This window comes from Lynx canadensis, chromosome C1 (genome assembly GCF_007474595.2).
Source record: "Lynx canadensis isolate LIC74 chromosome C1, mLynCan4.pri.v2, whole genome shotgun sequence".
NCBI classification, from domain to species: Eukaryota; Metazoa; Chordata; class Mammalia; order Carnivora; family Felidae; genus Lynx; species Lynx canadensis.
Window position 1 is genome coordinate 179756246 of NC_044310.1, and position 144179 is coordinate 179900424.

Here is a 144179-nt window from a genome sequence, read left to right on the forward strand (position 1 = left end):
CAGTGGAATTCTTGTGTTTTATCCATGACTTGACCCTCAAAGTTAATGTGACTTTGTTGAAGATTTAATAATGTGAACATATACTTTATTATCAGTTTCAATAAGGTATGAAGGATAATATACAAATAAAAGAAATGTTATTGATTCTCAAACCTAATGACCTACCAGAATCTAGTGATGTGCTCTTTAAAATTATGGATTACTGCAACTGAACACAAATTTAGGAATATGAATGTGTAGATATTGTGACCAGGAATCTGTGTTTTTGCAAGTGCTGTCTTGTTGATTCTTCTGCTGCTTGCCAGATAACTGATGTTTGTAACCAGTGGTAAATACTAGGTAGATAACAAAAAAATATTTTTGGCCTTACACAATTACTGTGGTTTTTGAAATATTGAAGCACTATATTAAGCATATAGTCATAGAACCTTAAAATTATAATCTAAAAATTGAAGATTTAAAATTAAATAATATTATGGTCATTCTCAAGCCAAAATGTAAAAGGAATCATAGATGTGTGTAGCTGAAAGGAATTATGGAAAACCAAACACCAACATGTTCGCTCAATATCTAGGCGAGAAACCTGAAGACCAGCGAAATCAACTTATTTATGTTGTCAACACAGCTAAAAAGCATGTTTTCAGTTTCAGGGCAAAATATAGTCTTAAAGCTGGGTGGTGATACATGTTTCAAATAGAAGAGGTATTCAAATGATAAAGTTTTAAATAATAAATTGTCTCTTATAATTAAAGATGTAAGCCAAAATGTTTAACACAGCTTTGTTATTCAATATATTATCTGTTATGGGACTAATTTTTTACTTGTCCCATAAAAAGGTTTTCTTTTGCACCCCATAGTGCAATGTGCATGTTTAATAAGTGTAGCTCTAATAACTTATTTTAGTTTGTTTCCTCCTGAACCTCTCCCCTTCCCACATCCCAGCTCTCCTTTACACATACACACACACGCTCACGCACACGCACACGCAGGGACACAGTCAACTATTTAGTTTGAACACGCAAAGATAAGCACTTACAGTTGAATATTACCCCAGGGTCTAGTCCATAATGTGGCAGGTTCTTAATAGCTATGGAATAACTTAATAAATGGATGAAATAAAATTTCAATTTGTTTATACTACTTCTGATTTTCAACTCTAACTTGAGTAATGTATTTCATATATTAAAACATATTTATATACTCTTACTTTTTTAATATTTTTATTTATTTTTGAGAGAGAGGGAGAATAGGAGTGGGGGAGGGGTGGATAGAGTGGGAGGCAGAGGATGCCAAGGAGGCTCCATGCTGTCAGTGTAGACCCTAATTTGGGGTGCAAAATCACGAACTGTGAGATCATGACCTGAGCCAAAGTCAGACACTCAACCAACGGAGCCACCCAGACACCCCAAAACATATTTATATACTTTTATATAATAGCTCCATCTTTCTAGGCAGAATTTGTGATATCTTACCTGTGGAATAAACAAGATACAGTAAAATCCAGACAACAAATTAACATGATGATTTAGCAAAAGAACTGGTTTAAAACCTAAATTTCTTTGTTCCTGCACCACTAATCTAAAATATATACAATGTAAAAATGTAATAAATTGCATTTACTACCTAGAACCTTTCAATGTCTAAAATTTTCTGGATCAGAACAAGTTATGTACCAGAGCAAAAGCAAGATTCATCAACTTTGACCACTGTGAACAGATGTTATTAGTGGGTCTTACATACTGTCTCTTCAAACCTTTCAAAGTCAAATGACTTTCAAACAGACATTCTGAATGTATCCATTTGCGTCCTACTTTGAAACAGCTAACTACATAATACTGTAGTTGTAAATACTTTAGGAGGTATTAAGAATATTTGAACGTTGGTCATGTAGGAGATAATCCCAAGGAACTGACATTCATTTTGTTAGGTGTAACAATGGCATTGCAGTTACATAAGAATTATGTTGACCTTCCTTTCAGATATTAGATTGAAGTATTATGGGGTGAAACAATATGATGCTTGGGCATTTCTTTAATGCACTTTTGAGAAGATAAACTTAAAAATAAATGTTGCAAAGTATTGATATTTGTTGAATCTGATTGATGAGCATATACTGCATTATACTTTTGTATAGATGCTTGGAATTTTTCATCAAAATAATGTGGAGACAGTATTTGCCACAGATGATAGATGGGCCCACCAATTATTTTTAAAACTTTGTTTCATGAAGAAAACTAGGGAAGAAATACTGTTATTTATTCTTTTTTATGGGCTTTGACTTTCCAGGAGATCCAGAACCAGTTGGAACTGGCTAAAGCTTATTGAAAACTGGAAAATTTGACTTATATCCAATATTCATTTATTTATTTAACAAATATTTATTGGAAATTCTGTTCTATTCCAGGCACTGTTCTAGTAACATCGAAATAGACAAAATGCTTTGCTATAATAGAGCTCACATTTTGAGTAGAGACTGTCTGCCCCATTTACTTTCCCCATAATCATTTCCTCCCAATACATCTCTGCTGTCTAAACCCATAATGCTTGAGTTCTTGTTCATGAATCCTCTAGTTATGTCTCATTACTAAAGCAGATTGGATATTCGTCAATTTTAAAACAAGGAAAGAAGTTTTATGTCTATTTCTTATGTAATATTTATTCCAGAATACAATTCTTTGAGGAAAATTAACATTAAAAATTTATTGAACTATAGCTCTGCAAATAAAATAATTGCTATTTCTTTCTAATATGTCTATATTTTCATTTGCCTTCGGGAACGAGCAAGTGATCATTACATTCTGTCTTTGTCCATAAGGACTTGCATTTAAGGACGTGAGTCCTGATAACAGTCGGAGGAAGATTTTAAGAGAAGATACTCGACTTTGAGAGAAATGTACTAAATAAATAATAAATTTCACACAGCAAAACTATATATTCACAGGGTTTTTTTCCAGAAAAGTATGGAAAAGCACTCCCATTATTAATTTAATAAGCAATATTAATATATATAAATATTAATATATTAACGCTAATATTCTCAGTACGTACACACACGTACAAATATACATATACAAACATACAAATACATTTGTGTATATATATATTTACATATGTGTATCTCTAAATTAATATAAATCACATGATTGTCTAAAATGAACAGTATATGCTCTATAAGCTAGTTTAATCTGAAATAACTATACCAAATATTGTCATTTTTGGATAAAAATAGCACAAAAATGTGTGGATATATACTTAACCTTTATGGAAGAATTTTACTTTCTATTTTATCTTATATTAAAACATGGAAAAACTGTAATTGCAGTAACAAAAACTTGCCGCATTCTTTTACTCAGAAAATTGATTTAACAACTGAAACTAATTACTTTTAAAAAATAAATGAAGAAAGTTCTGAGATGAGTTTGACGTTTTTATTTGTGACACCTGCACAAACCATGTAAAGAAACAGAGGGTTTGCCAGAGACAGACATTTGAAAATAGTACTCTATATTGAAAACCATCCACCATAGAAACAGTTACTGAGATAACTTTCTACTGACACCTAAGCCTTGCAGTGAAGGAGCACTGTAATACAAAATAAGTTTCCACTGTAAAATATTTAATTAATTAATTTAATGTAAGTACTTTTTGCATTATTGAATATTTTCCATTTTCACAAGCATAAGTGATTTCATAAGCATAAACTTATTCATTTGTTTTAAAGCTTAAAGGAAAGCTTAAAGAATGTGACTGTAATGAAAATGAACAAAATCGCATTTATATAATATTTGCAGTATTTTGTATATAATTATTTTTAAAAACTGTAGTCTTTCTTGCTTCTTATATTTGGGTAGACAAAGAATTGTATTCATATTTTTCCTTCACAATAGAAAATTTTTGTCCAATAAAGACATATCAGTAGCAGTGTATGCTAATATTCTCAGTATGTGCACACACATGTACAAATATACATATACATATATACAAATACAAATACATTTGTATATGTGTATCTCTAAATTAAAACCTGTTGATAATCTCTTTACACGCATATACAATATATATACAAATATATATACAGATATATTAATAAATATATTAGATATAAATTAATAAATATCATAAAATATTACTATATTTGGTTATCTATTTATGTGTGTATATATATTTGTGTATGCGTGTGTTTCTCCTAAATTAAAACCTGTTGAGAATCTTTTTTTTATTTATCTTTTGGTTTTCAAACTGTCAAGAGTTCTATCTACTCATAAAAGTAATACAAACTTTAGATAAAGTTTGGTAAGTGCGTCCTTCTTTGAAGGTAAATTTCCTTCCTGTCCTTCCTAATTTGTATCTGCGGGATACAGAGATTTTTGTCTGAGGGAGATCATTTTAAATCTCCATTATTATAATGGATTATTTACCATTTTTTGTCAAATTCTTCCCATTTTTGCTTTACATTGTGTAACTGGATTTTGGTGTTTATACTGATGTAATCATAATGTTTCAGATGAACTACTTATTGATAGCAATAGGACTACACTTATCTTCAAGATGACAGAGACAACTGGGGCGCCTGGGTGGCGCAGTCGGTTGAGCGTCCGACTTCAGCCAGGTCACGATCTCGCGGTCCGTGAGTTCGAGCCCCGCGTCAGGCTCTGGGCTGATGGCTCAGAGCCTGGAGCCTGTTTCGGATTCTGTGTCTCCCTCTCTCTCTGCCCCTCCCCCATTCATGCTCTGTCTCTCTCTGTCCCAAAAATAAATAAACGTTGGAAAAAAAAAAATTTAAAAAAAAAATAAAAAAAAATAAAAAAAAAAAGATGACAGAGACAACTTGATAGAACCAACATTTTTATTTCCACTTACATGCTGCTAGGAAACACACTTAAATAGAGTTGGAGACCTCTAATTTTATAAACTGATTAAAGCCTTGAACTGACCATCGCTGAGCCGCAGAAATGGCACCAGCTCTATGGTGAGAGTCAGGAGAGGTGGATATAGTGAACAGGAATACTTCTACTAGGAACGGTAGCACTTTGTTCTCAATGAACTAAACTTACCCTCAGTATGGATTTGCTTTCACTGCCCTCAGTGCTTCTGCCAAAACCACTTTCTGTAGACTTATGTAATGCATTATTCACTGGCCTATCAATCTACATGGGCATTGCTTCTAACCAAAGAATGTATTTTTAGTAAAAGAAGTACAGCTCATGATCATGGAAGTTACTTCCATTTGCTTATTTATTCTATGCCATAAATTACCTCAAATTTATAAATTTATAATGGCAAAATTTATTATCCTACACTTTTTTCTGGAGGTCAGAAATTGACGAACTGCTGGTAGTTCTGGTTCAGGGTCTCTAATAGGTGTCTCTTGTGAGTGTCATTCTGGAAGATCTGCTTCAAATGCTCACCCACAGGACTTTTAGCTGCAGGCTTCAATTCTTTACTATCTGGGATTCTCCATTGGGCTGCTTACAACATGAATTATCTGATAAAGTGACAAGCCAACAGGAAGCCATAGACTTATATAACTTAATCTCAGAAGTGACGTACCATCACTCATGATATTCTACTTTTTACACAGAATAACTACGGTGTAGTATAACATGAAAGGGAACTACGTATGGTGTAATACCAGGAGGCAGACATGTTGGGTTCCATCTTGAAAACTGGGTGCCAGACTGGTCTTACCTTCTTCCATCTATCCTGTAATAGTTGACCTTTGTAACAGTGATATGGCTTTTAGAAGACTTATTTATGGCCATAGATGGATAGCCATACACCGTGGGGCAAGATTAAGGCCCTCTGGAATGCAGTATATATTCTACATCCATTACCAGCATATTGTGCTGCTGGTTACAGTAGCAGAATTCATGGATCCAGGGATCAAGGGTGGAAACTGGAATGTCTTATCTCACTATTGCCTCATATAATCTACTATGAAGTGTTTGCTCCACAACGTTGGTGTCTGTAAATGACAGAGTCCAATGTACCATGAGCTCCAATGTCTGAGGTCATGAGAAGATAGATATCCCAGTTCAAAAAAAAAGAGAGGGAATTCATCCTTTCTCTGCCTTATTTTGTTCTATTGGGTACTCAAAGTAATAGATGATGCCCATCCATACTGGTAAGGGCAGATTTTCTTTACACAGCATACTGATTAAATACTAATCTCTTCCTGACAGACTCAAGACACACAGAAATACTGTCTGTGTGTCAGTAGCTAGCCAGACATCCCTCAGACGAATCAAGTTGATGGATAATATTAACCATCACAGAAATTATGGAGTTCTACCAACTATATTTCACAACTCTTGATTTCTTTCATTTTTGAAAGAATGCAGTTACTAAATTGGGTCACTTCCACAGTGAATTAAGGTACCATAAAACTGTGACTAGAATTCTTAAGGCTACTAAAAGGGTCTTTTAATACTTCTTTATCTCACTTAAATTACTCTATAAAATACTTCCAAATAACTAATGCAAATAACAACCTTAATTCCCATGAGCTATACGATGTAAAGGTATAAATTTCACATTAATTATTAAAACATGAGCTGTTAGAATTAGTTTAGGTCCAGTTATTAGTTAAAAGTTTTTTTTACATGGAAAGCCAAAAACATTTTTTCCTCCAGTGCTCTTAACAATGTGAATATTTTAATATTTGAGAATAAGGCAGACACTACTATTAGTAATGAATATTTTGAACAAACTCATTTTTTAAACTTATAGTTTCTTGAATTATCAATGGGTCATATTTCTCCTAAAAAGTAATAAATATATATGTAAGGGTCTTTCCAGAAACAAAAGGCATTTTTTTTAAAAAAATGAACATACCTATATAGCTCTTACTCTGCTTCCCACGTTCTTTTCTAGAGAGGCATGCAAAATTATTATTTTTTTTCTTTATTAAAATATTTGCATTCACCATTTATGTGAGGTTCCATAGTAATTCATAAGTCAACTTTAATCATATAACCAAATATAGCTTATTTTTGCAATGTTATTTTATTCCATGGAGTAAACATGTTTTAACAATCATACATCATTTAAAAATGATTTTATTATAATTTAAAATAACAGACCTAATACAAAAATTGCATGAAAAATTATTATCCTCATGTGAGCAAAGATTGAAATTGTCATTCAAATGATGTGATCCATCACTTTGGAAAATAATATCAAATTAGTAAAGTTTATGTTTCTTAAGAAAAATAGGAACAGGGGGGAACCTGAATGGCTTGGTTAGTTGAGCATCTGACTCTATTTAGGCTCAGGTCATGATCCCAGGGTTAAGGTACTGAGTCCCACAAAAGGCTCCGCACTGAGTGTGGATGGAGACTGGTTAAGATTCCCTTTCTCTCTCTCTCTCTTCTTCTGCTCCTCTCCCCTGCTTGCACACACACACACACACACACACACACACACACACACACACACACACACTCTCTCTCTCTCTAAGACAATAATAAGTAGTGACACAAGTCATACAAATGTCCCTTATATAGGGAGGGATTTTCTTCCCTCCATGGAGAACAAAAATGGAAAAAAGAGAAGAAAATATCTTAGAACAAATTAAACTATTTATAAATGTAATACTACTAATAATAAAAATAATGAAAACATGATATTTTTGATTGTTTACTATTTCCACTTACTCTGTATTTTCATGTTTTTGTAACAAAGCAACTGTAGGTTGTAGGTTTTATTCCTTCATCATACTGGTAAGGAAATTAAAGCTTAGAACAGTTAAAAAAGGTTTTGAATCCATATTTCAACCACCACTCCAGAGCTTTAACTTTGAATTTCTATATCTAAATATTTCAACAATATTTACATAGGGGTTTACATTTTGTAAATCACCTAAATTGATCATCACAATATAATCTTAAGTTAATATAAGAGGTATAATTAATACCATTTTATACATGATAAGTATTAGTCCTAAAGAAATATTCCCCAACCCCCTCCTCCTGAGAAATGCAAGGCTTATAAGTGGCAAATTCACTAATGTAAAATCTTAATATATTGGCTCTTTTTGTCAGAATAACATTTCAGAAACACTTATAAAAACATAACAATCTACAATTTAGAGTCTTAGTCTCCAGAGTTATGGGGGGAGGGGGAGGTTTTCCGTAAACAGCTGAAATCTAGATCTCCTATGTTAAGTATAAATACTCCTACAGTGTGGACCATCTTCAGGGGTGTTCTATCATCTACCCAGGGGGGAAAATATCACCAGTACTGATTTTCACATAAAGTTCTTTACAACCTGACCTTGGCTGTCTTCCTATCCCTGTCTGCTGTCACTCTTACAAATCTGCACTTCTTAATATATTTTCACCTTATTCTGCAATCAAATCATATTCATCTCTGAAGTTCCAGAAATTTCTCACTGGCCTGGAAGCTTCCTGAAGATGTGGACATCAACTCATAAAAAATAGTCTGGTAAATAGTGATTGATAGGCTGGAATTCTTACATTCATATTTCTGTTTGAACTTATTCAGGGTCATTGTCATAAAAAATGGTTAGTAAATAGTGACTGATATGATAGGAATTTTTACATTTATATTTCTATTTGAATTTATCCAGAGCCATTGTCTATGCTTATATCAAGTGGTTAAAAAAATAATAATTTTCCATCTGATTTAAGAAAATAATCTAGGGGTGCCTGGGTGGCTCAGTTGGTCAAGCGTTTGACTTCAGCTCAGGTCATGATCTCACAATCTGTGAGTTCGAGCCTCACGTCAGTCTCCGTGCTGACAGCTCAGAGCCTGGAGCCTGCTTCAGATTCCGTGTCTCCCTCTCTCTCTCTGCCCCTCCCCTGTTCATGTTCTGTCTCTCTCTGTATCAAAAATAAGTAGACATTAAAAAAAATTAAAAAAAAAGAAAAGAATCTAGGTGGGTTCAATAATAGATCAGTTGTATCTATTATATTGTGGGGTATTAAAAAAAAAGAAGAGAAAAATCAGTAAGAAGGACATTTTAAGCAGCAAGATTACCAGGTTTAAAGGCATGGAGGTATGAGAGAAGTCTGTGATTTTGACAGTAAGTCCTTTAGAATGAGTGTTTAGTGTTTGGAATATGAATGAAATGAGACTAGGAAACTAAAAGACCAGAACTTGAGGCATTATATTCAGTGTTTATCCTGTAGACATGAATGCCATTGAAATGTACTTATTCTATAAGCACTACATTTATTTTTAGATACACTCAATCATAAGGAAGTATAAATATCCCAATACCTGCCTAAAGAGAGTGAAATAACATTATAAATAAAAATGTAGCAACTTCCAGTTGTAGATCTCACTTCCAAAATATAGACCTTCATTAATACCTTAGAAAGTAAGTCTCTAAACATGAAGTTGGGGGAATATATTCATTATATAGCTATAAACACATTATGTTTTTATAAATATAGCTAGTTTTCATTTAAGCCTGGTAATTAACTCAAATGAAATTCAAGCATACTTGACTTTTGTGAATTATGCCAAAATAATTCTATGTGAACCTTTTGAAAAGTCAAGTGTATATTGATTGAATTTTGGAAAAGCAATCTCAGTTGATGACTGAGAGGTTAACAAACTAAGAAAATGATAAAATATCTAAAACTTTAACCTATTATTTGCCTATATTTTATTTATTAGATCAATTTAAATACTCATATTTATAAGCACATTGAGATCATGGGATATAATAAACCAAAACCATTAGGATCAGAGAGTTTTAAGTATAAAAGTGAGACTCATATTTATCTCTAAAAGGCTTGTGAAAATCACGTGGAAATAAAGAAATATTACTATAAAGTATAAAATTAGACAAAGATGAGAATAGCTGAAAAGAATTTTTTCCTCCCTATGGTGAATTGAAAAAAGTACATAGTGTTAATTAGGAAGCAAATTCTATTTCTCTAAATGTTCTTTTGCTTTCTGATATTTCAGGAAACAATTTTATGTTTCAAAGATGGATCCTAAACTATTGTCACTTGCACATAGCATTTACAACCTGTTTATAGAACAGTACCCAACACATTCTAGGATCTTATTAAATTTATATTTTGAGACAGTTTTATATTTTTTTGAAATTTATACTAATATGTCATATTAATATCTATATATTTGAATAATAGAAGTATACACATCTAATTGACCTAAATATTATTCAATCCACTAACTATATTTGAAGCACACATAAATGTGTTCATTTCTTGGAATAATTTCCCAAATTCATCCTCACCCCAAAAACTCCTGATTTCTAGGACTCAGAATGTTTGATCTAATCAGTGTCCTCATTTCAGAGATAAAGACGTAAGGCTGTAAACAGTTGATCATATGGTTATGAGGATAATGCATAATTTGAACTAATGTCAAGATTTCCTAGCTTCCGGTTCTTGTTCTTTCTGTTATATCATTACATAATGATGTATTTTGTTTGGCCCATGTTTTGGAAGCATAGCATTTACTAAGCTTTATTACTAGGATTGAGGTTCCTAATTTGGAGTGTATCCACAAAAGAAAATTCATCAGCTTAAGCATGAATGCTGGGACACCTGGGAGATAAAGTTGCTAAATCATGATGGAATCCAAATAAAATGGCATTTAGTCAATCACCCACTAATTTATTCAAGAAATATTTACTAAGTATGTACTGTGTGTTAGATATTGTTCTAGGGACTGCAATTACAACTCTTACTGAAACCCCTGCTCTCACTGAACTAGACAAATTATACAGATAATAGACACATACTAGCCTATAAGATGGTGATAGGTGCCATAGAAAAAAATACAGCTGAAAGTGGGAGAGGCAATCCCACGATGGTATTCATAAAATTTTAATTAAGAAGGTTGGTAAAAGTAGTGCTAAAAAGGTGATATTTAAATAAAGGCTTGAATTACGTGAGAAAGTAAGCTAGGTAGTTGTCTGGGGGAAGAGTATTCTAGAGAGAATATCAAGAACACATGCCTCAAAGTAGAAAGAATTTAGTAAGAAACAAAAGGGTACACTGGCCGTTGTAGTCTAAGTGAGAGAAAAGGTGCAGGAGGTGGGATCGAAGAGGTAAGAGGGTCCAAGACTTTGAGGGCTTCTACATTGTGAGTTTTTTGTTTGTTTGTTTGTTTGTTTGTTTTGTTTTATTTTACTTGTGATTCTACTCCAGATGGGGCAGGAAGGCATCAGAGAGTTTTGAGCAGAGAATTGATACGGTCCGACGGACATTTTAATAGGTTCACACTGTGTTTATGCTGATATTGAGTTAAAGGGATAACGGTGGAAAGAGAACAGTTAGGAGGTAATGTGATTATTTCCTACCCAACTGAAATGAAGGATGATAGTCCCACAGATAATCAGAGAACTTGGTAGGAAGTATTTGGTTTGTAGGTTCAACATTCTTCTATAAATATTCTCATGGAACACTATATTCTATAACAATAACCACATGCAGGGGCACCTGGGTGGTTCAGTCAGTTTAGCATCTGACTCTTGATTTTGGCTCAGGTCATGATCTCATGGTTCCTGAGATGAAGCCCTGTCTTGGGCTCTACACTGACAGCTCTCTCTCATTCTCTCTCTCTCTGCCCCCCTACCCTGCTCATACTCTTCCTCTCTCTGTCAAAATAAATAAATAAGCTTAAAAAAACACAATAATAAAATGCAGTTTTAAAAAAAAATAAAAACCTGAAAATACAAACTGTCAAACTGGCTAGTGATTATATTGACTCTGGAAAATTTTGAAGGTTTTAAATGTAAATACATGCTTACATTCATATTATAAATTAACAGTAAAATGAAATGTCTTGTACCATTGATTCATGTATGTATAAATACCACATGACTATTTTTAATAACCAACTTAGTAACTCAAATATATTTTCCCTTTTTTAGTGTTTATTATTTTGAGAGAGAGAGAAGCAAGTAGGAAGGGGGAGAGAGAGAGGAGAGAGAATCTCAAGCAGGATCTGCGTTGATGTGGGGCTCAAACTCACAAGCCATGAGATCATGACCTGAGCCAAAATCAAGAGTCAGACACTTAACTGAGCCACCCAGTCGTCCCTTAAATATATTTTTCTTAATTAGTTACAACTATTTTCTGTCTATTGTTTTTGGTTTTCTACACAGAGTGAGCACTTCAGCTAGAATGGAAATGCAGGAAACCCCTTAATATACATTTTATCTTAAGCATAAGCCTACATGAAATGAGGAACATGCATGGAAAAATGACATTTTTATAACAGGTAAAAATAATTTTAATAAAATGATATTCTGAGAAACTAAGTATTCAGGGTACATCAAACATAAACATGAATTTTGCTGACTCTTTCTTGAATCCAAAACAGATTAGGAACTTTACCTACTTCGAATGGAAAGGGTGTTCCTGTGTTACTATGACAGCTAGACAATCCCTGGGCCTTCAAATCAAAGCAATTTGCTCTAGTTCTCCTAGTTAACAGTGGTCCAGACTTGCATCCACAGTAACAGAAACACCACATTCATCCAGGTTTGCACTCATACTTGGTTTTGTTATTTAGGGTGGTAAATTAATTTGTTTTTGTTGTTGTTGTTGTTGTTGTTGTTGTTGTTGTTGTTTTAGTTGTAACCAATTAGTGATTCTATCTTGGATTGTTGCCTGCCAAACTGGGATCTCATTAATTGACATCTGGCTCAAGATTCTCTAGCATTATAAACCTAACCCAAAAAATGCAGGAATGGCATGTTGCAGCTTAAAAGTCCCTGCCATGAGGGATTTTATTTCACCTGGACTGTAGGGAGAGTGAAAGAGACCACTTGAAGAACGAGGTCTATCAGGTGCTGGCTTATGTCATCATAGAGCCAAGATCACAATCAATCCAGTGGAAAATCCAGGATTACCTCCTTATGGGTCTGTGGCCAATCAGAATCACCCCAAGACCCGACAGTCTGACAAGCAGAAAAGGATGAGTGACTTAAACATATTTATGGTAGAGTCTTGGTGTCTAATTCAATTTGAAAAAGACTTCAGGAATGCAGAATGACTGACACAATACTTTTACGTGTGTCTACCAATTGATGGTGTTATATACATAATTTATCCTCTCAAAAGGGGCAATTTTAGCATTAAAATCCTTTATTACATCACATGTACTAAAATTTAACAATACATACTATAGTCATTGGCCATTTATTAGTAAAAGTTTAGCTACTGTATTTATTGTAAGTGCCAAAATATCACCCTGTAGAGTTCATTAATCTGGTCACTTTCCTCTTATGGCCATGTCTCTATTAAGAAAAATGTTTTCTTCTATTTTATTACATAAGTACCTTATTTTGTTGCCTTAACCAATCACTCTTCATTCTGAGAATCTACCATTTAATTGAAAGGAAAAAAAAAGAAATTAAAAATATAATTTGTATGTAACTTATAAAAAACTAATTTGTGTTAGTTATTAAAATGAAATGGTAGGAAAGATTTCAGAGAAAGTGAACATTTTTATTGATGTCAATTGCAGAGTCATTTCAAATAAAATGAATAGAGAAACAAGTATGCTGCATCTGTTCATTTTAACCCTAGTTTGTTTCAAAAGGAAATGATAGCTATTTAAATGCTGTTAGGTCATTGAGTACACTGAAAACAGGGGTCAGTGGGGAGCAAACAACAATTCACTTTTAGTTCAAGGTTCCAACACCAGGGAATGTTCCAAGAAGCATTTCATTTTCAAATGAATCCCTTCCACTTGGAGCCAAAGGTCAGCAAGCTAGCATTAGTTAAAGAGGTCTCAGCTGCATCAAAGTTAAATAACAACGAAAAGTCACCCACAGCAGTGTCTCTCTAATCCATAGACTTGTCCCCAAGGGTGTCAGGCCAAAGAAGAAAACACAGATTGGTTAAAGGTGCTAACAATAAGTGCTGTGATCAGTAAGCATCTTAGGCTGAGAACTGAGGATAAGAAGCTTTTTTGTTCTCCTCACAGAAGAAAAAAAATTCTATTTAAGCACAGCTGTTGAAGTAAAGGTATATATTTGGAACTGATCAATCTATATAACACAACATAGTCAATTAAGTAATGCTTAGAATCTAGGCATTTCACAGTAAACATGAGAAACTTTATCTTCTTTTAAAATTTCTATGGTCATGATATAATGATCAACCTCATGCATAGACTGACTTTTAGGTGAAATTTTTTAAAAGGTGAAAAGTCTTTCAATGAAAAGCTTTTGCATCCTGTTGAAAACATCAATACCACAAGCCCGGTTGGTATTCTCAGAGAAATAAATATTGATTTCCCTCCTCCATCCCTTACCAATGTCAGGCAACTACCCTGATTGCTCTGAATATTTTATTGTTAACAATTGACAGATTGTGTTAGCATTGGATTTTTATTGTTTCATTATACTCTCTTCTCAAAAAGGCATTTGTGTTCTTTTTTTTCTTTTTTTTGGCATAGACCAGACAAAAGTGAGGCTGAAATTACTCCATAGCTCTTTTGTCAAGTATGATATATCTAATTTTGGATTTACTACCACTGACTTTGCAAAGATTTATCGAAAAGGTGGCTGCTTTCCTATTACATTCTTTTTTAGCAAATAAGACTACAAAGCTATGCACATTTATGCAATGATTAATTGGAGCCAAACGGTGCTCAAAATATTTCATGTGAATAAGTTTAAACATCCTATTCCTTACCTTGATTACTGACAATTGTTACCTTGCCTAGTCAGGTGTTGTGACTAGCTTTGATGTTAATCATCTTTGGACAAATTAGCCCACACAATCCAATATGTGCATGAACATTGACTTCATCTATTGGGTTTTATTTTTCATTACCTCTGTATGCAAATCTGACTGAATAATTTAGAATAAATATTAAAACAATATTGATCCAATTCACCAGACTACAAGCCATTTCTATGTCAAATGGATGAGTTCAGGAATTTATTCAAGTGCAAAATGACCTAAGGAAATGACCCAAATGCAGAAAAACATTGATTTATCATTATAAAAGCATTTTTTAAATCTTCAGTTTTAATAATTCTAAAACAGAAATCTAAAACTATTTATGAACAAATATTTCATAACTATGCTATTATCTTGTCTTCTTTAGATAAAACTCCTTGAAGGCTATTCCAGAAAATACTCCCCATGAAAAATGTGCCTGCAAAGACTCAGTTTAGTTATTTCAATAGTTCATTATGCTTTGCTGGTTTCCAAGGTTTTATACTAAACTCCACATAAGAAAAAAGAATGCAATATCAAGATTCCATTATTATTTCTGTTATAAATTCCTGAGAAAGCTATAAAATTTTACTTTAAAATGTGACTGAGACTTTGGCTGCACATATATAAAATTATCAATTTTCTAAGTATATACACATAGGGGCCCAAAGATGGGCCACACTAGCATGAAGATGATTTTGGGTTAAAGGCAACCGAGACCCCCATGTGCTCAAAGAAAACCTTTTTTCCCCTCCATTAACTACAAAGAAGAATCTAAATTGGGGGCTTTTTGCCAGAATAAGGGTTATTAGCAAATATCAGTTTTATATGAGTGACCCATCTAAATGACAGGGCAAACATCTGATTGCCCAACATCTACTCTTCTTATGACACTATGAATACACTCCTTTCCTCTGAAGTCCCAGGCTCCTACCCCCTTCTGCTTAGCTCAGGATCTTTCTGTCTTCGAAATTTCATGTCTGTGTGGATTTCCTGTACATACACACCTATTACATTTGATTTTCTCCTGTTAATTTGTCTCATGTCAATTTGATTCTCAGTCCAGCTAGAAGGACTCTTAAAGGGAACAGGAATTCTTGCCCTGCTACAAGTATTATGCAAATTAACCAGTTTAAAATTTACATAATCAATTTATTTTATAGTTCAAAAGTGGTCATGGAGTCTAAAATAAACTTAGTGATAATTTTGACTGAACACAACACTGATAGCCACAGAGAATTAGAAAGGAAGCAACTGGGAAAGTAGAAAATCTTAACAATTTTGTGCAGCCGCTGATTTGTGTAAAAAGACAGAAGTGGAAGAGGAAAAATAAAAGGATAAATTATTCCACAGTATCTTTTTCTTAGATAAATATATATGTATAAACAGAAGCTTTTCCAAGATATGAAAATCTCAAAATATTTGCTGTGCTAATCCAGACTGAGAACATTTGCTTATGAATATTTTTATAATTATTATGCAATTTCAATAAAAATACTTCCAAATACATACCTAGAAAATATCTAAATGATCAATTTATTTACTAAACATTATATAACATGTAAATAAAAGAATTTATTTGTATCTATAAACTATCTACAAGCATTTTAGTCTTACAAATATATTTCTACTGTGAATTCATCTATAAGGCAAATAGAGCAATCAATGATGCTTCAAATTGTTCATTAATTTTGTCAGCAATACTTTCTCTTCATCAGAATAATTCATCAAATTATATTAATGATTGAATTTTCTAATCTATAGACTTTCAAATATTCATACAATAAAATATACTGTGTGATTCCAATTTAAAGAGTTAATTTATGCAAAAAAGATTCAAAATATCAAATAAAAATAACAAAGATTGAATACAATTTAAAAGAAAAGAAAGATATAAATATAGTAATATATTTCTTTCAGAATTTGAGTAATCTATAAACTTTTTATGATATGCTAACAACCCCAGTCCTATATCTTCTTTTAACTGGTATTCAATCTTTGTGATTTTATTATATATGTATACATACAACTTACCCATACAAATCTATCAGGTAATTTAAAAGTAGTTAAAAATTGCATTCTTTTATACAAGTTAAATGTAAATAAATATTAATAATTTAATATTTATTGATTTAAATTAAAAAAAAATAAGTTGTGGTCCCATGGCATCCATAAACATACCTCATAAACCTGTAAAGTCTGCAAATGTTGCTTGAATATACCTAATCATTAAACTTATTAAGGGGTCCAAGACTTTGGAAAGGTATTAAGTAAACATTACTATATTTTAAATGTAATCCAGTCATTGTAGAATTTATATTTAAAATAACTTTTAATTAAAAAAATCAGGGGCGCCTGGGTGGCTCAGTCGGTTAAGCGGCCGACTTCGGCTCAGGTCACGATCTCGCGGTCGGTGAGTTCGAGCCCCGCGTCGGGCTCTGTGCTGACAGCTCGGAGCCTGGAGCCTGTTTCGGATTCTGTGTCTCCCTCTCTCTCTGCCCCTCCCCTGTTCATGCTCTGTCTCTCTCTGTCTCAAAAATAAATAAACGTTAAAAAAAAATCATATGCTTAAATATGAGTAAACCACAACATGTTTTATGTTTTCATTTTAGGAATATTTCATTAAGATTTAGATTTTTTTATGTTTGTTAATTCACTCTGTAGAGCATACCCTTCCAAAATGTCTATGTAAGCATAGGATCTAAATCATAATTAGTATATTATTTTACTGTAGGATCCAAACAAATTAAAACACTGAATGAAAAGCACACTTAAGAGAATAACCTGACAGAATTTTCTGAAGTCACAGTTCAGGAAATAAACATTCCTATGGAAAAAATAATTGACTCCCCAAAACAAAATGTTCACTTTTTGGAATTATCACAACTTAAACTCAGACTAAATCTAAATCCAAGAAAGAAGTTTCTAGGATATTTTTTGAAATGCAACCATTGGTGCTCAGTGAGTTATATAAATATTAGCTAAATTTTGCTTATTGGGCCATAAAAACACAGTCCTATTAATAACACTTAATTATTGCTAATTTGACTTAGATTATTGCTTTATTTAAATTTGTCTATTTTCTTTCTTTTATATCACTCTAAATGATCATATTGAAGAAACCAGCAATGGAGTATTATATAACAGACAGAAATGTAGTAGGTTATATAAACATAAAAACAAATATATTTCCCTACTCTGGAGGAAACAGCATGAGTGTTGCAAACCAGGAAAAGAATGCTAATTAGATATGAAAGGAACCATCAAGGAAAGCTTTAAACACTATGATAGGAAGATTTTATTTAATTTGTGAAAAGATATGTCACCACTAAAGGGTTTGGAAGTTAAAGGTTATCCATTTGGGACATCTGAGTGGCTCAGTAAGTTAAGCATTAGACGCTTGGTTTCAGCTCAGGTCACACTCTCATGGTTTGTGAGTTCGAGCCCTACAGAACCTGCCTGGGATTCTCATTTTCCTCTTTCATTCTTTTCTTTCTTTTCTTTCTTTCTTTCTTTCTTTCTTTCTTCTTTCTTTCTTTCTTTCTTTCTTTCTTTCTTTCTTTCTTTCTTTCTTTCTTTTTTTCTTTTCTTTCTTTTCTTTCTTTTCTCTCCCTCTCTCTCCCTCTCTCTCCCTCTCTCTCCCTCTCTCTCCCTCTCTCTCCCCCCCCACCACTTAGGTTTGTGCATGTGCTCTCTCTCTCTCTTTCTCTCAAAATAAATGAATAAACATTAAAAAATATTATCCATTCAATATTATACTGTGATAGAAGCCCTCATTTATTTTTTTCATGAAGAAAATATGACAAAAGAAATAGGAAGATTAGTGAGAAGTAATTTTAGGAATATAATGCTAGAATAATACCTGTGGCTTTTGGAATTGAGAGGAAAAGTAGAATTATGCAAGTATTATCTACAACTACCAAATTACTTGCTTTAGTTATTCCAGTGTGGGAATAGGATAGGCATAGAATAGACATTTTCATTCTAAAAGGAGAATTTCCATTGCATAGGTCTGGGATAGTGGTGCTTGCAGCCAAGTTCTGAGCTACCTTGGGGACATTCTTCCCTTTTTTTGAAGAATAACTCATGTTTGCAGTCAGAGAACAACACTGGATGATCTGTAGAATCCCAGAAGTTCAACAGTCTTCCTTCATTTGTCCCATTTCTGTCCTTTTTAGGCCAAACTAGTAGTGTTCCTACTCTTATAAAATTCTCAAAACCTTAACTTCCCATGCAAATGGGAGGGGTTTGACACTCTCAGACTAGAGGGCTATGCAAGCCTCTTTCTGAAAAATCTGATCTCTGTTCTTGGCTTCTGCTAAAGTGATTGATTGGATCCATGAACCACAGTTGTAATAGCAAATGAGCTAGGATACACCCTGGTATTCTCTCGAGAACATGTTTTCTCCCTTTTTGCAACATGAATGGGCTGTGAATTTTCCAAATCTTCAAATTCTAATTCCTTTCTGTTTCACAATTCCTTCTTCAATTTATTTCTCTTCTGTCACCTTTTACTCTGAGCAGCAAAGAGAAACCAGGGTATGTCTTCAACACTCTGCTTAGAAATCTCCGCTAAACATTCAAGTTCATCTCTTACTGACTTCTATTTTTCACAAAACACTACGACAATTAGGCTAGGTTCTTTGCCACCTTGTAACAAGGGTCACCTTTCCTGCAGTTTTCTATAAGGCATTCCTCTGACATGCATTTCAAAACTCATACAATCTCTGCTCATCACCCAGTTGCAAAGCTGCTTCCACAAGTTTAGATATTTGTTATAGCAACACTCAACTTCCTGCTGCCAAAATCTGTATTAGTTTTCTAGGACTGCTGTAACAAAGCACCGCAGACTGTGGCTTGAAAAATATGTATGTATTTTCTCATAATTCTGGAGCCCAGAAGTCTGAGATCAAGTTATTTGCAGTGTTGGTGTCTTTATGCTTCTGTCCTTGGCTTGTAGGTGGCTGTCTTTCCCTGTGTCTTCACATCATCTTTTCTCTGTGTATGTCTGTGTCTATATTTCCTCATCTTATAAATTTTTTTTTTTTTCCAACGTTTATTTTTATTTTTGGGACAGAGAGAGACAGAGCATGAACGGGGGAGGGGCAGAGAGAGAGGGAGACACAGAATCGGAAACAGGCTCCAGGCTCCGAGCCATCAGCCCAGAGCCTGACGCGGGGCTCGAACTCACGGACCGCGAGATCGTGACCTGGCTGAAGTCGGACGCTTAACCGACTGCGCCACCCAGGCGCCCCTATTTCCTCATCTTATAAAAACACCAGTCATACTGAATAAAATCTGGCTTAGAGTTCTCTAGAAAAACAGCATGTGTGTGTGTGTGTGTGTGTGTGTGTGTGTATGTGTAATTACGAATTAATGCAATGTATAAACAATATATAAGTAGTTAAAATAATTATGTTGCTTCCTCAACAGGTAGTATTTTTCTTGACTTGCATAGAAGAAAAGAATGTAGGAGGGAATATTACTTTTGGAGAATCTACTCCTTGCTAGTCATTGTCCTGAAAGCTTTTGACAATCTCATTTATTTCTTATAATCAGTCTGACAAGTAAATATTTTTTTTTCTAATTTTGAGGGTGAAGAAATTGAAGTTCAACAAGTGTATATACTTTTCTGAACACCAAACAGGTTGATCAAAATATTTCTTTTTTTAAAGTGATGTTGTCATCATTATTCCTACAAATAATTCATAACTCTGACTAACCTCAGCAAAGAGTATAAGAAGGAAATAAGGTAACTCACAGAAGACAATGGAAGGGTGAAACATTTATCCATTCAAGATGGGAGCTTACACATACACATAGAATGTTAGGTAGATAGAATTATTATTGGTTTTCTGAAGACTCTGGTTTGGGGATGAAAAAGCTCCCAACAGTTTCAGTCTTTCTGCACTCAGGATTTAAATTCCTAAGCAATAGGTACGCCTTCATCATATATTCAACCACTGGTTAGGGGATGGCACAGTACATTGAATAACAGTCCCACCAAAATGGCTTATGAATGGGAAATGAATTAATGGGAGAACCAGAATGGCAAACTAGAACTCAACTGAAATGATATTGCTTAAAAGAGGAAGAAAGCATGGCCATGAAGCAGACAAAATGCATAGACCATTGTCTGATACAGCTAGTAGGTGTAAAGATAGAATTCTAATCAAAGTTTGGATCAAAAGTGTTAGACTTTTCACTGAATTTTTCTCATGGTCAACAACTACTAATCAGTTTCTTTTCTGGTTGAGAATTAAGAATTTTGTCTACCACCCACCAAAGCTCAACTAACTTCTACCTTGCATATTTTTTTATTGAGATATAACTGACATATAACATTATCTTAGTTTTGGTTGTGCAATGTAATGACTCAATATTTGTGCATATTGTGAAATGATCACCACAAGTCTAGGTAACATTCACCACCATATATAGCTACAACTGTTTTTTCTTGTGATAAGAGCGTGTAAGATGTGTTCCCTCAGCAACTTACAAAGATGCAGGACAGTATTATTAACTATAGTCAATGCTGTACATTACATCCCTATGTATTATTTGTTTTTTAACTGGAAATTTGTATCTTTAATTTCCTTCACCAGTTTTACCCATTTCCTACCCCTTCACCTCCAGCAACCACTGATATGTTCTCTGTATCTATGTTTTTTTTCCTTTCAAGATTTCATATATAAGTCAGATAATATTGTATTTGTCCCCTATAAAGATTTGATATCAAAATATCCTTGAATCTTCTTAACAGTAAGATTTTTAGTTTCTGCAGTAAATGAGACACCAATAGTTGTATATATTTTTGATTTAAAAAACTAATAGGATAGCAAATCACTGTCAGAAGAAATTTTCTAAGAAGCTTCTTGATGAGAACATTAACCTTAGTATGTTGTTAGGAAAAAAAAAAAACGGATTGAATCCTTAATCAATGAGTACAATATTTTATTGGAAAACGGTCCTTAAGATGTCATTGAAAATGAATAACACAATTGTAATTTAATTACCATATTTTCAATGTCGTTCTAGCTACTAACTTCTACTTTAGGAATCTTCTTATTACTCATAAATACAGATATATACCTTGACCTTACATTGTCACTTTATCTCATGAATAGAGGTTATAAGGTAATGTCATTTCCATTGCAAATTTATAAACCAATATTCTTTCAATATTATTCCATCCATAATTTTATAATGTAGTTTAGTTTAACTACATTAAAAATTCATATGTTTGCAATTAATTATTTTTTGTAATAATTATCATAAAATTGAGCATGACTGAGAGGGAGAAGGGATTTAAAAAACAAACACTTTTTACACTACTTGGATTCATTGTTTCTAGTGATATACCAAATAGTTGGCAATATAAGACATTCTTGCTCCTCCCCAACTATTGTTTCTAAAACTGTAGCTTCTAATATTTATATCATTCCTATTATATATATATATATAGTATTTATATCATGTATATCATTCCTATTATACATATATGTGTATACATATATATATAGTAGGTCAAGAAGAATGTGAATAGATATAAAGGTCTTACCATTATGGGTTGAATTATGTCCCTCTAAAAAAAAAAATACGCTGTAGTCTTAGTATTAAGTACCTTTACTTATTGAATGTGCCTTATTTGAAAATAAAATCACTGCATATGCAATTAGTTAAGATACGGTCATACTGGAGTAGGATGGGCACTAATCCAACATGACTGATATCCTTAGAAGAAGATGGTCATATAAGGACCCAGAAATACATAGGATGAGCAGCATGTGACTATGAAGACAGAAATTGGAATTATGTATCTTTAAGCTAAGGAACAACAAAGATCACTGACAAATCACCAGGAACTAGAAAGAGGTAAAAAAGGATTCCTCTACAAGTTTTATAGGGAGCATGGCTCTGATAACTCCTTGACTTCAGACTTCTAGCCTCCAGAAGGTGAGACGATACATTTCTGTTGTTTTAAGCTATGAAGCATGTGGCACTTTTTTGCAGCAGCCCCAGGAAGCAAATACACTATTTCAGAGAGCATCGGAAATATTGGACCTGAAACTCAACCAGACATGACTCCTTTTAAATATATACCTTGAAAACCAATGACTAACATACCCTTTCAGATTCTTGACTTTTAAAACTAATAACTGTAGAAGAGTTGGATACAATCTGTAGTACAATGGCAATGCACATGAAATATCAGAGGACATGTTGAAACCAACATGGCATTATATTATAACCTTCAATAAAACCTTTCAAATTTGTTTGTTTTGGGAACTATTCCCAGCTTCTTTTTTTTTATTTATTTTTTTTTATATATATGAAATTTATTGACAAATTGGTTTCCATACAACACCAAGTGCTCATCCCAAAAGGTGCCCTCCTCAATACCCATCACCCACCCTCCCCTCCATCCCACCCCCCATCAACCCTCAGTTTGTTCTCAGTTTTTAACAGTCTCTTATGCTTTGGCTCTCTCCCACTCTAACCTCTTTTTTTTTTTTCCTTCCCCTCCCCCATGGGTTTCTGTTAAGTTTCTCAGGATCCACATAAGAGTGAAACCATATGGTATCTGTCTTTCTCTGTATGGCTTATTTCACTTAGCATCACACTCTCCAGTTCCATCCACGTTGCTACAAAAGGCCATATTTCATTTTTTCTCATTGCCACGTAGTATTCCATTGTGTATATAAGCCACAATTTCTTTATCCATTCATCAGTTGATGGACATTTAGGCTCTTTCCATAATTTGGCTATTGTTGACAGTGCTGCTATGAACATTGGGATACACGTGCCCCTATGCATCAGTACTCCTATATTCCCAGCTTCTTAACATGACTTATAAAATTATTCAATGTCTTGGGGGACACCTGGCTGGTTCAGTTGGTTAGTGAGATTGAGCCCCATGTCAGGCTCTGTGCTGTAGTGAAGAGCATGCTTGGGAATCTCTCTCATCCCCTCCCCTTTTTGTGCTCTCTCTCTCTCTCTCTCTCTCTCTCTCAAAATTAGTAAATGAACATTAAAAAAAATCAATGTTTGGCTCTTTTGGCTCTCTATTCTCATTTAGTATCTCTTTTAATATCTTCCTGGGCTTTGTCTTGACGAGTTCACCAAGTTCCCTTTCATTCCTATGCTTTAAACATTCTGTTCTCTCTGAAATAGGCTTACCTCTCTCTTTACCTCTCTCTTTACCTCTCTCTCTCGGTCCCTCCTCACTAATACAAGCTAAAGAAAAAATATATACATATGTATTGCATATGTGTGAATATGTGAATACACACACACATACATACACACACACACATATTCAATACATATGCAGGCAGACTTTATTCAGAACCATCGTGGTATATAGAGACCACTGCAATGGGATTTCACAGTGGGGAAGATTGGGCTCAGTTCCAAATACTGGATAGGCAAGTGGGAATTTGTAGACAAGGGTCAGGGTGAAAGTCAGTGGATGGAAAATTACTAGGAGGAAATAGGAATGATGGGATTATTGCTAAACAGACCTAACAGGATTCTTGCTGAAGGCAAGCCAGGGTGATCAGACATTGCACAGGGGATGTTAAAGGATGGGGAACTTCATCAGATATGGAGGGTGGTCGATATGGAAGACTGGGGGTTCTCGTTAAAATGATTTAGCAGGGTTCTTGCTAAAACTGAGTTCTACAAGGAATTACACAGATGGGACTAGAAGGTTCAGAAACTTGATCAAGCAAAGAATCTTTGTCATACTTACGCACCCAACAAGTCCCCGTTTAATTATTTTTCCCTCGGGCTTTCTTTACTTCTTCCTTCTAACCTAGGCCAGATTAAGTTATCTTGTTATATTTTCTCCTTATAGATCTCTCTTGTAATTCTGTCCTTCCTCTAAGAATATGCATCACACTTTTCACGGCATACAAATTCCCTTTAGAAGAGGCTTGTTTTTGTTTTTGTTTTTTTTGTTTTGTTTTGTTTTTTTTAATTTGGTCTTACTCATAGCTGAAAAACTAGTACCTTACATAGTTCTGGGCACAAACTTATGTACCCAATAACTATTTGTCAATTAAATGAAAACTATGGTTCTACAGTGTTTCTCCAAATATCTTGTGGGAAATGTGAAAATCCTTTAATATTTATTAATAAAAAAAGGGCCATATACATTAAAACATCCATTCTGGCACATTATTAGTATTATTAATAACATATTTGTGTCTATTAACATAATGGTTCACAGAAAGGAATAAAATGATTCATAATTATTCTTTAATTATAAGAATAATATAAATACTAATTATATGTTTTATATTTTCTTCACTTAAATTTTAAAAAAATTACCAGGATCAGAAATAGGGGTGATTTTATAAGCCCTTTCCTTTACCCATGTATATGCTAACATTATTTAATACATGCCACACTATCCCCAGTGTTACAAGTTTGCAAAATGGCCTTTTGGAAGTATTAAAAAAATTAATGGTAAGACTATAGGTGCACTTCTGATTCTAATAGTCTTTATTCATATATTTTTATAACAAAATGCTAAACAATCATTTTACAAAAATTATTCAAATGAGTATTAGAATGTTTTTTAAATGTTTATTTATTTTTCAGAGAGAGAGAGACAGAGAGATCATGAGCAGAGGAGGGACAGGGAGAGAGGGAGACAGAGAATCCCAAGCAGACTCCACACTGTCAGTGCAGAGCCAGATGCGGTGCTTGAACCCACAAACCATGAGATCATGACCTGAGCTGAAATTGAGTCAGATGATTAACTGACTGAACCACCCAGGTGCCCCTAGAATATTTTTTAGTAATGTCTGTATTATTAGTTCCCTAGAATATTTTCAAATTATTATTTTAGTTTGGGGGTTACTATTTGGGGGTTAACCTTCATTCCATTTTTTTTCAAATACAATTGTATATGGCTTAATATATTTATTCATGTTCTTTGAAGAGTGTTACCTTACTGAATTTATAATGCTCAAAGCTAACCCAGAAAATCAACCAAATATTAGGGTACCTTATGAACCTCAAATGTTTTCCATAATTCATCTTAGGAAAAGAAAACCTACCTCCAAACACTACATATAAGTAGCAGTTTTAAAAATCAACTTCCATTTCTCTTTTAGAAACAAACATTGAAAGAATCTGCCATTATCTTTTCTTAAGGTTTATGTAAACTGTAGAACAAAATCTAAAAGTTAAATCTCAAGAAGTTTGAAATGTATATGATGTCTGCTCAAAAAAGAATACAGGAGCGCCTGGGGGGGCTCAGTCAGTTAAGTGTAAGACTTTCGGTTTGGGACTCTGGTCGTGATCTCACAGTTCATGGGTTCAAGCCTTGTACCGGGCTCTGTGCTGACGGTGCAGAGCCTGCTTGGGATTCTCTCTCTTTACCTCCCTCTCTGCCCCTCCCACACTCTCTTTCTCTCAAAATAATAATAAAAAAAAAAGACAACAACTTAAAGACCACTTGTTTATATCATACCACATTATAATAGCATACCCATCATGTATTTAAAGCAACAGCCTGGTGTTAAAGATACAGTTCAGTTTCACTTTCATAACTACCTAATCCTGAATGCCCAGCATGTTGCCTCTCCACTATAAATTGCTTACTCTGTTTGTCACTCTGAACCTTCTGATCAGACAAGGACTAGGCTTCTCTCAAAACCAATGATATGCATTTAAGTTGGTGGTGCACATAATGAAAAAAGATACGGAGAAAATATTTAAACATCCTTTGATAAAAAAGAGCCATATGCACGAAAACACCAATTTGGTTTTCAATAAAATACAATTAAGAAAACCTCAATTTACTTCATTTCCTTAATACCCGAGACAGGAAAAAAAAAAATAGTAAAATGGAGAATGAGAGAACCCAGTGCACACATAGAGTAATCCTACAGTAGGAAGTGGGAAAACTCTTTCCATTTTAATGAGTGCCTTAAGTTTTTTATTCATGTCATTAAATTATGAGATTTCATTAATGTTAAAGGATTCCAGAATATTCTGTGCATTAATAGAAGCTTTCACCCAAATTAAGAGGGACAAAAATGAAGCCTAACTTTTTTCCAGTGCACCCCCAATTTTGTCACTCATTTTGCACGTTTCTTTTAGCTAGCTATTTAATTGAAAACATTGGGAACATATATTCTAAGCAATGAATATCAAAAGAAAGAATCACAAACATTCAATATTAAATTAAGCAATCAGAACAAGCTAAATAAAACCACTAGCATTGCCTTTCTGACATTTTCCTCTTTCATAATGAACAGAACGGGCACAAGAGGCCTGGGCTCTAAAACCTAACAAGGACAACCTTCAACACAATGATATCAAGTTCTGGAGGTTCATGGAGTTTTCTTTTTTTCTTGGCATCTTCTGAGCTTGACGGGACCATAAATAATAATTCTATATTTTATATAGGGCTTAGCATAAATATGATAAGGCAGATAGACTATTCCATTCTTACTGGAAATGAAACCTAGGCTTCCTCTTCAACATGCTATAGTATGCTGGTTTCTGATAAGCATGTTCTTTAAAAAAGAAAATAAATCATTTTTATGGGAGTTGGCCTCATGTTTATTTCAGATGGCAAAGTGCTGAGAAGAACCCCATGTGCGGTAATACAGTGTGGTTACATGGCTAAACCTGAGGAAGACTTCCCTTTGCTCGACAGCAAATCACTACGATGTGCATTACTGTATGATTCTCTCTAGTGTATTCCAATATCAGGAGCTTTGTGTAGTCAATGTGGTGGATTAACGACTAAACCCTCACATTAAAAGATCAGATTTCAGGTTATTTGTGCACTGTAGATTTCATGTATGAAATAAATAGATAATTGTTCTGTTCTATTCAATTTTCTTTTCGTTATCAGTCATCTTCAGGCGATCCCTAGTTCTTCACATTCAGGTGTTTATTCCTTTAAGATATAAATGAAACTTATCACCTTGAAAATTTTTAGCCACAAATATTTGTGAACATATGCTGATCCTACCTAGAGAAAAGAAGCTAGAAATTTAAAAAAAAAGATTATTTTTCATAAGAGATTCTCATGAATATAAAGTGGTTCTGGAAAGTAACATTTAGATAATATCCACATGAATACGTGGGTGAGAAAGAAGCAGTCTTTCTTTAAAAGTTCTTTTAATTTAAATTTGGTGCCAAATGATTAGGAAATGGCTAAGAATTCACTTAACACAAGTGGCTAAAAATATTTTCTAACACTTGCTGATTATAAACTATGATGATTCTTTCAATAACAGATAAAATTTTATATGCATAAATATCCTTGAAACTACCAAAAATATTATTTCAGTTTGATGTCATTAACACTCTTTCTAAGAGAAGTTCACTGTATTTATATATTGTTTAATATAAAAGAATACTGGTATACAGGGGTGGATGAAATGAAAACAAAAAAAAATTATAGATGATGTTATTAAAAATAGTATTCATGTCCTTATAGATGTTGAGTAAAGGATATTCACAGTATTTAAAGGCTGTTTTACAAGTATTAGAACTCTATAAAAGCTAATTTACCAGATTCCATCTCCCTTAAAATATGTTTTCTACATTTTGGCTGTTACAATCTACGGTACTTCATTGGCAGAGAAAAATGAATTATAAGAATTGCAATTAAAAAGAAAAAAAAAACATTGATTTTCATGGAGTAGATCAGAATTAAAAGTAATAAGTATACCAAAAATTAACAGGTAAAAACTTAGCACCTACTATGTACTATGAAACATGTTAAAGTGAATGCCAAAGAAAATCTGATAACCTTCCAAACAAGTCACAATCAATTTGAAAATAGAAGACAAAACAAAATATCAATCTAAGATAATGGATTATTAAAGTCAACTAAAAATTGCAGAAAGTACTAGCTGTTTTCAAAAGAGAGGCAAATTACTCTGGCCTGAGATTTAAAGAGGGCCAGATCTGTTTTTAATTGGAAGGTGAGAAAATGGACTTTGGGCCATGAATCTAAAGAACAGGTGTTTCAGCTATGTTAGAATATACGTGCTATTTATTTATAACGATGTCTCATAAATTTTAAAATATCCCCTTTAATAAAATAAGGAGGCATTTTCATATCAGTTCTTTATTTATCTATATTTATATCTCTAATCTATCTGTTTTTACTCGTGGTGATTCCTTCCTACCCAGAAACCTTTCCACAATTAAATGTAGATTTTGTGGGATTCCTTGTTTGCTTTTTAATATAGATTTTGAATTTAAGGTTTATTACAGAAAAGTTAACTTCCTGGCTTCCAATTTCCAAATGAAAGAAACTGATTTTAAAGACCAGGTCCCGAAAACCACGTCTTTAAATGAAAGAGCCAGATCTTTTGAAAGAGAAATGAAGTTTCAAATTCTAAAGTTTAAGAGTGTCAAAATCTCTCATCACAAATTTTGTATCATAAGAAAAGATTCATAATGATCCAATACCCAGCATTTGTTAAGCCTCAAAAGATAGTCACTCCTATCAGCATAACCCTGCAAAACATCTTAGAATTTGTCACTATATTTTCACCTTAAAATTTTTTCAACTTTCACTGTAAAAATTTTTCAACTGGACGTGTCACAAAATACACTCTAAACTAACTGCCTTAAACAATGTGGACAAACGATTCGTGCACGTAACTGAAAAGTCTGGGAAAACGTGGGTTTCAGGCAAGGATTCATTTAGTCACTGACTTTCTTTAGCCATCTCTTCATACAGAATGTGTGTTTCATCTTAAGGCCAGCTCTCTTTCTTGTTAGGGTTTGGTTGTCTGCAGCTTTTAAAGGCTATATGCTTTTCTGTTTTTATTTAGCCAGCTGTAAAGTATAATTTCTCTTTTTATAGCTCTTTAGCTTGAGTCAAACTGGAGCCATACTAGAGCTGGAACTGGGGACGACTTCCAACATAAACACATGGGATGCAGCTGGAAGTCGACAATGGTGTGGGGGAGACAGCTCCTACAAGCTCCCGAGAGCTAAGTATTCAGGAGTTTTGCTAACCAGTTGAAGTCACCCATGTTGGAAACATATTACAACATGGAAGTCAATATGCACTATAAATCAGAGCTTTTAAAATTATTATTATTATTATTATTATTATTATTATTATTCTGGGAGACCCAGTATAACAAGACATCACTGGTAGGGTACCACCACCAATATATGAAGGATAAACATGTTGTGGTATTATTGTACACTGGAATACTACTCCATAATAAAAAGAAAGCTAGTAACAAATTAAACCATATAGATAAATCTCAAAATAAAGAAAGAAACCTACTCTCCCCCCTGCAAAAAAAAAAAAAAAAAGATGTAGATCATGCATGACTCCACTTATATTAAACTCTAGAAAAAAACAAATTTATCTATAGTAATAGAAAACAGATTAATAGTTGTCTTGCATTGTTGCAGGATTAGGGAATGAAAAGATTACAAGGAATCATTTGGAGGGTGATGCATAAATTAATTATCTTGATTGTGGTGATGGTTCCATGGGTGTCTATTTATTGAGACTTATCAAATTATACATTTTAAATAAGGCCAATTCATTATATAGCAATTATACCTCAATGAAGATGTTTTGAAAAATAGTGAAAATAATTAAACAGTAGGGGAAAAAATGGCATCATTAAGAAATTATAAAGCCAAGCAACAGACTGGAAGAAAATAATTACAAATCATATATCTAATAAAAGTCTGTATCCCAAATATAAAAGAAATATTCCAACCCAGTAGTAAGACAACCCAATTTTAAAATAGCCAAATGTTTTAGTATACATTTCACTAGAGAAATTATATGAGTGGCTAACAAGTACATGAAAAGATTCTCAACAACATTAATCATTAGGAGAATTCAAAGTAAAACTGCAGTGAGCTATCATTACACACCTACTAGAAGGTCTCTAATCAAAAAGACGGATTGTATTAGTTTGTTAGGATGGCTACAACAAAGTACCAGAAACAGTGTGCCTTAAGAAAATGAAATTTGTTATCCAACAGTTCTGGAAGCTACAAGTCTGACATCAATGTTTCAACACGGTTGGTTTCTTTTGTCCACTGTAAGGGCAGATTCTATTCTAAGCCTCTTTCTTTGACTTTTAGATCTCTGCCTTCATCTTCATATGGTTTTCTCCCACTGTGTGCCTGTCTCTGCGTTCAAATTTCCTTTTTTTTTAAAGATATCAGTCATATTTGGTTAGGGCTCACTCTTGAACCTCATTTTAACTTGATTATCTCTGTAAAAGCCATGTCTCCAAAATAGCCACATGTTGATGTACTGGGGGTTAAAACTCCAACATATCTTTCCTGGGGGGGGGTGCACAATTTAACCCACAACAGCATAATATAAAATATTGGCATATATATTGACAATCTGGATAATTCATGTATTTTTGGGTAGAATGTAAATGGTATAGCCACTTGGGGAAATATTTTATCAATTTATTAAAAAGTTAAATATACTCTTACCTGACTACACAGTAGTATCATTTTTAAGAATATGTAAGGTAAGTGGATATCTATATCCACACAAAGAAATTTTATGTAAGTAATCATGGCAGCATTATTCAAATTATGCATAAATTTTTAAAGCAGCCAAAAGTGGATGCTATTCAAGTGTCCAACCAAACTATGATATATTCATATAGTGGAATATTATTCACAATAAAAATGAACAAAATGTAACATGCAGGAACTTCAAAAACTATGGTACATGAAATAAGTTACACATAAAATATATCATTCCATTTATGTTTAATATAAAAATAAGCTAATTTTATGGAAACAGGAAGCAGATCAGTGGTTGGCTGAGCCAGGACAGGAATGGGAACTGTCTTCAAATAGGCACAAGGGAAACTTAGGGAGTAACGGAAATGATTAAAACTGGATAGAGGTGATGGTTTTAGAACTCTGTAAATTTACTAAAAATCAGTGAGCTAGACACTTAAAATGAGTGAATTTTATGCTATTTAAATCATAGCTTCATAAAACTGCTAGATATAAATCTAGTTTAGTACTCCAGACAAACAATGAGAGCTGCTTGGACAAGGACATTGGCAGGAGAGATGTACAGACGTGTACAGATTTCAAATATGTTTTGGAGATCAAATAAGTGAAGTTTTCTGAAAGCTAGACATCGGGTAGCAACATAACATCTGACACATCAGTGTCTGACTTGAGAAAATGGCTGTGTGGCGATCCTTTTTCAGAGAGGGGGGAATAATTAGGATGAAACAATTTGGGGGGAAGAACTTCAAAAGCACAGTGGTGTATCTTGTGACTTTGATGAGACACCTGAGAGACATGTGAGTGAAGACAAGTTGGCAGCTTGAGCTCGGTTGTGATGTCATCGATGGAAATACAAATTTATGATATGTCAGCATTTAGGTAGTATTTAAAGCATGGAAATAAAAAAAAATGCTTAAAGAGATAGAATATCAATAGAAGAAATACACACCAGGAATGAGCCTGGAGGAACTCCAGGTAGAGAAGTAAAAAAAAAAAAAAAAAATAGAAAAACAAAACAAAACAAAACACAGAGATGAAGCACCTTAGTATGAAGCGTAGAAACAAAGTGAGAGATAGATTTGTGGATAGAGACAGAAATATAGAAAATGATAGAGGTAAATATAGAGAAATGAGCAAGAACAAGACTTATCTGAGGGACTATGGATGGATTATTGTTAGGGGTGAAGTGTTCATGCTGCTGAGTGGTAAATATTTTTAGAAAAGTCATTTTCCAGTGGTAGACCTTGAATGCCGTAGTAAGTACTCTGAGCTTTTTCCTCTGCATAACAGAATCATTTATGCATTTCTGAGTAAGGAAACAGTATGCTGAGAAAGGTTTAGGAAAATAAATTCAGGGGTGCCTGGGTGACTCAGTCAGTTAAGTGTCTGACTTCAGCACGCTCGCACGCTCTCGCTCGCTCTCTCTCTAAAATAAATAAAACATTTAAAAAAATAAATAAATCCAATAGAATGATTTAGGGGATTGGACCTTTTAAAAATCAGTATATGTATTTAAAAGTTCAAATAATTCAGGAAGATCATTTAAACAGGTTCAATGCATGCAAAATCCATTTAATATAATCCTTTTCTTCAAGCTCGGAAGGGCACAGGCAGTTTTCTCCTTGGCTATGACAAAATATTAAAACATACTTTTGCTATGAGAAAAAAATCGTTTTATCAGTAGAAAATGTAAATGTAAATTTTAACAAAGTTGTACTGCCATCAAATTTCTACCATACCACACAGCTCTTAAGTGAATGTATAGCCAATGCTTGAAACCCAATGGGAGGCAGATGATCACCATCAAATACTACTCATCTGCTATTGACAGGTCTTATTATTAGAAAGGGAAAGTTCTATCCATCTGTAATTAATTTCCCTTGGGTGTTAAAAATAAATCTAAGGCCTCTTGTCCATGACAGCCACATAATAAGGCAATGTCCTCTTCCCTGCAAAAGTCTGTTTCTGTGGATTCAATAGTTGCATTTCCACTAAGTATTTGCCATATGATTACTGCCCTCCTTGCTCACTTGGAGACCTGAATAAACTTAAGTTTTATCTATTCATGTCACTTAGATTCTATCAGTTTCCTCAGACACATAAGGAGTGAGTTGATTGTATCGGTGATTTTAAAACTGTTCAACAGCCTTTTTCAAAACAGGCGATTCTAATACATTAAACATTTGAAAGCAAAGATACCTGAAGGTAACACAGACCAGCAGTTACTTCCTAAAACATCCCATCAGAAGCCTTAGATTCTAAAAATCATAGTTTGAGAATCATTTGTGACTAGATAATAAAAAAGTTAATTTTAAGTTCCAATGCTATGTTTTTGTTTGTTTACATTTATTTATTTTTGAGAGACAGAGAGAGACAAAGCACAAGTGAGGGAGGGAAAGAGAGAATGAGACACAGAATCTGAATCAGGCTCCAGGCTCTGAGCTGTCAGCACAGAGCCCGACGCAGGGCCCGAACCCATAAATCGTGAGATCATGACCTGAGCCGAAGTCAGACGCGTAACCAACTGAGCCACCCAGGGGCCCCTCCAGTGCTATGTTTTTAATTATTATCTTCCATTCACAATGATCTGCTATTTTGAACCAGGCGGATACCAATCCTCTCCCTTGACCTCTGATAGCACAGGCAAACCATTACTTGCAGTGTTAATAGAAGGCTAAGAAACAATATCTTCACAAAAATAAAAACAAAAACTATAAAATCCCACTGATAGAGTTGTAGATTTGGCTGAGTAACACAAGAATAAGAAAGGAAACGAGGTCAAGAGGCTAAAGAAATGGCCCCTTGGTGGCGATAAACAGCAAACATCTCTGGTGAACGTGATGTGTTTTGACAGAAATAGCTGGATGTAATTACCTGTGTCTTTAAAAAAAAAAAAATACAAACTCTTGATACAACCTTCTGTTTCATGTTTCATGAGCACCTTCTTGTGCACACATGTGCAGTTAATTTTCCTATAGGTTATATAGGCAGAATAATTGAGTATCTGCATCTTCAGTTTTACTGGATAATTCCAAATTATTTTCCAAATTAGTTGATTTAATTTATTTCCCATTATCAGGATATAATTGTCCATCTTTCTTTAGATGTTTGCCAACCCTCAAATAACTGTCAGAATATCATTTTTTTCAAATTTATGGGTGCAATATGGTGTCTCATGTTGTATTTTTTCCAATTTTTCACCTCTACTACTTAAATTGAAAATATTTGAATATACTTATTCCAGTTTATTTTTTTAATGTTTATTTAAAACATTAACAGAGAGCTCAAGGGACAGTGAACAGGGGAGGCATAGAGAGAGTTGGAGAGAGAATCCTAAGCAGGCTCTGTGTTGAGAGCACAGGGCTGCAGGGCTTGATCCCACGAACTAAGAGATCATGATATGAACCAAAACCAAGAGTTTGACTCTTAACCAACGGAGCCATCCAGACACCCCAGTTTATTTTCTATGATTTGCGTGTTCACAGGTTTTTACCCATATTCTATTAGGTAATTTGTTATATTCCTTATTGATTTTTCACATTTAGTTTTTTGATATCTAATGTATGTAAAATTTTTCTGTAATTATCCTCACCAAATTTGTGACTAGTGTTTTGACTTTGTTTACTATATAGACATTTTTAATTTTATCATAATCACATTTTTCAATAATGTCCTTAATGATTTGATATTTCCTGTTTTAAAAATCCTTTCACCTTCTGAAATTATAAACACAGCCTTTATATTTATTTCTTTCTGAAACTTTTAAAGAATTATCTTTTACACACCTCTAATTCATACAAAATTTTATTTTTTAATCTAGTTTGAACAGAAATATGCTTTTAATTTTTCCCTGGAGGGAGGGGAAATGTTACAGCTAAAAATTTAAAAATCTATCTTTCCCCAATGATCGATGGTATCTCTCAGAAGTTATTTTGTTTTATATTTGTTTATGTATTCTTTATCTCTCTTTCTTGTTCCATGTATCTGCTTATATATTCATGACACAATATTAAACTATCCTATTTATACTTTAATATATTTATGCTGATTCTGAATTATAAAATATTTGTAAACTTTTTCTCCCCAACTATATTATTAGCTCAAGAAAGACAAACACTGTACCAATATTTTTAAATATCTGCAATAATCAAAATGAGAGTTTTAAATACCAAATGGAAGGGAAAATTAGGGAAGAAAAAAAGAAAGAAGAAACTTTTTTCTTGTTTTAATATTTTTCTAGATAAGTAGGTATGATTCCAGAAAATTGAGTTTGGAAATCACAGAAAAAAAAAAAATCAGAGAAAATCAAAAACCAAGCAAAAGAGGGCACCTTTTGGGATGAGCACTGGGTGTTGTATGGAAACCAATTTGTCAATAAATTTCATATATATAAAAAAATAAATAAATAAATAAATAGTCTAAAAGGTGTACATCACATAGGCCAAACTGTCAGTGATGATTGGTCACTGAAAGATATTTACATGGAAAAAACAATTATTATTTAATTATTATTTGCTATGTATTATTTTCTTGTTTGAATTTTAGTAGTTTTTTTTTTTTTGGTTTGTATGTTTTTGCTTTTGTAATTGTGAAATAAATGTTTAGAAAAATAAATAAAAGCTCCTCACCATCTGGGATGGATTTAGAGACACTTAAAAAAAAAAAAAAAAAAAAAAAAAAAAACCAAGCAAAAGCACGAGAGTGTATTTTACTCCCCAAATAATTATCTATAAATCAAGGTAAACTGTTATGTTTTCTGGAACATGCTTAGTGTAATTATAAGGTTGAGGTAAGAATTCAGTTTGCTTTGGAAACAGACAAGCTTGTCTCTATAAATTTCTAGCTTTGCAAAATAAGCAATGTATCTAACCTCTGTATTTATGCCTCATTTTCCTCTTCTGTTAAAGAGAGTAATGTTTGCCTTATACAACGGCCAAAAATATTGAATAAGATAATGAATGCAAAATATTTATGGTCTGACACATAATATAAAATAAATATACTCTAATAATTACAAAATGAAATACTTAAAATTGTGAGGAAGAGGTTTTCTACTGGTTAATTTTGAAATGCATATGAGTTTGAATATTACACATTAGTCAATCATTTTCTAGGTGTGAATTTAAAATTAAAATGTGATATTTAATACTTTTTTTAACCAGTTAAAAATGAATAAATTCAAATAAGTGGTATATATATGTTCTGACAGGGTAGGATATTAAAAAAAAAAAAAAAACTACAGTAAGGATTTCCTCTCCAATTTCATATTTCCTGAACAGATGTAGATTGGCTTTCCCTTATCCTTTCTGAGCTAATAAAACAAATTTAGAGAAAAAGTAAATTGGCAAGTACATAGCTTTAATTCATCACAGAGCAGTATAGATACTCTAATCTCCTCTTGTCAGAGAAATGTAGCCTACAAAACACTTTCTTCATCAGAAACATTGCTGTAGCATTGTATAGTGATTGTCCAAAGAATGATATGTATTTTTAGATATTCAGGACTATTTTACCTATTCTGTACCACAGGAACTCTTGTGATAGGTAGTACTACATGTAAAGGAAACATTTTTTTCAATATCATAGTTAGCTTTGGGTTAATATAATGACCAAATTATCTTGGATTCCTGTCTTAGTTTCATAAGATACTTTAAAGCTATTATGAAAATGTGTTTAACTTTAATAGATATTAATTATGTCTATTTTGCTACATGTCAATAGTTATTTTGCTAACAAATTGAGCCATTACTTTAACTTGAGAGCCCTGGTGTTTCTGTCATTCAAAGTATTTCTTCAATAGAGAGATGCTGTAGCTAAACATATCATTGAAGGAGAGAGCCTGGAAAATCTAGCAGTCTGTTCATCCTAGCCATAGTTGCATCAAAGCAGGTGGAGTTTTAGGTATTAACTGAGCTGATGTGAAAGGTTATTTCAACATAAAAAGCTGCACATATGTATTTATAGCTGCTTTATTCATATTGCCAAATACGAGAATCAACCAAGATGCCCTTTGCTATGTGAATGGATAAACAAATGGTGGTCCATCCATACAAATGAATACTATATGACAATGAAAAAGATTGAATAATCAACACACACAACAACTTGGATGACTCTTTTTTTTTTTTTTAATTTTTTTTTTCAACGTTTATTTATTTTTGGGACAGAGAGAGACAGAGCATGAACGGGGGAGGGGCAGAGAGAGAGGGAGACACAGAATCGAAACAGGCTCCAGGCTCTGAGCCATCAGCCCAGAGCCTGACGCGGAGCTCGAACTCCCGGACCGCGAGATCGTGACCTGGCTGAAGTCGGACGCTTAACCGACTGCGCCACCCAGGCGCCCCTTGGATGACTCTTAAATGCACATTGGTAAATGAAAAAAAAAAAAAGTCTGAAAAGGCTACATACTTGAATGTTTTTATTGGTGTGACATTCTAGAAAGGGGAAAACTATAGAAATGAAAACAGATCAATGGTTGCCAGGGTTTAGGAAGCAAAGTGGTAATTGAATACATAAAGTATAAAGGATATTTTAGGTAGGTGAAATTATTCGATGTGATAATGTAGTGATGGTTACATAGCACTGTACATTTGTCAATTCCTTTAGAACCTTACAGAAAAAATAGTGAACCTTAATGTGTGCAAATTTAAAAAATCAATTAGGGCATCCCAGCATGTAATGTAGGCTGCAGTAAAATAATTTAACTAAGTTATAATGTATGAGACAACCCCACTGACTGGGCGGTGCTGAAATGAGTGTAGAATTGAGGACTAAAATGAAATAACTCTACATAAGTACTACACTCTGGAAAAAATTCCCTCAAGAGGATATGGATTAACAATTCTGAAACTACTATCCATGTATACTGGGAATAAACAGATAAATAAATGGATGGATGATGTGGGAGCCAGGTATCTTACAATTGGAGTGAGAGATTATAAGAAAGTAAGAAGGCTAGGATAAACTATAGGGTACTAAAGTAGAACTGGGAACATCAGTATGAATTTATGTTTATCCTAACACAGACCTATACACATATAACAGAGAGAGAAATAATCACCAAAACACATGTAGACATGAGTTGATACATACATGTAAATCTCCTATCTTTGTTCACTGAGAAGGCCTAAAAGAAATGCCATTCCCGTGGGAATGGGGACATCCAGTGCCCAGTTCTTGGATTCTAATGCCACTTTTCAATGAAAGGAATCCAGTCTTATTGGCAAAATGGCTATTTCTAGGGTTACGGCAGAAAGTATATGAGCCTTGTAGTGTCAGAAAATAAGGAAGTACTCAAAACAAACAAACAAACAAACAAACAAACAAAAGAAACTGAAGATATGATAAAGGGACACAGAAGCTAACTGAAAGAACTCCTAATGGTCAAAGCTGAAACAATGGATACAGATTAATAATAATAGTAATAGTGATGATAATAATAATAATGGTAATCATAATAAAATATAATATTAGATTATAACCCAAAGCATAAAATAAATCACCTAGGAGTTCATACTGATATACATAAATAATTGAACAAATGAGGTGGCAAGGGAGAAGAATAGACACATTTCTTGTGCAGAATAATTTTAAATAATTTATGTAAATATTAGCGTCTCAAGAACGTGCTTATCAATTTTCCACGCTTTTGTATAGGCTGTACATAGTGACTTGCTACCAGAAACTATAGTATAAAAAAGAGGAAAAGAGTAACTTTACCTGGCAAACACTATCTTAGTCAGCTGATAAAGGCCAATGCCACCAATGGTCAAGTCATGTTGATAGTAGGTATCCTTGCTATGATGTGATGAGAATGGCACCTTTTCTTCAAACCCCTTCCTCTAGTCCAATCGTTAGAAAAATATCAGACTATCCAAAATGAAGGATAGTCTACAAAATAGTTGACTGATACTCCTCAAAACTGCAACAGTCATCAGAAGCAACGAAAATCTGACAAAGAATCTTGGTATGGTGAAATCTAGGTAGAAATGTCAACTAAAAGGGATATAGCATCCTGGATGGGATCCTGGGATGGAAAAAGACTCACTGGGTGAAAACAAATGGCTTTCCTTAATAATCACAGGCCAGTATCAGATTTTTGGTTGTCACAAATGTACCATACAAATGTAAAATGTTAATAGTAGGGGGAATTAAATATGGGCTATATAAGATACCCGCAGACACATATCGTCTTTGCAACTTTTCTTCAAATCTAAGACTATTCTAAAATAATGTTTATTTTTAAAAGAGCTCTGTGGGCAAAGGAATAAAAGTTAAATAGTATGAAGGTGAATTATTTTCTTATATTGCACCAAAATGTAATTAATTGTATTCTTCAAGCACAACTAGAGGTTTGAAATCATTGCAAAAAAAGACCTGTGAGATTGAACACTAACTGAGAGAAAGCAAATATATTTCTGTTTTTCAACTTAGGAGATGCAAAATATTCAATGACAAAGAAACTTTAAGTCAAGTAAATATCTCAAAGTAAAATAAAAATTAATCTTTACTGACACTATTGGGTCAGTTTACCAATATCAAACCAACTGAGAGAAAAATATATAATATTTGGACAGATTTAATGGTAGTAATTCAACATAATTAATTTTTATAATTCTCAATAATGAACCATAATATATCACTAAATATGTTCAAACTCTAGTATATAAGTAATTCATGTGTGATAATGGACTAAAGCAGATTTTTTAAAATCATATATTAAAAATTGTTTCCAAAGTTTATAGTTAAACTTTCACTAAACTATATATTTTGGGAGGGGGGTTGTTTTGGGTAAGGTATAAACATCTATTAAAGCTCTGGTTGTGTTCAAGCAATAAATATATCTATTATTGAGAACTATCAAAGAGAGAACACAAATCTGCCATAGGGCATGTTCTGTTTACTGTATGGTGTTTTCAGATTAAGATGGGCGAACAGATCAATTCAAAACATCTTATATGGTGCAACATTTACTGGAAAGTCTTATTATTTCTCTCTATATTAATGATTGCACTACAATTTAAAATATGTTTAAAGTAACAGTAAAGTTGGCATCAACAGAAAAGTGAGATTAATTGATATTGAGTGAAAAATGATTATTGAAGCCTTCAAAGTGCATAGATCTGGAAGCCTTTACTATAACCTTCTGCCTTTCTAATAAGTCGCAAGTGCACCAGACAGAATAAGCAAAAATCAATTTAATAATTCAAAATGAGTGAAATATCCTAACCACAGTTCTTATGGTTACATTAATTGATTTTCTTTTTTTTAATGGCAAAAGCACAAACTTGAAGCATTAACCCAAAAGGATCTGAGGTCATTTCCCAGTCAATGTGATTAATGATTTCAGGTTCATCAGTACTTAAATTTGCAAATTGGGAGTGTTGTGCTGTAAAGTAAGAAATGCTAATGCTTGTCGTATTTCACCTATAGTTTTCATCCTTCATTTAGGGCATATCTGTTCTTATCCTTCCATTTCTTAAATAGGTCAGTGACTCCCATAATCCATAGGCTGGTGTTTCAGACGGGTTTTGAAGATTTCTGTTGGTTTATGGCACTATTCTTAGATGTTTAAGAATTATCAAAATTATTTCCATTTGTCTTCACATTTGAAAAAATATTACACAACCTACCCCCTAACACAAACTTTATAAGTGCTGCCATATAATTCCATGCTTAACTTCATGTTAATATTTAAAATCAAAATGTCATTTAGTAGTATTTTTAATTGGTAGGTAAACTACAGAAAATTAATATATTTGAATTTAAATATATGAATGCCATATATATACATATATACATATAAATGTGTTATATATATATATATATATATACACACACACACATATATATGTTTGTGTGTGTGTGTGTGTGTGTATATATATATATATATATATATATATATATATATATGCATATTAGGCCAAATAAAACTTGGTTTGACTGATACATGAATAGGGAAACATGTTATATAACTGAAGCCTAATAAAAGAATGTAGACATGTAAGCATTCCAAAAGCAAAATACCTACATATTTTGTTAGGCATTCATATTTTGAAAACATATGTTATAGCTATCAATTTGTAAGAGGAGCTCATTAATTCAGCAACAAAATCTCAATGAAAAATTTTCTATAAATGACTTATTTAATGTGTGCTGTTTGGAGACTGCCCTTTAAAACAATGGCTTAGTTGTTAAGAACATTTTGTCAGTGATAAGCATACCAGGTCTAGTAATGAACTAAATTGATAGCAGCAAAAAACACATTTCTGCTTTAAATCTAACATTTGTGATTTAGTTTCCATAAATCAACACTTTTTATAGTAAATCTATGTTGCTGAATTCTATTCCATTTGAAGCTTCCTTTGTCTTTAATTTATGACATATGTTTAGTTTATAATTATGTAAGGATTATGTGTTAAAATTTTAAATAAAAATTTAAGTGTGTATATACTTATGTAAAACTGCAATACAGTATCACAGCAACATTAGAAAGTCTGCGAGAAATACTACTGAGGTGATTAAGGCAGGAGAATAATGGCCCAGAGAGTGAGAGCCAGCCCATGGAGGAGGTGTTTGGGGCTCTGGATTTAATGATATGTATCTGAAAAGGGTGCTGGCAGGTAAGTTGCTTAGTGTCTCTACGAACTGGTTTACCCTGGGGGCTTCGTCCTTCCAGGGTCAGCAAGGTCCCAGTGGTCAAAACATTAGAATACAGAAAATAAAGACCTTGGTAATACAATGTGGACACAAAAGAGGATGTGATCAAAAAGGAAGAGATAGTAAATTCTAAATTGGGGAAACAATGGAAAAGGCTTTCTAAATAGGTGATCTCTAAAATATATTGAGAAATGAATAGGATTTTCATAAGCTCACACACAGCAGTTTGTGTTTAATGGAATAAAAAGTTTATTTTCAGGCATATGAGAGACCCTGGAAGCCATGGGATGTGGGTGGGGAATAAGTTTGTGACTGGAGAAGAATTCATGGACAAAAGCATAAAATTATAATTCCTCTCCAAAGTAGAACTTGTATCCTCAGAAAACAAGTTAGAAGGAATATGCATCACATACATACCTTCCTCCTAATTTTCCAATCTCATCCACTAACCTGACTACTAATCTTTCTGAATTATGATCTGATCCTGTGGAGAACTCCTAGCTCCTAGTTTGGGTAGATCAATGACAACAGAGCTTAAACTACCCTACTTTCTACATTGATGCCATTTTCCCATGAGTCCTTCAAATGTTTATCTAATTCAGTGACCAAACCATTCTCTCATAAATTAGGAAGAACAAGCCCAATTATCTCACAATCAATTCTTTCCTCTGGACTTTCACTGCCATGGTTACATGTGGAAAACATTGTCCCGGAAACTGGATAATTGAACAGAGAAATGCATGATTTAAAAAGGAGCAAGAAAAATATATACAATAAAATCTCTGTCAAGGAAATAAAGTGTAACAAAATATTACTTAAATTAGTATGGACTTATTCTCTACTAATCACTTTATCAACATTATTTAGTTCTTATAACAAATCTGTAAGTAGGATTTATTCCTCAATGTAAAATAAGGATACTGCATAAGGATCACCTGAAATATATCTGGGGACTCATCCCCAAGGAATTCTTATCTTCTAGGCCTGTCATGGGGCATAGGAATGCGCATTTTAACACATATCATAGATTATACCAATACAGGTGACTGTGGCCCACATTTTGAGAAACACTGGATTAGTCACTTATCAGTATCATACAATAAGTAGTGGACTTCATTGGAGTCCAATATTCATTCTTTTTCTCCTCATTATGACCCTAGGAAAAAAAAAATGTTTTCTCAGAATATTCCAAATAGCCTTATTTTTTTTTTACAAGTTCTGACATTATTTATGAAACATGTTTGTTTACACAAGAGGAGATGTGTCAAAAGCTATGATGGGGTCAATTGTTCTTTGACCCAAACAGGAAGGTTTAAGTTTATTCTCCAGACTTGAAACATCTAATTACCCTTATTTTGATGGCTTTCCTCCCTGTTACAGATCTAGGGAATTAACATTTTTTTTCTGGAGATATATAGGAAAACATGAGATCTAGGAAAGCAGTATCATTCCATGTCAAAAGGCTGTATACAATTTGAAACAGGACATTTTCCCAATAGATTTGAAAGTTAGATTTATGAAATATTTGGTTGTTTTTACTGTTGCCTCTTAATCATTTCACATAGGATTTAAGTTTTCTTTCCAAGTATTAAAATTGAATTTACAGATACCTGTAAAGTTAAACTTCACTAAAACTCTGTAGTGAATAAAATCTCACTTTAGTATGTGTCATGCATAATGATGTATTAGTAAAATGAAAAAAGCCATAAACGTAGTAACTTTTCTATTTTTTGCTCTGTTAATAACATGCTTTTTGAGCTAGGCCAAATTTATTTAATTTCACTAAGTTCTTTTGTCCTTTATCTACATAATGTTTTAAATATAAACTTGCCAACTCTTTGAGGTACTAAAATACTAACAAAAATGTTCCTTTCAGCTCAGGTCATGATCTCACAGTTGTGAGATCTTGCCCGACATTGGGCTCCACGCCTCTTCTGGATTCTCTCTCTCTCCCTCTGCCCCTCTTCCCTGCTTCTGTACTCTCATTTTATCTCTCTCCTTCAAAATAAATTTAAAAAATAATAATAAAAATGATCTAGCTGTGATGGAGGATTGGGGCGAATGCTCTGAGCAATAATATGTTTAGTAAAATTGAGGGTGATAGATTCAATGTTAAGTCTCCTTGGATCCTATGTGAGAAACCCACAAGAATTAAAACGTTAATTACTTTCTCATGGTAAAATATCTTTAATTGATCAAATAAAATGTAGAGTTGAACATATGCCAGAGAAGACTTTACAAGTAAAAGGTCATTTCTGTTGCTTTGTTTTTGTCTATTATGAAGTTGGATTATTGGATTGGTGTTCCTATTAGTGGATGTTTTAAAATTTATCACAGATAAATTTTATTTTAACTTCCCAATAAATACATTCTAGCTTCTTCACTTGGATAAAGTAGATCACCTGTTCAATTATTTCATTCATAAGAATAGATTTGGAAATCACTTATATATATAAAATTACTTCTTTGGATTTTTCCTCATTTTACTTTACTGTAAAATTATAATTAATTATTTTAGTTCTCCTCAAAGTCCCATTAAGTAAATAAGTAGAATTCTAATTTTTCTGAGTGTATCCTATTTCATATCAAACCCTTGTCTTTTGGTAAAAGTAAAATGCCCATTTGCTATGTCTTAAATATAAAGAGAATATAAAACTCGTTTGCTCTTGGTAAAGTGATCAGGTCATTAGAGTTCAGAATGATGTAAATAATTATGTTATTTGAAATAATTAGCAAATAGAACTTACATTTCTATTTAGGATCAGAGATGAAGTATCCAATATTAAAAAGTAAAACTTTAGCAACAATAGGATATTTACAAACTTAGTTGACCTAATTTGCTGCTTCTAGTCTTTCGCTATCATGTTCTTCTTATAGGAACTTGTGGGAATAATTCAAAGAATAGGAAAAGCCATATGTATGTTCATCATGTACTTATTTAAGCCAATAGACTTCAACAGTATAGAAATAGTTACTTAGAAATATAGAAATACATCCAGTGACTGGAATCATTATTAGGCAATAACTCTAGAATCCATGTGTCCACATGGTAGACTGTTCAGTAATACTAATTTTTTAAAGCAAGATAGATATATATGTACAGTTAGTGATTATAACTATAAAGAATATATGCATATATATGAGTCAAAACTAGAAGAAATTAAGCAAAAAAAGTAGTCATTTAGGGAAGGAGGATTACGGGTGACTTCTCAATATGTTTTCATATTTTTATTATATTTGTTATACAGTTTACCTAATTTAGAGTGAGAGATCCCAACCAGTTTCCAAATAAGAGAAAAACTTACAATTTTTAAACAGTAAGTAGACAATATATTAAAACTATATATGGGAGAAATATAGTTACTCTTATTTATTGTCATAGTTATTCTCTGCCCATAATAGAAGTTGCATTTTCTTTAATTGTAAAATTAGTTGCTGAAAATATGAATGCCATCTAATGCACCCCCACTCCTCAAAAAAAAAAAAGTAGAAAATTGACTCTTACTCATCTCAAGAGAGTCTGCAAACAAACAAATAAGTAAATAAGGAATATATCATTAACTCCATTATCAAATATGATTGAAGTACGGGAGAAGTTGAAGATTTTTTGATTGATTTTTGAACAAACTATACACACAAACGTGGGATAATGCAAGGAAAAAGAGAATTCAACAGACAAAAGCTGAGAATATATTCACCCAATCATTCGCACTTCGATTATTCAACCAGCACAAATTCACAGAGCACTGACTATTTAGTAAGATTAGGGGGTGAAATAAGAGACTACATCAATATTTATTGAGTTCCTACTTGACAGAATCACACTCTTGGTTTTCCTAACACTCTTAAGAGTTCGATATGCAGCCTTTGTCCATTTATTCCTGCTTATAATTATTCATTTAACAGATACTTAATGAATACCAGCTATATGTGAGTCACTGTCCTGAGTATATTATATTGCATACATTAGATTTGATATCTGTCTGTCCTCAAACAGTTTATATTTTAAATGGAGGAGAAAGTCAGTGAATAAGTAAGTAAATAAATGAATACAATATGGATGTTGATTTGTATGATATAAGAAAGCAGTGAGATAATATAAAAGAAACTGAGGTGAATCAAGTCTCTCTGAGAGGATAACATTTAAACTAGGACTTGAAGCATTTTTCTACCATTCCAAAAAAAAAACTTAATTGAATTAAGCCACCTGCACTCACGTAGGCATTTAAGCCACATATGTGTTAGAACTAGAAATAACGTGTATTTTATTCACAGGTTACTTGTAATAGTGTCCAATCTAGATAGAAAGCTCACCACTTTTGCCATGGAACTTAAGGTGAGAGACCAAAGAAAAATAGACGTGCCTCTCTTCATCCACAGATGCTCAATTTCTAAAGAAATGATGAGAGAGTCATTAACTAGAACATTCAAACTCAGATACAACCAGTCAGTTTGGCATTCACATACCTTGTCACTTTTATCACTTCATTATTAGTCTCCTGAGCTCCACCCACATTTATGCTAGCAGGCCTTGTAATAACACTGAAAGTCAATTCTGTCTGCTCGGTTTATGGAATCGGGTTCTGAACCTCACATTACCGAACTTGTTGTAGGAAACATGGGGTGTCCTCGAGATGATACTTAGTGCCAGGCTCCATGCATTCATAACCATCTAGGGTATTTCACATTTGTTCTCTGGTTGGACAGTTCCTAGAAAGCAAAACTATTGGTTGTTGGATGCTTAGCCTGAGCAAAGAGAAGAGAATTGAGGAGAGAGGGTAAGAAAAGAGATGGGGTTGTAGATGAATGGTCTCAACCACTACAGTTCAGAGTAACAAGGATGAGTAAGGTTTCCAAGGATTAAGTGGAGCAAGTGAAGACAGCTCTATTTGAGTACTCTTACCATTTTCCATTCTAGAGAACTATCTGCCAAAAGAGGACTTCAGGAGCAAGAGGCCACTGGGACTATTACTGAAGGATTACTACTAAATGGAGGCAAAACTTGTGCTGTATTTCTCATACTAAGACATAGCAGAATGATAGCCCTTTGAAGAATCCGTATGAGACACCCATGAGACAGATAACATTTTGATGATACCCTGTCAACAGGCATGGATGAACAGATGATGGTCAGATTAACGGCAGCAATTAATAGAGAAACTATTAAGGCACAAATTAAATGAGAGACATCTGTCCTTTATTCCACTCCCATTCATTCTTCTCTCCACTCCCATTCCAGAGTGACCAGAAGGGCAAGGAGATTTCCCAGTGGCCTCACCAGTTCTCAGTCCCATCATTGACATCAGGGCAAGACCAGGTATAGGAGGCAGACTAAAGCCTTACCACCCACTATTTCTTTCCAGACCTTTCAAGTCCCAAAGCTGTGTGTAGAAGGAAAAGGGGAATAGATTGGATATGAGTCTAATTCTTTAAGTAAGTTACTTTTTGTGTCAAATGATTCAAACTTGTACAGGATAGCTTTCCTGTTTTTAGAAAATCTATCAAATATTTATGAAATGCACCTCAATAGGTGTTTAATTTTCTCCATATAGCTTCAAAAAAGTCAAAAGGGCTCTGATTCCATTTAGCTTCTTGATATCCATAACCAACAATAGGTATTGGGAAATCCTGAATGCCAGAGGAGTAATTGTACTGCTACACTATATGAAACAGATAACTTTTGTTCACCTATTCTAAAGCAGGGTAGTTAAGAGGAAGTTCTAATAATGCAGGTAAGAAACCTTTAATTGTTTTTGTTTTTCCTCCCTGGAGTCCCCCTACTATAGAAAGAATGTGCGTTTTCTTTACCTTGAAAGATATTTGAAAGTATTATAAGAAGAAACATCTACAAAGTTTATACGTTCCTACCTAAAACATGTTATGCATTCAAAACACATTAGTTATTTGTAGCTGCATTACCTGGTAAAAATGGTAGCCTCTGAGCACATTTTTTATGTAACATAGGAAACAATTTGCACACTTCTTTATAATAGAAGACAAGGTTTTATCATATACATATACATATATATATACATATATATACATATATATATACATATATACATATATATATACATATATATACATATATATACATATATATACATACATATACATATATATGTGTGTGTGTATATATATATATGTGTATATATATATATATATATATATGATATTTGATATTCCTTGGCTCCAAGAGAGCAGAAATTCTGAGCACAAAATATAGCAGGATCAGATTTGAACCAGTCTGAAGTCCAACCCCTCACCACAAGGGAAAGCCATATATAGACTGATGAGAAATTAGCTGTTCATATTTTGAAAGGGATATTGAGGGAATAATGAATCTTCTATAGTGAGAGCAGTGTTAAAGAGTATATTCTGAAATAACTTTGCATTTAAAGCAAATACTAAAAACTTACTGAAAATGTAGAGAAAGCCAGGAATGAGAAAAATGATAGTGTGGCTGATATCTATGAGTAGGGGAAAAACATTAGAAGAGATTCAGTAAAATGTAGATAACAAAAAAAAAAATAATAACTGGTAAGAATTAACCCTGGCAGGAAAGGAAATTATCCTCTTAGCCACGCTCACAGAGGATATGCAAAAGTAACTTAAGGAAAGAAATACTAGAAACTGAATTCTAGACTACACATGCTAGAGCATCAAAACAAACCCTTGTTTTAATGTACTTAACAGTATTTATGCTTATCATTCTATATTATTAGTATATTATACTGTAATATCATTATATTATCAATTATAATTGCTGTATTGATCTCATAAATTCTTCCACAAACTGTACAAGCACTTTAATATACATATACTATGAATAACTTAAGAGGAAGAGAGGATTTTTTTTTCAAAAGTCTATTAGGTAATGAATGTTTTTCTCTCCCATCCATAAAATTGCAAGTTACTTTCAGACAGATACATGGGCTAAACAAAGTCCACCTAATTCTTATCAAACATAATTGGTTATTCAGAGTAAGCAACACTAGGGAAGGCAAAATGCCTTATAAAATGCTATTTTAACAATGCTCATTTCTGTCCTGGACATCTGCACATTTAACATTAATATGGGAGCATTTATTTTGACAATTTCTTTTTTACCTCCTTTTTTTCTGAATAGGTATCTTTCAGAGAAGTAAGGTTTTATTGAATTTTGGGGGATTCCTAGAATAGTGTAGGTTTGTATGCCAATTCTGTTATAAATATAAAATATCTAGCACATTTACATCATTAAAATTATAGGCTTATTCATTTGCATGATAATAATGCAGATGATGGTAAAATATGAAATGATTGTTTTCTTACATAAGAAAGAAAACTTCATAAGTGAATTCACTTCTAGTGAATATGAAGGGAATATGATTTCTAGTGTTTCAACAGAGGCATAATTTATTTTAACAATGTGTATTTATAGAAGCTACTAAAACAGGAGGTTTTTCCTTGGGTGTGTGTGTGAATTTCAAAAGAAAGAAGAAAAAGCAAAGCTTTCATAACTAACAATGCTTATTACTGTTCCTAACACAATGACAGTAAAATAATATTGCCACTGAACAGATAATTTTCATCTCAGGCCATCTGCAGATGTGACTCTATTAATTCATCAGGCACAAAAAGTTATTGGTATTCCCAGAGAAGTTAGAGGTTACATCATTTTCTAGATATTAGTTTACTACTGGTATTTTTAGACATCTGTCATTTATATCTATGATAGATTAATGATAAACTAACTTGCACCTTAAAATATATTAATATTTGCGGCATACTTGCAACATTCATTCATTTTATTTTCCTGGTAAATAAACCCTGATTGAGGACTATAAAAATTAGGATACAAACATCATGATATAAAACAATTCATTGCTATCTCAAAAATGAATAAAATGTTGGGGCGCCTGGGTGGCGCAGTCGGTTAAGCGTCCGACTTCAGCCAGGTCACGATCTCGCAGTCCGTGAGTTCGAGCCCCGTGTCGGGCTCTGGGCTGATGGCTCAGAGCCTGGAGCCTGTTTCGATTCTGTGTCTCCCTCTCTCTCTGCCCCTCCCCCGTTCATGCTCTGTCTCTCTCTGTCTCAAAAATAAATAAACGTTAAAAAAAAAATGAATAAAATGTTTAATGAGATATTATAATGGATTGATTTAATTGATCATCACTACAGTTTAGTCCCTATCACACGATTAGGAACAAAGAAGATATATTACTTAAATGTGTACCTGTTGTGTCAGTTTTTGCTAATGTGTAAAATTCTGATGCTGTGCTAGGGAAGGTGAACTTTCCTAAAGGAGGAAACTTACAGGAAGGTTGAAATCTTTATCTTATCATGAAAGCTTTGCCCCAAAAGACATATTCATATGAGTGAGAGCAAACTTGATGTGACTTACCAAATTTATGGCCATGGTCCTGTTATATCTTCCAAATTCAATTTCTCAGTGAAACCGCACATGCTTTCCTCTAGAGAGTATATTTTACACCTAAATATCCTGCCAGTTTTGAAGCTAAATAGCAATAAGTGAAAGGAACTGTTTTTATTATTTTTTTTTTTTTTTAGATAGAGTAACTGAGTCTTAAAGAGATTATGCAATCTGAATAGGCCACACAGCCCACAATCGATTAAGGCAGGATTTTAAACTTACGCTATAATATTTTCTTTGTTATGAAGTGAATAACAAATCATAATACATATCGCAAATATTCTATGAGAATTTGGGTTCCAGATACTTGTTTTCAAATTTTAAGTAGGCTCCACACCCAACATGGGGCTTGAATTAATGACCCTGAGATCAAGAGTTACAAAGTCTACCAACTGAGCCAGCCAGGCATCCCTAGATATTTACTTTTTAAAGAGATTTTTTTTTTCTGGAATTCAGACCATGTAATGAAGGGGTATATACCAGAAACAAAGGAATTCTAAAAGTTTGGAAGCTTTGATATCCATTCTCTAGATGTTAATTTCCCTCATAGTCTTAGCAAATAGGGCACAGATTGAAGGAGATAAGGCATATTGACATTTTTTCTTCATGAACCTTTATTTTGTGTTAACATGCTCTTTGTTCTGGCATACAAATGTTTTAAATTATTCAGTGAATACTTCACAAGATTATACAGTTGACCCTTGAACAACATGGGTTTGAACCACATGAGTCCACTTCTATGCATTCTTGTTTTTAAATACAGTACATCAGTGTAAATATATTTTCTCATCATTATCTAAACATTTTACTTCGTCTAGATGACTTTATTGTAAGAATATGGTATATAACACATGTAACATGCAAAATATATGTTAATCAACTGTTTATGTCATAGGCAAGACTTCCAATCAATATTAAGATATCAGAAGTTAAGTTTTGTGGGAGTTAAGAGTTATACGTGGATTTTTTTCACTGCAAGGCCTTCAGTGTCCCTAACCCCACACTGTTCAAGGGTCAGCTGTAATATTACATTAGAGGAGGATTCTGTATGCAGTTGAGAAATACAGGTACATTCTTCAAAGTCTGATTTGGTTCTGTCTGATGAAAGTAATAAGAGATGAGACGAATTTTTGTGATAGATACAACAGGACCAAGGAGTGAGACCAGCATAGCTGGAGATCAGGACCTCTTTCGTACAGTTGCTCTCTAGATATGAATGGATAAAAAGCTTCCCCACAAGAAGATCGCATGGATATATACACTAGACTGGGTCTTGTTTCTTGGTAAAGCTAAAAAATAACTCAAAGTCTCTGATAAAGACCCCAAAACAAAACAAAGTCGTTCTAAATTTTAGGTTTTTAACTTCAGGCCTCTGGAAGAAGCAAACACTCTATATGAATAACTGTACTTGAGATCCAGCCTTCAAAAAGTTATCTGAGATGAAGTTTCCAGAAATACAAGTTAATAATAAGAATACATCCTTCACTTATAAGGGAAAACATAAATTACAGTATCATAACCACAAAAAACTAAAATATTCAAATACTGAGGTAAGAGTATGATTTTTTTTTTTTAAATAAAAGAAATGCCGGGGTGCCTGGGTGGTTCAGTCGGTTAAGTGTCCGACTTCAGCTCAGGTCATGATCTCCCGGTTCGTGTGTTCGAGCCCCGCGTCTGTGCTGGCAGCTCAGAGCTTGGAGCCTGCTTTGGATTGTCTCCCATTCTCTCTCGCTCTCTCTCTCTCTCTCTCTCTCTCTCTGCCCCTCCCCCACTCGCTCTGTCTCTCCCTCTCTCTCAAAAATAAACATTAAAATTAAAAAAAAACACCCACTGGGTTTAAATAAAAGAAATGCCTAACAAAGGAACAAGAGACTATCAAAGTTTTAAATAGGGACTGTGCACCTAACTGAGCACTGAAACGGCCTTTACTGAAGTGTCTGCGATGTCTCAAGGGACCTCAAAAGACATCAGAAATGGGAAGGGCCAGAAAACCCGTGTATGAAGATGACCTAAAGGGTCTTTGTCAGGTCTAGGTGGAAATCAGTAAACCTCAATCTCTAGAACTGTAACAAATTCCGCTTTGTGACACACAAGTATTTGGAGAGCGGCTGGCAAGCACAAATATCCACTCCCCACTTTCGCGTATGTAATTCCCTGTGACCAACAAACTTTGCAGCAGTTTTTCGGAGCGGTCCGAAAGACCGTTTCCCGGGAAGGCTGTCCTCGGGAAGACAACAAAGAAAGTGTTTACTTACCCACTCTGGGGTTGGTTTTCTTTCGGGGACGCAGAGATGGCTTGCGGAGATTCTCTGCAGACTCACTGCCCACCGGTGGGGGGAACGAGGTCGGCAGACAGCCTCCAGCTGAGGTCTGGTCACCCGCAGAGAGAGCAGCTTCACCTGAAGTTACCTCTGCCTGGGTTAACCTGAGGCTGCTGGCTGGACGAGGTGAGAGCGTAAAGGTTCACGCTCCCGCTCCACGTGGGCTATTCTGTCAGGCCAGGCTTGTTTCAGAGTTCCCCGGGAAGGATGCCCGAATCTTCAACAGGCCTGCGTTTACACGCCCATTTTGTCCCCTGCCCAGTCCTGCTTCCAAAACCTTTCCTCAAAACACCTGAACTCTATCTGGCTATTATTTCTTGAGGACGCCGCCTGGAACGGGAATCAAGTGTGTGTGTGTTGTGTGTGTGTGTGTGTGTGTGTGTGTGTGTGTGTGTGTGTGTGAATCAAGTGCGATCTTTAAAAATGAATGTGTGTGTGTGTGTGTGTGTGTGTGTGTGTGTATTTGCAATGCCAAACGTAAAGAGTGGGCCAAACTGCAGATGAGAAGGTCCAAGGCTAAACATTAAGAGTTTGGAAATGAACTCAAACAATTCTCTAATCATAGTACTGTAAATGGATGAGACTTTTCAGCTAAAAGACGGAAAGTACCAGACCGAATTAAAAAGAAAAGAGAAAGAAAAAAAGACAAATTGGGCCCCGGGGTGCCTGGGCAGCTCAGTTGGTTAAGCGTCTGACTTCGGCTCAGGTCATGATCTCGCGGTTTGTGGGTTTGAGCCCTGTGTCCGGCTCTGTGCTGACAGATCGAAGCCTGCAGTCTGCTTTGAATTCTGTGACTCCCTCTTTCTCTGCCCCTCCCCTGCTCATACTCTGTCTCTCTCTGTCTCTCAAAAATAAATAAATGTTAAAAAAATGTAAAAAAAAGAAAAATTGGTCCCTATCTTTTTTAATTTTTTTTAATGTTTTTTATTTATTTTTGAGACAGAGGGAGACAGAGCATGAACGGGGGAGGGGCAGAGAGAGAGGGAGACACAGAATCGGAAGCAGGCTCCAGGCTCCGAGCCATCAGCCCAGAGCCCGACGCGGGGCTCGAACTCACGGACCGTGAGATCCTGACCTGAGCTGAAGTCGGATGTCTAACCGACTGAGCCACCCAGGCGCCCCTGGGCCCTATCTTTTAAGGAGAATCACATCTAGATATAAAGATACAGAGAGATGAAAAGAAACCGAAAGGAAATGTTGAAGTATTTGCTGTCCTTACCAAATAACCAACGACACACCAAAAACCTGCGACTCAATGGCTACACCTGGAACTTTGTGGAAGAAGTATTTTCCTGCCTCCTTCATGCCTTTCTGTGAACTCACCTGCATCCACACTATTAACAAAAATGACTGTTATTTGAGAACATAGGCAACCAACGACACTGCATTCTACACAGTCCCTTTAGACGTAAATCTTGACAAAAAAGAAAAGTAAGGGAGGGTCGCCTGGGTGGCTCAGTTGGTTGGGCTTCCTACTCTTGGGTTTGGCTCAGGTCATGATCTCCCAGTTCGTGAGTTCAAGCCCCGGTTTGGGCTCTGCGCTGGCAGTGTGGAGGCTTCTTGGGATTCTCTCTTTCCGTCTCTCTCTGCCCCACCCCTGCTCGTGTTCTGTCTCTCTCCTCTTTCTCTCACTCTCTCTCAAAATAAATAAATACATATTAAAACAAAAAAAAAAAAAAGGAAAGGGAATTAGATTCTATTAGGGGGAGGAGAAGAGACAGAATTCCTTCCATGGTACAAGCACTCGTCCAACCACCATTGTGGCTGTTACTTCCTTTCCTCTGTGTCTGTTGTATGCTACATACTAATGAAATGTTAAAGATAATGTACACGCATCTAGACAATCCAAGTAATAATAACAGAGAGGAAGAAAGTAAAACTCACTGCCAGCCATTGTTAACACAGGAAATTGAGATCTATGATGAAACCTGTCAGTACTCAAATCTCGGGTCTCCCAAATTTTATGCATTATGGTTGTTCACCAATAACAGCTGCCACAACAAACAGTATTTTAAGAGACTTTACTACTATCTTTGCTTCAAGTACATTACATGCATGGTAATTTATATTTGGCAGCAAGGGCAGGTTATGAGAAATATTGGTAAATAGAATTTATTAGAAGCAGATAGTAGCTTTCAGTTCGTAATAGTGAGCCGGCGGAATAGAAATGAAGTTTGGTTATTTTTACTTCTTTATTTACCTTTTAAAGTTTTTACAAGCTTCCATAAAAATGGTCTAGTGTAGAAGCCAGGAATATTTTGTTTGAATGCCTTGGCTTCTAATTTCCAATATAATTCCATGCTTCACTTTGTTTTTCTTAAAAAAGTTATTTATTCCATTAGTGTATAATTTCTAATGTCAAAGGCACATTCTGCCTTGCCAAAAGCAAGCTCACTAAGATTTTTTAGAGTAGTAAAACGAGATTAGGGTTGAGCCCTCAATGTGGAAAACTACTAACAGAAAATATTATTTTGGTCATGATGACCTTTTCTTTTTATCGGTAAAGTTTAAATTACAGAGAAGGAAAAAAATAATGAAATCCAAAGTAAATATTTTACTCAGACTTTTGAGGGTAAGCATTTTCAATTCTTGTGCAAAATATAACATAATTATTGTGTCGGAATTGCTGCACAGAAGCATCCTCTTCATAAAGAAATACTAATTTTTGTTCGCTGACAATAAGCAGCATTCAATTCAATATTCCGAGCAGAAAGTAGGTACGGATACACAAAGATCTGTATTTTCAAAGTATAAAAATCCTAAGGTATTTTGTGTCCAACTAATGTTTTATTGATCAAAATACATTATGATTGCATCAGAAGTGTTGTACATAATGTATACATTCATTTAACAAATATTTTTGAATCACTTACATGGTATCATGCATTTGCTGCGCTGAACACTGGGAAGACACACTACCTCCTTATCCTTGTGAGGCTTTGCTGGAGATCGAAATTAACCAAGTCAATACATTTTTAGAAATATTATCAGTGTGTAGTAAGTGCTTACTGCTTTCCATTCCCATTTCCCTTAACAGGTAATAAAAAAGTTAAATATATTTCTTTCTTCAATTTTGTTCTGCAAATTCAATTATTTTTTAACCCATGTCAGACAGGTTTTATTTCCTGCTTCTACTAAAATTCTTTAACGGTCACCCGTAACCTTTCATAAGACCATGTCTGCAAAAACTTGCAAATATTTTTCTAAGGGTTAACTTCGTATGTGTGATGCTTATCTACGTAATGGGTTAGTTGTATCTATTATATATACGTTTCATTCCTTCCCTCCTCCAATATCTTTTGGTTTTATATTTTTTAATTACATACAGAAATTGTCTGTTTGAAAATAGCCATGGTACATGGGGAGGAAGAGTAGCAGTGGTGCATGAGGAGAGAGAATTACCAGTAAGAAAATGAGAAGTGGCCAGTGTCAGAGGTGGGAGAAGCATGAAAAAATGTGAACATCATAATTAACTGCCACTGGGGAATGGATATGAGACAAATAAGCCAATGGATCATGGAGTGCTCTTAAATGGGGAGGTTGCAAGGGTAGGAAGGGTGACTGATGCTTGGGTTATATGTGTATTTAAGTAGAGCTTATCTATGTGAAAGTATGCAAGAATTTTAACAAGTCTTACTCTAGAAAACTTCTGCAGAGAGCACTCACTTGTCAAATCTCAACTCCCTTAGTGAAAGTCAGTAACACCTTTCTTTGCTCACACAGCCTTTTTAAAATATCCTAATTGTAGTATCCATCAACTGACAATATGTATTTTAGTCTTCTGTCCATGTTTCTGAATTCTACAGCAATTTGTGAACTTCATAGATTAAGAAACTTTGCATTTATAGCTAAATTTCTTAGTAAACATGCCTTTCTATATCTACAAAGATAAATGTTAGATTAACCAAGGTCAAATATTTCATTTTTGAATCCCAAGCGTTAATATACTACTAGCAAATAGTAAATTATTCACTACGTTCATGCTAAATGAAACAAAAGACAAACATTTAATCACTAACAATAAAAGGATGGGATCAGAATCATGAATTTGCAGTATTTTTAGTTTGAATCTCAGAAATCTTTAACCCATGGGAATGTTTTAAGTTGATTTATTTTGAGAGAGAGAGAGAGAGAGAGAGAGAGAGAGCAGAACAAGCACCAGCGGGAAAGGGGCAGAGAGAGAGAGGGAGTGAGATCATCTGAGGCCGACTCAGCACGGTCAGTGCAGAGCCCAAAACAGGGCCCGATCTCAAGAAATGTGAGATCATGAACTGAGGTGAGATCATGATCCAAGTCAAAATTAATAGTTGGATGCTTAACCAGCTGAGCTACCCAGGTGCCCCTAGCCCTTAGGAATTTTGAATGTTCGTGTTACTAATTTCAAAGTTATTTCTTAGGCATCTAACAATGTTTTATCACCTTCTGTTACACATGATTTTATTTCAGTCTTTTGTTTAGAAGTAGCTTGCACCATCAGAGAGTCTATATATCAACACAACGGAACATTATCTGTCTGCAATAGGAAAAGAGAGAGATGTTTATGTGATAATACGGAACAATCTCAAGTACATATATACATATTTGTATGTGTGAAAAAGCAAATTACAGAACAGTATGTGTAATATTTTACCATTTTTAAAACAAGGGTGAGCATATATATAGATACATATATGCATTTCTTTTACTTGTGAAAAATAAATTAATAAAAATATAAACACTGGGAATAGGAAATAAAAATGAATTTGAAAATGGTTATTTACCAGAAGAAAGGGAACAGGGCGAAGGGACAGGTATGGAAGACTAACATTTCTGCATACATTTTCACATATATTTCACTTTTTTGATCATGATTTTTAACATTCAGAAGGTAAAGTTGTATTAAAAATCTCAATCTTGGGGATCCTGGGTGGCTCAGTTGGTTAAGCATCCAACTCTTTTTTTTTTATTTTTAATGTTTATTTATTTTTGAGAGAGAGAGAGAGAGAGAGAGAGAGAGAGCATGAGTGGGGAAGGAGCAGAGAGACAGAGGTAGACATAGAATCTGAACCAGGCTCTGGCTCTGAGCTGTCAGCACAGAGCCCAGTGCAGGACTCGAACTCACAAACCATGAGATCATGACCTGAGCTAAATTCAGACGCTTAACCGACTGAGCCACCCAGGCACCTCAAGCACCCAACTCTTGATTGCAACTCAGGTCATGATCTCAAGGTCCATGAGCTTGAGCTCTGCCATAGACCCTGCGTAGGACCTGGAGCCTGCTTAAGATTCTCCCTCTCTCTCGCTCTGCCCTTCCCCTGCTCATGCACTCTCTCTCTCTCCTCTCAAAAAAATCTCTCAATCTCATAATATCGAGAATAAACTAAAACGAAAAGAACTTTGTTGTATCCCAAATTACTGATGTAACCACACAAACAGAATACTTTTTGATGACTTTAGATATTGTTTTAACTATGTATCCTAATAAAATAGATTCTAAATATAAACACACAGCTGCAAAGAAAACTTACATCTAATTTATTAGTCTGATCATTACAAGTAATGCTAATATTAATACTGTGAATATTTTTCTGAACTAAGAACGTATAAATAAATATATATAGTAACATTAAGAGGAACTAACATATACCTCAGTAAAAACTGGAAAAGGTATATCAAATAAAAAAATCAAGAAAAATACTGTACTATTAATTTTTTTAATTTAAGTAATCTCTACACCAACGTGAGGCTCGAACTCACATGAAGCTTGAACTCATGACCCCAAGATCAAAGAGCCACATGCCCTTCCGACTGAACCAGCCATATGCTACTATACTATTACATTTGAATTAGGAATTTCACATATGAATTTATGTTAGTTTTCTTTCTTTTCAAAAATACCTATTTTCTAATTTCATCAACTGAAAAAGTCTAGAAGCAATGGGAACATAATACCGATGTAGATACTTCACATAGAAATTGGTTTCTCTATCACTTCCCTCTAAAATAAACCAAGACAGAAAATAACCTGATCCAGGGGGCAAGAAAGATTCAAGAGACCCAGAGACATTTTGTTGTACCAGAAAACAAAGTAAGCAAAGAATAATGGGGTAAAATTTAAAAAGTGAGTCCATTTGAAGGGGTTCTCACTAACCAAAGATTAAAAAGTAGAGCATCAAAATAATAACAATAATGAATTGATCAAAATGCATTGAACTAAAAAAAAAAAAAAAACTCCATGAGCTCATATTAATACACACACAAGACAAAAAAGGTAACCAAACAGATGCAGGGAACACCATTTTAAGTAATTATAATAATAACTACATAAGCTAATATTTTCAATTAAATGGAAAAACTGAAGCATTAATTTTGTATTTACAGTATAAACCATGCCCTACAGAATAAACATCATTTAGTTGATAAGTAAAAATCTCTTTTATAATTACATTGCAATTAATAAATATAGAAGGCATAATTAACTTAGAAAATCAACATTTTATAGCCCTTAATAAGAGATTTGGGTAACGCCTCTCAGTGCGTAAAGCTGTTAGTTGAAAGCTTTACAATGGACAACAATGGATGTCACCACCTAAATTCCCTGATCCACTTTAACCAAAAGTGGGACAAGATTTATATCCCTGAAGTATACAATATGAAGTATACAGCATAGATTATTTTTGCTTAAAGTCCCTACATCTCATCGGGACTTTAGAACAAAGCCCATGCTTTTAGAGATGTGTGCTAAAATATGTATCAGTAAAATAACATGACCTAATGATTGGCATTTGCTATGGAACAATTCATTAGGATGGAAGGGAAGAGAGAGAGAGAGAGAGAGGAAAAAGGAGAGAGGAGAGAGAAGATAGATGAAATAACAGTCCTGATGAATTTAGGTGATGGGCATTTTGGAGTTGATTATTTTAGTTCCCTAACTGATAGTATGTTTGAAGTACTTCATAATTCAAAAAAAAAAATCTAGTGGGAACACTGACAGTAAAGTAAACCAATTTTGGTACAGAGTGTGGATAGAACAGGTGATTTCCTTGTAGAAAAATGAGTGTGAGATTCTGGTAGAATTTTAAATAATGTCAGGTTAAAAGTTTGATAAAGTTTGGCCAAAACTTATCAGTGAGTTTCAATCTTGGCCAATAAATAAATAAACAAGAAAATAAATAAACAAATAGAAGATTGAAGACCCCAGGTAGCAAACACTTCGTTAGGACCTGGGATTACAAAAATAATCACAGCTTGGTTCTCACCCTTGGAAAAAGTATAATCTAGAAGCTCCCATTGGACCTAAGGATAGAGACTTGGAAGTCTTCATCAAAATCATAGTTAAGCACTTTCTAGTCTTTCTGGGTTTTATTTTGTTTTGTTTTGTTTTTACATCTCAACAAATATCTGACTAAACTATTATTTCAAAAACTACTCAAAACACTGAAACCATTTTCTGCTTTTGCCTTATGATGCCACTTTATATAATTGATTCACTTTATAAATTACCCTTTGATAATTTCTTTTTTATTCAAAAGGAAAAGAATGCTGAGCTAATATTTTAACGATAATGATTCAATTTCTCATATCACTTAAATATGCAGATATAAAATGGACTTGTAGTTTTCTGTAACAGACTTCACAAAGTTCTTACCAGACAGAATAGAAAGAAATGATATAAAAGCCTAAAGTGATAACGAATGATCAAAGTCATCCTTGCACTTTATAGAATGCATTTCATTATACTTATAGATATGGAAATTTGTCTGCCACTTAGGCATCTAATCAAACTGGCAATTATTTTCTTCAGGATCTGCATTGATAGCAAAATAAACCTAGCCATTGCATCAGTATTATAATAGTTACAGAAATTGGACCTCAGAGTGACACTTCATATTGACTAAGTCTAGACTACAAGGCAGAGTGGTAACTATAAAATTATGCCATGACCAAACTGTAAGTGCTGAAATGATCTCAGAGAAAACATAACAGAGGGAAAGGAAGCAAATATCATTTTCATATGGATTTAAGTTTCTTGAAAATATTGTAAAACTTTTCATAACATAGGCAAATCAACGCACATTAATTGCTGACTATAAACTGACAACAACTTTAAAGTAATAATCTAGACCTTTGTTTCAAAATGTTCTGTAATTCTTATAAGCCATGAAATTGAGTGAACTTTGTACCTGGTAATATAATACCTTTAAAGGAGGAGGAAGGTGCTTAAATAAGTGTGCAAGTGACTATTCACATTATAGTACGGTCAGTGATAGAATAGTGTTCACATGGATTGCAGTCAAGGGCAATTACATGAAAAAATGCATAAAAGGAGAAACCTCAGGTAAGATGGCCCTTAATGGGGTTTTCATAAATGAAGATCATATACTCATGATCAAGGTTCACAGCATGTTGAGGGAAAGCAAAGCTACAGTCAAATTTGTGGACAGTGTAGATTAACAAGTGAAAGAAATGTTTGGACACATAGGCTGGAATTAATGCAAGAGGATCAAAAACAATGTGAATGCTCTTTTCAGTTTGCTAATCAATGAAGAGTCAATAATGCTTTTATTTTGGGAGGTGATCTCATTAGAACTGTAAGCTTGCTAATTTGAAATAGGATAAAACAGATCAGGCAACCAGTTAGTAATTTAGGCAAGAATGAAGGGTAAACTTGGGTGCCATCATGGGAATTTTTCAGGTACAAAGGTCATCTGAAGTCTGACTGAACTGAGTAAAGAAGGCAGGAGGGAAATGATCAAAGATGGTTCTAGGCTGCATAAGTGGGAGAACTGTGCTATCAACGGGAAACTGGGATGGAAGGGTTAATTCCCTTAGGGAAATCTGATGAGTTTTGGAGAGCCTCTGTAGGCAGTTCACGTAAAGGAATTGGAAAGGATGGCATAGCTGGGGCTATGAAGTCCAGGTATTATATTCTGAAACTGTGATCTTGCAAAAACAAAACAAACAGACAAAAAAAAAAAAAAAAAAAAAAAAAAAAAAAAAAAAAAAAAAACCAGGAGTGGGAAGAAGGGTACGGAAGAGCCATCATTTATGATTGGCTGATGTTCTAATTATTTTTTTCCATAAACCATCACCCTCTCAAATTATTCTTTGGGTCTATAGAAGAAATATAAGAAGGAAAAATATGAAAACCAAGCAAACAAACAAGTAAAAACAAACTCAGCCACAAGGGGTTTTGAAGTTCAAATACATAATGTAATTATATGAAGTTAGGTTATTAAATAAATAATAAAAAAGATAATATTTTATATAGCTTCTCTATTCTCTATAGTACCCAATGCTTAACTTTTATACTAAGTAAATACTGCATAAGAAACTACTTAATGAATTGCAATTACATGTACATATATTAATGAATACAGATAATGGTGACATACCAGCTTGCCATCGATAGTGTAATAAAAGAAGCTAATTATTTCTAATGTAACAACAATATTTACAAATACATTAATGACTTTTGTACATCGTCAATTTGAAGTTACTAATATAATAAAGCCCATAATATCAAAAGCAATTATTATTCTTATTAATTAGCTACTGATGCAATAAAATTCTAAGAAGAAACATAATTGAATCAAGGGCAAGCTCTCAATTTAAAAGATTTTAAAAATAAATACAGAGTATCTGAGAAATTTTATCAAAATAGATAAATGTTTTTTCACATTCAATCTTTTCACAAGATTAAATCAGATGTATTTCTATTTAGCAATTTTAAGGTTTTATTCTGAAGCCAGCTTCAATTAAGGTTTGGTATCTTCAGAAGCTGGAACACTGATTAGCATATTGTAGATAGTACCCAACAAATTCTGTTGGAAAAAAATGAATGAATAAAGACTAGATAATCCAATCAACTGATTTCTAGATAATAAAACTTATTATCTACTATATATTTATAATCTGTCAGAGCTTGTGCTAAGCAAAGGCTCTTATCTTATTAATTCTCACAGGGTTCTATGAGATAAGGATCCCTCAAATGGGGAAATAAAGTTAGGAATGCCTATGGATTTTATTTAAGGTCCTACAGATGGTACTGATTGGAGATGGTATTGGAACCTGTCCATTTCCTCCCCAAACCCTTGGTTTTAAAGTGCTGTCTTATACTCCATTTTTATTTCCTTCTCAAAATCTTTCCTTTCCATTGACTATTATTTTTTTTTTTCTGAAGAATCATTCCAATAGTTATTGCTTTAAATTCTTGGTATAATATAATGGTTTCTACGCATATATTTATTTTTCATTTCTCATCATAGAGGAATCTGACTAGCTCACCTTAAGTGGCTCAAAAATCATACAAGAGTAAGATGGAACGAGTCAGTTAAGTTTTATGTACCCAACATTTTCCACTGCTAAATCTGAAATATGCTGTCAACCTATGTTGTGGTACTCCTAGGATCTCTAACCAGCAGTACATGTTTTATTTATTTTATTTTATTTTATTTTATTTTATTTTATTTTATTTTATTTTATTTTATTTTATTTTATTATTTTTAAGTAGGGTTCACACCCAGGGCAGAGCCCAACATGGGACTAGAACTCACAACCCCAAGATCAAGACCTGAGCTGTGACCAAGAGTTAAACCCGTAACTGACTGAGCCACCCAGGCACCCCCAGTAGTAAATAATTTAATTCATTGATGCGAAAAAAAACGCAGGAAGTTTAAATATTATTTAAAAAGAAATGTTCAACACGTTCATTAAGGACCTTTGCTACGAAGAATTAAGCTCAGATACTGTGATTAAATCATAAGCATTATGAATATATTTATATATACATATACCCATGTCTTTATATCTACAATTTTCTTCTTTATAAGGCTTTTCAATGGTATATTTACTTTATGTTGTTTATTTTATTTTTTAATTTTATTTAAATCCAAGTTGTTAACATATATACATATTTTTCTTCAGTTCATGGATTTGTCTTTTTAGTTTTGTAAATATGCTTGCTTCTCTCATTTTCATATATTTCTTGAATATGATGAGGTTTGTCACGCTTACAGATTCTCGCTATAGCCTTACATTTAAAATCTCCAACTTGTTTATCCTTGATTCTTCTCATGCTTGTTGGTTAGAAAGTGTACTAACGTCATCTTTCGAATGACCTAATGGCTACAAACATACTGATAAGTCTTGTCAGTGTCTGCGAACTCTGTCGTGACTGATAAGAAATGAATCATAGACCACATCAATATGGAAGCAAAGCTCCATTATAGAAGAAAATGCATTCTGGCGCATGTATTGGGTGTTTGAATAGCAGAACTAAATTCCATTAGCAAGAAGTTTCAAAGCAGCAGTGTAGGTAGGCTGGCCTAAGAGAGAAGGTCTCCACCACTAGATAGAAGGCTTAATAAGTCACATGATGATAAGCATTTTTCAAAAAGGAAACTTTTTCTTTTCATTTGGACTGAAGCTGTACATGGCTGAGACACATTAAAGTGTAGCAGAAAGGGATGGGCATATTACGGGTTAGCAATCTCTGCAGTGAATTTTAACTCCTTAGTAGTCAGCGGGTGACCTGTATGTGTGAAAAGGAGCGAAGCACGGAGAACACCACAGCTATACCCGTGACCTCTTACCCTTGAACTGCGGACACATTCTTGTCTCAGGCTCTGGTGAAACTCCTTTCTCACTGCATCACAGAGAAGTAATGCTCATAAGTCCCGGTCTGAATTTGGTACCCAAACAACAACAGGGTCGCCTTGGACTGAGTCTCCTTACCATCCCACTTTCCTTCATTAAGTGATTGTACCACCAAAGCCTTTTCTGTTGTTGCTACTGTTAACATAATCAAAGCTTCGCTACCACAGTACAACAATCTCACTTAAAAACATTGTCTCAATGAATGCCATGAGACCAGTGAAGTTGACAAAAAGCCTAGTTTTAATTTTGGCTGAAAGGATCCTGGGTATGTGTGCGTGCGTGTGAGCGTGCGTGTGTGTGTGTGTGTGTGTGTGTTTTGATCCCTGTGTGTTCTTTACTTCACATCACTAAAACAGAGAGAAAAACTTTCAAAAAAAGCATAGGCTTTAAGGTAACTGTAAGTGACGTTGCCCTATTATTGGCATGTCCTCCTGTCACCCATGGGCAACAAAAACATCAAATTACCCTGTTAGATTCAGAATATTTTTGGTTTTACCTGATGTCAGCTTCCCCCAAGAAATCCCGCTGAAGAGCCAAAGCGAGCAACCCTGTATGGGACCTTGCTTGCTCCTAAAGAAACTTGCAGATGACCTTCTCACTCCCCACCACAAGGAGTTCAAATATTTCACACGGCAAATGAATCGTGTATTTTACCAGTTTCTCTATGTTATTTGTGTGTGTGTCTATGTATGCATGTGTGTGCACATATGTGTTTCTTTTTTCTCAATTTTCTGATGTTAATGACAGGTCAATTTCCACTAGCAGAGACTTCATCTGGCCTAGTTTCACATATAGTAATCTATTTACTCATCATAACCAAGATGGAAGATGTCTATTGCTAAAGAAGAATATCTTAAAATTGGACTATCTCTCCAAAGCCTTGTGCCTGTGATTAAGGGGGTCTGTTATAAAAGGCAAGCCTTTTTTATGAGAGAGCACAGACTGGGTGATGGCGTCAGATGTTACCAGCATTGTAGCATCTAAAAACGTGGAAGCAGAATTCCATTAAATGTTAGCAAACCTACAATTTATAGAAGGACATGAAATAAATGAGATGCAATTTTAAAAGAAAACAATATACCAGGGCCCCGGGTGTCTCAGTCCGTTAAACATCCAACTCTTGATTTCAGTTCAGGTCATGATCTCACAGTCCTTGGGACTGTGCATTGGGCTCTATGCTGACAGCACAGAGCTTGCTTGGGATTCTCTCTCTCCCTCTCTTTCTGACCCTCCCCTGCTTGTGATTGCTCTCTCTCTCTCTCTCTCTCTCTAATAAATAAATCAAAAACTTTTAAAAATTCTTTAAAAGAAAAAAGAAAAGACAATATTAGGTGTACTAGTTTAACTACTTTTGCAACTTCCTGTGAGTCTTTAATTACTTCAAAATTAAAAGTTTCTTTTTACAAAGTGCTAAGTAAAATTACTAGTTCCACTATTTTCATTGTGACAATTTGTCATAGTCAATCTGCTATTTAGTTATTTAACCTTGTTTTTTTTTTCTTATAGAATCTGAAATATCCTGTCATTAAATTGCTAACATTTTTTGCTAATTTTCAGATCATTTCAAATACAGAAATTATGGCAGTAATTAATATTTATGTAGAGCCTTACTGGTTACATTGCTTCAGTACACCTTTTTAATTATACAATTGTTTTAGTAACTTTTTGATCTATTTAATCGATGACAAAACTGAGGCTCAATGTGAAGAGGGGACCTATACAAGGTCACATAGCTGGTTGAATGACAGCTATGATTCATATTTCTGTTCTCAAAATGTACATCTTCTGTTCTTTTTCTCTACATAATAACTGAAGGGACTTTAGCGATCTCTAAGGCTGCACAGCTCATTATAATGTTGAAGAAACTGAGGCTCAGGGGGGTCAAGTAGCTGGCCACTGGGAGGCTTGAGGCAGAGTTCAAACATCAACCAATAGCCTCCATGCCATTACTTGTAATAATCGCTGCACCGACAGCTTCAGTTCCCATGCCCTAGCTTTTTCCTTGTTCCTTTGATCTGAAATTAAACATAAATTAGTATGATGACAGCGTGGCTAATTTTTTTTTCTCCTCAGTCAAGTCTTCTCTGCCATATAACTGCAATGCTCTCTTTTCCACAGGTAGCAAATCCTCTTAGCACGAAATCTCTGGAGATGTCCGTGTGGCAGTAAATCCGGAGAGTAAACAAATAGGTAAAAGTAAAATAAATAAGTCCAGAAAGGTTGAGAGAGGTAGTAAAAAAAAAAAAAAAAAAGATTAGGTTTTTGAATTTGGTAGTAATAAAATTAGGTTTAATCTTTAGGTGTTTGATTCTATCAGCAAAGTGTAGGGAGAATCAAAAGCACTGAAATGGGTCAAAAAAATACTAGCTTTTTTCTACCATCAAGGGTGTTCTACATGATTGTCTCAATAAGTAGATTAAAATTAAAAAAAACACAATACTCTATAGAAATAGAGATGTTAGTGCAACCGCGTATATTGCAAAAAAAAAAAAAATTTTTTTTTTCAATAGTATTTACAAAGACCAGAGTTGCAAGCCTTGCAGGTCCAAATTTAGAAAGCATGTTAGTTGAATGCTTGAAAGTCATTTGCTAAAGGAATATTTATTTGAACTTAACTGTGCACAATGAAACCAAACACAGCAGTGGAAAGTAAAGGTTGAATTAATGTCTGCAACTTGAGCAAGAAAATGAGCAGTAACTCGGCAGCATATATTTCTTTTTTCGTGTGAATATTCATTTCACAGTGTCTGCTACCCTATAGCTCATTATCTCACTTTGGAACAGATGATTTTTATTGCCGGGTACTTTTCCAATTCCCCTGGAACACTGAGTTATTTGCTATTTTTTTTTTACCATTCATTTAAATAAATTTCATGCATATGTATACTTTGTCTAGATACTGATTAATATCTAGAGATTGTTAAAGAGAAATCAAAGTAAGCAGTAGAGATTGTGTATCAGTTCTCTATTACCACAATAATACTATATAATTATTTACTCTAAAATCAATGGCTTGGGGCACCCGGGTGGCTCAGTCAGTTAAGTGTCTGACTCATGATTTCGGTTCACGTCATGATCTCATGTTTGTGAGTTCAAGCCCCAAGTGGGGTTCCACACTGTCAGCGCAGAGCTTGTTTGGGATCCTCTCTCTTCCTCTCTCTCTGCTCCTCCCTTGCTTATGCTGGCTCTCTCTTTCTCTCTCTCTCTATCTCTCTTTCTCTCGCTCTCTCAAAATAAATAAATACGCTGTTAAAAAATATCAAAAGCAATGGCTTAAAACTATTTATGTAACACAAAGGGCAGCAGGTCAATCACGTAGACTGGATTCAATGGGCAGTTGTTCTGATCTCAGATGGGCTACTTCACACATTTAATGTCTGGGTGTCTGTTGGCTGCCTATTGTCTGATTATTGTCTAGACTGTCTAGGGTGATGAGGACTCTTTCAACAGGCCAACCTAACCATGTTCTTGTGTTGAGGTAGAGGAACATGTACAAGCAAGTGAACACATACAAAGCCTCTGAAAGCTAGGCTCAGACCTGGACATTGATCACTTCTGATACATTATAACGGCCATTGCAAGTTATAAGGCAGCACAGATCCATGGGAAGAAAAAAAGGACTCCCCCTCTTTAGTGAAAGTAGGGCAAATTATATGGCAAAGTCTGTAGATTTACTTAAATTCGTTATATATATACCTAATACTTTCCAAGAAAATAGTTCAGTAAAAAACAATTTTGCCTTAATGAAATATATTATGAACTTTAACACTTTTTTGAGTTAAGAAAGTTTAATTTAGACTAAAACTGCTATAGTGTATGTAAAATTTCTTAGAATTAAAGATAAAGGGAAACCTTTTTCATGTTAATTTTTATCATCAATTTTAAAGCCACTTAATAAATATTTATTAATCACTTACCATATGCACATTATGCTAGGTATTGGGGAAAACTGGTGACTGACAAAGCCAAGGTGATTCTTACCTGTGATTGTTAATTCTATGTGTCAGGCAAATACACTGTCTTCATAGAACTTGTAGTATTGTGAATCCATGTGCATCATTAGAAGTCCTCAGAACACTGGGGAAGATTTTTACAAAATGAAAAATAAAGAACTAGTAGATTATGGTGACCATTGATCCACTGTTAGAATTAGTTTTAAATTTAGAACAGGAGAGCAGGACACTCAAGTTCATCATACCATTAATGAAAACAGCATCAGATGAATGCCGCACAGATTTTTAAATTTCTAGTATAATTAGTTGACAAATTAAACTTGGAAATCTGTTAAATTATATACTTTTCTTCCATATTATTTGCCAACCAATATTAATTATATACCTGGGAGCATCCATTATATAGTAACTCAATTTACAAATCACTTTCATACATTTTCTTTTGTGACCTGTGAAACAAACCTCTAAGATAGGCAAAAAAGAAATTATTAGATATATTTTGTAGATACACTTGATTTAAAGCAATTATGTGATTTGTCTTTGTTCCTCAACTACTGCATATTGGAATTAGGAGATAAATCCATGACACCTGATAAGTCATCTAATGTTCTGTCCCTATGATAGTCTAGCTTATCTTCTAAAGCAAATGGGATTCTTATACAGGATGGCCCACAATGCTATTGTGAGAATTCATGAAAATTCTTGTCATTAAAATGGGTACCCTATGTTTTCACAGGCATACATTTGAATTATAAGAGTATATTTATACCTGAAGTCCCAGTTGAAAAATTGTTGGAGATCTAACTTCCCTTAAAACTCTGTGGAATTTAGGAAATGCCCAGTGATTCACAAGAGGTAGTTCAAAGGTTTAGTGCTTCTGGAAATCACACAGTTCTTGGAGATATTAATCTCTCACTATGTCCTCATGAGTACCTTGCAGCATCTCTGAAAAACATTCTTGTTGAATACTAAAGTGAGGTGCAGAATTCATAAGGTTGTAGAGGCTAACTCTGGTACCCCTCAGGTAGGTCAAGGATATACAGATATGTACAAGATGGATCAATGTATAGAGGTTCCAGGATGCTATAGGGAGGGCTTCCTTGGATGAAGCTGTGCTTCCCACGTCCAAGGCAGGGAGTCTGACCCTTGCATTAAGTCCAGTGGAGGTAAAGACAGGCTGCAACCGGCCCACCTGGAGAGTGTAACGTATGTTCTCTACTTTCGGAGGACAGTCAGGACCTGTGTTGGACTTACTCCTGACAAAGTTAAAGCAGCTACTGGGAGGCCAAAAAAAAAAAGAAAAAAAAGAAAAAAGAAAGAATAACATTCTACATGTAAAAAGTGCACTCTCACCATCGGGGAAAGCAAGAAATGTGAGCTATGCGAAAGTGGAAGTGGGGAGTCATTTGAAACACTGCACAAAAATACAGACTGGGAAGGAAACAAGATGGGAGTAATGAAGGGCAGGTGGCGACCAAAATACATTCTATTTCGTTGTATTCCATAGAGCTTGTTTTTGTAACATGTAACTTAAATTACTTATACCAATTCCAATCATAGTACAGTTTCTATCTCTTTCCTGCATTTCAAACATTCAGGATGAAGTAGCTTATTTTTTTTTCTACTTCCAGGTTTTAGTATTTAGTATGTTAGCATATTTAAACACTTATTATTTTAAATGGCTTAAAATATTATATACCTGGGAATAGAAATATTATCTACCTATTTTAAATGGCTTAAAATACTATATACCTATGTTAGGTATTACTAACAATAGGTGATTACTTTCCTGTGACTGGAAATTTAGGTGGGCTTCTATTATTTGGGTTTTGGTTCTTTTTATTTATTTGTTTTTTTTAGCAGCTATAAAGGATCTTAAAACTAACATATTTATTCATATATGTATGATCTTCCTTTAAATCTTTTGTTTCTGAACTGATGCCATGTTTTCATGGGTGCCAGTATATATGGCCTAATATTTTAGAACATATACTTTGCTTATGTCCAACACAATGGAGTTTCAAAAATTATTTTTCCTCCTTAAATAAAAGTAATGTGAGTGCTTCATGGAAGCACCAAAGCATCTGGCAATTTCTTATTGATTCTAAATATGATTGATTATTTTCCCATAATGGTTCATAATGAGACGTATTTGTTGCTCTGCAGTTTGTTATTATATACAGCCAGAAAAACGAAAATGCTACACTTTAGAGTCATGTTGCAAATGCAGAAAATTTGAGGTATATTTCATATGATACTATATGAAACTGAAAAATGTAGAAAGTCTATTAATTCAAATAATCTATGTATGCCTTATGAAGAGAAAAAAAAAACGGTGTGATACTTTCCTTATGGACCATATTTTAAATCTGGGGCACTTGGCTGAGTCAGTTGGTTAAGCATCTCACTTGGGCTCAGGTCATGATCTCACAGTTTGAGGGTTCAAGCCCCCCACAGGCTCTGTGCCGACAGCTCAGAGCCTGGAGCCTGCTTCAGATTCTGTGTTTGTGCATCTCTCTCTCTCTCTGCCCATCTTCTGCTCACACTTTGTCTCTCTCTCTCTCTCTCTCAAAAATAAACATTAAAAATATTTAGATTTCATTTGTATCTTCAATGTTAAGGTCTACCATTTATATAAAATTCATATGTATGCATATAAATGTACATAATATTCAGTCATATATGTATATATTATTGGGGAGCATGCAATTTCTAATGTTAAAATTATTCTTTATCCTTACACTTTGATAACTGAATGTGTTTTCTTAGAAGAGACTGGGCTTGAGAAGGAGAAAGAAAAAAATTTACAACAATGTATGTTGGAATTCTTCAGGTTCTTAAGGGCAGAGGACAGACTGATGGTTACCAGAGGGGAGATGGGTGGAGACAAACGTGAAATAGATGATGGGGATTAGGGAGTGTATTTGCTGTGATGAGCACAGGGTGCTGTATTGAAGTGTTGAATCACTGTATTGTACACCTGAAACTAACATAACACTGTATGTTAACTACACTAGAATTAAATTCAAATAAAATGTATATTGGAATTCTTACTATCAACACCATTTTTTATACAAATACGTTCTTATGAACCAGCAGTTAACCAGTCAAAATCTAAGAAAGATGAACTATTCCCTATGTGTTTTTGTTTTTGTGATGCTGTATAACAGATGGAATTTTATGTCATGTTACATTAGTATACTGTTAAATTTTAATTTCAATTAATAATCTTTACACTTTTCTTTTATGCACACAAGGGATATTTTAGGCATTCATTTCCCCTCTAATTAGCTTTTATTGCTGAATTCATTCTGAATCAAAAAGTCATTAGGTTCTCATTCACTGCTGAATTTACTTATGCCCTAATAAAATTAATTAATCTTCTGAACAAAGACGTATAAAATTTTTAGTTTGCCAAATCTAGTGTTAAATTGGAGATCTCTATCTTTATCTATACCTGTATCACCTACATGTATAGCTATAGCTATATACACAATATTCCCCTACATAAAATCTTGATTATATTGCCTGATGATGACTACTTAGAGGTTTCACAGATTCATTGGAGACTCATTTGCAACCATTTCCCATTGGCTGTGTGTTCTGTGTACATCTCAACATTCCCTGAAAATGTAATGATCTTTCATACCTTTGAACCTTTGCTCTAGAGTGCGATTTTTTTTTTCTTTAGCAAACTTCTAACCACCCCTCAAAACTCAGTTCTATTTTTTTTTTTTTAGATGTGGAAGCTTGATATCACAACAAAACCATTATATTAGACACTTGATGTTGTAAATCTCTTAAAGTCCTAAAATCCATTTGTGGGACCTGAAACAGAAGAAGTGAAATTAAAAGCTGTTTAAAAAACTGAGGGTAGGGGCGCCTGGGTGGCGCAGTCGGTTAAGCGTCCGACTTCAGCCAGGTCACGATCTCGCGGTCCCTGAGTTCGAGCCCCGCGTCGGGCTCTGGGCTGATGGCTCGGAGCCTGGAGCCTGTTTCCGATTCTGTGTCTCCCTCTCTCTCTGCCCCTCCCCCGTTCATGCTCTGTCTCTCTCTGTCCCAAAAATAAATAAAAACGTTGAAAAAAAAATAAAAAATAAAAAAAATAAAAAACTGAGGGTTGATGGGGGGTGGGAGGGAGGAGAGGGTGGGTGATGGGTATTGAGGAGGGCACCTTGTGGGATGAGCACTGGGTGTTGTATGGAAACCAATTTGACAATAAATTTCATATATAAAAAAAAGCTGTTTAAAAACAAAACTTATGGAATAGTTCAAATGAAATAAAGTAGATTTCTTGTCAAGTAAATTAAGCACTTCAATACACTAATAAAATTGTTCTATATAAGGGTCCTGGGTCATTTTTTCCAAAAATCGGCTTCTATTGGCATTGAGAACGAATAGAAATGTTGAAAAAAAAAGTTTTTGTTCTTATTTTATTTTATTCAAAGTTTCATTTCTTGGCCACATATCTTGAAATTTAAACCCAGTGGCCTAAGAATCAGCATTTGAAAATATTTCCCTAAATGATTCTAATCCTCAGCCGTATTTAGAAACAAGTTTTCCCAGATACCTTTTAATTAATGAATGAATATGTATGTTCATTAAAAGTTAATCAGCCTGTAAATGAACATCTAAAGAAGTGTTCCTGTACAGTTTGGATTACTTAAAGGGATTTCATTATCTTAACTTTTCTAAACATTGTTCCAATTTACTACATCTCACTTTTTTATTCTTTAAATGTTCATTGAAAATGCATAGTTCTGGTTTCTGAAGATACAAAAATGAAAGAAACACAATCACCTCTGGAATTTGATATGCTAGAAGTGTATAGAAGGCAAAGTCAATAAAAATAATATTTAGAATGCTTCGTGATGAGTCAAATCATTTTAACAAGTTATTCAACATATTACTTCTAAGTTCTCTCTCTATAAACAGGATCATGTGTAGAGAGCAGATTCGGGGACAGTCACAAGGTTCCTATCCCTAGCAATTAATAGAAATGTGGTAATTTCAGGGCACCTGGGTGGTTCAGTCAGTGATGTGTCCGACTCTTGATTTTGACTTAGGTAGTGACCTTCTGGTTTGTGTTCCACAAAGGATTGAGATACTCAATCCTTTAGTTTTCTCTTAAGGTCAGTTCTCAATTATCAATTATCCAGGATACAATGGCCTTGCTAATTGACTACCAGGCTCTAAACTGTTTGTATGCCCCATAGTCTTTACAATTTCTAAAGTTAGCAAGACAGCAAAGGAAAAATACATGAATTGCCCATTGGCAAGCTTAATTCATTTGTTCTCCCTATAACTTTATATGACATAGAGATGTAATGACAAATGACATTTATTAATTGTTTTGTTTTAATTAGAACTAAAATCTTCATTATCTTTCATTATCATATACAACAGTTTTTTTCTAAGAAGTAATCTTTAATTAGGTTTTAATTTTATTCTCTGCCTTTCCCAGCTTCCACCTTAACTCCTCATCAAGCATTTAATGTTCTTAAAATTAGCACTTAATTGCACAACATATGATGTAAACACTTGATGTTTTAGAGAGTTTAAGTGATGATAAATAAATTGTTAAATACTTCCTTTGTAAGAAGTAATTTTCACGTGTCTGATCCTATATACCATAGGAATTTAATTAGGAGAAAGGATAAAACTATTAATTCAATAGAAGTTTTAGCTATTTATTTTATAACTGCAGGTTTTCTTTGCTGGTGCCATACGTAATTACCTTTCTTTCCATGCCTAATTTAACTTTTCGTTTCTCTTTACTTTTAAGACCCTATGCCTGCAGCAATTTATTTTGACTTAGGTTCTCCCAACACCGTCCACAAATTCTTATACTACATGGACATACTTATCTTTGTGATTTTCCCAATCTAATCCTCTTATAAAAGTTCACACCTTATTCAAATCATCTACCAGGTGATTCTTTCATATTCTATTTTCATGGGTATAGTTTATTTCTTTGCCCTTATTATTACATCTTAGAAACTGCCAGCATCCAATTTTGCTATAGACTTTCTGTCAATGTGTTCTTTCCACCCAGTTGTCTGAGCCTGCTGATGCATACATTTTTAAAGTCCATTTTCCTGGTTCTTTCATTCCCTTCCAATTCATGATCATTATCTCCTAAATTGCCTTCCACTATTACATTTTCAGCATATGAAATATAAGTAATGAAAAACGTTGCTAGCATTTGGTCATCTATTTTGAAATTTAGTGTCTTCAGAAAAGTTTTGAAGCCAGAAGTATACTTCCTTTTTATAACTTGACAATTTATTTTAAAGCTAAGTGATTGGGAGTTCAAAACATGTTCATATAGTTTAAAGGTGATCCATTTACTTGGCAACATGTCTTTTTGGATGCCTGAATTTGCTGAAATATCATCTTATTTAGGATTTCTTAGGGAAGCTGTCCAACCTAGATTGGATATTTCAATACATTAAAAAAAAAAAACAACTGATGTTCATTTCTATCAGTTGGCTTTCCGTCAATGTTTCCCTTCACTTTTACTTTTTTTCCTAAAAGAAATCTTATTGTGTGTATCAGTCAGTCATATTACATTTTAGCATTTAATTCCAACGATGATTCACTTATAATTTCTATACAGTTTATAGGATAACATTGTTCTGAAAAAATCGATGTTGATCTGACTACTGGTAGTGACAGCAGGTAACATGAGGTGTACATTTATGTTTTGAAAGTTAAGCCAATTTTTCACGAAAGTTCGGATTTCAGACCTCAAAAACCTTTCAGAAATCACCTACTGGAAAACAAACAAACAAATAAACAAAAAACAGTTGTTCAGTAAGAACTTCATATTCTTCTCGTATCTAAAATAGGCCTGCACATCAGAATATATTTATCCTATCTTATTTTAACCTTACTTTCAAAAACAACTGGATGCATTTGTCAACCTTTATGATACTATGGATAGAAATACTGAAATATACTTTTACTTTTAAAATATTGAGGGGATCCTGGGTGGCTTGGTTGGTTAAGGGTTCGACTTTGGCTCAGGTCATGATCTGTCTGTTGGTGAGTTCCAGCCCCGCGTCAGGCTCTGTGCTGACAGCTGGGAGCCTGGAGCCTGCTTCAAATTCTGTGTCTCCAACTCTCTGCCCCTCCACCACTCATGCTCTCTCTCTCTCTCTCTGTCTCTCAATGAATAAACATTAATTTTTTTAAAACACTGAGATATAATATCCAAAATTATATTAGTTTTAGGTATACACATGATTCGATATTTGTACATATTGCAAAATAATCACCATTATTCTACTTAACATCCATCAATCTATATTGTTACCACAAAATTAGTTTTTCATATTGAGAACTTTCAAGATCCATGCTCCTGGCTACTTTCATTTATGGAATACAGTATTGTTAACTATCGTCACCATTCTGTACTCCCCAGTGGTGGTCTCATCTTATAACACATAATGTTTACTATTTCAAATTTAAAATAAATTTAGCTATGAAAAATATTAATTTAAATAACTTTAATATAATTACTTGGGTGTTTTTCATTCAAACAAATTCTTGGAAATGTAGTCTAAAGTGACAATTTTAAAATTAACCTGAGCCATCTCCCCATTCTTTGTGTCTTCCAGGAAATGGCTTATTACAAAGAACCATTCCTCTTCAATGATTAGTAAACATTCACTGATGTCTCCTAATTTATTTAGGACAAAATCAAAGAGATACAAACTACAAATTCCCATTCCTTGTCTCAGAAATGATTAGCTGAACTGTTTGTAACCACTAACCAATGTGGACAAAGCAGCTGCTATTTTGACTGCAGTAAATTTGAGTTAAGCTTCTCTCCTTCCCCCAGGTTCTAGAACTTGGGGACCCACTCACCCCTGCAGGCCTGAGCTACCATCAGAATGCAAAACGACCCCTCAGTAAAGCCCCTCCTAAGAACTGGCTGACTACAAAACTAGCAAAGACACTTCCTGGTCCTCTGATGACACCACCCCTCACCCACACTGGATTCTTTCTCACTTTGTTTTCTCCTTTCTAGGAAAGAAAGGCTTCTCCTGCCTGACCATGGAAACACCTGCAGATCTTCTGGTTGGAAGTTCATAGTACCATTGCAGAAGCTCCATCAGTAATCCTTTCAAATATAGTCTCTTCTTAACTAAGACCCAATTTGTTTTTATTTAATAAAGATGATAACAACAGGCATAAGACATTCTCGCTTAAATGGGCAGTGAGTAAGTTTGGGCCCAACATTTGAACAAAAATGCTTGTTAACTAATTAAACCGATCTTACGACTTACAACAGAGAGAGAGAGACAGATGGAGAGACAGAGTGAATGTGTACATATGCGTTTGTGTATGAAAACAAAGGGCATTGTATTTTTAAATAAATGTTGGAAAATATATTACAAAATATATCGAATAAAAATAAGTAGACCTAATGTAGTGTTCCTGTTCATAATATTATTTTCTTAGCTTATTTAAAATAATAAATTGTGTTAATTGAACAGAATTTGTATCTCAAGTTCAATGTAAAATAACTGTAAATATGCAATTAACAGAAAAAAAAGAGAAGGAAAAAGAAATTTCCTATTAAAATTAATTTAATTATACAATTCTATAGTTTATACTAAATATTTTATTAATTTTTCATGCAATTAAAATATAATATAGATGCCGAATGACTTAGTTTCACCTAGTGGACATTTATCAAACAGTGGGACTTAAAACAAGAAATGACACATTCATTTAAGCATGTATGAACATTTTAACTTTTTTTAATGTTTGTTTATTTTTGAGAGAGAGAGAGAGAGAGAGAGAGGTAAGAGCATGAGCGGGAGAGGGGCAGAGAGAGAGGGGGAGAGAGAGGGAGACACAGAATCCTAGGCAGGCTCCAGGCTCTGAGCTGTCAGCACAGAGCCCAATGAGGGCTCAAACCCAAGGACAGTGAGATCATGACCTGAGCCGAAGTCAGACGCTTAACTGATTGAGCTACCCAGGCGCCCAGCACATGTGAACATGTGAAAGAAATCTTATCACATTTGAGACTGTAAAATATTCACGATAAATATAAAATACTATACATTATACAAACTACATGTACCAATCACAATTCAATTATTAAATTAAAAGATCACTTAAAATGCAAACCTCCATTGATTGGTAAAATTCATTTTTAATAACTCATACATTTTTTAAAAAGGTCTAGAACTAAATGGCAATAAATATATCACATGTCAAAATGTTTAATGCAAATGGTTTAATTCAGGTAAAATGGCATTTCAGGGGAATTATATAGCATTGAATGCACATACTGCTAAAGGTTAAAAACTGGAAATTAATAAGCTAAATGTAGAATTTTAGAATTTTAAAAACGAACAATAGAATAAGTGATACTATTAAAGGAAATTAAGCAGTAAAATTAAAACATGTATGAATGAAATGATTGTATATATAAAATAGGAGAGATCAACATTCAATTGGCTAATTGAGAAGATTAATAAAATGTAAAACTTTATAGCACATTTGATCATGTTAGAAAACCAAGTAAGCACAAGTTAATAATGCAAGAGACAAGCATAATTATAGAAGCTGCCAATGGCATGAGCAAACTTTTTCCAAATTATTTACCAATTATTTTCCAAAAATGACTTAAGTACAAATTGAAAATTATCAGTTGTGAAGCCCTTAGTTTAAAAGAAATTTAAAATTCTGCACACCAATACATACATATCCACGGCTGTTTTAAGAGTTATTCATGGAACAGAAAATTCCAATCTTACACAATGCTTCAAGAGTAAAGGAAGAAGGATAGTTACTGTATAATAACTCATTTTATAATGCTGGTACTAGGGGCGCCTGAGTGGCGCAGTCGGTTAAACGTCCGACTTCAGCCAGGTCACGATCTCGCGGTCCGTGAGTTCGAGCCCCGCGTCAGGCTCTGGGCTGATGGCTCAGAGCCTGGAGCCTGTTTCCAATTCTGTGTCTCCCTCTCTCTCTGCCCCTCCCCCGTTCATGCTCTGTCTCTCTCTGTCCCAAAAATAAATAAACGTTGAAAAAAAAAATTATAATGCTGGTACTCAACCTGACAAAAACAGTGAGGAAAAAGAAAATTTTAGAACAATGTTACTTATGAACACGGGCAAATAAAATATTAGTATATCAAATGTAACCGTATATTAAACAACCACAATAAAATAATTGTGATTCAGTCTTCACCTCTCATATCACAAAATCTGTGTTGCCTGGAAGGAAGGAAGAAAAACAATGCTTTTGAAATGTGTTGAGGAGTTTTCCTTTGTTACATTTTTCAGTCATGTCTGTTAGGCACTTGAGAGGGTTTTAAAGCTCAATGAATTCACTATTTCACTAAGGGCAGAGTCTCAGAGCCAGGGACACAAACATTCACGGAAACAAATGCATGCGATCAGGTTGGCTTTCTCTATTACGGTGTAAATCTTGATCATACATTGGAAGCATTAGTGTTGCAGGGTCAACTGAATTGTTTTCTTGTTTCCAATTGTTTGTATCTGGGGCATCTGTCACAAGGTAATACAATGAATGACTAAATCCTATGTTGGGGAAAGTCTACGGTTGTGGCTTTTACTTGCAAAGCATGATTCTTTGGGGTCTTTGTTGTCTGAGAGTAAAGCAGAATGTGGTTTTCTGTAAGCACTAGAAATACAATAAACATATGCTCTCAATGATCCGCTGAATTCACTATCAAGATAAAATGAGATATTGCCTAACAATTAAGGTAAATTAAGCAGCTGTTTCTTACTATATTGTGCCAATGCTGCTTCAAAATTGTAAATTGTTGATGGGAGATCAGAATGGCAAGGAAACAGTGTCACTTCACATTTCTGTAGCCGTTCTATATTATGATTATCATAAGAAGGCAGTGTTTTTTTTCAGCTGGTAGTGACTAGAAATAAAACACGACAATCCAAGGAATTTGTTTAAATTGGAAAATAGTAAAAAGTGAAAGAAGTACAACATGCCAGGTGATCATTTTCTGCATTTACAAAAAAAAAAAAAAAAAAAAAAAAAAAAAAAACACTAAAGATTCACTGAATGTTCACTACAAGAATGGATTAATACCAATGTTGGGCATGTCAACTTCCCATTTGAAACTGAAGAATGTAAATGAATAAGGCAGAAAATGCACAACACTCATTATATCCTAGAGGTTAATGAGTACTCCAAAGAAATTAAAAAGCCTGTCTACAGAACTCAAAGATGCAATATTGAGATTTTAATGGAAAAGGACAGAATAACATGGGTTCATTTGGAAAAAGTATTTGTTGTTATTCCATTCTACTAGTTATACATTTTCGTGTTATTTGACTGACTTGAAATAATTTCTGAAGTATATATAAAAGTCTAAAAATTAAGGAAAAAATAAAACTTTGTAGAAAAAGAAAAATGAGTTTCCCTATCTTTAGCCTGTCTCAAATGATTCCTTTGTCTTAGACCCATGAAATCTGTTTTTCTTTTCATTCTCTATTTCTTTTAGAGATATCCTTAAATTACCAAGAAAGAGAAAGATCACTTTATTTTCCTTTACGTATAGAAACATCGTAAACAAAATTTCATGTTTACACATACACAAATATCTCATTGAAATACTTGCAGCGTTGTTTGGATACAGTAATGAAACTTTTACATAATGAATATTTCATGCATATGTCTTCATACCATAAGGGCAACAGTAAATTTCAAACAAAAATGGGGACAAATCCCATTCATTAAATGCATCGTGGCCCGTTTTGGAAACATATTTTTAGAACCTGCCCAGTATTCAGAAGTTGTGATTTACGTTTATCCCTTTCTTTTACTAAGGTTTTTTAAATATGTGAGGTGATCATAACCATTTATGCGACACACTGTCATTCTTTAATGGAATTTCAGTAACACTAAGGTTTCTGTGTGGTGTGTGATGCATTACCTTTCCAAAGGGATATAATGAAGTATAAAGAGGATGGAAAATTATTTTTTCTGTAGGTTGCAAGGTAAACCAGGGATAGAATTCAATGTAAGCTCCAGAAACTTGGACTTGTGGTTCTATGCTAGAGCACATTCCTAATATTGTCTATGTTGGTGGAGGTTATTTTGCTTGTATTTGCCAGTATTTACTTGATATTTGTCAAGTGACTTGCCCCTTTTAGCCTTTTTCTACTTTTTTAGATGACCCTTCTGATCTCATGGTGATGTATGAGAAAATTGAAATTCAAGTTAAACAGATTAATTGAATTTACCAGACTGAATCTTTACTCACTCATTTTCATAAATCTATTCGTAATATCTATAAAAACTCCCTAACCCCCTAACTTCACATGTTTCAAACTATTACAAGCACAGTCATTAATTAACTTAGAATCAATGGTATTCCAAGTATTTCAGATGAATTTTGCTTTTGTTAGAGTTGGTGTTTCAACATCTGTGTAGTTTTTTTTAGAATTTAGCAGCACTTTGGGGACGCTGGGTGGCTCAGTCGGTTAAGTGGCCACCTTTAATTTCAGCTCAGGTCATGATCTCATGGTTGTGAGATTGAGCCCGACATCAGGCCCCTACCCCTACCCCACCCTGGGCAGGGAGGCTGCCTAAGATTCTCTCTCCCCCCCCCCTCTGCCCCTCCCCAATTCACTCACTCTAATTAATTAATTAATCAAATTTAAAAGCACTTTAAATGTATCTTTCACTGTCTTCTCACTTCAACCTAGTAGAGTGACATGACTAGTATCAATAAGATATATCTGTTGATGGATTAGGGAAATCAAGAATTGGAAGAGTGATTTAGTTCTTTTTCTCCAGATGTAAAATGTGTAGTTTCTTGTTTATCAGGAGAACACCAGTGTTTTGAAAATGTTTAGTACATATTACAGCATAAGACGCTGCAAATGAATACCCTATTTATCTTGACATGTTCACATAAATCACAGGGCCAGGCATCCTTCAACGGGGAGCTGGCTGATTTGAACTATTAGCGTTATGCTAAGAAGTATCTGGGATGAAGAGGAAAAGTAGAAGTCAGGAGACTGCTACTACTTGGCAAAGAAAGAAAGTTGGAAGATTTTGACAGGGAGCTCTCTTTGGACTCTTTTAGAATACTTTTTACTATTAGTGTTTCTTAAATCAAGTATTAATTCTACACTTGTGACAGTAGAATAAACCCTGGTTTAGGTGGATATCTTTACATATGAAGACTGAGTCATTCATACCAAATAAAGCAAATTTAACACTACTAAGCACCCTTTGTTTATCACTTATCCATACCCTCAAATTGTCAATTCTGGATAAAAGGGCAAATATTAGGAATTAAAACTGACACATGACAAAGACAGAAGAACAGATTATAAAGATGTTTGTCCCTCTTTTTTGGCTCAAAAAATTAGCCTTTATAAGCGGCGCCTGGGTGGCTCAGCCCATTGAGCCTCCGACTTCGGTTCAGGTCATGATCTCACAATCTGTGAGTTCAAGCCCCGCATGGGGCTCTGTGCTGACAGCTCAGAGCGTGGAGTCTGCTTCAGATTCTGTGTCTCCCTCTCTCTCTGCCCCTCCCCCGCTCATGCTCTGTCTCAGTCTCTGTCAAAAATAAATTATTTTTTTTAATTAGCCTTTATAAAATGAGGCATATCCTGTAACCATTGGATTATCAATGTTTTATTCCATTATTTACATGCAGCATATAGCCCCAAATTTATTATTTTCTTGAGTTTATGGGTTGTTTGTATAATTCTGCTGATCTGGGATAGACTGCACTGATCTTATCGCACTTCATTTTATCTTCTGATGCTAGTGGTTTGGCTTAAACTCTCCGGTCTAGGAGAGTGTTACCACAGACAACTGTAATTTTCCACTTGTCTCTCATATCTTTTTAGCAGGGCTGTTTGGGAATGTTCTCTTGATGGTGGCACACTCTCCAGGACAAGAAGCCAAAATACAAAGACACTTGATCAAGTTTCTAGTTGCATCAGGTTTGCTCTTTTCTCCACTAGCCGAGACAAAACACAAGACCCGACTAAAGTCAAAGAATGGAGAAGCCTACTCTCTCCTTTTCATAAGTCATATTACAAAAGACCTGGGTATAGGAGGAGTCGAGAACTTAGGTCCATGTCATTATTCCCTGTACCACAATAAATGTTCCCTCTGTAGATAACTGTTGAAAATCTATGGAATCTCAGGAAAAAAGTTATAGAAATGGCTCCAATAATGCACAGAAATGAAAGAGAATGGCAGGTTCCCATAGGCTAAAAAAGAGAGTAGATTAGCATACTCTAAAGGTTATAGTCTTTTTTTTTAAATTTTTTTCACGTTTATTTATTTTTGAGAGAAAGAGACAGAGCGTGAGTGGGAGAGGGACAGAGAGAGAGGGAGACACAGAATTGGAAGCAGGCTCCAGGCTCTGAGCTGTCAGCACAGAGCCAGATGCAGAGCTCAAACTCATGAATTGTGAGATCATGACCTGAGCTGGAGTTGGATACTTAACCAACAGAGCCACCCAGGCGCCCCATCTAAAGGTTATAGTCTTGGTAGATTAGGATTGTAGAAGATTCTTGAAGTTAAAGTATATGAGCAAAGACAGGAGGAGGAGGGGCTTCGAAATTTAACTCTGATGACACTGTTTCATATAAAAATGATCAGTTGGAAATTAGAAACTGAAATATTATCTATCTTGATGTTTAAAAGAGATAAGTAGTGGCATATAAGAATGACAACTGGTTATAAAACCTCTTCCATAATGGCTATACCTTCACTTTCCATATTTCAGTGTTTGGTCTTCTATCTTACAAGGACCAGAATTAGAACTTGCATTTTTTTTTTTCTCATTTTGAATTACAGCCAGAGAAACAGGTTCACATAAATAAAACTTCTATACATATGGCTAATCTACAAAAAACAGAATGTCAAATATGAAAAAAGTGCTTTTATTATTATTATTTATTATTTTTATCATTATTTACTTTACTTATTCCAGTATTACGAAGGTTTTTGACTCTTCTAGGGGATCCTTGCTTATAGTATGGAGTAAAGAAAATACATGTGTATTTTTATTTGAATATATATAACCTCTTCCATTAAATAGTCATTTCAGAGACTGTAACTTCCTATAGTCTCTCTTGCTAATACCTAGTCTGGATTATGTGATAAATATTTTGGTAGCATGATCTTGCAGTGAAACAAGGAGAGTACAGTGTGCTTAGATTTAACTAACCCACATCTCAATTTATGAAGGAGGCCAGTAAGAAAGGATAAACCAGGAAAGTAAAGTGTTATGGGACCCCATAGAATTTTTGCAGAAATTAAGGAGAGATGATTTGGTTTTATTTGGCTTCATTTTATTAGCCATTCTTGGGAGGAATAATTGTAATAAGAATAAACGTGGTGTGACGTTTGTGTGTGATTTTAAAAGCAGATTAGTTCTCACTGAGGGATATTAGCCTTTTTCCACTCATGGAAGCTGCCTGCCCAGTCCTCTCGTAGCAAAGGATAATAGGAATTCAAATAAAAAGTAATTTGTTTTTTGTTGTTGTTTGCTTTGGTTTTGGTTTTCTTTTGTTTTGTTTTTTGTTTTCTTTGTTGTTGTTGTTGTTGTTTGTTTTTTTGCTCTCTTCCTGTTTTCTTCTCCACATTACCTGGATATTTAGAATCAAACACTGTTAGAGTCCTCAAAACACATCTATTCACAGAACAACTTTAAGTGAACGCTGCAGACGTTACTATAGATTTGTATGGGAGTATTGGGGAATGTTTACATCCAGACCATTATAGCATGTGACTTTAAAAATGCACCTTAAAAATGCATTTTAGTCTCTAAATTTCCTTTTTAGTCCATGTGATACTTGTTGGTTTTCTTTCTGACATATATATTAAAGTTGTGAGGAATCTGGGGGGCGGAGGAGGGCCACTCTCTTAGTTTCTTCACAATCTAGCCAGACCCCGCCCCCATAATTCCTCACAACTTTAAAATATAGTTTCATTATGGGCACTACTTCAGCTCCAACCTTCAAACTTTTATTATGTCTCAGTTTATCAAAATGGTGAGATAGACAATAGGTCTTTTGGTTATTAAAATCCTCTCTTTTGAATTCCCTTAGGATACGTGTCAGCAGACTATGGCTTTCAGGGCCAATTCTGGCCCTTCTGTTTTTGTAAGTAATGTGTTCGTTTGTGGAGTTCAGTCATGGTTTAAATATTGTTAATGACTGCTCTCATGCTACAATGACAGAGATGAGTAGTTACAACAGGGATCATATAGATCATAAAGCTGAAAATATTTCCTATCTTGCCCTTTACAGAAAGAGTATACTTATTCCTGCCATAGTGTATATACTATGTTTTTCTGTCCTCATTGGACAGTGAAAACACACACACGCACTTACACACACACACACACACACACACTTTTCTATTTGTTCAGGTCTATGAAGAACTGATTAAAGGCACTGAGGTTGAGTCCTTTCCTATCTTACATAGCTTGTGTGTCAAACAGAGCCAGAACCCTATATTTGAACATTACTTTGTCTTACATAACAATAATAAATGCATTTAATTTTTTCAAAAACAAAGTCCTCTAATAAAGGGTTTTAAACTTTAGTATAACTATAAAGCATAATTCTAAGTATGAATATATTAATAGTTTATTTTATAGAAAATTAAATGTTTTGTCTTTCTATTTTTAAGAGATTGTGAATGACAAACGGCAGAACTATAGCCGAGATTAAAGTGTTAGCCTAAAGTAAGATATCAGATACCAGGAAGGAATCTTTATCTTAAGCAATTAAGCAACATTTATAATTTCTATGTGAGTGAGCATTCATTTATCAGAAGAAGACATTTAGCTCATTTAATTCAACACTTGGTTCTGCATTTTTAGGACAGCTGGGAAGAATTTTTTCTTTTGGTCTATGGAAAAGACAAATTTAAAAGGCTAGGAAATAGAGTATGCTGAACATCATTATTAACAACTCCTGAAATTTCATAATGAAGCAGTAATTGCCCTGATCATAGATTTCTTTATTCCATTTTGCATTGATAGTGGAAAACTGGTAAAAACTGAGGTAATTGAAACACAGCAGGTTATAGTCATTAATACGTTCACAACTTGACAGTTTCATGTAGTGACACAGTATTCAGAAAATAAATACTTCATTAAGAAGGCAAAGGGCATATTTTCTAAGATATTTCTATCGCTGTTTAATCCTTCGAGAGTTGCCATTCACATGTAGAGGATTTCTTTTACACAAAAAATTTAAATATATACCAAAGAGGTAAAGAGAGCAGGTTCATGAATATAAACCCAAAATTACCATCTGTGATTGGAAAAATTTGTTTTAAGGACAACCAGTTAATGCCTGACACTGCATATACTGTTAATCATTGTGTCTACGAAACAGTAGTATTTGTATCAGCTATCTAGTGCATAATAATATTGTCACAAGCTTAACACATTTAAAGAACCCACAATTATTTTCTCATTTATTGCTTCTATGGTTCGAGACTCTGGTATGGCTTAGCTAGCTCCTGTGTTTAATGACTCACCAGTTTGCACTCAAGCTGTCAGTCAGGGCTACACAGTTTTCTGAGTCTCTGTTGGGGAAGAGTCTACTTCTGAGCTCATTCAGTTGCTGCAGAGTTCAGTTCCTTGGATTGAACTTTAGTTTGTTTTTTGTTTTTTTTTTTGTTTTTTTTTTTCTTTTACTGTGAACCAGAGGTGGTCCTCAACTTCTAGAGGCCACCCACAGCTCTGTGCACCATGGAGTTTCCCAACAAGGTTGTTTCATTCCTCAAGGCCAGCAAAGGAAAGAGAGACTCCAAAAGACTAGGCATTACAGTTTTAAGTGTGTAATCACATAGATCCTGTAACTTTGCCATAATCTACTCTTTAGAAGCAAGTCATAGCCATGTCCATACTCAATGGGAGGAGACTACACAAGATTGTGATCATCAAGAGGTAGGGATTTGGGGGACCATCCTATGAAAAACTCTTTATACTACCTCCCAGCACCAGAAATACTCTTTATACTGTCTCCCAGCACCAAAGAAGTAGGAATGTGATTAAAGTTGGACAAGTCCTGATGATAGTGATAGGTTTAAGGATGGGCTCACTCATAACTCAAGTCAACCAATCAGAAGACCCATTCCCTAGCAATGCTTTTTCCACAGCTAAGAAAGATCTCTATCTTCTTTGGTCTATAAAGTCCTTGTTTGTGTACTAGCCATAACATGTAATGAAAAAATATTATCTTAACCTGGGAAATCTTGACCAATCTATCTCACATTGGTGATATAACTGTCATCAGTGCCTAAATGTTTATGTTCTTGTGCAAGGACTTCAGTGACTGATGAAGATCCCTCCTGAGTGACAGTTTCTTTCTCTTGATGGATTTGAACATCAGTCAGGTAGCAAATATTTCTGGCTGGCTTAATAGCTATTCTACATCTTTAGACAACTTTATGTTTTTCTCCACTGGTGTATTATGTGCTGATTATAAAAAGAATTTTGGGGGGGTAGTTTACTTTACTCTGATGACTATCAAAAAGAGTTGATTAAAATAGTTGGAAATTAAAATTGTTTGAAAGTTCTGTTAGATTTCTTCCTTCAGAGAAGTATTTTCAGAGTCATAATTTTTCAATAATATTATGTAATTCAGTTATTTTCAGTTGTATCATATCATAAATCATTTATAACTATAAATAATACGAACAGAGACAATAACAAAAATAAAATTCTGGTCTTCTTGCTTCCTAAAATGAAACTTCAATAACTAGTTTTCAGTAAATGGTTTGACAATAGCATCTTCCACTTCCTTTTAGATCAACAAGCACAGCTTCATCTCCAGTCTTACTCATTTAAAACCTCCGTACATTAGATTTCACTTCAGATATAAATTTCTGTGCCAATAAAAAATACTAAGAATATATCTCCTTCAAAGAAAAGGCAAATATTACGTTTTCTAGTGCAATTTAGAAGAACTCAAAAGGAAAATGAAATAGATTCAAAAGGACTGATGAAGAAAAAAAAAGAATACATCAAATACTTTCTAGTCGGTTGATTTTAGTAATTCACAGTTTCCTTTATCCTTCAACTAATATAACACCACTTTCAGAATAAAAGAAGTTTTTCTGTCTATTCAGATTTACTATTTAATAATACTTTTAAATTAACTTAATCAGTGGTAAAGGAAAGACTGTAAATAGTTCTCCCCCACTCTTTCTCTCCCCTTGTGTATGTATAAGTATCTATACATATACAAATCATATACAGACCATAAAGTATTCTCTCTCTGTCTCCCTTTATATTCATATATATATCTGTATATACATGTGTATAAATATATGAAGGGAAAGGAGAGATAGACAGTAAAGTTCAAAATTAGTTTAGTTCACCTAGTTTCTATATATAAAGTTACTTTCTAAGACAAGGTAATTTCCTATTGAAGTAATATTCTTTGTTCTTTATTCTGGTTTCCATCCTTATTGATAATTTGATACTTTTAAGAACTTATGAATTCACATTTAGTATCCGTAAACACTGATAGGCTGACACAAAATATAAAGTATATTCAAATGGTTCTAAAGAGACTTCAGCAATTTAGCTGCTTTCTTGATTTCAGAATATTTTTTAGGAACTGCTAATCTAACAGGTCACTGCGAGGTATTCTCCAGACATTAGCTTGAGCTGTGCCACTACAAAATCATGTAAAAAACCTATCTGTCAGGATTGGAACAAAGCTGTCTTTATTTTAATATAAGAACATTTATTTCTATTATATTGTCTGTTAGGGTATTAAAGAAAAAAAAAAGAGGTGGTGTTTATCTTTTTTCACCGGTAGCTCTCAGTTTTTGATAAGTTGTAAATGCATGCCTCTTTCCTGAAACCAGTCTGGGAAGTTTACAGTTTTAGTACATTGGGTACTGCGCCAAGATCAAAATTAGTTTAGTTCATCTAGTTTCTATTTTGTCTTAAATAATATTTTTCAAATTAAACTACAAATATCTTGCCTACGGAATATTTAACAACTAACTGTCATCTGATCGTTACTCCCTGTGGTATGATTATGATTATGTCTTTTCCCTCCACTCCCTCCATACTGAAATTTTCGCATTCATTAATAGTGTGCTATTGTTTCTATAATAGTTTCTCTTTTCTCTCCCAGAAGAAATGAATACTTTTTTTTCAAATTTTCAAATGTTATCAATATAATTCTACGAAATCTATTTCATCTATCATCAGTAACGTAGTTCAGTTTGGAACTGAAAAGTACCACATTCTCCAACATCTAAGATGATATAACAACCAAGAAGGAAAAGAAGAATATAAGACATAGAACTTAATTACGCTTTTGTCAGCTTTGGGCAGATAGAACTAAGAAAATAATCATAAAGTGAATAATCTATAACGATGTCACACAGCTGTGAATACTTACAAGCAAGGAAGATAATGTTTGTGACTTTCATCTCAGCTTCTCATTTTAATTTTTTTTAACGTTTATTTATTTTTGAGACAAAGAGAGACAGAGCACGAATGGGGGAGGGTCAGAGAGAGGGAGACACAGAATCTGAAACAGGCCCCAGGCTCTGAGCTGTCAGCACAGAGCCCAACTCGGGGCTCGAACTAACGGACCGCGAAATCATGACCCGAGCTGAAGTCGGCCGCTTAACTGACTGAGCCACCCAGGCGCCCCTCAGCTTCTCGTTTTAATGAAGCAAACTAACAATCTGAAATAAACATGTTTTAGAATAATGATATTCTAAATTGATTCTATGTGAACTGGTTTCCTTCTTTTTTAAGGATTTCACTGTCTACCCAAAATAGAAACGAGACATATGAAAGAAAATATAGGACTCAGGAGTAAGAAGAAATATGAGACAGGTCTTCAGGAATGGAAGAGTGATCTCTGTAAATGGGTTCCTCTTCAGAAGCTACAACACACTGGCATTTTTCTCAAAGTCAACTTTTGCAGAACTTTGGAAATTAACCTAAGATTTGCAACAGCTGAAGCAGTGTTTATTCAATAAAAATGGCTAAACATCCAAAAGAACTACAGTGTTTGTCCCATTATAATTTGACAAACTCCCATCTCTCTCTCCTCAGCTCTGTCATACTTCCAAAAACCAGTATGCTTGCAACCATGGTACTTGTAAAAAATGGCAGCCCCCTGCCCTATTGAGGGAAGCAAATATGGCCGGGACTTATTCAAAATGTCCCATCCACAGAGCATTCTTACTATTTGACATGTGTTACAGCTGCCATGAAAAGTTTCATAAACAAAGTGTTGTTATCATTTGACCTTACTCTGAGTTCACTCTTCTCAGGCCAATTTGCAAAGAATAAATCTTGAAAGTGGAAAAAAAAAGAATTAGCTATCACGTACAAAGTTTCCTCAGGAAGATTAACAGCTGAATTTGCAGTACGAATGAAAGAAGACAGAAGGCAATAGAATAACATATATGAAGAATTGAAAGAAATAGAATGTCAGCCAAGAGGTCTATATCCAGTAAAAATATCCTTCAAAAAATGGAGACTTTAAGGCATTCCCAGATTAAAAACAATAACAATAACAGGGGCACCTGGGTGGCTCAGTGGGTTAAGCGTCTGACTTTGGCTCAGGTCATGATCTCACAGTTTGTGAGTTCAAGCTCCATGTCGGGCTCTGTGCTGACAGCTCAAAGCCTGGAGCCTGCTTCGGATTCTGTGTCTCCCCCTCTCTCTCTGCCCCTCCCCAAATGGCGCTCTGTCTCTCTCTCTCTCTCTCTCTCTCTCTCTCTCTCACTCAAAAATAAATAAACGTAAAAATATTTTAAAAATAACAGCACAAAAAATAATTCTCTAGCCAATTTGCTCTACAAGAAAATCCAAAAAGAAGTCTTGAGGATTGAATGCAAAGATTTTAGATGTCAACTTGACTCTACGTGAAGAAATTAATTGATGGATAAAACAAGTACATAGGCAAATATAAAACATAGAACTATATACTTTATAATTTTAAGTAATTCTTTCCTTCCAATCTGAATTAAGGGATAATTTTAAAATATTGTAAACATTCTAATTATTATACAACACCAATAATGTATTAAAGTTTATTTCCCTCCTTGGACTCAGCACTTTACAAGGTGTGAGATGATGGGGTGGCAGGGAGTGACCTCGGTCTGCTTTGTGCTTCCTTGCTCTGTCTACTCCCCACTTGCTCTATGCAAATGGAGGGCTTTCAGGTTCAGTGGAGAAGGTAGCAGAGGTATGATGAAGAATGATGTGGCAGCACTGTCATTTGCTTTATGCCCTACTTGTCCTTTCAACATTTTTGTCACTCCCGTATCCCCTCGTGGAGATGACCATGGAGAAACCGAGAAGAAACTACCCTCTCACTCACTCTTGTTCTCTCTCTCTCACTCACTCTCCCTTGCTGTTTGCAATCTTGGGAATCCGAATTCCTGCATAGTACAATATAATTGTTTTATTGTTTTGTCTTTATTATACATTTTTTCTGTCTTGGGGACTCTGAAAAAAATGGAAATGGATCATAAGAGACTCTTAAAAACTGAGGGTTGATGGGGGGGTGGGAGGGAGGGAAGGGTGGGTGATGGGTACTGAGGAGGGCACCTGTTGGGATGAGCACTGGGTGTTGTATGGAAACCAATTTGACAATAAATTTCAAATTAAAAAAAAAACTGAAATGGAAAGAGACCAATTTTAACGTCCTTACAGTTTCTTGCTGCAACATAAACACACACCTACCCAAGCACATACACACCACACACGCCCTCTGACAACTCTCCCTATAATTCACCATGACAGAATAGATCTATTAGGACAGTAACCACTACAAGGTGAAAAACAGCCTAAGATTCTGGAAAAAAAAAAACACAAAATGCAAATGGAGAATTAATAGATGTATTTAGAACGGTGTTAACTGTTCTATAAGGTGAAGACCACAAGAAGACTCAACAAGAACTATATTAATATGATGTGGAAATCAGGTGAGGTGACTAGCTGTCCATAAAGTAAAACTACCAGAGAAAACAGAATGGCAGTGCAAACAATACAAATGCTTGATTAAAAAAACAAAAACAAAAACAGAGCGCCTGGGTGGTTCAGTCGGTTGAGTGTCTGACTGGAGTTCAGTTCAGATCATGGCCCCTGATCATGGGTCGTGGGACTAAGCCCTTTGTGGTGCCTGCTTAAGATTCTCTCTGTCTCTCTTTCCCTCTGCCCCTCTGCCCAGTTTGTGGTCTCTTTCTCTCCCCAAAAAATAAAGAAAAATGAAAATGAAAATAAAAACAACAGGTGGGTTAAGTTCTGAGAACGTTCTAAAGAATGTAAACATCCCTTCTTTTTATTATATTTTCCCCACTGTTTGCCCCTCAACTTCCATAAGGTAGTAGTTCTATCTAAGCTTCAATTTGGTATTTTCTGTATATATATATATATATATATATATATACTACACTATATATATATATATACATACACTATATGTATATACACTATATATATACATACACTATATGTGTATATATATATATATATATATACAATACACACTATATATATATATATATATATATATATATAGTGATTACCAACATCGTAAGATTAGAATAGTCCCCGTTTTCTTTTTTAAATCAAAAAATCCACTGATTGCCATGAACAATAGCAAGAGAGAAAAATCACTTGACCTATGAACCTGTTCCCACAGGATCTGCATTGTGAATGTTGTGTAGTGTGTGTCATTTCAGATGAAGCCTGTCTCATTAGATGATTCGTGACTCCCATTTACAAATTAGAAGGCAGTCCTGCACTATGTGAGAGCTTATTCTTGGTATCTAATTTGTGGCCGTGTAAAGTGAAAGTCATTGTTTTGTTTTTCCTCCAAGCAAAAGAGGTTATTAGAGAAAGTACCATTATTACAAAGCCTATAATTAGGAATATAAGCAATACATGATTCTAGAATGATTCACAATACATTTACTTTCTTTCTGATTATGTGGGAAGAAATTTTAAGCAAAAACCAACAAGTTGGAAAACTGACAGGCGTGGAGGAGTTAGGAGCTAATTAGCTTTTAGATCATTGTGCCAAAATAGTTCATACAGGCAAAAGGAAAGTTTCCTTTAGTTACAGAGAGGAAGGCCAAAGCAAATATTTAAGTGAAATATACCATTTTATAAAATGTTGGCATGTAGTTATTTGATCACTGATATTCAACAACAATCAAAGTATCATAAACTTTGGTGGTCTTCATTTCTTTGAAAAATAATTTTTCTAATTTATGTGCTCGTGATGATAAACCAAGTTGTGTCTATATATAACAAAATATTTATTAAGTATACACAATAAAATTTTTATCTCTATAATAAATTAACTATTATATATAGACATTTTTATCTAAGCATAATAAAACTTCAAAATTAAATATTTATAAGTGCTATTTTTATTTTTCCAAGTTGCCAAACAGAAAAGTTAAAAAGAATGTTAGAAGACTAAATCGAATCTTTGTTTAGTTTAAAGTGCCAATAAATCAAAGTTGATTAAGCAAAGTTTAGTTTTGGAGTCCAACCTTTTTGAATGTAAATTCAAAACCCACATGCTGTGTAACAATGGGAAAATTAACCTGCATTTCAATGTATTCATCAATTAAATTAATATTACAATTCCAATCTCATGAAGTAATTTTGAACAATAGACAATGAAAACTTTGTACAATGCATATCAAAGTTCAAGGCACTTAATAAATACTAAACACTGCATAAATATTTATAACCGTTATTACTGAATTTTATTTTGTTTTATTTTCTAACTAGGGTCAAATCAAGCAAGCATGGAGTGATAAAGACACTAAATGCTTATTTGGGTGAAAGTTTTGCACTTTGCTAGGAATGTATTGAATGTTTTAGAATTTCATTAGACTAATAAAGCCCACTTAAAAGATTATACTTCAAGTGTAAAAGTCATATGCTCATTTATTCAACAAGGGTTTTTTTTTAATCTCTCTCATATACTATAGATACGGTGAAGCATTGAGGATAAAATAATTGTAAACTACAGTTCTTATTTTTTTTTAATTTTTTTTTCAACGTTTATTTATTTTTGGGACAGAGAGAGACAGAGCATGAACGGGGGAGGGGCAGAGAGAGAGGGAGACACAGAATCGGAAACATGCTCCAGGCTCTGAGCCATCAGCCCAGAGCCCGACGCGGGGCTCGAACTCACGGACCGCGAGATCGTGACCTGGCTGAAGTCGGACGCTTAACCGACTGCGCCACCCAGGCGCCCCTACAGTTCTTATTTTAATGGAGCTTATAATATGGGATAGCAGAGAGATATTGAAATAATTACCAAAAAAAATGATGTAAATTTGCTGGTGTGACAAATGAACTGAAAGAAAAATACATTATAGACACTATGTGAATGATGAAGGACTTGACAAAATTAGGGAGGGAGATCAAGAAGGCTTCTGGGAAGATTATAGTTAAAATACTATTTTAGATACTTCAGATTACAATAATTGGTGTTCACCATATGTCAAAGCTATAAAATAAAGGAGATGGGAAAAATTCTCTAATACCATCGGGTAACATATCAGTTTAATTTTGAAAGCAAAATAAAAATATAATTTTTAGGTATAAATCAATACATAGGTAAACAATGTTGCAGGGAACATACTTGGATTAGACTTTTGGATGACAAAAGTCCAATTCAACTTTCTTTCTCTTTCTAACAGTTTTTTTTTTTTTTTTGGCGAAAATCTTTCAATATGTTCACTTCTTATACAACATAACTATTTGCAAGTTGAAGTAGTACTTGAGTTCTCTGTGAAATAAACTTGAATGACGATGTCTTATCCAGATGTTTTTGAAAAGAACACTTTCGAATGTAATTTCATTTAAGGGAAGCGAGGTAATTACAAAAGTAACTTATGTGAGAAATATTACCTGTGTAATTATTTGTCCTCCCAATACATAAACTTGTGTCTCTATATTGGACTATAATGAGATAAATCATAAAATCAAACAGCATGCTGAGTTGCATATTATATTTTGTTAATATGCAGGGATGTGTTATGTTAAGTATTTCTGGCCAGTGAAGATAAGCAAGCACTTTTTTTTTTTTACCTCTGAAAGCCAACTTTTCTCTCCAGAGAGCTTAGATTTTGAATTCAAGACCTAAAGGAATATAATGAATTATTTACTTTCTGTTTCCTTCATAGGTAGACTTTAAGAATTGATAATGTTTCTTAATGTTTTTGAATACCATTACTGCATTTATATCAAGGAAATTAGCCCTGATAAATGCTTACATTCTTCATGAATATATGCAACAAACATATATTAAAAGATATTTAAAGAACATAGCTATAATTCTTACTCCTCAACGTCCAGGCTACTTAAAATGAGTAGTTTTTTTTGCTATAATCCACTACCAGGTAGGCTGACAAATACACTGTGTCTCATCACTTGAGATTGAGAATCTTTGATCAAAATGGTGGCAGGTGTAATGTTACTACAAACCGTCCTTTCCCTCTTGCCTAAATTTTACCACCAACTCTGTGGCAATATCCCTATCCCCCCCTCAGTCGGTATTTAGCTGGTAAAAACCCAAAAATTTTTGAGCTAGATAGAAACATGATCTCCTGTCTTTCCTGTTGTGAAAACCACTTCTGGAGTGTTGATGGAAGTAAACGATGAAATGCTTTCTTAGAACACAGAAAGTACAAGAAGTATTAACCTAACAAGACTTACATTTTTAAGAAGCTTCTCAAACTTTATTAACACAATGGACTCTAGTTCTCGAATTTGGGGTAGAAGTGGGTATGAGAAATCAAAATTGAATTATTTTTTTATTGAATTCTTAAGATAATATGTCTTTGCAATTTTTTTTCTGCTTTGGCTTGGATTTAAAGGAGCTAGCATATGATTCCTCTATTCCTCCAATGAGTCTGGAATCCAGGAAGAGATAAATGAGGAATCAGGCAGGGAAATGTGTCATGTTTTGTATTGCTAAACCTCAAGGAGAGTTTTAGGCTATTAGCCAAGTAGAACCTTTGGACAGGCTTCCAGGGAATTTTTTTTTTGGGTTTCCAGGGTAAATATATCAGGAGACTTCACTCAAAATTCCCTAAGGGGAAGGTAAACAAGAAACAAAATCTCTATGCCTTAATTAGTTCCCATCAGGCTATAAATATGAATCAATGGCTGTCCCTCACCAACAGAATGATTCCATAAACTTCCTCTGTTGAGGGATAAGAAATAGGCAATTGGAAGGAAAAGATCAAACCTATCCTCAATGACATCAATGTAACCTACTCCTCTCTGCTTTTTTGTTATAGTCCCTAACTGATACTTCCCGATCCACTCTTGCCTTTTTAATATGTAAAGTTGTTTCATAATAAACACTTTATTTGGGGATAATTTTAGATTCACAGAAAAGTTGAAAGAATTCCCAAATACACTTAAGCCAGATTTCCCTGATTTTAACAGCCTACAGAATGGTACATTTGTCGAAATTAAGAAATTAACATTAGTACCATGCTATTAACTAAACAAAGACTTCATTCAGTTTTCACTGTTTTTTCACTAATATCCTTTTTATTGTTGCTGTTAAAGCATCTAATACTATTGTATTTTCATTTTTTAAAAGTTTATTTATTTTTGAGAGAGAGACAGAGCATCACCAGGGGAGGGGCAGAGAGAGAGGGAGACACAGAATGTGAAACAGGCTCCAGGCTCTGAGCTGTCAGCACCAAGCCCCACACAGGGGCTGGGGGGTGTGGGGGTGGGGGGGCTCAAACTCACAAAGTGTGAAATCATTACCTAACCCAAAGTTGGATGCTTAACTGACTGAGCCCCCCAGAAGACCCCACCAACCTTTTTTTTTCCATCTGATACTATTTTAAAATGTAGGTTTTATTATTATGCAGGTGTGGTGAGACCAACATATCAGGAAATAGTTGTCACTGAGAAGACAGTTTGTTTCTCACAGGTCCCAAGAGGAATAGGAACACCACACTATGCAGATTTTATGGAGGTGCATCAGGGTTGGTCAAGGAACTAAGGGAGCTAGACAAAAGTGGACAAGCATCCTTATTTTGGTTTTCAAAGGAAGGAATGGGAGAAGAGAGTTTGAACAATTTCAATCGACTCTGGGATGTAGGAGCTTCTCTGGTTGTTTGGTACCTGGCTCTGGGTGATTAGGAAGAACAGTGGCCAGAGAGTGAGAGACTAATGAAGGAGGTGCTTGGTTGGAAAGGCATGCTCCTGGGTAAATCTTTAAGAACTAACTAACCCTGGGAGGGGCAGTGCCTCCAGTGTCGGCAAGTCCCCAAGATATCAAAATATCAGAATAAAAAGACATGCTTAATATACAGACATCGGACTTTATTCAGCCCTCTGACTCTTTCACACTGCAGTTGGAGTAACATACAACATGGTCTAAAAGTCACTTTTTGATCTCTAATCTGTGTCTGCTTTCTTCAAAGATTTATCTTGCCCTTTACCCCACGTTTTTGTTTTTGTTTTTTTTCCTGAACTTCGGTCATACTGAACATGTTTTACCCCATGAAAACACTTGTTTTCTTTCTAATTTGGAATCTTTGTAAATAAAGTGATTTTGTTCCTGTGCATGTGTGCACTCTTTCCTTCTCTCTTGCTCAGATGGACATACAATACATACATACAATAAACTGACTTCTATACTATCTCAGCTACCAGCTTAAATACTGATTCTCCAAAGAAATAATCCCTACCTCGCTGATAAAGCCACGTCCCCCGTTTACATTATGTAACACCCTGTATTTATGTTTCACTGCACTTACCATAACTCTTATTAAATAATTACATGTGTACTAAGTAGTTTAAGAATGGCTCCTCCAATATATTGTCAACTGTGTGATGTCAGGGGCTATTTTGTTCTCCTCATTTCCCTTAGTTCACTAAGCAGAGTTCTACATACAGTACATGCATAACAATTTTTCTTAAGGTGGGTAAAGTTTTATCTGTGTTAAAATTATTACTGTAGGCTCTCTTTATAATGCAACTTTGGTTACATAATTTGGTTTATGTGTAGGTCAAATATTCTTAGAATTTTGCCATATTTGCCTAATTTATCTCTGTGTATATGTGCATATGCATCTATGATTTATTTTTTTATGGAACCACAGGAAACTGAGTAGCAGATATCATGATATATCACCCTTAAGCACTTCAGCAGGTGTCTTCTAGGAGTAAGAATAGCCTCTTTCACAATCAAATTACCATTACCATATCTAATATAATTAATATGAATTCCCTAACATTCCCTAAGATATTTCTCACTCTTTTTTTAAACTAAATCCAAATACTACTCTTAACCTTGCTTTTTACCTATCTGGATTAATTTTGATCAAGAAAAAGCCCCTGTCCAAGTTTGGGCTCTCCCAGAAATAGATCAGAAGCTGTTTCAAGCTTAAGTAATTTATTTGGAAGGTGAAAGAAACACAGAAAGGGAGGGAAGAAGTGAGAGGAGAAAGGGAGGGGAGAGAGCCAATAAAAGGCACATCACCAAGCCAGCTACCACTGTGGGTGATTGGTTCCTGATTCCTGTAGTGCAAGTCTAGAGTCAGAGCACAATATGACCTCTGATAGTTCCCCTCCCCATCAAAAGAGTGAGAGAGCAAGAGTGTGTATATCAAACTCTAGTCAATCATTAATTAATTAATTGAGTAGTCCTCAAACATTAATGCCCTGGTGCTACTTGCCTTACTGGCTTGAAAGGAAGCAGAGTATGCCCTGGTGGCAGGAAGAAAAATCTCCTGAGGCTAATCAGGGGCTCACACTTGCCAATCAGACCGACACATCAGAGAGTAGTAAAGGCAAGAGCCTAGGGAGGGGAGTGTACTGAAAACAGCTTTGTCTCCCACATTTTTTTTTAATTTTCTGATGATCTTGGCTTTTTGAGGGGCCTAGGCTAGTTGTATTAATAAAATATCCCACAGTATGAATTTGTCTCGTTGCTTCATGATGTCATCTAACTTGTTTATATTCTAATATTTCTTATAAATTAAAAATTAGTTCTAAAGGCTTGGGATAGATTTCAATTGAAATTTTCACAAGGATGTTCCATAGAGGATGCTGAGGTTTCTCATCCTGCATCATCCCATACTATATGGAATGTTGAATATTCCCCTTTGTATGATCTTTAGTCACCCAGTTATGGTTCTAACCTCTCAGTTTTTCCACTGCAAAGATGATGTTTTCCCCCTTCACAATTAGCAAATAAATGAATTATGACATTCTGGCACCCTGCAATTAACCAGTCTTCACCTTTTCAAATTCTAGTCTTTAGCATCCAAGGATGAGTCTTGTTTCAATCAACTATTTTGGAGAAGTTACTAGGGTTATTTTTCTTTTACAATCATGACCTGGCATTCTCCTATTTAAAAGAAGGAGAAAGAGAAACAAACTAAGAAGTAGGGGAAGAAGGCAAAGGGGAAAAAGGGGCTCTCTTTCATCAAGTGGGAATACAAATAAATAATAGTTTCTTCCCACCAAGCTGGCCAAATACTCACATGCATATTTTTCCCTTGTATTACCAAATTTCATATAAGACTTTGGTATAATAGTGATTTATAGTGATAGTGAATTACTTAGCTTTCTTTTTTTTCACAAAAAGCATCCGTAGAGTTTTGTTTACTTAATAGTTTACGTTCAATTCTAATAATTAGTATTATATTTAATGCACCTATTATCATATTGCCCCAAATTTTCCAGGGAAATTGATCATCTGAAATGGTTATTGTGCCCTGAAGAACGATAATGCCTTTTGTTTGGATCATAGTGACTTGTACAATGTTAAGAATTTATTTTTGAACATATATCTTTAATATATTGGTGATATTTGCAATAGCAAGTTCTCATTTTATGTCTTTGTAGCTTCTGAATGCATTTCCCCACAATAAGCTTTTTTTAAAGGGTACATTTTCTTGGATATCCTTAGAAATTACACCATTCATTATGTGCATGGACCCATAGCTGGAAGGAATGATTAAAAAGACCCATATCCTGTATGTAGGTTCCATTTTTCCTTCTTTAAAGATTCATTCTGTAAGTTTTTACATCCTAATCTTTAGAAACACTAAGAGTAATTCTTAATTTTATGAACTGAAGTAGCATTAATTTTGTATTTTGTAACTTTGCAATTGGAGTACATCAATATACACTTAAGTTTCCAAGGTATGTTTTCTAAACAATTTATTTTTTAGGAGGTAATTTAGATACATATGATTTCTTCCAGGAAACACAAAAGATTTTCCCCAGAGGGTTGTAGACACAGAAAAGATGGCAGCATACAATTTTCACAAATGAACTTTTAATAACGATACTCTGCCAAATCACAACGATTTATATGCAATTGTAAAATATAAATACTTAATGTGGTTTTTAAGGCACTGACTTGTATTGAATCAGTCACCTCCATAAGTCATGGGTGTTGATTTTTTAAAACATTATTGATTTGTTAAAGAGAAAGGTATCTTGGGTCTATAATTTTTCTCATTATGAAACACTAAGTAGCTACAGGCTTTTAAAATAGTGGTTTAGCTAAGAGAATCTATTTTTAAAAGATTAACTTCAAGTGCCTCAGTGTACAATCTTTAGGACCATTTGGAATATAATTGAAAATATGCCTTTTATTTAGCTAGCCTTTATTAAATTGGTTCTCGACCGTTTCGACGATGGTTGGCAAAGGTGTATCACTGCATCACCTGGGACACTAAAAATAATGTGGACATATTAATGCCACCATAAAATAGATTCTTTGTAGCCTCAGGTAGAGAAAGGTGAGCAAAGCGTGTTTCCTGGCTGATGCTGCATTATCACCACATTGTGGTGTGGGGTTGTCGTTTTATTTCATTCTCATTCATCATTGATCCTTTTTCTCCCTACCTTCCACCTCTACTTTATCAACTAATTTAATGTTATTAAAAGCATTCCAGTCATCATAGGGAAAATGTGAAGAATGATAAGTCACAGCCCCCGCTGTAGGAGATCTGAGCTGATCCTGGTGGTGTATGATCTGGTTAATAATTGCCCATCTTATGATCCAGCATATTTAAGATTTCTGCACTAGATCTGGTTAACAATCGTCCATTTTATAATCCAGCATATTCAAGAGTCTGCACTAGCTAGTATATTATAGGTTGAACTAACCCCTTTCAGCGTTCCCCAAAATTAGTATGTTGAATTTTTAACTCACAGTATCTCAGGATGTGAACTTATTTGGAAATAGGGTCGATGCCGATATAATTAGTTAATATGCAACTAATTAATAAGTCATTTAATAATTAGTTACTCCAGTACGTCTAGTGTCTTGATTAAAGGAAAAAATTTGGACACAGCAGCACACACAGGGAGAATTCCATATGAATATCATCTTAATTATCTCCAAGCCAAGCAGACCTGGAACAGGTCCCTCCCTCAGCCCTCAGAATGAACCAGACCTGCCGACACCTTGCTTTTAGACTTCTAGACTCCAGAACTCTGAGACAATACATTTCTCTTGTTTAAGCCACCTGGTTTGGGAAAGTGTCACCGCAGACCTAGCAAACCAACGCACAGCACTACTGTATCTTTACAAGGCACGCTGAAAAAAATAGGTCAATACACTATAATGACTTCTAGAGAAGTATACGGGTAAAGGATATGTTATTTTCTCTTCAACCTAATGGAGAATATAATATACTTGTTTGCAACATAGTGACTCCCATTTGGATTGACACTTACTAGTATGACTTATCTATTTTTACTTTATTACAGACCATAGCCATAGATGTCTCCACATCATTGAGTCTAATTGTACTTTGAAGTGTCTGAAGCTAAATTGGATGACATTTTCCCAGGCTGAGGGAAAGTATGTGCATTGTGTCCAGGAAACACTTTCTGTGGTATTCAGAGGCATTATCTGCTGATAAAAGAGAAAACGGCCAACTTGATGGATCGCCTCAGAAAAGTCTTTTCATTTTGCTTATTGTTGTCCAAAGATCTCGAAAGATAATAGATATTTATCTTCTTAACATGAGTGTCCAGTGTAATTAAATGGAAGTAATGACAGTTCTATTGTATTAGGTAGAACGTTAAATCGATATTACACTGTCACTTCAATGGATTCTTAAGCTGACAAAAAAAACTTAGTTTTAGGAAACCAATTTTGGGGAGTTTTACTTTTACCTGAACTCTATAATGCAGATTTTTACCCTAATTACTGAAACTTCACTTTATTAGCATGGTCAAAGATGGCAAAAGATGTAGGAAATATGCCAATGTCACATTTTTGAAACAAACCTTATTGCTGAAATTCAAAGCAGATATTTAAGTTATGAGTTTTTATATTTCTACCAATAGAAGAGTGAGTTAAAACAGTTACATCTACAAAATCTTACGGTCAAAAATTTAGAGCAATTGTCTAAATACACATGTTATAGATGTGTTTTTTAATTCTTAACCCTATAGGAAAATTATTTCAAGCTTTCTGTTAATCTTAACCCAGTTTCAAAATTATATAATGCCTTTTTTAATTACTTACACCTTTTTGCTCCCTAATTTTCTCTCAGAAAGCTGTTCTTAATAATCTAATACTCAGGCATGAAAATCTCATTTTTGGTTTCCTCCTCTTCCAGCACATAGAAAATAATGAATATGAAAGAAAACATCTTTCTGCTTTCTGTTTACTGATTTACTAACTTTTTATTTTTTCATCTATAATGAAAAGAAAGATTTCTATCTATTAAGTGCTATATTTTATCTCTATGCATTAAATTTTTTTTTATTTTTTTTAATTTATTTTATTTATTTTTTTTATATATATATGAAATTTATTGACAAATTGGTTTCCATACAACCCCCAGTGCTCATCCCAAAAGGTGCCCTCCTCAATACCCATCACCCACCCTCCCCTCCCTCCCACCCCCCATCAACCCTCAGTTTGTTCTCAGTTTTTAAGAGTCTCTTATGCTTTGGCTCTCTCCCACTCTAACCTCTTTTTTTTTTTTTCTTCCCCTCCCCCATGGGTTCCTGTTAAGTTTCTCAGGATCCACATAAGAGTGAAACCATGTGGTATCTGTCTTTCTCTGTATGGCTTATTTCACTTAGCATTACACTCTCCAGTTCCATCCACATTGCTACAAAAGGCCATGTTTCATTTTTTCTATGCATTAAATTTAAAATAAGTGGTTTTTCTATACACTTTACTTCCTAACAGTGGAATTTTATATTTCCTCCCTCTTATACTTTCCTTTTCTCAGGCTTCCAGGTGTTTTTGAACAGGTTAGTGGTAATATTAAAGTCATGTTTATCAATATTGTATTTCAGTCAGAGTTTGATGAAAAAACCACAGATTGCACTAAGTATTTTAACAAAGAGAATTTAATATAAAGAATTGGTTCAGTAGGCATTGGCAAAGAAAAAAAAGGAAAGGGAAAGAAAGTTACCATAAAGATAGTACATATGCAGTGGGGCGCCGGGTGGCCCAGTCAATTAAACATCTGACTTTGGTCCAGGTCATGTTCTCATGGTTTCTTGGGTTTGAGCCCTGCATTAGGCTCTGTGCTGACAGCTTAGAGCCTGGATCCTGCTTCCAATTCTGTGTCTCCCTCTCTCTCTGTGCCTCCCCCACTCACACTCTGTGTCTCTCTCAAAAGTAAATAAGCATTAAAAAATTATTTTTAAAGGTACTACTTGCAGGAAGTAGCTAAACCCCTAGGACCAGACCAGGGGTCAGAAAAACATGGCATATGGGCCAATCCATTCTGCCACCTAATTTTTAAGGCAAGCTAAGAATGATTCGTTATGTTTAAACATTTTTATATACCTACCTACATACTATCATGAATTTTACCTCGTGGCTCTCAGAACTTACAATATTTGCCATCTAGTCTTTTAATAATGTTTGTCGACCTCTGGACTTAGGGGAACAATGAAAAGAGGTCTTGTAATAGGTTCCCAGGAACTAGGTTTCACACCTCTGTTGAAATCTCCCAGGGTTTTGCTTTCAGGTTGGTTCTGAGAATGGCAAAAGAAGTAAAGACTAGAACCAACTGCACTGCCAGGCTGGACGGCCATCACTGGGGCTGCACTGAGAGGGACGGTGGGCCATCTGGACCACTGGCTCTTCTTCCCTGCCTTTGGCCTTTGGGAGACCTCTATTCCTCCATGTTGGTGGTTTGCAGAGCCCTGGACTGAGCTTTACAGTGTTTGGAGCTTTGAATATTTGGAGCTGAGAGACTGCTTTTTTAACCACGGTGGTTTTTTAGGTAGCTCTAAACTGTTTGGCAAGAAGTATGCTTTTTGGCATAGATGATGTAACTTTCACGACAAAGAGGAACAATAAAGCATTCTTAAAGAAAACATTCAGAAACATCTGAATCTATTAAATATGACTTACTTGCTCTCTGATCTTATTTCTATTTGTTCTCAAGTACAAATATTGGCACCTGAAGGATCCCTCAAACTCATTTTCTTCTTTTATTCAGAGTAAAGGTTAGGTTTCCATGGCTTCTTCGCATCGGTGCGCTGTTAGAAATGGTAGGCGATGCTAGCTACTGGTTGTGTTAGGAACAAATTATCCTCATTTCTCTCCCCGAAGTCATTCACGTGAGCCAATCTGATTAAGTATTATTGATCATTGGGGCATCTGGGTGGCTCGGATGGTTAACTGTCCGACTTCAGCTCAGGTCATGCTCTCACGGTTCGTGGGTTCGGACCCTGTGTAGGGCTCTGTGCTGACAGCTTGGAGCCTGGAGCCTGCTTCAGATTCTGTGTCTCCCTCTCTCTCTGCCCCTTCCTCTCTCTCTCTCTCTCTCTCTCTCTGTCTCTCTATCAAAAAAATAAGTAAACATTAAAAGAATTAAGCTATCAAAAAAGTATTATTGATCATTATCCTAATTGATCATTAACCTAAATGATCCTATTGATCATTATCCAGGGATTTACTCTTTAGAGGTACAGTGCAGAAATACAAATTAATGGAACCAACCACAAATTCCTCTCTACCCAACACCTAGAGTCATAAATTAACATAGATTCATGGTCATGTTTTCTATAGCCACAAGATGGATAAGATATACAAGGAAAACAATTATAAATACTTTTGGATTATTATTTGGCTACTGCCTCCATGTTTCCAGAGAAAATCAAAAAGTCAAGGTGAATCTTAAATCACTATCCCAATTAGCAGAATGTATGAATTGCAAGGACAAGATTGTGACAAGGGCTCAACCACATCTATTCACTTCCCACTTCTCTTGTCTGAAGTGGAGACATGATTTTCCATGAGTGGTTATATAAGAGCAGAGGTTTGTTTTTCATTTGATAATTTGCTTCAGTGTTACTGAGTACAGGATCTTTTGAACTGAACTGATTACCTTTTGAAAACATTTACACATTTGAATCGTATATACATTATAGTAAATTTATTGGTAAGGGAACAAACACAGACATTTTGCTAATAAGTGTTAAAATGTGAAGGTTAGATTGGTTAGAAAATATAATGAAACAAAGGTCAAGGGCCATGTGTTAGTCTTCTAGGCCTGCCATAACAAACCACCACAGACTGGGTGGCTTAAAAAATGTATTTTCTCACAATTCCAAAGACTAGGAATCTAAGGTCAAGGTTCTCAGGAGTTTGATGTCTGGTGAGAGCTGACAAAGATGATCTCATTAACCAAATTCCACTCAGGTTTCCCTGAAGTCTCTCAAGTACGCCTGACCTTAGGCTTCCATGTTCGTCTCTTCATTGTCTAATTTTAGCAAGAATCCAGCTAAGTCATTTTAACCAGACCCCTCCCCACCATACACTCATTATGTGATTATCCTTAATATCCAGTCTAGTTCCTTATTCTTGATCATATCTCAGGTGATGTCTGATAACATTGGTCTGCCTTCAGCAAGAATCCTATCAGGTCAGTTTAGCCAACACTCCTCTTATCCTTGATGTTTCCTCTTCATAATTTTCCATCTACTGACCCCATCCATTTGCACATGCTATTTGTAGAATTGAGTTTAATTTCCCCCACTGCAAAACTCTATCACATCTATGGTGATAGCCAGCTCCCTTCTTGAATAGTCTGCCTTGACTTCTCGAACAAATGTCATGAATAACTTTTTCCTTAACAGGGCTCTACCATGGATTGCCAGTGTCTACCTTCCCTGAGTGCTCACAGGAACTTTTTGTGCATACCTGCCTAGAGGGAGGAAAGCAAGTGAGCTCTCTAGTGTCTATTCTTACAAGGATATTAATCCTGTTAGATCAGTGTCCCATCCTTATGATCTAATTTTTTATTAATTACTTCTTTGCAGAACCCATCTCCAAATACAGCCACACTGAGGGTTAGGACTTCAACATATGAATGTTAAGGTTAGTTAACACATCCATCTCCCCATATAATCACAATTTTGTTGTGTGTGATGGGAGTATTGAAGATCTCCTCTCCAAGCAACTTTCTAGTATATAATAAGTACTGTTAACTATAGTTACGATGCTGAGTATTAGACTTTCAAATACAGCCACACTGGGGGTTAGGACTTCAACATATAAAGTTATACATTCAGTCCATTAAAAAGTAGACAACTGTGGAGACACAGACAATGCACTAAAAAAATCTCTCTTAAAAACATACCAAGAGTTTACCTAGCAATAGCCTTTTTCTTTTCTTTAGGTATCTGTCTAGCATAACAACTTATTTTCAATAATTCCGTTCACTTGCAGGAATTGTAGAGAGTAACTTAATTAAATACGAAATAAAATAAGCAGATCAGAAAGAACCCATATTATTACAGAAACAAGAATAGACTAAAAGTGGGCATTTTTACTTTGAGAAAAACATGGCTTGCTTTTTTTTTGTACTTGTGACACTAATCCTTCTCTCAGATCAACACAAAGGACAATTACTCCACTTAAAACATTTTTATACATATTTTATGGAATAATTTGGGTAAGCATACAATCATATTTCAGTTGTATGCTGTGGAACACAAAAGGAAATATCAAGTAAAGGCAATAATTAAAGAAACAGGTTCATTTGTATGTTAAGCAGTTTCCAAACAGTACTAGGTACATAAGTACCAAAATATATTAACATAAACTTCCTCTCTTTCTCATATCTATTAAAAGTAATGCTTAAAAAGAAAACCTGAAATTTCAAAAATAAATCCTCTATTCAAGTAGATTTAAAAAATAGAGGTATAAATGGACACATGAGAAGATGTTCATTATCACTTACAATCAGGGAAATGAAAATTCAAAACTACAATGAGATATCACCTCACACCTGCAGAATGGCTAAACTCAACAACACAAGAAACAACAGGTGCTGGCCAGGATGTGGAGAAAGGGAACTCTCATGCACTGTGATGGGAATGCAAACTGGTGCAGCCACTGTGAAAACCAGTATGAAGGTTCCTCAAAATGTTGAGAATAGAACTACCCCACAATTCAACAATTGCACTGCTGGATATTTACCCAAAGAATACAAAAACACTAATTTGAAAAGATACATGCACCCCTATGCTTAAAGCAGCATTATTTATAATAGCCAAGATATGGAAACAGCCTGGTGTCCATCGACAGATGAAAGTATAAAGAAGATGTGGAATATATGTATATTGGAATATTACTCAGCCATAAAAAAGAATGAAATCTTGCCATTTGCAATGACATGGATGGGGCTAGGAAGTACAATGGCAAGAGAAATAAACCAGTCAGAGAAAGACAAATACCATATGATTTCACTTATGTATGGAATTTAAGGAACAAAACAAAGGAGCAAAGGGGAAAAAATAGAGCCAGAGAAAGAAAAATCAAGGAACAGACTCTTAATTACAGAGAATAAACTGACCATTACCAGAGGGGAGGTGGGTGGGTGAATGGATTAAATAAGTGATGGGGATTAAGGAATCCATTTGTCGTGATGAGCACCAGGTGATATGTGGAAGTGTTGCAAGCCCTATTACACACCTGAAACTAATATTACACAGCATGTGAACTAAGTGGAATTTAAGTAAAAATTAAACTAGAGGCATAAATACCTGTAAGTGAAGGAGAACAGCCTCAGAAGAAACCAATCTGGCCAGCCCTTTGATCTATCTCCAAAACTGTGAGAAAATAAATTTCTGTAGTTTCAGCCAAAAAATAAATTGCAAAATAAAAATAGAGGCATCAATTATCTTATTCCAAAAGTAATTTCAGTAAACGAGGAATGAATTAATGAACCAGAATTGTAGCAGTGAGATTGCATGGCAAAGGATGAGTTTGAGTAATATATAGAGGAAAATTATAGATGTGCGTTTTAGTGATTACTATATGCAATACTGAACAACCTGTTAAATGCTTTGATTCTTAGTTTTCTTTACATACCTTTAGTAAAAGCTCCATCAGATTTATAGTAAGGATCCTATGAGATAATGCATGCAATGATGCCTTCAATGAATAAGGCAGTACGCAAGATTTTTCTTCTGTCTTATCTCCAGCTTTATTGAGAGAGAATTGACAAATAATGTGGTATGAGTTTAAGAATAAACAAAGTATGCTTTGATAGACATGTATATTGTGAAATGATTCCCACAGTAAGATTAGTTAACACACCCATCTCCTCATATAATCACAATTTTGTGGTGTGTGATAGGAGTATTTAAGATATAATCTCTGGGCAACTTTCTATATATAATACAGTACTGTTAACTATAGCTATCATGCTGAATATTAGATTTCCAAAACTTACTTATAACTGGAAGGTTTTTTTGTGTGTCTACAAGAAACTCACTGGGTTTTTTTTTTTCAACTTTTTGTTTAAATTACATTTAGCTAACATACGTGTAATATTAGTTTCAGGTGTGCAATATAGGGATTCAACACTGCATACAACATTTGGTGCTCATCACCTCAAGTGCCCTCTTTAATCCCCATTAGCCATTTAACCCACCCACCTTCCCTCTGGATGGAGATAGAGAGTATTATGCTAAATGAATTAAGTCAGTCACAGAAAGACAAATACTGTATCATTTTACTCATATGTGGAATTTAAGAAACAAATGAGCATAGGGAAGAAAAAGAGAGAGGCAAACCAAGAAACAGATGCTTAACTATAGAATAGGGGCAGTTTGTACTCTTTGATTATCATCATCTTCCTATTTCCACTAACCTCTGGAAACTACTATTATGTTTCTATAAAGTTTTACTTTTTTTAAAAGAGGTATTTATTTATTTAAAAGAGAGGGAGAGATACAGCATGAGCAGGGAAGGGGCAGAGAAAGAGGCAGAGAGAATCCCAAGCAGGCTCTGAGCGCTGAGCCCAACACAGGGCATGAACTCACAAACCATGAGATCATGACTTGAGTCAAAACCAAGAGTCAGACACTTAACTGACTGAGCCACCCAGGTTCCCCTAAGGACTTCCAGGACTATGTTAAACAGAAGTGGTGAAAATGGGACCCTTATGTCGCTCCTGATTTTAGGTTAGCTTAAGGCCTGCCAATTTTGTTTATATTTACAAAAACAAAAACAACAACAACAAAAAAAACAAACTCTTAGGGGCACCTGGGTGGCTCAGTCAGTTAAGCATCCGACTTCAGTTCAGGTCATGATCTCATGGTTCCTGAGTTAAAGCCCCGTGCCAGGCTCTGTGCTGGCAGCTCAGAACCTGGAGCCTGCTTCGGATTCTGTGTCTCCTTCTCTCTCTGCCCCTCCCTCACTCTCATTCTGTCTCTCTCTTTCAAAAATAAATAAACATTAAAAAAATGAAAAGAAACAATGCTTAATTTTATTGATTTCCTTCTATTGAATTTTTAGTCTCTATTTCATTTATTTCTGCTCCAATCTCCATTATTTCCTTCCTTCTGCTAACTTTGGGCTTAGTTGTTGTGTTTTGTTTGTTTCTTTCCATTTTTTCATTTTGCAATTCCTTGAGGTGTAAAGTTAGGTTATTTCAGATCCTTTTTTGTTTCATCTTAATGTAGGTATCTGTCATAAACTTTCTTCCTAGAACTCCTTTTGTTGTATCTCATAACTTTAGTATGTTGTGTTGTGTTTTCATTTGTCTCAAGATACTTTCCAATTTCCCTTTTGATTCCTTCCTTGATTCACTTTTTAAAAGTATGTTGTTCATTAGCACCTGGCTGGCTCAGTTGGTAGAGCATATGACTCTTGATCTGGGGACTGTGACTTCAAGCCCCACATTGGGCATAAAGCTTACTTGAAAAGAGCATGCTGTTTAATTCTCATGATTTTGTGAATATTTTAGTTTTCTTTCCATTGTCAATTTCATTTTCATACCCCTGCGTTTGGAAAAGATATTAGATATGATTTCAATCTTCTTAAATTTGTTAAACCTTATTTTGTGTCCCAACATATGCTCTATCCTAGAGAATGTGTCATGTATATTTGAGAATATGCATTATACTGCTGTTTGTTTGAATGTTCTGTATCTGTCTGTTAGGTCCATTTGATTTATAGTGTTATTCATGTCCATTATAACTTTATTAATTTTCTGCCTGGATAATTTATCCAATATTGAAAGTGGGATGTTGAAATCCCCTCCTATTATTATATCCCTTTCTATTTCCCCCTTTGGATCTGTTAATATTTTTGCTTTAAATATTTAGGTGCTTCAATGTTAGGAACATATATGTCTACAATTGTTATATCCTCTTATTGAATTGATCCTGTTGTTACTATATAGTGACCTTCTTACTCTCTTGAGACTGATTCTGACTGTAAGTCTATTTTAACTAAGTATAGCCACTCCTACTCTCCTTTGGTTACCTCTTAGAATGGTAATATTTTCACAATCCATGTAACTTTGTGTTGCTGTTTGCATTTGAAAGAGCAAACACCTTTTCTAGTCTTTACAGACTGAGTTCAGCAGGTAAAGACCTTTTCCTGTCTGGTTCCTGGGATTATGGTATTACCTCTGGAATCTCAGTTGTGCTACATTGGAGCCAGTTATAAGGCTGCCACTGGGTCTTCAGTGGGGCCCATGGTTGGAGGGCTTGTGAAAAGAGGCTTGTGAATGGCATGGATTCTATATGGGTTATGGAATTGACCTCAGTACCTGTTCAACAGGATGGAGCTGGAACAAGGGTACGTTTTGTGATCAGGTTGGTGCTCAGAGAGTTGTATGGGGCCTATTATCAGTTGTATGGTAGTGTGGCTTCTACCAGATCCCTAGGAGGGCTGATGTCTGGTTACTGGATGGCTCCCTGGGTGGCAGGACTGGACAGAGACCATGACTGAAAGGGGCTGGAAATGAGCCCAGGGTGTTTCATGTTCCACAAACAAGATTGAGGTCTATAGACCTGGCTTTGGAGGCATGGTTGGACATGCCTCTGCCACGTCTCTGGGTGGGCTGGACTGGTCCTTGACCATGGCTGGATGGACTCAATTAATTATAGGCTATCTTTTCAGGATTTTCTGAGCATCAACATGAGTATCTCCTGTGGGGTCCCTGTGCTGGCAGGACTGCTCACAGACCGAGGCTGGGAGTGGCTAGAACCAAGTATAGGGCCCTTTTAGGCTCTCTGAGGGTACAGACAAGAGTGTCACTCACTTGTTCCATGGACCAGCAATCCCACTCAGGGCCTATGGATGAGAAGGCTACATTCAAGTATATGGCCCTTTTGGGACATCTGGGTAGACAGGAGTATCTCTTACTGGGTCCCTTGGCTGGCAAGCATGTAGGCACACTGCAGCTCTGATGGGCTTGGAACTGAGTGAAACGTCCTTCAGGATCTCTGGGGGCACAGTAGGGAGTGTCCCCTGCTGGGTTCTTCTACCAACAGGACTGTTCACAGACTAGTTGGGATGGGCTGGGGCCAAGTACAGGGCCTTTCCAGAATCTCGGTATTTACAGATGAGAGTGTATCCCTGGGACTACACACCCTCAGGACTGATGAATGACTGGCTCTGAGGAAGCTGGGCAACATGCATGGCTCCTTCAGGGTCTCCTGGAGCACAGATGAGTTTCTCCTGCCTGGTCCCTGTGCCAGAAAGTCTGTTTGTGAACTGTGGCTGTCTGGGGCTGCAGCCCAACTGGAATGGGATTCCAGTTACAGGACTGTCACTGAGTTTGACAGACTTACCTCCAGCACCTTCCAAACCATGGCCTAGAGTGCTGGATCCAGTTCATAAGTTGCTTCTGGGTCCACATTCAGAACTGAGACCCATACGTCTATTACCTGATGTGCACGCAAACTTGACTCTTCTCAGATCCATGGGCCTATAGTGCTGGTGACAGACCCAAAGCCAAATGGGGCTGTAGCTGAGTTCTTAAGGGGGTACAGAGCTGTTATCTGTTTCTACAGCGTGACCACAGCTGGTGGGTCTGTTGTCTGGGCACAAGCCTTCCCTCCTAAATGACTCTCCAGTCTAGGACCACACCAGGGTTCCACTCTCCTAACTGGATACCAAAGATCCCATGAAGGCACTTTTGTTTGTGAATGGATGTGAAATTATTGTTATTGAGCAGAGGGATGGGAGCAAGAGATGCCTTATTCGGCCATGTTACTGATATCAGTTCTCATTCTGATAAGCTTCCATTTTTACCATATATCTGGGTTTGTATTTATTTCACCATGTTTATTACAAAAAATGATTTAAAAACATATTTGTGGCTGCATGTTTGTGAGTGAGAGAGAGGAAAAAACCCACTAATAAATAGCTTCAAATAACTATCAAATCTGGCCTTATTTTGAGCTTATAGAATGCAAAAGAATGTTATAATAATATAACTTTGTTTTTGCTTCATATTGTCCATATTAACTTCTTCTGTGCATCTATTTTTCCCTGCACTTTTGAGTAAAATCTAAGATACCTCCAAGACTGTTATTGGCAATTAAAACTCCAAAAAACCCATAGCTCAAAAACAAATCTGATGAGTCTAGTGTGTAGTCACATCTCTGGACTTCATTAAGAATAAAACACCTCTTCTCTCCCAGCTGAGGCTGCTTCATATATAGAAGCGTGATCACTTTTCTTTGTCCCTCAGTGGGGCTCTTCTTCAAGCTCTTCCTCAGTCCTTCAGCGTCATTTTCTGATTTCTCCAGGGTGGGAATAAGGAGCAGCTGGGAAGAAACATAAGACTCAGGAAATAATTTATTTCATTAAAAATTATAGGAACGGGGTGCCTGGGTGGCTCAGTAGGTTAAGCGTCGACTTCGGCTCAGGTCATGGTCTCGTGGTTCATGGGTTCGAGCCCCACGTCGGGCTCTGTGCTGACAGCTCAGAGCCTGAAGCCTGTTTCAGATTCTGTGTCTCCCTCTCTCTCTGACCCTCCTCCATTCATGCTCTGTCTCTCTCTCTCAAAAATAAATAAACATTAAAAAAATTTAAAAAAGTGATAGGAACTTGTGTTGGTTTCTTATAGCCAACGAAGATATTTAGAGCTATATGTCCTTCGGGTTGATAAGATGGGCTTTTCAGAGACTGCCCATCAATATAGATGGTTCCTCTGTGGATTCCTTTACATTTCTTTCCTCTACCTGACTGCTTAGCACTTTGTTCTTAACTTCTGCTTTATGATAGTACACCCCACGCAGATGGGTTCTTTTGGAACTTCACCAAGGAACTGTCTTGGAAGAGAAACAAACTTTTAAGACAGCTCCAGGCCAGTTCTCTTTGTTGCCTATTTCTAAAGGGAATGTACTTTGACATCGTTTGTCCACATAAACTCTGAATGTGAAGACTCTCCTTCCTACACAGCCACTCACCTCAGTTCGATGGTCAGCAGCATCTTCGCGGGCTTTCAGGCTTTTCCAGGCGTGTTTATGGAATCAGCTATTTTACACTTCCACTCCCAAATATCCAGGGAAACAGGCTGAACTCTCTGAATTATTTCTTCCAACCATGTTTGTTATTGGGTAGAAAAGGAGATGGAAGTATCATCCTCTATTACAGCCGCTTTAAAAGGAGTGAGACTCACACCATACGAAAAATCCCTTCCAAAGAATTTCTATGCTTATCTGTCTCTTCAACATTTCCCACTTTCGTACAGTCAAAAAAAAAAAAAAAAGTAATCCTAGAGGCCGAAAAACTAATCTTTAAGTATGCTTTTGCTTATTCGTCTTTTCTCAAGTAGTCTGAACACTCACAGAAAATGTGGGGCCAGAGCGATGGCGGTGGGGGGGGGGGGGTCATAACCTCAGGGTCCTATTTCTTAGAACATTCAGAATTAAGCTGGCTAGTAATTCTATTTGGTTTCCTAGTACAACATATGCAAGATTATAAGCAAAGTGGCAGAGTACCACAGAAAATGCAGACAAAGTTCTTTAAATCTTTTAGAGTTATTTCTTACATTAGCTCATTATTACGTGTCTGCCAGGAAACCACTGCTCTAAACAATGTATATAATTTTGATATAAGTCATTATCAACTCTTTCATACTGACAGCTGAATGAATGGAAGGTTTTTTCCCCTCATTTCAGGACATGGAGGACTGTGTTAAGCATTTATTTTGAAATAAAATATACTGTATAATTAATTGTGTATGAAAAATATTCATTGCAGAATTTATTTTTCAAGAGTTTTCTTGGGCTGCAGTTGATCATACATATTTCATACTATTTTAGATTTGTACATTTTTGTATTTGGTATAATCTAGTTCCAACTGTGTTAGAAAATGAATACCAAATACTCTCTGAAGACAAACTGAGGGGAAAAGTGTTTTATCTGGTAAACTGAAATGTTAGGTCATTAAACATATTCTTCCTCATCATGCCTTTTTTTTTCTTCTCCCAAGACCACTTATTTGCATTCAGACCACGCGGAAATGTTTGTAAGTCAAAGCCGTATCCTAAGTGAGAAATCCGGACATATTTAATGTTTAAATTCTCTTGGTCTTCATTCTATCCTCTTCCCTCTTTGATTTCATGTCCTCTAGAGGCTAAAGAATTAGGAAAACGAACAAAATGTCATTTCCCATACTCCTTTGAACCCAAGATTCCTCATATAGATAAATTCGCATGAGATTTGCAGGCAGAAGAGAGAAATGTAATCAAATCAACTGGTGTAGGAAGTTTGTGCATTTTAGCTCTTCCTCTCCTAAAATACTTATGATGGATACGTATTCAAATCTTAATTGTCATAGGCAACTACTGTCAGGTGGCTGCGGCACAGGTATTATAACAATACCACTAGTGATTCTTCTGGTTATTTTTTGCTGTGTATAATCCAAGTCTTGTTCTCGGTATATATCTTTTAATGAGTACTTGCGTTCTTAAACTAGCAAGAATGGATTCTATTTTCTGCAGCTAACAGCTCAGGCAGCAATTAAGACATTAGGGCAACATGAATGAGGAATTGGTGGTTTTCTAACCTGAATGGGTTTAAAGGCAGTGAAGATTGGATTAGAATTACAGGAGAGAACAGTGTCAAAACACTTGCTTGAAATTGTTTCTGATGTCACCTGGAAGGATGGGTGGAGGGAAGACAACTCTTTTGTAGACAGAATGGAGACTAATATAGGGCAATTTAAGGGTTACAAGAAATTCAAGACTATGGAATGGGCTGATTCCTTCTAACTAGAAAGGATAATGAACTTAAAATCTGAAGATTCTAAATTACAAGTTCAAGCCTTTGTCAGAGAATCAAGAAGCACCTATAACTTCCCGAAATGTGCCATATATCTTGCAGCTGTAGATCTGATTTAATGAAAACACAGATTTAAAATTCACATCTTTGCCAAGCCAAAAATAAAATTTTGGTTGAAAGAGTGTAGGAAACCTGGAAGAATTTGGATGACTCCAAGTAATGAAGACTCAAATCTCACCGAAACTTCCTTGCCAGTAGAAAGAGCACACCTAAAGGAAATAGAAGCAGAACAGCAAAGGCAGCCTAAACCCAGCAGAAGAAGAGAAATAATAAAGATCAGAGCAGAAATAAACAATATAGAATCTAAAAAAACTGTAGAGCAGATCAACGAAACCAAGAGTTGGTTTTTTGAAAAAATAAACAAAATTGACAAACCTCTAGCCAGGCTTCTCAAAAAGAAAAGGGAGATGACCCAAATAGATAAAATCATGAATGAAAATGGAATTATTACAACCAATCCCTCAGAGATACAAACAATTATCAGGGAATACTATGAAAAATTATATGCCAACAAATTGGACAACCTGGAAGAAATGGACACATTCCTGAACACCCACACTCTTCCAAAACTCAATCAGGAGGAAAGAGAAAGCTTGAACAGACCCATAACCAGCGAAGAAATTGAATCGGTTATCAAAAATCTCCCACCAAATAAGAGTCCAGGACCAGATGGCTTCCCAGGGGAGTTCTACCAGACGTTTAAAGCAGAGATAATACCTATCCTTCTCAAGCTATTCCAAGAAATAGAAAGGGAAGGAAAACTTCCAGACTCATTCTATGAAGCCAGTATTACTTTGATTCCTAAACCAGACAGAGACCCAGTAAAAAAAGAGAACTACAGGCCAATATCCCTGATGAATATGGATGCAAAAATTCTCAATAAGATACTAGCAAATCGAATTCAACAGCATATAAAAAGAATTATTCACCATGATCAAGTGGGATTCATTCCTGGGATGCAGGGCTGGTTCAACATTCGCAAATCAATCAACGTGATACATCACATTAACAAAAAAAAAGAGAAGAACCATATGATCCTGTCAATCGATGCAGAAAAGGCCTTTGACAAAATCCAGCACCCTTTCTTAATAAAAACCCTTGAGAAAGTCGGGATAGAAGGAACATACTTAAAGATCATAAAAGCCATTTATGAAAAGCCCACAGCTAACATCATCCTCAACGGGGAAAAACTGAGAGCTTTTTCCCTGAGATCAGGAACACGACAGGGATGCCCACTCTCACCGCTGTTGTTTAACATAGTGCTGGAAGTTCTAGCATCAGCAATCAGACAACAAAAGGAAATCAAAGGCATCAAAATTGGCAAAGATGAAGTCAAGCTTTCGCTTTTTGCAGATGACATGATATTATACATGGAAAATCCGATAGACTCCACCAAAAGTCTGCTAGAACTGATACATGAATTCAGCAAAGTTGCAGGATACAAAATCAATGTCCAGAAATCAGTTGCATTCTTATACACTAACAATGAAGCCACAGAAAGACAAATAAAGAAAATGATCCCATTCACTTTTATGCATAAATTTATGTGTGTGTGTCTGAAGAAGTTATACCCGGTAACATCTATTTCTCCCATTATATTAAAAAGAATACTTTTTTTTCACCATTAAATATTATGTTGCTTGAAGTCTCTGGTAGACAGCATTTACGCTATGGAATAATTTTATTTTTTTTTCCTCTGGTGGTTATAAAACGTTTCAAATTAATTGCTGCATCCACTAAGATAATCATACAGTTTCATTATTTAAACTGTTAACGTGCTTACCTTTCTTATTTTCTAATCTTGACTCTTCTATTTCTAAACTCTATATTGATTATAATGCATCTTAAAGATATTGGAAGATTTTTAAACTTATGACCGTATCATATTCATTCAGATTAGCCTATAATTACGTGTACTATCTTGGCTAGGTTTGGTTTCAAGATTATACCTGCATTTTATATGAATTGTGAGAATTCCTTTTTAAATGCTTCTCTTCTTAAGAATAGTTTATACAGAATACACAGCGCGCGCGTGCGCGCGCGCGCACACACACACACACACACACACACACACACACCATTCTGGAAAGTTGAGAACTGACCAGTAAAACTAAAGGACCTTCCTTATTTTCTACTGGTGCAAATTTTTACAAGTTATTACAGTTCAACTTATTTGTTGTATTTCTTTTCAGATCAGTTAGCTAAACTGCATTTTTCTAGAACATTATTCACGTTTTCAATTATATGGGTATACATTTTTATTTCAAATATTTTATGTACCTGTAGTCATTTCCAATTTTACATATTTTGTATTTCCATACTTATTTATACTTTTTCTTCATCATTTTTTGCAGAGGTTTAGTATTGCTGACACATTTTCAACATCTTTAAGTTTTGTTTTTTTTAAATTATGCTTCTCTTTATTATTTCTTTCATCTCCTTTTAGTTTGGTCTGATTATTTTTCTAATTTTTTAGGCTGGATCTTCAGACTGTCACTCTAGGTGTTTCAATGAGATAAAATTTGATTCAAGTTGTAGTGCTGTTTTACTAATTACAATTTCCATTTTCTTTTAATCTCTTTGCCATAAGTTTCTCCCATATATTCTTCAAAGTTAAGTAATGGATTTTAGTTTATATTTGATAAAGTTTATAAAGAATTAGTAGCAAATGCAAATTGATTTTTCAGTCCATCTGGCTCACACATTGCCAGAAAAATGTCTCAATTTACAATTTAACTCTCTCCAGGTACACTTCTATACAACTTAACCGGCACACTCATTTTATTTCCTCAACAGAACCTTGAAACACTCTATTTCCATGTCCCAAACCACTGGCTCTATGGGTCTCCATGACACCACAATCCCTTGGCTTTTGTTGTACCTAACTGACCCCTTCTTTTTTTGCCTTCCTCTGGTCCTCATATCTATTTATATGTAATTGCTGTTCAGAAGTTGACCTGGAAGCCTTTTCCACCTCTTGTTATGATTGTTTTCAATTGAGTTTACCTATTCAAATGGCTCAAAAAAATCTGTTAATTATTCCTAAATTTGTACTTTCAGACTGGTCTTCTGAATTGCAGATTCGTCAAGTTAATACTTCCCTTGACGTTGTCATTTGAAGGTCTACTGTATGACTGCCCACACCAAGTAACAACTATTTTTCTTGCCTCCATTCCTTATTTTTGAATTTCAGTGAATTTGGCAATGTGTATCATGGTTTTGTTATCTACTTCTTTTTCCCCTCCAAATTTCCTTTCTTTGGTCCACATATTCTGGCATTCTGTCATCATTGCAGAAAAAGGAAAAAAAAAACTTCCTTCAATTATTAAATAAATGGCTTGAAATCTATGCATAGAATTTTGTCACTTTACTCAAAGGTGCTTAAGTAACACATGTGTGGTTAATTGCTTGGCAGGAAAAACCCCAAATTATTTGCTCTGATAGTTTCAGGGTAGGGATTTATGCCCATTTTCACAGAGTACATGAGCTATTATGGTAGAACTAGTGGAACATTCTAAGCCAAGGTTTTGAGTTGGTGGAGACTGTTAGAGTACCATGAGAATGATTATCCCCATTCAAAAGTACAATGTTCTATAGAGAGGGAATAAAACTGGAATTCGGTGCCGAAATATGAAAAATAGTATTCTACTCATTTCAAAGCTAAACACGTTGCTAAGCTTAGAATTTCTGTCAAATTTGCACAGCATAATCACAAACCTTATACAAGAGTGTCATTTGAACTAATCCATTAGCCTTGTCCAAATTAGCTCAATTGTTTATAAGGTATTAAATGCACTACAAAGCCTAACATGTTTGTTATGCTCCATAATCATAGCACCTGTTAAACAGCCCACCGCAGCTGTACTTTTAGCAGATTACAGGCCATTAGGCAAGTTATACAGTACCTTCTTTTTATAAGCTAATTTCTCTTCTCTTGCATGAGACTTTCTGGATCATAAAAAATGAGAACTTTTTCATAGCCCTTCACTGATTGAGATGAAGAGAGTGATTTTAAAATTATTAGGATGCTCAGATACAACTCGCAAGTGCTATAGTAAAATGAAGTAGTAAAATATTTCATTAACTTTTAATCCAATATAAGATTGTTTTCTTCCCCTTGGGACTAGATGCATTGAGATTTATCATGCTCTTTGGGCGATGATTTTTTGAAGAAAAGTTAAAAGTAACAGTATGGAGTAAGGAAACACAAAGACCTATGTTAAAAGACTTCTTTACAGGGTCCAGAAAGTTGCCAAATGGAAGAAACATCTGGCATCTATTTTATTCTCTCATTAATTTCTTAAGCATTTGCAGGTTGTCTAAATCATCAAAACCCTCCTGTGTATTCAGGCACATACACACAAAATTACCTTTAAAGTAATAAAGAATATAAAATAGATGAGGCAATTTATTCACTTATTCAAGGCTGAGTAAGAGTCCAGAAGTTTTAGGCATTCTTCTGGGTATTGTCAATAAAACAGTGTGGAAATCTGACTTAACTAAGTTGATCTCTGCTCTCATGGAGCTTACGTTGCCTGGAGAAGGCAGACTTTAACAAATGTACCACAAAAAGCAAACAGTGACAGTAGTGTGTGTGTGTGTGTGTGTGTGTGTGTGTAAAATATATATGCACACATATCCATGCATGTGTGTATATCTCATATCATATGTACACATTGATCACTCTGTGAAGGAGAAATGTTCACATGTACACACAACAAGAAGATTACAGTGTGCTGTGGCTTGCCATGATACTGAAGGAGTAATATTTTCATTGAAATCTAGTGTCACATTAGTAACAACGGAGTAGAGTATGTGAAGTAGGGGGGAAATAAAGTGTTATTCTGGACAAAAGAAACACAGAGTAGAAATTCTGCAGCGTTGCACAGGAAGCAAGTGAAAAGGTGAAAGAAGGCTAATAAGGCTAGAGTATCAAAACAAGAGGGAAGATTGCAATGGATGAGTCTACAGAGTTTCTTAGGGACCAGCTCATTTAGCACCTTGAAACTCATGTTGGTTTTTGGCCTTTATCCTAGGTACAATGGAAAAACAACATAAGTTTTGAAGTAAGGAGGTCCGATGATCAAATTTACATCAACAACTTCTCTGGCTGCTGTAAGGAGAATGGAAACAGAGGATGGAAGTGGTTGTAATCAATATATGGCCATAGAATCAGGCCACGGAATATCTCATTCGGCTACAAACTTCAAGAAATCAAGTCCTATTTCACCACCATCCCCCTGGAGTTTTCATACTGTTTATAAGGAATTTATGTGACCCTTCACATTAAAATGAAACGATGAACACCCATTGGAAAATGGCACTGTGGGAGTGAATCAGAATGTAAATTATCCAAGTGCATTTATTTTTTTTAATGTTTATTTATTTATGAGGGAGACAGTGTGAGTGGGGGAGGGGCAGAGAGAGATGGAGACAGAATCTGAAGCAGACTCCAGGCTCTGAATTGTCAGCACAGAGCCTGACGCGGGGCTTGAACCCACGAACCAGGAGATCATGACCTGAGCTGAAGTCAGGCCACCCAGGTGCCCTATCCAAGTCCATTTATAAACTGTTATGCCATTTGGGGTGTCAGAGGTGTCAATAATTAGTAGCTATATTCCCTGACTGGGTTTGTAACTAAGAGAGAGGTTGACAAAGGAGACTGGCAGAAGGTGATCAAGATGCCACCTCTGTTAATGGTGAAGCCACAGGGTATGGCTTAGCCCTGGCCAAATGGCTTAGGAAAACTGCACTCAAAACTGAATAACCAAAATTACCGTGTTAAAGGCAAGGCTAGACATCATGAAGGAGGATGGGAGGTCAGCTGGACCTCTAATAGTTAAACTAGGGAAGTAGAAAAACATGTGCTCTCTGAGACAGTTATATACCAAAACAGAAGAAGGAATCAGAAGAGGTTCAGCCATGTTCTCTTAGTGTTTCTCTTTCAAACTCACCATGCGATGAGATATTCGTCTTCCTTTAGAATGAATTGGTGAAGAGAGGATTGCCACTCTAGTGGAGCAATCTCAACACTGAAAACAATGAATGGAAAGTTAAGGTTCTACCTAATATTTTGTATTTTTTTATGATGTATCACTCTTAATTATTTTTCTTTGGAGAGAGTGAGAGAGGATTAGTGGGAGAGGAACAGTGAGAGAGGGAGACTGAGAGTCTCCACCCCAGTGCAGAACCCTGCATGGGATTTGATCCCACCACCAAGATTATCACCTGAGCCAAAATCAATAGTCATACCCTTAACCAACTGAGCCAGCCAAGTGCTCCCATCATTCTTAATTATTAACCAGTATCTGGCTCTTCCTTTCTGTGAAGGAGAGCAGCAGTTTCTTGTTTCTTAGGGAAATCCTCCCCTACTTTCCTAAGCCTGGTTCCTAATATCAATGAGCTTCCTCTTTGGGCATGACAGTGGGTGTGGCCAGTATACCTTTTGCATTCAGAGGCCAAGAAGTTGTTCGAAAGAGTAATTTAACAAACTCCAAGGCACTTTGAACATAAACACGAAATATTACATTTTATTTCTTTGCTCAATTCAGACACAATCATATTGTCTAGTATAGTTTATCAGAGATTTTAGAATGATACTAAAAGAATGTAAAATTTTAAATAATACAATGTTAATGATATGGATATAACCAAATGCTTACTTCTTCTTTATAAGATACCCAGGGAAAAATAGAACTAAAAAGATGAAATCCCCTTATAAATTAAAGTTCCAAAACAAAAGAAGAAATAATGTTGAAATAAAATTATTTTAGTAAGCTTTGTTAAAGTACATATTCCTAAATTCTTATTTACTTTAAATGAATGTAAAATCCATAGAAATGAAATTCTTCCAAATTTCTTATTATTTTAAGTTTCATCAAGAGTAACACCTGGAGACTCTTAAATGCAGAGAACAGTGTTGCTGGAGGGAAGGTTGATGGAGAGATGGGTTACATGGGTGATGGGCATTAAGGAGGGAACTTGTTGGGATGAGCACTGGGTGTGATATGTAAGTGATGAGCCCCTAAATTATACTCCTGAAACCAATACTACACTATATGTTAATTTACTTGAATTTAAATTAAAAAAAAATAATGTCTGTGTGGAATTGGGTATGCTTTCATTAATATGACCTAGGCTCACTAATAAGAATCATATAGTTCCGTTAGGATCTCAAAATCTGTATCAAGCCCAATAATAAACAAAAACACAGTAAATGAAGAAATAGTCTGAATATATGCAATCATGAAGGGGAATATATATGAATGATCAATAGGATGTAAATTTAAAAATTTTTTATTGTTTATTTATCTTTGAGAGAGAGAGAGAGTGAGCAGTAGAGGGGCAGAGAGAGAGACACACACACAGAATCCGAAGCAGGCTCCAGGCTCTGAGCTGTCAGCACAGAGCCTGACCTGGGGCTCAAACCCATGAGCCGTGAGATCATGACCTGAGCCGAAGTCAGATGCTTAACAGACTGACCCACCCAGGCACCCCTCAATATGATGTAAATTTAAGTAGTCATATAATGAGTATAATAAAAGTAGTCATCAGGGAAGTGCCTATTAAAGCCAATTTTCATGATCCTCATGCTTAAATAGTTCAAAAAAAATTTTTTTTTATTTTATTTTATTTTTTTTTTCAAAAAAATTTTAAAAATATATGTAATTATCAGTAGCTAAGTCTCCCACCAACTAAATTTATTCTTTCAATGTCATTCTTCAGGCTAAGATGTACTTACCCCAGGCTAAATTATTTTTCCAAAACAATATACTATGTTGTCAAATCCCATACCAAAGGCTCAGTGGCATATAAATGATGAATTTTAGATAATCTACAAGATTTCAGCCTCAACAGAATGCCAGATACCAACATCTGAACAGATAATTCAGTTGATATTTCTGAACCTTGTGATGCAAGAGCCTATTGAAAACCAATATTTCCACCATGCTTTTTAAGGCATTCTCCTCTGTCTTTTTTTTTTTTTTTTTTTTGCTTAGAACCTACATCACAAGTTTGATCCCTCTCCCCTGCCCTACCTCTGCCTCTCTCTCAAGGTAGGCTAGTATTATTTCCTGGAATCAAATGTTTTATTTCTCTTTTGCCTTGATTTTTGGTTGAAGCATTTGTTTTTGTTCGTTTGTTTTTTTCTTATATATAATTCTGGATTCAGTTGGTTGGTTTTCCATTGTGAGAGATACAGAATCTTGTAATCTTATTCATGTTCAATTCTTTGAGTTTAATAACTCAGCCCTGGAGACATTCTGCCATTAGAATAATATTCAATCTAGGTCTAAACTTCATTTATTATCGTTCTGTCCAACTCTCTTTTAATATATCCCATCTTTACTGTTCTTTATCCAATAATCCCATTTTCCTTTATTTCTCAGTCACATTTTCTCAGATAATACACAGTACTTACATGCCTACTTAAATAAATATGACTTTTTAAAACTCCACCAAGCCCTTAAACAAATTTTAATGCTGATCTTCCTCATTTTTCTCTTTACCTTTCATTCAGAGCTTCTGCCATTAATTCATCTTACTGTGTTGATGCTCAGGGAGTGGTTTGCTAATCGCCTTTCCTATGAATTTTTTTATGACTTCAACTGCATTTAAAAAATGAATTTATTAAAGTATAAATTACTCATAAAAGTATTTACATAACACCCCTAATAAAATGCACAAACTTGAAATATATAGATAAATGTATTTGTCAAATATATATTCTTTTCTACCATGTAACCACCATGTCAATCAATATATGGAATATGTCAATTGCCTTAGACAGTTCCCTCTAGGTTCTTAGCATAGTGCAATCTTGATTGGATGTTTATCACCACAGATTAGATTGCCTGTCCTAAACTTCATTTAAATCCAATAATGTAGTAGGTACTCTTTTGTGTTCCATTGACATAATATCTGGAGATTCATCCATGTTATTGAGTGTATCAATAATTTGTTTATTTCTGTCATTAATTAGGATAGTGTTTAATGGTGCAAACATAACATGATTATTTAACATTTGACCTGCTGATGAATATTCGGGCTGTTTTTCATTTTTTTGCCATTGGGTAAAAACTTTCTGCCAAAATTTTTTTGTTTAAACACTTTTGGGGGCCATGTATAGTTTTGTTAATCTTTGGTAAATATCTAGAAGTGCAATTTCTAGATACTGAGATAGATGTATATTTCACTGTACAAGAAACTGCTTACATACAAATTATTTAATTTCCAAAGTTGTTATACCATATTATACTCTAATAAATAACTGATAAACTTTCTAGCTGTCCTACAGTCTTACCAACATTTGGTGTTATGGATCTTTTAATTTTAGTACATCTTACAAGAATGCAATGGTTTTAATCTGCATATCCCTGATGACTACTCATATGCTCATTGATTTACATCTCCCTGATCATTTATGTACTTTTTTCTTTGTGTTCGTGGCTAGTCACGCCTTTTCCTCATTTACTTTGTTTTTTTTTCCTGATTATTAAATATCTATTCAATGTCCAACACTTTTTTGTCAGATATATGTATTGCAAACATTTTTCCCAGTTTGTGTCTTGCTTCTTCATTTTATTAATGGTATTTATCTAGAACAAAAATTTGTAATTTGGTGAAGCTTAATTTATCATTTTTATTTTATAGTTAGTGGTTTTTCTACCCTTTTAGGTAGTGCTGCTTCTGCCCTTTCTCATAAAAATTTTCTTAGCCCATGACTGTGAACATATTTTTCTACATACTCTTCTAGAAGTTTCTCTCTCTGACATATGACATTATTAATGCATACTTTAAATATATTTTAAATTGTTTTAATGTTTATTTATTTAAAAAAATTTTAAGGTTTATTTATTTTTCAGAGACAGAGACAGAGTGTGAGCAAGGGAGGGGCAGAGAGAGAGAGGGAGACACAGAATCTGAAGCAGGCTCCAGGCTCCAAGCTGTCAGCACAGAGCCCGATGCAGGGCTGGGACTCACAAACCGCGAGATCATGACTTTAGCCGAAGTTGGATACTTAACCGACTGAAACACCCAGGCTTTAAATATATTTTAGATCAAATTTAAATATGTTTTAGATCAAATTTCCTGAAAAGAAGGAAACTACTGAGGTATTTGTACACAGTTTTAGTAGGGAAACCTCTTACATATAAGTCTTGTAAGGGATTAAAGTATCTCTGGCGCTAGGATTGACCAGAAATTAGAAGTAAACTTCCCCAGTGCAAGGGATGTGGGAAGAGCTGACTCTCTTTGACCAAGAGCAATTTTCAGAGAGGAATTCAGCCTTGAGCCTGAGCATACCAGACTTGGTCCAAGGGCTGTACTTTGCTGACCCCTGACCAAAGGTATTCTGGATATAGCATATCATTTACCAATTAAGAAAATTTACTCCTTTTTCATCAGTTCTGATAACTGTTATTGATTTATTTTGCCTAGTTGCATTGGTGACATATATCATCATGTTAAGAAAATATCCCTGGGGGCGCCTGGGTGGCTCAGTCGGTTAAACATCCAGCTTCAGCTCAGATCCTAATCTCCGGTTTGTGGGTTCAAGCTCCATATTGGGCTCTGTGGTGACAACTCAGAGTTTGGAGACTGTTTTGGATTCCATGTCTCCCTCTTTCTCTGCCCCTCCCCTGCTCATGCTCTGTTTCTGTGTCTCTCTCAAAAGTAAATAAACATTTAAAAAATTAAAAAAAAAAGAAAATATCCTTGAATTTGTATTTCTTGACTGTTTTTATCACATGTAGCTATTGGCTTTTGTCAGAAGGGTTTTTTTGTTTGTTTGTTTTTTGGTTTTGCCTGCATGATGGAGATAATAATGGTATTTTATTAGATCAATTAAATGGTGCCTTAATATTAATAGTCTCTACAGAATTGAGCCAAAATTATATTCCTGAAATCAATTCTGCTTGATCAGTCAGAAATTTTTCTCAGTAGACTAATTTTTCAGATGTCCACATGGAGAAGAATATTTTTAGAGAATTTCCATAGAATAAACAGGTAAGATAAAAACTAAACTAAACCAACAAAAAAGGAAGGAACAGTGTAAATAAAAGGTTGATTTATGCTTGCTAGGGAATTTTTTATAAAACTAGTTCATGTTACAGAGGTAAGTCAAGTAGCTGGATGGTAATTTTCAAAATAAAGGTGTGCTACCTGTCTTGAAAAATAATTTACTCACCATGCCTCCACAAGTTGTAGACAGAGACTGCGTAAGTATTAAGTGTAATAAAATCCAAAACCAAGAGTTCAATGATTTGGATGAGATTTCATTAAATAAACAGTATTTTACTTTTTCTCTATGTTGATATTAAGTATTCTCCATATGATGTGAGGAGAATGTCACATTGTCTCTCTGGTATTCCTCTCAAAACCCATAACCACTGTCTAACCAAGAGAATACCCTTACACAATTTAATATGAAAAGACAGTCTACAGTGTACCTGACCAGTCGTCCTCAAAACTTTCAAGGTCATCAAAAAGAAAATAAAGGTCTAAGAAACTGTCACAATCTAGAGGGCTTTAAGGGAATATGATGACTAAATAAAATGTGAAATGCTGGACGATATGATCCTGGGACAGAAAAACTACATTATGTAAAAACTTTAAAAAAATCCAAATATAGTATGTTCTTTGGTTAATAATAATTTATCAATATTGGTTCATTACTTGGTACAAATGCATCATCTGAATACAAGATAATAATAAGGGAACTGGGTATGGGGTTACGGGAGCTCTTTGTACTATCTTTGCAACTTTTCTGTAAATCTAAAATTATCCTAATACAAACACTTATATAAAAAACCTTACAGTGAGTTTTAATTGTTAGTTTCTATTCTAAATATACATTTAATAGAACCTAGATATAGTTTACCAAATAGGATTCTTTTGTAAGTATAAACTTAAAAGTAGTTGCCTACGCTTATAACTGCCACTTTGTTGTTATATTTACCCCTTTGAAGCAGTTCATATATTTTCTTGAGTTATAATTAGCTCTATTAGTCATTTTTGGATCTTGCAATGTTTTTTATACACATGTTGATAAAGACAATATAAAAATAGACTATTAAAACATTAAAGCAAGTTATCCTTTGCTTATTAGCACAGTCTGTAGATTGCTTTGGGGGTAGCTTGTCCTCTTTGGCAGTCATTTCAATACTCAATACGTAGCTTAACAAACATCAAACCCTAATTAAGAAAAAAGCAAGATAATGAAACTGATTTTTCTTCATGTAATAGAGAAAAAATAGTAACAAACAAAATGCATTTTCAATGGGGGGAAGTAAATGTGTCCTCCGAAATCCCATATGCACCTAAAGATATATCTCATACGTATCCATCTGTTCACTGTTTTTTAAATAAACATTACTCATTATTTTGTCAGTAATTTTTAAACACCTTTATTGATGTGTAATTGAACTACAATAAATCACATATACTTCAAATATATTTGCATGTGTGTGAGGGAAACAATAAACTCATCACACCCTCACCACAATAAGGATAGTGAACATGTCCATTCATATCAAAAGTATCCTGGTACAACTTTGTAATGACTTCTGCCTTTTATGCACATCACTCATTCTTTTTTTTTTTTTTTTAACGTTTATTTATTTTTGAGACAGAGAGAGACAGAGCATGAACGGGGGAGGGTCAAAGAGAGAGGGAGACACAGAATCTGAAACAGGCTCCAGGCTCGGAGCGGTCAGCACAGAGCCGGACGCAGAGCTCGAACTCACGGACTGCGAGATCGTGACCTAAGCCGAAGTCCGCCGTTTAACCGACTGAGCCACCCAGGCACCCAACACATCATTCATTCTTAAGCGAACAGCCACTGCTCTCTTCCTCTCACTATAGATTAGACTACATTATCTAAAATTTTATAGATATGGAATAATAGGATAAGTTCTCTTTTGGTCTGCCTTTAATTATGAAGCAAAATTATTTTGAGATCCATTCATTTTGTTTTGTGTAACGAAAGTTCATTCCTTGTTATTACTGAGTAATATTTTACTATATGGATATACAGAATGTGTTTTTCTTTTTATCTGTCGATGGACACTTATGTTATTATCAATTTTTGACTAATTAGTTGGTATGAATTATTTCTGTAAAAATTTTTGTACGGTCAAATATTCCTTTTTTTTTTTTTAATAAAATGACCAGATTAAAGAATAGACATGTATTTAACTTTTAAGAAATTGCCAAAATGTTTTGCAAAGTAATTGTACCTTTTCCATTTTTAACTGAATTATTTTTTTAATGTTTATTTATTTTGAGAGAGAGAGAGAGAGAGAGAGAGAGAGAGAGAGAGAGAGAGAGAGAATCCCTAGCAGGCTCTGCACTGAAAGCAGAGGCTCCTTGTCATGAACCATGAAATCATGACCTGAGCCAAAGTCAAGAGCCAGATACTCAACCAGCTGAGCTACTCAGGTGCCTTTGAAGTATTATTAAAAAAGAATACAGGGGCGCCTGGGTGGCGCAGTCAGTTAAGCGTCCGACTTCAGCCAGGTCACGATCTCGCGGTCCATGAGTTCGAGCCCCGCGTCGGGCTCTGGGCTGATGGCTCAGAGCCTGGAGGCTGTTTCCGATTCTGTGTCTCCCTCTCTCTCTGCCCCTCGCCCGTTCATGCTCTGTCTCTCTCTGTCCCAAAAATAAATAAACGTTGAAAAAAAAAATTAAAAAAAAAAAAAAAGAATACAGTACATAAGTTGTATGAGTCCATACATGATTCTTGTGTTTGGCATTTCTCAAAGGAAATTTTTCCTTACCATAAAGTTTTCTGGGAGTAGTCAAATAGCTTTGTGTGGTGAAATAAGCTTCTCAAAAGTCATATGTTATTAAATTGGTGGAAGATCCAGAACATGGGTAAAGTTAATTTTATTATATATTTAGCCATTTGTTAATTACACTAAAAGAACAAATTGTAGGGATTTCTGAGGCCCAAAAAATACTTCTGGGCCTGAAATTCATTTCTGTATAAATACATACATCTAATACTTCTCATAAGAGCATGCTATCATGCAATCTTCTATTTCAATCAGATTATCTAACATTGCGATTACTAGGTATTAACCAGTAGAAAAAATAAAGTATCATGCCTTTTTATCTCTTATGTTAAATTTCCTTAACATAAATGTGGTAGAGAAATAATATATTATAAACAGTTTCCTTTTTTTATGTTTATTTATTTTTGAGAGACAGAGACAGCACAAGCAGGGAAGGAGCAGAGAGAGGGAGACACAGAATCTGAGGCAGGCTCCAGGCTCTCAGCAGTCAGCACAGAGCCTGACGCAGGACTCGAACCTCGAGATCATGGCCTGAGCCAAAGTAAGCCACTTAACAGACTGAGCCACCCAGGAACTCCTATTATAATCAGTTTGTAAGAAGCTTTCCTAGTTCCTTTATATTTGAGTTTATAAAGACTTAGATATTTTCATATTATGCATGTTTACTTAGCACATTCAAAGCTTCAATTCTTATCCCAACGTTTATAATATTATGACAGTTTTATAATTTTAATCTATGTATTTATGTTTTTTTTTCTTTATAATTTCAGGAGTGATGCTTTTTTCAGAAAGTTCCAGACTGGGGAGACATGTTATGAATCTACACTTAGCATTGGGATGGAAAAACTCCACAGGCACACAGATATAGAATATTATTCTAATAAATAATACAGCTCAGACTATTTATGGGGAAGCATTTTTTTTAAAAGCCACACTAACAATTTAAGCCTAAACTTCCTGCCATTTAATTGAAATTAAATGGTTGGCATAAATATTTTCAACACATTCTTGTTTTGATTTTATTTCTTCTTTATGCCATTGTGTTTGCTTTTGCCTTTCTCAGGGCACTTGACAAAATAGAAAGAGTGGCCTGAGAAAATTTCTACTAATATTTTCCTGAATCAAGGGAGTGTATTTTTATTCTTGGGTAACTATTTTCATAAGTGATTGGTATAAAAATAAAAATTAATTTAAAAAATTACAAAATATCCATTTCAAATAATTTTTAACTCCAGATTTTCCATTAAACCTGAGTAGACTAGGTGGCATGAAATTACACTGATGAAAATATCATGTTAACAACAACTGTATCGACATGAAAGAGAGCAAGTATAGTTTACATTTAAACATGTTCTCCCTCAAATCATCTAGCTACCACAAAGATTTTGTTGAAGTTTAATGGACTTAAAATTTGTGTCTTGCTTTTCAATGACTATAAAAATGCTTTCATGATTTTGGTCAACCGGGCTATTTCCATTTTCCTCTATGATTTCTTCAAATTAAAGAGCTAACTCAATACAGTATGCAAATACTTCACTCTGTCTATTCTTAGCCTTGCTTAATGTTATTTTTAAAGTCAGATATGCCATTTTGCTCGAGAAGAACCATTTTACCAGTTGCCATCATATCTTTGTGGACTTCCTAATTTAATGACCTATAATCAAACAAGAGATATATTCTCCCCTGGCCATTCCATTTTTTTTTTAATGTTTATTTATTACTGAGAGACAGAGACAGAGCATGAGGATGGGAGGGGCACAGAGAGGAGGAGACGCAGAATCGGAAGCAGGCTCCAGGCTCTGAGCTGTCAGCACAGAGCCCGACTCCGGGCTCGGGGCTCGAACTCACAAACTGCGAGATCATGACCTGAGCCGAAGTTGGACGCTTAAACGACTGAGCCACTCAGGCGCTCCTGGCCATTCCATTTTAATCATCCTTCCTATAATCTTCCATTCCTCAGGATAATAACATTAGCTCAGATGATAACTCCAATAAATGTCAAAAGAATATATAACCTCTACTGAAGATTTTCATACAAGCTCTATTGTGATATTGACCAATTCGTAATAGTTTTTAGTCTCAGTGATCTTTTTAGCATCTATAGTGTTCATCACCAAACAAGATTCGGCGTTATCCACTCCTGCCAAGGCAACCAAAATTGCGATCTTAAATAAGCATTTATTTCTGCTTCTCTGGTCCATATAGAAACAAGTATTTTTAGATATTGGACAATAAACAGCTGAAGAATATAATATCTGAGAGAATGTAATCAAATGAAGTGAGTCTCATGATAATCATGGCTTATCTCTGGAGTCATATTCTGGGCACGGTGCATGTTAAGGCAAAAACTCAAAGGGTTTGAGATTTTACCCTCTTTGTAAGTAAGCTAACACATCAGTTTGCCACAGATACATACACACGCTCAAGTTATCTGGATGAGAAAACAGACGACTTATTTATGCAAGAGTATCTTGTGTCAGTTCCTCATACTCTTATATATGAGATTACACTTGAGATCCAGCTATCACCTGCATGTATTTGCACCACAGGAGAGAAATTCTGAAATTATGAAACCTAGATCTTACATAGCAGCTGTTGGCACATCTGTGTATCTAACTTTTCGGAGATAGCAAGAAAGATCTTCACTCTAAATGTAAAATATTTGTCTCTGGAGAAGGAAGGGAAAATCTCTAGCTTTCTTTCATCACTATGGAATATTAGAGATGTCACAGCCATTTCATCTGGCTCAAACTCACATACGATAAGTGCTCAGGTATAACAATCCTAGTTAATAAAAACTGTAGTAATATTCTCCTTCCCTTTGAAAAAGTGACAGCTGTGAGGGAAGGCGAGGGTTTCTTCGAGATGAGTGTTTCACAAGAGCCAAAGTGACTGTCAGGGGAGTTTCGTATCCTTCCGCAACAAGTGAGGGCACATGGAGGGTAAACCTATTGCCAAGAAAACACCAGCTCCCCCAGAAGGCAGCAAGTGAAAACTGTGCGCCGAGTGTGGCAGATCAGTAGCGAAGGGAAAGAGCAGGAGTGAACAGCCAGGAAAACTACAAACACCATCAAGGGTCTTCAAAGGGCACCCTGGGTATGGTGTCTGTGTATATGAGAGAACACTATTTATATCTCTTGGGTGTAATACATGATCTCAAAATTCCAAGGTATGGTTGCCATTCAATCATCTTATGGTTCAGGTATCTCCTTTCTAAGAAAGCACTGACCAGGCAGAAACAATAAAACCGTGAACAGTGTTGTCTCAGAACTGTAGATAGGGGAAATCCAAGAAGAACATAACAGTCTCACTGAGGAGAGAGATTCGAATTCAGAGAAAACCTTGAATTTGTAGTATATAATCCAGAAAAGTGGAAGCTACATAGAGAGAGAGTTCAAATCTTCTGGGTACCCTTAACCAGATGACAAATACAAAGCAATGCGTGCATAAAGTCTTATTCCATAAAACCAAGCGAGGAACAACCAAGCAGCTGTATGCTAAAGCTCACAAAGGGCTAGGACACACGTGAAATCTGGCCAGCTAATTTAAAGAGTCTTTGTTGAGGATTTAGTAGAGATTCCAGAAGGGGTAAATGATATAGTAAAGCTACACTATTTTAACTAGTCTAAACCAGTATAAAGGCTATGTCAAACTTGTTCTCAGAAACCTGAAATCAAGGTTCAAAAGAACTTAAAGAACTTAAATGTCTTTTAGAACAAAGGAAGAGACAACTGTTGTAGGAAGACAACAAAAATTGCCAAACAACAATGTAAAACTTACAATGTCCATCAGATAATCAAAATTACAAGACACAGGAAGAAGCAGGAACATTAGACCTATAACCAGGATAAAAATGAGTCATGACCAACAGACACAGAAGTAATAAACATGACTGAATTATTAGACAAGGATTTTAAAATAACAATTATAGCTATATTCAGATTTGAAGGAAAGTATAGTAAACATAGTAAGAATATGAAATATAAAAGAATTCAATATGACATCTAGAATAAAAATAAATAAATCCACAAACAAACGTAACCAACCTGATTAATTCCAAGCTTACAGGACCATTACTAAAAACTCGTCCCCCAAAAAACAATGTCAGGAATAAACAAGAATGCCCATTCTCCCCACTTCTATTCAACATTATCTTGAAGGTCCCAGTCAGTAAAATAAAAAAGAGAAAGAAAGCATGTATTTTGAAAAAAAGAAACACAATTATCTATATTTTTAGAGGGCATGATCTAGCACATAGAAAATCCTAGGGAATCCATAATAAAACTACAAGAAATAATACATAATTTTTTTCAGTGTGGGGTATAAGATTAATATACAACAACATCATATTCCTATACATTTCCAAGATTTATAAATTAAATTAAAAGACTAAAATCATTATGATAGAATCCAAAATTTCAAATTCACAGGGATAGAGTGTATACACAAGTCAAAATCCTTAAGAATAAATATATAGATCAATAGGAAAGATTGGAGTCCAGATATATATCCAAACATATATGGTCAATGGAATCTTTCACTTCAGTGTCAAGGTAGTTCAATGTTAAATGGGTATTCCTTTCAAAAAATATTGCTGAAACATCAGATATTCCCATGAAAAAGTCAAAATAAACTTTAAGCCTTGCTTTAGATATAAAACTAAGAATATGGATAATAGAACATTAAAATTAAAACTATGGAAAGAATAAGGAAGGATAAAAGAAAATCCTCACCATCTTACAAAGTTTTCTTGGAAAGGAAATAGCATTAAAAAATAAAAAAAAAATTAGTAAATGACACTGTATGTTAAAAACTCTTGCTCTTCCGAAGACATTATTAAGACATTGAAAAGGCAAGCTATAGGCTGAGACAATGTAAAGTATACTTTTAAAAACTACTACAACTCAATAAAAAATAGGCAACATATTTTGGGCATACACCTGTCCATGATTGTCTCGCCTGAGAACCAGTAACAGAAAAGCTACTCTCTGGAACATTGCAGGTTTCCATGGTGGAGTAAGGTGAGAGAGCCTTCTGGATAATCTAATACTAGCAATTAAATGCACTGGCCTCAAAGTAACATACTTTACTCTTGCTCACAATTATTGGCCAGAATTAGTCATGTGGCCACACCAAACCATCAGGGAGCTAGAAAATATAATCCTACTGTGTGTCGCTAGACGAGGGAAATCCTCGGTGAGAAGAGTAACCGTATTAATCCACAAGTCAAATTGGGTGTTTCTTAATACATTGTACTACTGAATTACATAGCTTGATGAATTTTTAAAAATCCCATTCTATCCCAGGAAATAAGAATAACACATGCGAGACTTACTGTACTTCAGGCACTGTTCTAAGCACCTCATACTTACTTAATTCTCAAACAACTCCCATGAGATAGGTATTATTATTAACATCAATTGTGCCTGATGAGTCTGAGCCACAGAAAAGTTAGCTGAAGCCATGTAAGTGGTAGAACTGGGATTTAAACTCTGGCTATAGAATCCTTGTTTCTAAACCACTCAGCTCTAACACCTGTTAAAAATTAAATTACACATTTTCTTTTTTGAAGAGGGCTTTAAGACTCAGATTTCATCTGTAAGGTATGATGTGAGTTCATGTTCGAGGAAACAGCACTTTACATGGGATCTAAGAACACAAATTTAAATACCAAGCAGACTGGATTTTAAGATATTATTCAGCCCTGGCCTGTCTGTGCGAATTTGAGCAAGTTATTAAAAAAAAAAATCCATTCCGGGATTAATTCTTATAATATGCTCTTACCTAGAAGATTTTGCAAGATGGTTTAGGGACAGGTCTTGGCCAGGTTCTAAGCTGAACTGAGATTTATGGCCATGGTCATTTACAGTAGAAGCATTATGCTCTTTGCTGAAGTTCAGTATAAAACTCTAGCTGATTCACGTCGGGAAGCTAAACAGGTGAACATATTTAAAGACTCGGTTGGAAGTGAACCTCACACATTTCTGTGCCAGCACAGAGGTAAAATGAGCTTCCCACCTCTGCCCTACTTCCCAGGCCCTGACACTCGTGGCTCACCTCACCAGCCTTTGCACTTGCTACTTCCTCTCTCGGGGATATCCTTACCCACTTTCACTGCCTGAGAAGTTACTCTCCTGGTCTCAGTTTCCACAGCACTTCTCAAGAACTTCTGTCCATACCCCTCAGTTAGCTCGTTTTGCTCCTTTCTCTCTGTTGTTCATGTACCGTTGTTCATATAATGCGCACTGTGGTGCACAGAACATGTCTCATTATATTAAAACTATTTATATGCACATCCCTTCTTTTTTTCAGTTTATTTTATTCATTTTGAGAGAGAGAGAGAGAGAGAGAGAGAGAGAGAGAGAGAGAGAATCTGAAGCAGGCTCCACACTGCCAGCATAGAGCCCACCTCCAGGCTCAATCCCAGGAACCTTAGATCATGACCTGAGCTGAAATCAAGCGTCAGTCACCTACCTAACCAACTGAGCCACCCAGGTACCCCTAACCCTTTTCAATGTTATAATAATTGCCCTAAACTTTTCACAGTTTTATAACATACATGTGTGTTTTATGTGCAGCTTTCCCATATTAAGTATGGTATTTGTTTCCTAAGTATTTGTTCAGGCAATAAGTTAAAATATGACTGTAAATCAGAAAAAAGATACATCAGTTGAAAAATATTGTTCATTTTAAGAAAGATATTGTGATGGAGGCCTTGGTTGGCTCAGTTAAGTGCCTGACTTCGACTCAGGTCATGATCTCACAGTTCTTGAGTTTGAGTCCCACGTCTGGCTCTGTGCTGACAGCTCAGGGCCTGGAGCCTGCTTCGGATTCCGTTGTCTCCCTCTCTCTCTGTCCCTCCCCCACTCATGCTCTGTGTGTGTGTGTCTCTCTCTCAAAAAGGAATAAACATTAAGAAAATTATAAAAAAAGAAAGATCTTGTGACAAAATAATGTAACATAATATAGCCATTTCAAGCCCAAAAATTAGTATACTAATAAGATTTATTTTATTTTTTTAAAAACGTTTATTTTTGATAGAGAAAGTGTGCAAGTGTGTGTGCACACGTGCACGCATGCACACGAGCAAGTGGAGGAGGGGCAGAGGATCCAAAGGGGGCTCCTTGCTCACAGCAGTGAGCCCGATATGAGACTCAAACTCAGGAACCACGAGATGGTGACCTGAGCCAAAGTCAGATGTTCAACCTACTGAGCCACGCTCAGAAGATACATTTTAAAACTGAATGAGCAGTGAACAGAACTATGGATTGTTTAAACTTAATTCACAGGGCTTCAGATACAATAGTGTGACAGACGAATTAAACTTCAAAACATTTTGTTTTAAGCTTCAAAACTAACAGAATTACCCAAAGTATAGTAAGAAGTAATTTTACGTATAATTTGGAGGAAAGTTTGAAATGAGGAAACTGACTCAAATTAAATTCCTGTGAATGTTTTCCGAGTTCGGGCTTGTGAAAAACCCGAAACTAAATTCAAAGACACATTTGAATCACTTTGTTTTCATCACATGTTTAGGATTTTGAGTTTAGACAAGACTAAATTGATTCTTAGCTGCAGTAACAACTGAGGCCTTCCGGAAAATTAAGTGCAGTGAGGAATTCCCCATTTCGCTGGTGGGAGCACAAATGAAGATGTTGAGGAAAAAGAGCCTAACAATCTAACAAATCAAGAGTATGGTCCTTCCGCTAAAAATACAGAAGGATTCTGCTAGCTACAGCTTCCTGTAAGTGAGAATGGACCTCTGTACTTAACTTTCAGGTCAATTCAGAGCTTTTTCTAATGGCTGGGAAATCTTTGGGCTGACGTGTGAAGGATACAGACGGTCCGAAGAGCAGTGACCCAGATGGGAAGTGTTTCATGCTAGATACATATGCATTACTGAAAGCCCCAAAGAGAATTTAAAATTGTAAACACAGGGTAAAACTCGTATTCAGGAAGTCCACCAAAGATGTGGTTCGTAATAAGTATCCTCAATGCAGTCCAAGTCCTTCCAAACTGCTTGCAAACACATTCTGCAATGCCTCAAACAGGAGACTTTTCGGTAATATTCAGAGAGAAAATGAAAAATCTGTCATAATTATCATCTTCTAGGTGGTTGCCTATCTCATAGACAAGCTCTTGTTCTTGAGGCACAGGACACTGTATGATGTGAAAAGATATATGAAAGCACTATTTATATTTAATAACTTTCTATTGTTGCAGTTATTAATATGTTCTGGTAGAAATTTTGGGCAACATAATTAAGGATTTCAAGTTTAAAATGTCCTCCTCCTGACAGCTGGTAAGCTTTGCTAGTAAAAATTAATTTTCTGCCTAAATGCTGAAGTGTAGAATTATATTGTACTTTTGTTTTTGTTTTTTTTTTTTTTTTTTTTGGAAAAGAGGAACATGAAAATTAGCACTTAATCTTTCTGCTGAATTTCATATTTAAGGTACGATATTTTTTTTACCTGTATTATACCCTAACAAATTGTGGAAGAATGCCCTAAAAATATCTACCTTAAAAATTTATTAATATGTGATTTTTCTTTGCTTCTCTATTCACCTGTCAGAGTAAAAGACTATCTCTTTATAAGCTAATGATTAATCTTACCCAGGTGCTGGAGATTATCTTAATGCTTCCATCTTTAAGACTCTATGTTTAAATAATGGTTTGGCATCCCATTGTGCTTATCAATCAATTCTATGTTCCCCAAATTAATAAAAGAGTTAATAAAGACTTTCTTTACGGTAGGCAGTGATTTTATGTTTCTGCTTAATGAACTTTCAGGTCAGTTAAATTTTTTCTTTTAATAAAAGCAAAAATTCCTCTACCAAACTTAGTTTACCAAATAGGGTAGATGGAATCCCATCTTTAGCCTTGCTAACCTGTGGAGACCTGGCCTCAGCCCTACCATACATATACAGAGGCTATTGACAGTTTCATGCCATGCTGAAATGCATCTTTCTTTTTAAAATTTATATTGAGAAAGAGAGAGAGAGGGGGAGAGAGAGCACATGTGCCTGTGCACCCGGGGGAGGGGCAGAGAGACAGGGGGAGAGAGAAAATCCCAAGCAGGCTCCCTGCTGTCAGCACAGAGCCCACTGAAGGCTACTCCATCTCAGAAACCTTGAGACCTGAGCCGAACCAAGAGTCCCAAGCTTAACTGACTGAGCCATCCAGGTGTCCGAAAATCTTTTTAACTTCAAGAGGAAAGCGACACTTTTGACACACAGCTTGGGGAGTTAAAAATTACCTCACTGTCCTGCCCCATGTGTTACCTCTTACCTGTGACGCTCATACCTTCTCCCTGATCTGCCATAAATTAGGCACCTACCCTGGAGTGAATAAAGTGTCACAGAATTATAATTTTTGCCCTCAATCTGAAATAAAAGTCTAGGGACACAGAAACACAAATTTCATGAACGGGATACTCATATCAATTCTCTCATTGTTGTTGTTGTTGTTGTTGTCGTCGTTGTTACTTCTCTCTTTAAGGACCCGGGTTCTAGAAAAAGGTTGCTGGTGCCAGCTGGGACCAGCAAGCTGCTGGGGGGTGGAGGGCGGGGAGGGAGTGGTCTGTATACTTGCCCACCATGGGGGTTGTACCATGGCCTCGTCCCGGCAGGCACTCTCATGCAAAGCTCTTGTGTAAATTCTCTTAATAGGAAAGAACTTTAAAAATAAAAATGTATGCTCACAGAAAATGGTTTTCATTTTATTAGGTCTCTCTTTATATCCTCCCACCAGTCCTATGGAGGTGGGATACCCTATCAGTTATAGCACCAAGAGATAAAAGAACAGTGAATACCCATGGGGAGTCCCTTAAATTGTCTATTATCTATAGCCAGCTTAGCCTATTTTCTGCCACAAACGCAGCACTCAAAAAATAGTAGTCATTATGATTATTTTAAGCTTTTCATGGAAGGTGAAATGTATGCTCTTTCTTCATGGTGTGTTTGATAAAAGATGATAAACATCTCTAGTTGTTAATATGCCGCAGTAAAATTAAGCAATGGCAGAGCAACTTAATACAATGGAAAGTGTTAAGTAGTTACAGTACATTTAACTGAAAAATTGATCAAAAGCTTGCTTTATTTCTACTTATTTTATTTAAGGTAAGTATAATATCAAAGGAACTAGAAGTCTCACTTAATTCCTTCTCTGCCTCTTCAACTGTACTTTCAAACATTGCAGAAAGCTCTGATCTGGGTGTGCATGACCAGAGATTTGACAGATGCTTGCCTCTTCCAAGGTGAATCGCTTTTATTAAAACATATTGTGAATGGCATTTTACCCTCAAAACATGGCATTTTAGAGGTCAGGATAGTACTTCTCCAGCTAAAAATAATATTAGAAAATGATTCTTACCAAATAATAAATACCTGGCATTGTATATAAAGAAAAAGGAAGTGAAATACTTTTCATGTCAAAGATTCAATTCTCTTTTTCTGTTTTATGATCAAAATCACTAAGCACCTTACACGTCCAATAAATGGAACAATACTTCATTGTCATGCTTCAGATTGCAAACCTTGTATCATTCTATTTCAAATCATCCCAAGCAGTTGCTGAACACATCATTACTTTCCCTTCCCTAAAGGGACATTGGAAACATTTTCATAATGAAGTGCATATTTTGAAACAAGGTTATTATTTAATAAAGATAAAAAATCATCAGTTTAGGCTAAGCAAAAGAAATATAAATACAAAAGAAATAATGACGAATGGGAGTGCCTGGCTGGCTCAGTCACAGAGCATACAATTCTTGATCATGGGTCATGAGTTCAAGCCCCACATTGGGCGTAAAGCCTACTTACAAAAAAATGAATGACAAATGAAAAATAAAGAGCTTTAGGTTAGTGATTGCACTGGAAAGTATCATTCTTTTATATAAATTAATTTGGTGTCAAATAAATCATAATTATTCATTTCAGAAAGATTTTCCCATATAACAAATATATTTGTGCATAAAAAATAAAAATGATAATTTTTATATGAAATCATTATCTTTCCCATATGCATGTACACACACCAACCTTTATTTTGAGATGTGTCTAATTCTCCGAGGTTGGGTGAATTGAATGGTAAGTAAGGGGAAAGAATAGAAGAAAAAAAAATATGGGAAACAGAAGAAATATAGTTTCTTTGCTGTAATTACTTTGCTGTAATTACGCTAAAAAGGGGGAAAATGAAGCTCAGTAACCATATTTGCTGCGCAGCAAACTTGGTAGTGAATGTACATTTTACTCATCTCCTGTATGAATTCCAGAAACATTTATTGAGCATCTACTGCATATAGGTTACTGTCCTTTACACGGGCAACACAGATGAATGAGTAACACATGGCTCTTGACATCAAATGTTCATGGTCCAAAAGGACAGATAGACTTGCAACCACATAAATGTATTAAAATATATTAGAATAAAAAAAATATTAGAATCAGAATATAAAAGTGAACATGGATTAACACCTGGAAAGCACAGGGAAATTCACTATTATCTCACCACATGGAGGAAGGAAAGGGGCGTCATAGATGACTGGACTACCATGGAGGTCGAGGATGCACTGGGATTTGAAGGAAGACTATAAATATGCAGACAGGGAATCTGAGAAGGGCATGTAGACCAGAAAGCCTGTTCCAGGGAAGAGACCTGTGATGTCTTGCACTATTGCTGGAACATGGAGCGCAAAGGGGTGAATGGTAGCACATGAGTCTGCAGTAAACCAGAATACAGACAGTCCTTGCTTGGAATGCAAGACATCCTGGGCTTTAGTCTTGGTAACACAGAGTCTTTAATTTGGTGAGAAGCATGTATACAAAACCTAATGTTGAAAGAGAAAGCAGTTTTGCACATAATGCAACTATAAGGGAAAGGAGGTTTAGAGATATATTGATGTTAGTGAATATTATTTACTGAATGTTATTCTTGTATTTGATAACATCTCCAAGTCAAGAGTCTGAAGATTGGATCACTCTTAATCCCAAAATATGCCTGAGGCCAAGACCAAAGTGAACTCTGACTCCAGTCTTCCTAAAAAGCCATTTTTATTTTCTTTTAATCAGTGAGAGCAACATTGAACGGTATATCGCCAACTGACTTCTCTCTCAAGAAATGCTGTAACTATTAATATACAAATAAACTGCACTTTCTACTGGGAGTTAATCTATGTTTTAAAAAATTGTTTGGAATTTTTTATTTAAACCTCGTATAATTGGTTAACATAAACACTTGTTTTTATTTTTCTGCTGCTCTAGGACAATGACTTTTGATTTCATCTCATGCATTTTTTTAAATAAAATAAAATGTGTATTTTTTTCCTTCGGTTTGTTTTTTCAAGGCATGAGAAGTTTGTGTAATATTTATGCCTCAATTCAAAAGATAGCTATTGTCTGACTAATGACCACCATTGTGTTCGGCATGGAATAGCCAAGACGCAAGTTTCCTTTTTCTTTTTTTTTTAAATAAGGTTCTTCCATTTTTTTAAATGTGTATTTATTTTTGAGAGGGAGATAGATAGATAGATAGATAGATAGATAGATAGATAGATAGAGAGAAAACCTGAGTGGGGGAGGGGCAGAGAGAGAGGGAGACACAGAATCCAAAGCTGGCTCTACACTAACAGCGCAAGGGGCTCAAACTCACTACCCATGATATCATGACCTGAGTAGAAGTCAGACGCTCAACCAACTGATCTACCCAGGCTCACCAAGAGCAAGTTTTCAAATGTCCTTGGGGAGACATATTCTTTGTCTTGGAAAAGAAGATAATGATAAGTGGGGGGAAACAAAAAACAAAAAAAACAAATCCTAGGGAATAAGTGTCACACTACCTGGTTGTGATTAGTATAACACTAATGGAGAACAGCATAGCATTAGTAACAATTGGTGTCATTCACCTTAAAAGGGGACTCAAAATAGAGGTGGCGTGAAAAAGAGAGGATTTTTCAGTTTAATTCTTAAAATGATACATTATATTCCTTTTAAACAGTTAGCAATGAAGTTTCATCTCCCATGCCAATTTTAAATCTCTGGTAGAAGCTGTCTTTGAGATATCGGGTAGGGTTCAAAGGTCACATTCATTCTCAGAAGGAACTAATTTAATGATGTAATAGCAATTCTTCTAGAATGTGGGATAAAGGAGAGGTACACATGTACCATATAATTACTATCCCTGACAAACATGTACAACAACATCTTGTATTTAAAACAAAAACAAAAACAAAAACAAAAACAAAAACAAACAAAAAAAACCCCAGAAGAATCACATGCAAAGATGGGAGGCATTCATGAATGTACTGTGCCGGAGCTAGAGGGATGTTTGATGAAGTAATATTTACAATAAAAAAAAAAAAAAGTCTGTGCTAAAAATTGTGAGAAAATGAGGTCTACTCTCTTCTCTAACCCACTGCTTGCCAACCAATATATTTACTGGTTAACCTTTGTCCTTTACTCCGGTGATTTTGGCGTTATCACATCTTAGTTTTATTTATTCCATCAATGTTTTTAAACTAAGGGTGCATCATAAAATTAGCACTTATGGAGTGAGAAAAAAGTACACCCACTTCATATAATATTCTGGTGCCAGAGAAGGGAAGTGACAAATGGCTGAGTGGACTGGGCCGAAAGGATTGCAACATCAGTGAAATCGGTTACAGGATTAATTTGATGACAAGTCACCATTACAATCTCATCTTTTAGGTCCCTTTACTCTGCCTTCCATAGACACCTTCAAGAGCTTTCGAAACCACCTGCGGTCTATGAAAGGCCCCTATTACCCCTAGGCTTTTCCCACACTCACATTCTGCCTACAGTGATTCATTGCTTATTCTATGCCTCACCGTCAGTCTTCTTAAATTTCTACTGCTATTATGATTATTGGATAATTTAATTTGATTGAGGTACCACATTTTTGCAGAGTTTCCTTATCCTAAGCTAACTGAATCAGGTACCTGTCTGCTCCCTTAATATATCATGTATTATAGATTTCTCACAGTTTTTCTTTTCTTTTCTTTTTTTTTTTTTTTTACACTTCTTTGTCTCTTGATGTCTGGCTTCCCAGTAGTAGGTGAGCTTCTTTATAGCAATAGCATTCTCTTCTGTTCTCAGTGCTTCTAACAATGCCTGGCAAGCAGATGGTGACTGATTAATACATATTCGCTTAAAGCATAAACAGTAAATAATTTTAAAATTAATCACCCTCTTATTTCATTTATTGAAGGAATTGTTCTTTCATTGAACAACAAAAAAAACTCATCTGGCTTTTCAACTTCCCCTAATTTATGACTTAACTAGCTCTGTGATTATGTCTTTATAGTTCTATAAATTTTTTGCTCAAGCTACAAAATTATAGCAAATAGTGCTTGAACACAATTTCTCTAAGTCCAAAGAATAAATGCCCTAAATAGACAATTTTGAAGAGAGCATATAATATTCATCAGTTTTCTTGTTGGTGTCTACATCCAGTGCTATTTTCTTTCCCATGTAAATAATCATTTTGATTAAATTCTTCATGTTTTAAGTACTTATAAAATTAATGGAATTTGCCATGTGTTTTAAAGATACAATTTATTAATTATAAAATTCAGAAAAGAATGATCATTTATGGATATTTAAGGGGAAATCATTTTAAAAAGTGAAACAATTGAATGACCTTCACTACATTTTATGTCATGACCTCATAGAAATAAGAGAGACTTTAAATTTAATACATATCCTTGATTTTCCACTCTATAGGTGAGGAAAACAAAGCTCTGAGAGTGTAATTTGCCCAACATGAGATGACCCTTAGTAATAAAATGAGCACAGGCCCCCTGACTACTGACCTAGTGGTCTTTCCAGTTTACAATGACATTTCAAAGTTTTGGGGGTTGTGGCATTTTCTGCTTTACCAGATATCTTTTCTGAATTTCTCTCATCTGACCAATAAATTGAGGGACATTCCCTCCTTTGGAGGCAGCCCACTGCTAAAGAGTGAAGAATCCATCTAAACTGCTAATTTAAAAAGTAAATGATGTACATGGAAGACGAGAGAGAGAGAGAGAGAGAGAGAGAGAGAGAGAGACCGACTTAATTTTGCACCTTCTCTTCATATAACAAGATCTGGAGAGAGGGGAAGTGAATCAGAATTGAAGATAGGCAGAACATTTTCAGAAATGATACACTCTTTGATCATTAACTTCTCAGAATGCAGAAGACTGCAAAGAAAGAAAAAGGAGTGTTCCTTATGAAGTTTGTGGATATTGGCAAACAGGAGAGAGAGAAATTCTGCTTCTCAACTCTAGGTGGGTGTCGGCATTTAGCAGGCACCATCCATGCCACCAGGCTGGGGAAAACCGTTCAAATGGTGATACAGTCCCTTGTTGCGTGAAGATTACTCCCCGCCATTCCTGAAGTACACGTGTGGCAGGGAAGATGTTTCCGATATCATATGGCCTCAACTTGGGGGAGGGGTGTCGAGAGTGGTGGTTGCCAGATTCTGCAGCATGAGATCTTCTCCTATGCACGTTACAGGAAGACATTGCACATTACCAACTGAGGGCTAAAACAGAGGGGCAGCTGACTCTGAGCTGTTCATCCACACTAAGGGAAATGAAG